This window comes from Panthera uncia, chromosome B4 (assembly GCF_023721935.1).
Source record: "Panthera uncia isolate 11264 chromosome B4, Puncia_PCG_1.0, whole genome shotgun sequence".
NCBI classification, from domain to species: Eukaryota; Metazoa; Chordata; class Mammalia; order Carnivora; family Felidae; genus Panthera; species Panthera uncia.
Genome location: NC_064809.1, coordinates 28503640 through 28625535, shown reverse-complemented (window position 1 = coordinate 28625535; position 121896 = coordinate 28503640). Strand labels below are relative to the sequence as shown.

The following is a 121896-nucleotide window of genomic DNA, read 5'->3' as shown; positions in this document are numbered from 1 at the left end:
TGAAGCAGAATTTTGTTTAGGAATCAGGATGTGTAATTTTTAACACCGAGAACATATGCTCTCCTTTTTTCTTCCCCTCTTTATTTCTCCACTACTGTGATTCTTCCCTTCATTTGAACAGCTTCTAAGCTCTTTATTCTAAGATTGCGCCCTGTTTTTGCTTTTCTTTATTAATCTTACTACTCAAAATCTGAAAGTAGGATTCAGTAAACTTTCTAGGTTAAACCAAAGGGGATGTTTGTCAAACTTGGCACCCTCTGGTTTAAGGTCTGTATCATGCCGCTGATACTTATAGTTTCCAACCTCTGTTGGCTCCTTTACAATCTAATGCCCTGTAGTCTCTACTTACTTTCTGGCATAGGAAATCTCTCCTCTTTCCTCACAGATAACATGGTAAATGGTTTTGAAGCTTTTTCAAATGAGGAAAGCGATGGCACTAAAAGTTGCATTGATCGTATACTATTTTATAGTTTATGAGATAGTTTATGGGATTGTTAGAAATAAATGACAGGCCTATTAATTCCCAATCCCTATGTCTGGAAAGAATTTAATACTATTGTCTTACTCTCATTTTACTTAGTTTTAAGATTATCATCTATTAATAATAAGTGTAACTGTTCTCCCATTAATGATGGCAATATAAAGTCTTCCTTCCAAATAATTTATTTAAGTAAAAATGCCATTACATTAAAGAAACTTTAAATAAATAATAGCAAAGGTGATATGAGGATATGGCAAAAATCGTGAAAATCAAATGACTAAAGTTTGGGAACCATCACTATTTGGGAAACTATTTGGGAAACTATAAAGACTGATGTAGAATGATGGAAGGGCAACTGAAAGTCAAATGTCATTTACTCTGTTCTCTAGATGGTACTTAATGATTCCCGTGCTCCCTTATGACATCAGTTGAGGTCATAATGGCAAGAGACAATCCCAGGCTTTCCGCTTGCCTGACTCCAGCCAATAGCTGACTGGCAATTAGAGAAGCAATCCTATCACACGTTTGGAATAGTCAGAAAATGTGCTGATAGGAGCTAATCAGAGCGACAATCTTCAGGCCCTATAAAAAACATAAAACTGACCCAAGAAAAGAAATAGGTAAGTTGGCCAGTATCAGGGAGCATAGATTTGCATGCTACCTCACCCCTGGGGCACCAGTCTCTGATTTTTTTTTTTTTTTTTTTTGGCCTTTTCTAGAAACTAGATGTGAATCCTGGGCAAGTGTACAACGGTGACAGAAAGAGCACTATGCTCTGGGTAACCCTAAAAGTTTACTAAGGACACTGTAAGGTGGGAACCATCTTTGCTTGGTATTTATGGTATTTCTATTATAGCAAATATTCTTTTTAGCTAAAAAATGATAAACATCTTGTTTAAGTGGCAAGTAGTTGGGATGGAAGTTTTGTTTTTGGCAAAGCCATAAGTGGGGGGACAGGGCTAGGGAGACTGACACAAAGATCTTGCCCTAAACCCTTACAGGGGGACAGAAGTTAGAAGAGGAAGCTCATGCTTTTGTTTAAGAACAATTTATAGGAACAAAAATTATAACAATATTTATTAACTTTAGGAAAATTTTAAAACTTTTATAAGCTTCAATGTCTTCATCTGAAAATAAAGAGAGCAATAACATACCTCATACTAATTATTGTGCAGATTACATGAGATAATGAATATAAATCACCAGGTCACACTAATGCTCCATAAATGTGACTTCTCCACGAAGGCAAAAGAACTGAGGTCAAGATCTGAATCTTACCAGTTATGTAACCATGGGTCAGTTTATTTATTTATGACTCAAAATTTTCCAAAATGTATATGAGGCAGATTATAAAAATTCCAAATAACAAAATAGTATACATAAAATTTCAGAATCAGGGAAAATATAAATTGGAATGGAAAACCAAGTGAAAAGAAAAAATATAACATATATGTTCAGACCAGTAAGTCTTTTCACAAGTACTAATGTGTACTAAAGTATAAAATTAGCTCTGGGCTTCCTAGCAACCCGAAAGAAGATGGGAAAATGTTTGAACAAAATATCCCTTCATTCTCCATGGGGAAGAAAAATATCAAATGCTCATGACAAACGTGTTTTTGAAGCTTTAGTCTCCTCATCTTTAAAATAATAAAAAATATTATCTAGCTTTCAGGTTAGATGTTGAAGACTAAGTGGAATAATGTATATGAAAAAGTACTTTTAAACTTAATGTGCTATATAAATGTTATTTATTATTCCATATACTTTATCTAATAGAGCAGGCTTCTCACACTTTGGGATCTTCTCTTAAGTTACTGAGCTAAATTACTTTTACCATAGGAATATCTAGCATCTCCAGGTACTATTCTAATTATTTACATGTATTCAATTCCTCTTGACAATAATAGTAGCTGATATTTTATTATCCCAAATCAGATGAAGAAATTGGGACACAGAGAGGTTAAGTAACATTCCCAAGATTACTCTGCTAGTATGTGGCAGTGGTAGCATGAATACCCAGGAAATTTGGCCTCTCAATACATGATTTTAACCATACTTGTACACAGTTACAACTAGGTATAAATTCCTTATACTCACAGGGCTTATGTAACTATAAAGAATACCCATCTATAAATTGAATATAAACCAACCAATAAAACCAATAAGTTTTAAATTAAAGGTCTTAATGTGATGTGACAGAAGATAATTGTTTTCCCCATAACTACTGGTAGCGTGAATTTGATGAATTTGGTCAGGTTAAAACCAGGTAGTGCAAGACTACATTACCTCATCACTGTTTTTCATCCAAATTACTGTAAACCATTGTTCATATAGCTTATAGTGATATTATGCCTTTACTTGATATAAACACATCATTTACATATTAAGTCTGCTTTGGTTCTTTTCTCATTAGTTCCCTGATTAAAGTAGAATTGCTTGGTGCTAACTCAATTATAAAAACAGACTAAAATTGCAGAGTAACACTTGGCCGTAGGGAGGTCATTCAGATGATGCACAATATGCTTCTTACTTTTAAATTATTGTTTAAATGAAAATTAAAAATTTTTAAATACTCACGGAGAGCTCAGAGATACCAGTTTGAGAAATCCCACCAGAGACTATTCTTTAAAAAGCAGGTGACCAGATGATCTCTTTGTAATTTGATGTGCAACCCTATCCCACTCTGTTGCCAGAGAGGAAGAACTGAGCACCACCTCCTGCCAGTAAGAGAAGAAAGTCTCTAAGCAATGTCTATACTCCTCCAAGTTTCCACCTCTTTCTATCATGTACCCAGGGCTCCTTGGGGCATCTTGAGGTGGCGAGTCCAGCTAGTCTGAGTCCTATCAGAAAAGAGGGAGACTTTAGGGAGATTTGGCTACAATAAACCTGTTCTGATGGTACCAAGTGCCACATGCTAGCCCTAGTGGCCTCAGACTGACAAGGGGCTCTTTCGGGATTCTTTCAGCAATAGCCAAGTCCCAAGACCATGCTCAACTTGAATTCCAAGCCGAAAGGGTCTCAGTTCTCAATGAACAGTTCAGGCCCAGGGTGAAAGCAGATCCAGAAGCACTGCTTCAGGATCAGTTCAAAATAGATAGGAATTTAGCCTTGTTTCCTATTGTAAGTATTCTTCAAATTATGTTTTGCAAACTTAGGTTTGATGTATTGGTTTCCAAATATGCACAGTGGACACAGCATACTGATGTGAAGATACAAATAGTTTTAAGATGTCTGTTACTGAGGATTGCATATTAAAGACTTCTTTGAGGACAGCAAAAATGTTGCAATAATCTCTACAGAGAAGCAAAGACAAGAGTCCAGCATGCCAGTGTCTGGCTTAAAATTACCATGAAATAAAGAGCCAATAGCACGGATCTTTACTAGCAGTTCTGAGAATGAAGCCTGGACCCTAAAATAGAGTGACTAACTCAATCTCATGATGACTGAAACCTGATCTTGGCCTCATCAACATTTTACACTAACTCCTGGATAAGCAATCGCTTTAAAGAACCCCCAGTAAGGATAAATAACACCCATCTGGCATTTTCTTTTGCTAGGTGAAAAATGATAAGAGGTAAATGATAAATGATAGTAAGTCTGAAAATAAGGAAGGTCGTATCAACAACTTATCATATATAGAATAAGGTAGCAAACAGTTGGCTGCCACCAGGGCTGTAGGCTTATTTATAAAAAGTTGATCTAAAATGACCATATTTTCTGATTTTCCCTGTATAATCCAGGCTGTTGTACCAGTACAGTTACTAATAGCGCCATTTTCACTCTTGAAAATTTCTCAATTTTACTACAAATTATCTAGTCACCCTAGTCACCCTATCTATGACACCATCCCATGTTATTTTATACTCCGCCTCCCCTTCTGATCCTCTTCTCCCTCATCCCCTAGGAATCCCTTATCATCGTCTTTACTCATTGACCATCTTTCCCTGTTTTCCAAGTGTTTCATGCTCCAAAGTTACCCCTCTATTCAGTATTCACTCCCATGTAACCCAAATTCATTCAACTCAAATGATCCTGGGAAATGATTAGAAAGCAAGCAATGTGGTTATTACATGGAAAGGAGTTTGTGCTATCTGTGATTTTACAAATAATTTAGAACTATAGAATGGGGGGACAGTTTTCTAATGCCTCTTGAAAATCTCTGCCACTTGTCAAAGTAGGGTGCAATTGTGTTAATTATGTAATCACTTCTGTCTGAGTTATTTTTGTGACTGCTATTATATATACACTTGTTCAGTTATATAATAGGGATCGCTGACTTGGCACCCTTTATTCTGAAAGTTTGCCAACACAAAAAGAAGTACAAGGAAAGACATTAGAAAGAGATCCAAAGAACCAGGATTATATTCTTTATTACACATTTCCATATTTTCCAAGTGGCTTGAATTAAGTTTATATTACTTTTCACCATCTGGAAGGAAAAATGAATATAATAGAGGAGAATAATATGTAAGAAAAGAGTAAAGATCACTTAGGCCACTACTTATTCTTATCAACAAGAAAATATGAAAGCTAGCTTTGACATTGGGTAATTGTCAGCTGGTTACAAACACATGTGTTTATATCACATATAAAATAAAGCTTCTTTCAGTGGTCAAAAAGTTAAAGTGAATCATCACACCAGCAATTCAGCTTTGCAAGAACTGCCTCTCTTTTATTAGTTACCCTTAACTGGCAAGATAAAGCCCCGCCCCCCCCCCCCCCCCCCCCCCCCCCCCCCATTGCTTCCCACTGTATGCCATAGCAAGGTGTTAACCAAGACGGACAGGAATAAGTCTTGTAAAAGCACATTTTTAAGGGGTGCTATTTCTTTGCACCACCTACTTTGAGCACCAGAATTTTTACTGCAATTGTCAGTTGAGGGCTATTCAAATTCCCAAATTCTAACTTATAACAATGCCTAAAGTGTTCTTTTAATGCAGAACAAATTCATTACAAATAACTGACCTAAATATTAAAATACAGTAACCACCTATGCAGATTCCTTCATTAAAATCAACCCCCATTCCCCCCACCCTAAGGAATTATAAGAAGCCTTAGCTAGATTTAGCTAGATATAGCTAGGGAAATTATTTACAATTTGATCCTGTTAAACTCTTCTTCCTTTGTCATCCCAGGCCTGAATTATTTACTGACGTTTTCTTCCCAATAATAATTCATGTTCTATAACAGTAAATGATCTTTCTTGTATGGAAGCTTTAATGATTTCTCACAGAAAATTTTCATCTCTTTTTCTATAATTATTCAATCTCATACTTTAAGCAAGAGTCTTTACCAAACGTGCTTCTGTTGCTGTGGTTATTCCAATTCCTCTTTGACCTCAAATCTACACAGGGGTTAAATTTTAAACAGGATAGTCTCTGTCAGTATACGATTTTTTTCATCACCAATTTGCAGGTGGGAGTGGTGGGGGTCATGGAGGGAAATATGTTCTATTTTTTTTAATAGCACAAAGAATAAGTTTCATATTGAATACTAGAAGAAAAATTCCTCTTTGTCATATTTTTACTATGATACTTCCCATAGCATACTACAATACAAGAAAACTCCAAGCTAGGGTCTAGGTTTACTGTTTTAACTATTTCGTGTCCACAGGTCCATAACAGGTCAGTTACCACAGAGTCTTGAATTCTGATAAGCCATAGAGGAATGAGACATTTGAGTAACAGCTGAGGTCACCCAAGATTTAGGGTTCAGAGGATGAAAATGGCTGCTGCTGGTGGAGGCATGCATATAGCTGTCAAGAATATAAGAAAAAGAATGTTGAGAGAGTGAATAGTGTTGGAATATGCAGTTCTAGAATACTTGCCAGCAACATGATTAAAGGAAAACATAAATATAGGAGAACCATTTTTTAATAAGAGAAATGAGTAGTTGTCTTAGGCACTTAGAACAGAGGTTATTGAATATTTTTTAAAGAATTATATCTTTCATCTTGTTCCTCACCATGTCTATTGCAAATTATCAGATCCCATCACTCTGTAATAATTAAAATAGCTTTCTTTTATTAAGAAATAACATGCATACAATATAATAGATTTAATGTACTAATCAAAGTATAGCTCAAGAATTTTTGCATATAAGTGTACACATATGACATACATATATACATACAAATATGCATATCTTATATCTATGTAACCAAATGTAACCAAAACCCAGATTATAAAGTCCCCTTCTCAGCCTAGAATTATACAGCAATTAAAAAGTAACTGATTTTAACAGAGAAAATAATTTGAAGATAACTCACACTGATTGTACTAGAAAATGCATTAGTTATGAAGAAGAGACCCCATAAAACAGTGCTTTTAGACAAATTAGTGGTTTTCTATTTCCCTTATGTGAAAAAAGAAAATCCAGATGGAATGAAGGCTCCACAGAACCTAATGTTCTTCCTTCTATGCAGCTACCCCTAGCCATGAGCCATCCTCTTGGCTGTCACAGAGCTCCTGACTCCACCTAGGTGTGGTGACCACATTCCAAGCAGGAAGAAAGGTGAAGGTGAAGAGCAAAGGGCCCTGCCTGCTGAGTCAGGCCCCTATCAATGTTTTCTCAGAAACTCCACCAAATCACTTCTGCCTAAATCTCACTGTTTAAAACTGTGTGGCAAATAGTTTGGGGGGTAGCAAACCCAAAACAAAATTTGAATCTTTCTTTCTTTATTAGTAAGAAAGAAAGAGGGGCTGGATACTGGCTAGCCAACAGTCCCAGCCACACCAATGGTCACAAACTCCTCCCATGAATGACCTTTCTTGAAAATGCCACTGTGCTTAGATACATGCAATCTAAAATCATCCCACAATGGGTAATGAGTTCTGAAGTAAAACTCCTATAATCTCTGCCACAGATATAAAATTAAAACATTTGGAAAAGACTGGTGAGGTACTGCTTCAAAATATGTTTCCTAGAAAAGAATCATAACATTTCACTATTCTTAAGAAGGAAAATACAGGAAAAATATTAAAGGGTAAAATTAAAAGAATTTGTTTAAGACCACACAAATAACTAAAGAAATTTGATAACATGGTGCACATTAATTCATTATGGTCCACAAATGGAAGTTTGGCCATTTCCAAATTGTAACTCTTTTCATGAGCATTTGGATTATGAGCTTTGATTTAAACTAAGAATGATTTTTTTTTTAAGAAACTGAATGGACTAGCATCTTCAGATGCACAGTCTCTTAACCACAATTATGAATTCCCAAAATTTGAAAACTAAAAACTTTTTTGCAAGTTGCAGTATCTGTTTGGTGACAAAAGCTGACTTGACTTATATGGGGCTACTTATAGTCTTTATTTACCCCCATTTAGTGTGATTGGTCATATATTTTATTATTATATTTGGTTATGGAATGCTGCATCATATTACTGCTTTAAAATTATGGTAGTTCCCTCTCATCCATGGGCGATACATTCCAAGACCCGTAAGGGATGCCCAAAACCTCAAACAGTACCAAACCCTATGTATACTGTTTTTTTCCTACACATAAATACCTTTGATAAAATCTAATTTGTAATTTAGGTACAGTAAGAGATTGACAATAACTAATAGTAAAATTATAACAATATACTATAATAAAAGTTATGCGAATTTTGTGTCTCTCTCAAAACATCTTACTCTACTGTACTCACCCTTCTTGTTGTGGTGATGTGAGCTGATAAAATGCTACATCATGAGATGAAGTGAGGGGCATGATGCCGGCATTGTGACAGAGCATCAGCCAACTATTGACCTTCTTACAACTCGTCAGGAGGAGGATCATCTGGTTCCTGTGGAGGGTTGGCCATGGGTAACTGAAACTGCAAAAAGCAAAACTGTGGATAAGGGGGACTACTATGGTTTAAAACTCTGAATTCCAAACCATGTTTTCCTTCACCTCACAGTTTTAAGAGGTAAAGGTCTTAAAAACTGCATTACCTAATTGGTTCACAATTTGATTTGTTTAGAGATTCCTATTACTATCAAAGCTCATTCGAGGAATTACACATCATTGCTTTTAAATATTTTCTAAGTCTTGGAATCTAAGAAGTCGAACACATTTATTTCTACCCAAGTGTACATAGCATTTTGGTTCAGTAACAAACAGTAAATTCAAAAAGGATAACTTTTTATTACTATTGTATTAGTTAAATTCTAGCTTTATAATAATGCTTTGGCTCATTTGTTTAATGTTTATTTATTTTTGAGAGAGAGACAGAGACAGAGTGTAAGCAGGGAAGGGGCAGAGAGAGAGGGAGACACAGAATCTGAAGTAGGCTCCAGGCTCTGAGCTGTCAGCACAGAGCCCAGCGTGGGGTTGAACCATGAGACCATGATCTGAGCTGAAGTCTGACACTTAACCAACTGAGCCACCCAGGCACCCCTAGCTCATTTGTTAAAAAAAAAAAAAAAAAAAAAATGTGTTAATTGAGCTTTGTGCAACTGATAAGAAATATAAGGTTTTTTGAATAAACATATACCAAAATCAAACTTGAAAAGAAGCAGAAAATGAGGCAAATGGTTGCCTGAATTCTTCCTTTTCATTTTACTGGTAATATGTATGATCTTAGATATTTGTTTCTTATTCATATGTATTTATGAACTGAGTCATGGTCAATGGCTATAGTGATGCAGGCAAAATGTAGATTTTTAAAATATAATACCAAAACACTGTGATGCAGCTGTGTAAATTCACAATTTGCATGGACTTTAGGTTTTTTCCTCCACTTCACCACAGCTTCTCTGGATCTCATCGTCACTAAAACTTCCAAAATCTCAAATTCCAACCTTCTACTCTCTGGATATAATTCACTTAGATATGGAACTCCTTTCTGTAGCTTACAAACCTCTGCAGAGACTAATTTCTGACCTCATCTGATGTCATTTTCCCTTTCTCTCAATAGGCTGCACAGACATTGGCCTCATTTTACTTCCTGGAATACTTCAAGCTCCATTCTGCCTCAGGGCATTAGCACATGTTGTAACCTCCTTCTGGTCTGCTATTTCTCATGTATTTTTCAAGTTTGGCTCCTTCTCATCCTTTAAGTCTAGTTTCAATGTCACCTTCTTAGAAACAATTTCTTTTAACACCTTATCTGTGTGTTTCCCTCCCTGCTACTAAGACTGCACTCTATGTCTTTAATAGCACTTACAATTTACAATTACATATTTATTTGCTTGCTTTCTTCTGTCTCCCCACTAGACTATGAACTCTTTGAAGGAGATGGTAAACTGTCTCTTGTTCATTAATATATATGTAGCACCAAGCATCACATCTGGCACATTCCAAGCTCTGAAGAACTATTTGAATAAACAACATGAGAATTATTTATCCTATGTCTTTCAGTAATTTTTTCTAAACATCTCACTCTACATTTTACCTTTGCCCAAGCAAAAGATGTCCAAATCTTGTGTATCATGAATGTTGGCTCAAAAACTCTGAAGAAAATTCTCCCATAAGAAAATATATAATTAGAAATATTAGAAGATTCTAATTTATAGATAATAAAGTATATACACACATGCACATCTACATATGTATATATGAATGTACATATATAATTATATATGTGGATGTGTGTGCATATAAAGGAGTGGTGGAAAGAATGGGAGAGAAAAGAACTAGACTAGGATCGTGGAGAGACAAAAGGACACAGTGAATGGCCTCTAGAAAATTGTTTCTATTGGAAAGAAAAGTGCTTAAAAATTACTCAAGAATGTTAGTCTACTGTGTTCATTAGATAGCTTTTTAAGGATGTTTTCCTGACTATAATCAAATAAATATCACAGAATTTTACTGTCATCAGGTCACTATTGATGAGATTACAAAATAATCTCTTTACCGCAGTCGTTCATTAAATATATTTGCATCCAAGTCTTTCGTCATCTACTCCAGTTGAAGGAGAGCAGGGACAATAGACATAGCCCAGAGAAGGGATCTAGTTAGGTTCTATCTAAATTGGCCTAGGACCCATGACTGTAGGTGTCTGTCTGGCAAAAGCAAATGAATGCATGGTAAGCCGTACCTCCTGGTTTACCGTGGACAGTCCCTGTTTATTCCAATCATCATATAGTTAATAATATGTCCCCTTTCACTCTCAAGTGTCCTGATTAAAATGATGAATTATATAGTCACCTTAGCTATCGCTCCTTAAGAATGTTACCTATTAAATGCCAGGCAGGGAAAGGGATGCCAGACCAACAGGTATGTGCACAGGGGGAAAGGGATCCTGAAGAACTAAGCAATTCCTCACCCCTTTTCTTCATCCAGTTCCTTTAAACATTGCTCTATCCTTGGCTCATTAGAAGTTTAGCTGGAGAAGAATTTTGAATGTGTTCAATTAACAAATATGCAGTATTAGACACATTTCGATATTTGCTGGCTTTTTGACTTTACATTTACAATCATCATGTTGCATTCATTTTGTATTAATTTTTTTTTAAGTCTCAGACTTCATTTTTATTTAAAAGCCCAATTGGAACCACCAAATACCTGACTCAGCTCACAACTAGAGACAGAGCATCAAATTTCCCAGCCCACTTAATTTGAAAGCTTGCCAAGATAGGTGAAAGACCTTATAAATATGTAAAGCAGGAAGTTCAAATTACAGTCAAGTAAATCTCTAGTGATTGATGTTCTTTTCAAAACAATTAAAAAAAAAACTCATAAAAGCAGCACATTTCTAAGACCCCCTTACCAGAGGTTTCACCAGAGTTCAGACTGGACAATGTACTTTTAGTACTCTATTTATTTTGGATTTTTACCACTTCCTGGAGGCCGGGAGGAGGCACAGTGGGAGGATCCAAAAAAACTCAGTACCACAGCCATTTTGTTTGTAAGGCAGAGTGGTAGAATTCTGTCAGCCAGTAAAGGTTTTTGAAACAGAATTTTTAAGGAGGAAAAAAAAAAAGTATGTCTATTGTTTTAAATTTAACCACTAAAATCGTTTTATTTTTATTCTTTGCACAAATGGTAGTTATTGCAGCTAACGAGTTCTATTTTTACAAGGAATTAAATCTCTCTGAGCTACAGGAGTCGTGAATTTTGTTCAAGGAGGACTGCCTTCTTTAGGTACCTATGATGTGAAATCAACAATGTTTTGATGGAAATAGTTTTTTTTTTTTAATGGCCATATTTGTATCCAAATTACATATCCACGTTTGCGAAGTGATCAACGATTTGCTTAAGAAATGCATTATATTCCGTTAAAACCCCCATACAGGAAATAAGAGGGTTCCTTAAGACGTTAAAAGGGCATTTTCCTGAGCTTACAGGCAGTCGTGGGTGCTATTGTTTTGCAGTGTCACTTAATAGCGAGCTTAGACTTTTGTCGTTTGGGTGGCTGTGCTTTTAAAAGCCCAGTGTAAAATGGCACACACACTGCATTTTTTTCCGAGCTGCAGGAGGCGGGGGGAGCGGGGGATAGTGCAGACTGTAGGGACACTGCCCTCCTAACCAATCAGAGCACGCCTGCTTGCCATCGCAAAGTTGTTAACCCCAGAGTCTTCTGGCTGCCGCTGCCTCCTCTGCTTTTAATCTTCCGTGGATATTTCTCCGATTTTTTCCAAACGCCCACAGATCCTGGGGGAAGCCACCCTATTCAGCCACTGATCATGGAAGAAAGTATTACTTTTTATTTACCAAATATTTTAAAGATGTTTGAAGATCCATATGCTGCCTGGAGGCTGTTGTTTCTAGGGACACAAGTATCCAGCCTATATTGTTACAATTATTTTTCAAGAACTGGCTTCTTCTTTGCCTACACTAATGGTAAGTTTGTATTTTTTAACATTTATTTCATTAAATCTTTGAATGAGCCACCAGATAAAGAGGATTTTCATTGTGTTTCTTCTAACAAAACCAATCTTTGTATTTTTCTTTAGCTTTGATCTCTGCATATTCCACCTAATCTTGTCTGGTTAATTTTTACCAAAAGAAAGAAAGATAGTTTTTTTGTTTTCATTATTAAAGCTAAATGTTTATAATATAAATTATACTTTAATTACTGTGAACTACAGGAGAACTCAGCTATTTCAAGATGGACTTGTTTTGTGCCAGCAATGTTGGTAATGCCAAATATGTGCATATCCCCTTTATAAAAATTATGTATTACCTAATTTGTCCAGGACTAAATTATCAGCAGGCAAACTATGGATGTAGTTTTTGTTTCTTTCTTTCTTTCTTTCTTTCTTTTTTTTTTAACTGGCCTATTGTGGTTTTCTTGATGGATTACTTGGATACAAACTACCGAAAAGCTGCCCTTGGTATAATGAAGGTGGAGATTGACATAACCGGGTTTATATTAAGTTATGGCTGTTACTAAATAGTGGGTCTTTTATTTGCTGATCAGATCTAAACTTGTATTCCATAATATTAATTCTTTGAGGCTCTTCATTAGATAATCTTTGTAGATCTAGCTTGTTTTTCTCCACAAATGTATCTTTGGGAGACATTTTGTAATTTTTGGCATTTTTCTAATTTTTTTTCTTTTTGCACACGGTGGGAGATCTTTTTTGTTTTGCATTGATCTGTGTTGGTGGCGCTGTCGTGCTCCTCAACAATTTATGTCAGTTTCACTAAAAGAAAAAAGGAGGAAAAAAAAAGAGGTGGGGCAAGATTTGATCTATTATCTTATCCCTTTATTTCCTTAAAGAAAGTTCAATTTGGTCAGAGGAATTATTCAGTTGTATGATTGAAATGTTTTTGTTTTTTTTTGTGCACTGTGAACTGTGGGTGAGAGCAGACATGTCGTCACAACCAGTCCAGGGAGCATCAGAGACAAGCATGCAGTTTGCAGTTGTGTTTTATCTGATCTGATTATCTCTAGATCAGAATTTTTCAGTAATAAGCTGTTGGTTTACCCTCCCTTTCCCCGGTAACATTTTGCATTTTCTTTATATCACAATACCATACGTATTCATGTTTTTTCAATGTAACAAAACATTTGAGTTTTAGTTCACTCAATGTTGTAAAAGTTTAATTTCGTTTTGAACCTAGAGATTTCTTAAATAACTATTCTAAGTTTCTCCTAGGAATTTTCTACTAGTTTGACGTACAATAATGCCTACATTATTATTTTGAAATGATACTTCAATTAGATTTATGTATATTCTTGTTTTGAAAAAAGCAAATATTTTGGAATAACATAATTTTTTGAGAATATATACACAACTGCTTCTAACTTTAAAAATACTGGTATTCACGTATCTAAATGTAGGTAAATGTTTTTCATCTTTGTTCTTATTGAGAATTATCTGATTAGAGAATATGGGGTTTAGGCCCAAAGCCTCCCAAGAACAAAATGTATACTATGATATGACATAGGTTATACCCGTCTCTGTGGACATTTTAGTTGTTTATGAAGAGTGTAAGTATGTCCTTCATTTACAAAGAAAGTGGGAGGGATCAATAATTGTACCTAAAAACATAATATTTTGCCAAATAAAGTAAAAACAACTGAAATATTACCCTAGACTACCTTATCATATGATTGAATAATTTCTTGAGAGAGTGAAAATTTCTGGACATATTGTCTTTATTCACTTTGAAATATGTAAATGCTCATTTCACTGATCATTTAAAATTCTGAAGTAAAAACATGTGTGAAAATGACTAGGAATAGTATTTCTGATTTTTGTGTCCCTATAATTCACCTGTATAGGACTCTTTCCTTCAACTTCACAAATAATTATGTATTATGTCTATATTTTGCTTATACAATGCTACAAAAATTTGAAACTGTCCACTGTCACATTTTATTTCTTTATAAAATGTAAATGCCCCCAGCAAGACTAGTTTTGACATTATAGATTATTTATAGAATGAAATACTGCAGGTGTAAATATATTATCTAACCCTCTGGTTATTCTGGAGAGTTTAGTTCTCTGAAGTTGACCTACTGAATAAAATAGACTTCCCAATATGTTTGTTGCTAAAATATTCTGTTATTCAGCTGGTGATATATTTTATTTTAATTTGTAAAAACTAAAAAGGTTTATATATTGTAGCCCCCCTTTTAAAAACAAACTGATGCTATGAAGTCCATATGTAGCTATGCAATGCTCTTTGTTCTCCTATATCATTGACTATTACATCATTGATTATGAAGTAACCATTATAGTTAAATTTTCACTTTTTAAAATCAACCATATTATATTTATATTAAAGATATTCTTTTATGTATGACTCTTCTATCACTATGTAGGTAAGGAGGTTTAAATCTAGGAGGCAAAAACAATTTATTATTTTATATTATTCTCCATTTTTAAATCCACCTTGTACCTCATTTTAGCTCTGGATTCTATGGACATTAATTCTTTTTTTAATTGACAACATTTTTGTGGGCATTTAGTTCATGAGTTTGGTGTGATTTAGATTAGAATTGTTATAAACTATAATGTTTCTCTCATGAAAAAAAATCTTTATTTATTAAATGAAGTCTAGAGAGAACTCAGTTTTCCATAGTAACAGTTGCCAGATCACGAGCAATGAGAAAATAATTTTTTTAATCCTGAAATGTCATTTTAGTTAATAATTATACATTTATTTCTTTTTTGCATACCATTTTATCAGAGATAGGAGGAAATAACAAAATTGACTATATTAAAATGGCATATCATATTTTTTACCCTGCTCATCCCTCTCATGGAGGGGAGGGGTCAATGAGTAGTGAAATAGCCAAAAACAGGTTGCAGAAAAAAATGAATAAATGATGCCAAAGACACGGAGAATCTGTAAATCAGATTCTAAACAATAAACCTCAGAAAAATGAACTTGAAATTATGGAGTTCAGTCAATAACAGAAATAATCTGAAAATTTTATTAAGACTTAATGTAATGAACCAACACAATGTCCCAATTTATTAACTCGTATTCATTAGTATTGCTAAAGTTTGAGGAAATTTTCAGGTTAGCCATACCTATTAGGAAAAATGAAATAACAAAAGGAAGAGATATTAAGACAACCTAACATAAAATGCTAAAAATATTAGCCAAAACCAATCTAATATTCCTTGGAATGAACTTCTGGAGAAGAAGGAAATATAGCTAAAAATTTAGCTCTTAGAAAACCAAATTCAATACAGGCCTGAAATCACATATTTCCAACTCCACCTACTTCTTGTGCATATTGACCTCTGCTGTTTCTTGGACATATCATTACTTTCCATAAGACCATACAGATTCACTACAGTCCTCAGCATTTTTGTGCAAGGAAAGAGAGGGGGAAAGTAACAGACAAAATGGGTATTTGTGGTATAACTTTTTTTTATCTCTCCAAAAAGATTCTTAAATGGAGAGTCTAAAGAGAAAGTAAAACAAAGAAATTATTTGTTTATGAAAAAGATGAAAGGGTTGTACTTTATACATGATTTGTTCAACATTTTTAAATTTTATTTTATTTTTAATGTTTATTTTTGAGAGAGAAAGAGCTCGAGCTTGTGGGGGAGGGGCAGAGAGAGAGAAGGAGACACAGAATCCCAAGCAAGCTCCAGGCTCTGAGCTGTCAGCACAGAGCCTGACTCAGGGCTTGAACTCATGAACTGTGCGACCATGACCTGAACTGAAGTCAGACACTTAACTGACTGAGCCACCCAGGCACCCCAATTTGTTCAACATTTATTTTTATTTGGGGATTTATTTGTTCTAGATTTTCCTACATATTATGTGCCAGTGTGCTAAGATGCTGGGTATAATATTAAGAAGAGGCATGCATCCCTGCTCTCATGGAGTTTATAGTCCAAGCAGGTTCAAAGTTCTAATCTAAGGTGTTAGATATTGGTAGGGTGGGAGAGGTACCATTTGGGAATAAAGGCCAAATAAGATTTCTGGAGTAAAAAAAAATTGTGTTTAATTTAAATATGTTCTTATGGGGATTTAACAAGTGTCCTTCTATTGAAGAATCATTATTTGGGCACCAAATATTCACACATTGAGGGGAAAATAGCCCTTAGATTTTAGATACAGCCCAAATAGATGCTATATAAATAGACAGTTAACTAATCCAAATTTCTCTTGCAAAGTGAGAAATAAAACACAAAGTTATTGGGGCACCTGGGTGGCTCAGTTGGTTAAGCGTCTGACTCCGGCTCAGGTCATGATCTCGCGGTTCGTGAGTTCAAGCCCCGCATCGGGCTCTGTGCTGACAGCTCAGAGCCTGGAGCCTGTTTCAGATTCTGTGTCTCCCTCTCTCTCTCTGACCCTCCCCCATTCATGCTCTGTCTCTCTCTGTCTCAAAAATAAATAAACATTAAAAAAAATTTTTTTTAAAAAACATAAACTTATTTTCTTGAAAAGAGAGATGGAGAAGATCACTCTGGTAGTACTAATTTGGGGTGTGTCCTTGTGAGGTCCATTTAACGAAAACTTTTAAATGTGGTAGAGCCCGATTTTGTACATTTTGTACATTTTATTCACATTGTCATGAAATAAATGTCTGAATTTAATATAAACTGTGAAATGAAGCAGGGAAATACAATTGCAGTGTTAACGGATTATATCAAAATTAAAATATTTATTTTTATTTTAAAATCTGTAATAGTTTTAGTGGTATATATAACAGAAACTTTTTAAATAAAAACAAATATTTTAATCTACAAAAGTAACATAATTACACATTTGGCTAATAGTTAATTAGTTAAGCACATCAGATATGGAGCAGGAAATTAAGACCACTGTTATGGGGCACCTGGGTGGCTCAGTCGGTTAAGCACCTGTCTCTTGACTTCGGCTCAGATCATGATCTTGTGGTTTTTGAGACTGAGCCCCACATGGGGCTCTGCAGTGACAGTGAGGAGCCTACTTGGGATTCTCTCCCTCTCTCTCTCTGCTTCTCCTCCTCTCTCTCTCTCAAAATAATTAAATAAAATGTAAAAAAAAAAAGTTGTTTAGAAAAAGACTGTTGTTATATGCAGATGATATTGAGCAGAAGGCTCTTCATTAAGGATTCTCTATATATGGTTTAAGATGACCTCAAGAATAAAGTAATAAAATTATTTTGCTATAGAGCCAATTAATCCACACTAGCTAGATGTATTATGCCATTTAGTTTGCTTTTGTACTAACATAGAACCTTACTGACAGCGGCATAAAAAATATGGACATTTATTATTTCAACTAAATCATTAACAGGAAGCAAGCCTGTTCTAGGTTTGGTTCAATGGCTTAACAATGTTACCAAGCTCCTTAGCAGTTTACATTTTTTTATATTGCCACAATGTCAGCAATGTCTTTCTTCATAGGCACATTATGACTGCTGCAGCTCCAAGCATCATAGCCTGATATTACAATTTCCAAAGGGAAGAGAGTTTCTCTTAATGCATCTTTTTATAAGGGAAGAAATTCTTTCCCAGAGGCTCATAGCACCATGTTTCTTACAGCTCATTGACTAGGTTTGTAGGATGTGTTCATACCTTACCCAGGCATGATAAAGAGATGAAATTTCTCATGATTGGTTTGGCTAGGCAAGAGCTCTTAGAAGGATGAATACCTTCTCAGTATCCAGTGCTCAATATGGTTAGCTTCTATTTGCTTTGTATCAATTTTAACTGCTTTGTGTGAACTTCTTGAATGATAAAACTTAAATATCTGTTTTCACAGAGACCAGACTGGGCACAAAGGCAGCTAATTAAAACACACACACGCACACACACACACTGAAAACAAACATTTAATCAGAGCCTACTTTGCTCCAGCTTCTATCTAAATTCTACTTTTTTGTTATATCCTTAAATTCTCACACAAACTTTGGAAATAGGACAATTGTTATACCCATTTTCCAGAAGAAGAACCTGAGGCTTAGAGATTTGGCTCAGGTTACCTAGTAAATGAAAAAGCTGGAGTTTGAACCTGGGAAGTTTGAAATCAGAGGCTGTGTACTTACCTATTCTTCTATACTATCACATTAGACATTTGTAAAATTTATGTTATGTAAATGGACATCTTTTAAAAGCACTATATGATGTCACTGTTTAAATAAATCTAGTAACATTTTCGTTAAAACAGTAATTGGCCACCTAACTTACCAGCTGTGTATATATCTGATTTTTGTACGTTGAGTTTGCTGAAGGCACACTTGTACCACATCTTGTCTCTTCAGGAATATCTCATGAAATTCTGTCAGAAGTTGGGTTTTTATAGGGAAGAAAAAGATCAAAGCCTAGAGATTCCGTGAGGCTTAGTTGCAGTGAGTAAATACATCATTCATAGCAGTATGTCCCAATACAATTTTGGCATCTATTTCACAACTTCCAAGTTCAGTTTTATGTACAGAATGTTTCAGTCTTAGCCACATTGGGGATGTATGGAAGTTTACCCCCTGGGATATTTTGGGGGGATTCACTGTACTCTAGATCAGTGGATCTCAAACTTTAGTGTGCCCAGAATCACTTTAAACACAGATGGCTAGACCCCACACCTAGGGTTCTTGACTCGATTGGTGGAGGTGGAGCCTGAGAAGCTATATTTTTGGCAACCTCCCAGATGCTGCTGGTGCTGCTGATGCTGTTGGTCCCCAGGGACCACCCTTTGAGACCCTGCTCTAGAGAGTTGGATGGTACCTGCCATGATAAATAGTTTGCCTTTGAAATATGCCAAACTTAAGAGGATGTCATTTAATATTTGGCAAATACATGAATAAACACACATTGAAATATTCAATAGGGTTGTCAGGATAGCCTCACTGAAAGGGTGAGAATTGAGCAATGACCTAAAGGGAAGAGTCTTCTTATGCTTCAGCATGAATATCACATTTCAGATTTATTTGCCAACAAATCATATATGTGTGTATTTTTAGCCTTTTTTAAGTAGCAATCTATAATTTACAAATTATTTTTAAAAGTAGGTAAAAATAGAACTTAGTTGTGTTCAATAGCAACTTACATCTGAGAAAGACTTCTATATCCATGGCATTTTTCTGTTTTTTCTCAAGATTTTATCCCACCAGCCATTAATGCCCCACATTCATTAATAGGACATGGTTTCGATGAGACTGAGAAAGAGGCTGCCATGCCAATGACCTATATTTAGCTTTGAAACTCAGGCTGCTACCCCAATCCACTGGAAACTCTCCAACCTCCAAGACAAAGGTCACAACCTCTAGTTGAAAAACACTATCACATGCCAAGGAGCAAAGAGGACCTTTGCAAAGAGTTTAATTGCTCCAGTGCTTTGACACTTAAGAAATTTTTATTTCTGAAGGCCTTTGCTCGCTTTTCAGTAAAATAGAAAGTCCAAGAAACAAACTGCCAACATAAATGAGTAAAAGGCAGATTCAGTGTCCTTAACATTCCCAGAAGCCGATGTAAACTTTGAGCTATCCTTTCAAACCACTAGAGGCTTCATCAGGAAGCTAATGTGAAGTACCCTGAAGAGACAAGAGTAGTAAGGGTGGACTGGTGTGGTCCACTATCAAAAAAGAGTCATTCAGCATCCATATGATGATAAACTTAGAGCATTTTAAATGGTCTGAACCTGACAAACTGTGCTGTCCAACACAGTAGTCAAGAGCCTCCTGTAACTATGTAAGTTTAAATTAGAATTAAAATTAAAAATTTGGTAGCTACACCTGGCTGGTGGCTACCATATTGAGCAACAGATTCATGGAACATTTCTATCTTAGTCTGTTCAGGCTGCTATTACAATACCATAGCATGGGTAGGTTATAAACAAGCAAACAAAAACATTCATTCCTCATAGCTACAGAGCCTGGAAGTCCAAGATCAAGGTGCTGGCTGATTCAAGGGTCCAGTGAGGGTCATAATGTCCTGGTCCATAGATGGCTGTCTTTTTGCCTTCTGTGTCCTCATGCAGCAGAAGAGGTAAGGGAGCTCTTTGGAGTTTGTTTTACAGAGGCACAAATCCAATTCATGACATTTCTACCCTCATGACCTAATCACCTCCCAAAGACCCCACTTCCAAACGCCATCACATCAGGATTTAGTATTTCAATATATGAATTTGGGGGGACATAAGCATTCAATCTATAGCAGTTTCCACGATTGCAGAAAATTCCGTTGGACAGCACTGGTTCTTCAGACTATGGCAGGCTCACACTGTTGCACGAGTGCTTCTCAACTCCTCCTGTAGTTAGAATCATCCAGAAACTTAAAAACAAAATGCCTGCACCACATCCCCAGAGATTCTAGTTGGTCTAAGATCAGATCTAGGCATAAGCATTTTCCAAAAGTGACTCACAGGATTCTGATACACAGCTGGGGTTGAGAATTGCTAAGTTACTCACTCTACTGAAGTAAGCCCTAAACCAAACATTTAAGAGGTTAGTAGATTTAGAACTGCTACATCTCATCTTAATATTTCAAAAGCTATAATCCATCTCATGTAAAGTGAGGAAGGTTCAAACCAAATTAAAGAATAACTGGACAGTCAGGCCAATTCTGTGGGATAAAGCATTGACTGCCTAATGAACACAACATCAGCTGGAAGAAAAACGGCCCAATAGCCACTGTTAGTTTTGCATACTAAAAGACTATTCTGAAATTAATTTGAGTTTTTAAAAAATAATGCGAAGTTTATTAAAGTTAATATCCAAGGAAGCTCTTCCTTATGTTTTAAATTTAATTTACAAATCTTATCATATTTATAAATCTTGCAAGTTTTAGAAATCATGGTCTTTTAAATTTTGGTCTTATTTATAGTATTACTTAAATGCTTTCCAACTCTTTATTCCCCTTTATACTGCACTTATAAACTTACTGCGTAAACATTTTCAAGAAGTTAAGAAAGTCTTACATATCTAATAAATTTAACTTCTAAGTATGGTGACTAAGTTCTCTTTAATGTTTCAACACACATATAACTTTGTAGGAATTATACTTAAAAGTCTAATAGGCTGAGCTCTTACAAAACACTTTTGTACTTATTCTACATCTTTCTGGAGTTTAAAGAGTCTTACCTACTAAGAATGTCTTACCTACTAAGAATATTTTAACCCCAGAAAGATTTAGAATGAGTCTAACAAACCAATTATGTCCTACCAAAAAATTTTGGAGTGATGCCTTCCCAAGTGAAAATTTTTATCTGCCTTCTCAGCTTATTGTGGTGCCTAGATGAGAAGAGGTTTTGGCTGCAGCACACTGTATCTGTGTCTGAGACACTAATGTAATATGCTGAGCCTTATTTATATTCATTGTATCAAAAAAAGTAAAATTATTTGCTCAAGATATTGAGTCATACCTTTCTGGACCTTTTTCCAAGTCAGGTTAGGATCTTTGATCCACACACACGCACAAGTGGCTACAACAATGAACAAATATTTATAGGTTGTGCATTTCTTAATCCTTTAGAATATATCCTTTAGATATAAAGGGTTTTATCTAAAGGTTTTATCTATATTTATATCTAAATCTAGACACCTTTGAACTTGGCAGAATCCTTCACATACTGTAGTATAGGACAATCAACTCTTGGATATACTAAGAGTTACTTAATTGACACAATCTCTTTCATGGCTTTGTCTGAATATATGATCACAATTTCCAAGCATATTCTACTGACAAGGTTGTTTTTTTTTTTTAACCCTCACAAGAGCTGACAAGAGGCTTCTTCATACACATTTCTATTGAAGACATATGAGAACAATTTAAGTACACAGCTTTTCCTGATCTGTTTGAGTCCTAGCTCTGCCCTTGACTACATGTATAACCTTGGGCCAGTTACTTAATTGTGCAGACCCTCAGTTTCCTCTTCTATGAAACAAGGTAATATCACCTACCTCACCTGGTTTTGTGAGACTACAATGAGGGAAAGCACTTAAAGCACCAAATATAGCACCTGACATGTCTAAGCACTCAGTATATGCTCTATGTTCATTTTTTCATAGACCCCCCCCCCCTTGATGTCAGTGATCAAAATAGGCTTTGTGCAGTGTGTTGGGAATTAAAAAGATAACCCCATTCAGGTGTATGGATATCGCAGTATTAGGGAGGCTCTCATTATCCTCCGCAGTTACTCTTAAAAGTCAGTAAATCCCAGTAAAATGTCAGTAAAGTCAGAGATCCTTTTCAATGTAATGATTAAGGTTCCTTTGTTACCTGTGTTTTGTTCACTAAATATATCTCAATAAATTTATTGAGTTTCTACTGTATTAAAAACAACAGCAACAACATTGTGCTGAGCCTTAGAGGATTAGGGAGAAGAGAAAAGCCAATGAGAATTGGGGTAGACTTCATGGAGAAAGATACTTTTGACTAGTGCCTTGAAAGACAGTAGGCTTTAACATGTAGAAACTGAGAAAAGACATTCCAGGTAAAGAAAGCCATGTGAGCACAGGCAAGGAGGAGAGAAAACACATGGCATTTGGAGATGCCAGCTAGAAGTCCAGTGTAGGTACAAAGTAAGCTATAATTGGGGGGGGGGTGCAGAAACTGGGAGAAATGGACCTGTGATGGTAGCTTGGAGCCATCACAAGGAGGATTCAGAATCCCAAGCTAGGGAATCTGGATGTCCGTTATTGCCAATAGAATACCAATTCAAGTGTTTGTAATTAGCCAAAAAATGGTGATGGGATAAATAGGAGGAAACTGCTTCTTTCTTACATCACTGTTTGCCTATTAGCCTGAGTAGAAGAAAACTTCAATGGTCTAGATCTCTGGCCAGGTAAGTTTTGATGGGGGGAATAAAGAGGAATAGAAAAGGTTGAAAAATGTGGGACAGTTTTAGTAAGTGTGGACACTGGGCAGCAGGGGGCAGCATGAGGGCACTGAAAAGTTAAAAGAATGTGTAGGGCATTTGCTTCTGTAATATTTCTTGACAATTATGAATTTGCATCTATAAGGCTACTTATATTAATAATAACTTAGTGTTCTTTTCCAAGAAATGAATAAATTAAAAGAGAAAAGAAGAAAAGTAACAGGCTGGCTGATGGCAGAATAACATCACTATTTAAGAGCATAGAAATAAACAGTTGTCTATGTATTATTTCCTTTCAGAGTTCATATAGATTTGAAAATGTCTAAATTTCAATTTGAAAGCAATTGGTTTTCGTTTGAAAAACCTTTATGACTCTTAACTATTTTGCATTTTTTCAAAGTACCCTTGTTCAGCTACACTGTGTCTAAAGGAACTAGTAAAAAAAAAAAAAAAATGAGAAAACACCTGAAAATAAAATTTTAGTTAAATAATGAATACAAATTTTAATATACATTCTATTTTACACACAAATATATGGAATTTTAAGTTTTGGCCTTTTATGACTGTGATATTTTGGTACTTTCAAATGGAATTTTTCTTTCTATATAAAATTTGAGACTATCCTAAATTTCACATTTTTCTGGTGAAGTTCACCTTTTTACTAACCTTTTTAGAAGTTTGGATGGTTCGTGATAGGAAGAATAGAAAATTAGAAGTTTCCCTTTAGATTTTTTTTTTTTTTTTAGCTCTGGAATTTACCATTGTGAATGCTCCATTACACCCACCAGAAAATCTCTCTCTCTTCCGTTGTATGAGGAAGATGGTATAATACTGTTCATATACCACACACTTACAGAGAAACTTTCTTTGTTCCTTCAAGATTCTCTCAGTGCCCATCACACATGTTTAGGAGGCTGTGATCTCTGCATGGATTGCCCTTCATGTCCTGCTTTTTATTGCCTCATTTCACCTTTATGTATGCTTCTTTCCTTGTATTAACATAATACGTTATACTTGTCACTTGAAGAAAATTTTTAAAATTTTTTTAATGTCTATTTGGTTTTTTTTTTTGGGGGGGGAAGGGACAGACAGAGAGGGAGACACAGAATGTGAAGCAGGCTCCAGGCTCAGCTGTCAGCATAGAGCCTGATGCGGGGCTCAAACTCACGAACCGGGGCTGAAGTCTAATGCCCAACCGACTGAGCCACCAAGGCACAAAAAAAATTTTTTTAATGTTTATTTATTTTTGAGAGAAAGAGAGAAAGACAGAGCATGAGCGGGGGATGGGAAAAGAGAGGGAGACACAGAATCCAAAGCAGGCTCCAGGCTCTGAGCTGTCAGCACAGAGCAGTGAGATCATGACCTGAGCCGAAGCTGGACGCTTAATCAACTGAGCCACTCTGGCACTCCTATACTTGTCACTTTAATTTTTTTTTTTCAACGTTTTTTATTTATTTTTGGGACAGAGAGAGACAGAGCATGAACGGGGGAGGGGCAGAGAGAGAGGGAGACACAGAATCGGAAACAGGCTCCAGGCTCCGAGCCATCAGCCCAGAGCCTGATGCGGGGCTCGAATTCACGGACCGCGAGATCGTGACCTGGCTGAAGTCGGACGCTTAACCGACTGCGCCACCCAGGCGCCCCTACTTGTCACTTTAAATGGCCACATAAACTGGGGGCTGACTATTCCATAATTGTTGAATATTGATTTCCACCTTCATTAAGGAAAATTTGAAATGATGAATAAGTGTTCGGTTCTTAAATAACATGAAAGGAGATAAAAACAAATAGCTTCATAAGTTTATGAACCATTTTCTCTATATTTCATTTCAATCATTTGTAAATTTAAAAATATAAAAATAGAAAATTTTTAACATTAACTTTCAAACCAGGATACACCAGTATGTACACACAGGACATACCCTGTTTGTTTTTACAGGAACTAAGTCCATTAAAGGAAATAACATCTTTTTCTTTTGTATTTCCCATGGTTCATAATACAATGCTTGCACAGAGGCAGGGGCCAATAATTCAAACATTAGGAAAATTTATTAAAGTGTATGAAACATAATCTAGTTTTTTGATGTAAAGATTTAAATGTACTCTTTATACTTCTTAAATTGTTAAACTGGTTAAATTGTTACTATTATTGTTCTGGTTGTTTCTATTTGGTATTTTTCTTAGTGCCAGGATAATAGTATTGGGTTATTTTCTTGATTTATTACATAGAAATTCCCTGTACTTTTCCAGTGAGAATATCAGACTAATTGCAGCTCTATTACTAGATTTAATTATTTTGATCATTTCTGCTTCAGCTTTTATTTTGAACTTCGTCTCTTTCTTCAGATAATAATTCTCAATCCTTATTTTCCAGTTTTAATGATATCTTTATAAGCTACATGGATTTCTCAGATCACATTTGACCATAGTTATGGCAAAGCTACTTCTACTAAGCATCCTTTTGTTTAAGCATTGAGTGTTACTAATTACCAACTAGCAGAGCATTACATCTTTGACTCACGCAGTGAAATCACTCGCCCTCTAGGGCATAGCTTTCACTTTATTTGCTCTTACACTCTTCGTAAGGGTTTTCTATACTATGTAAACATATAGCCAAGAAATACGAAAGGCATAATTACTATGAAAATCATATATCTCAATTTTAATTATCTTAGACTTTTACATTTAAAAAATTTCACATATCCTCATTTTTTTTCTACCAACTATAGAAAAGGCAAGATGTTCATACAGTTTGACAGTCGGAAAGTTGGGAGGGATCAAGTCTTAGTGCTTTTTTTCAAAGTCCATTTTTTTCAAATGGCCCAAGGACATTAAGATCAAGATTACACAGCTAGTTGGTGTTAAGAAGCAGGATTAGAACCTACATCTTTTAACATAAAATGTTCGTGAATAACTATTTAATACAGATGAGATAGCCAAGCATGAGTTATTTTTTAATTCATTGATGACTCAATTATAAAATGTAACATGGCTTAAAAACCTTTTCTTTCTTTCTAAAAATAGTCTTAAAACCCACATAACAGAGGCACTGCTATTATTATAAAGTTAGATTCTTTTCTCTATACTTAAAATTGTTTTGTTTTTTATTCCCACTGAGAATTGAGAAAACAGAATTTTAAGAAAGACCATTAGAATGTAGTTCAAAATTACTCCTGAAGAACCGTTAATTTTCAAGTAGACCATGAAAGTGTATTTGAAGAAGCACAGATTCTGGAACAACCCAAGAAAATAAAGACAGAGAGTTCTGCTAAGATGGAAGAACAGAAGACACACAGTAGTGTCTGCTACAAACCTGATATAAGGGTGTGTGTGTGTGTGTGTGTGTGCGCGCTAGCATTTTTGTGACTAGAAGGACAAAAGATAGGGTTTAAAAAATTGGGGGAGGGGCGCCTGGGTGGCTCAGTCGGTTGAGCGTCCGACTTCAGCTCAGGTCACGATCTTGCGGTCCGTGAGTTCGAGCCCCGCGTCAGGCTCTGGGATGGCCCAGAGCCTGGAGCCTGCTTCCGATTCTGTGTCTCCCTCTCTCTCTGCCCCTCCCCCGTTCATGCTCTGTCTCTCTCTGTCTCAAAAATAAATAAATGTTAAAAAAAAAAAAATGGGGGGAGAAGGAACGCTTTTTTATTCAGATAACATTTCCTTCTTTTTAAGGTTTGGGCTTTGAGTATTTCTGTTTGAAGAAAATAAGGACCGAACAGCTAGTGTATACCCCGTTTAGTATTTATATTAAAATGAAGGTAATTAGGACTTGGTTCAGCCTACTCCAGGGCAACCAACTTTCCAACCTATACTGGAAACTATTCCTTATCTGTTTTTAAGAAAAATGCTCAGCTTTTTTGGTGAAATAGTATTATCTAATAATTCTTATTGGAATCTTACTATAATAACAGGCACAGAAACTATATTGTAAAATTTTGTTGGGATTAAATGAGATAGTGCAGGGGAACCTGGGTGGCTCAGTCACTTGGGCATCTGGCTTCAGCTCAGTTCATGATCTCATGGTTTGGAGTTTGAGCCCCACCTCGGGCTCTGTGCTAACATTTTTTTTTACAAATTAAAAAAAAAAATTTAATAAGAGAATGCATGTAAAGCAGCCAGCCACAGTAAGAACTCAGTAAATTTGGTTACATGGTTTCTATACCAAACAATATTTGGAGGCATGAACTATGTCCATGTTACAGAGGAGAAAATTGCAACTCAAAGAAGTAATAATTTAAGTTTACAGAGCTAGGAAAAAGCAGAGTTGAGAATCAAACCCAAATCACCTCTGATTCTGGCGTTAGTATTTTAACCACTACATATTAGCCATTTGTTTTATTGGTGTATCATCTGCTAGAAACCTTAAATGCTGCTTTTTAAATGGGGGAAATTGGGCTGCCTGGGTGGCTTAGTCAGTTAAGCCTCTGACTTCAGCTCAGGTCATGGTCTCACAGCTCATGAGTTTGAGCCCCACATTGGGCTCTGTGCTGACAGCTCAGAGCCTGGAGACTGCTTTGGATTCTGTGTCTCCTTCTCTCTCTGCCCGTCTCCTGCTTGTGTTCTGTCTCTCTCTTTCTGTCTCTCTCTCTCTCAAAAATAAACAATTATTTAAAAAATGCTTTTAAATCAAAAATAATAAAATGTGGGAAATTAGTGAGCAGAGAAAATTCATGGAAAAACATTTTTATTAATTTTCTGTTCTAAATGGAGTGATGATGAGAAAGAGGAATTTTTGAGAAAAATATATTAAAATTATAAAAATTTATAATTGTAAGAATTAGAATATAGATACATTTCTTAGAATAATTCAAACTTACGATAGGTTTTAAGGGGCAAAAAAAAGATTATTGAAAAATAAATGAAATGGGTGAATTTGGTATTGTGTTCAAGATTTTCCATTTAAGGAAATGTCCAAAGCCCCCTCAGTCTGCCAACAATCTTCTGTGATCAACTGCATGATTTGGACAGGTCATAGATTTTCTGTTCCAATATGCTATTTTGGGGCAAGGGTATGTGTATGCCCTTCCTAACCACTACAGTGAAATTGAAATAATAAATTCTTCCTTAATATTTGTTTAGTACTTTGTAGCTGTCAAAAATTTTTCACTACATTACCTCATTTGTTCTTCATACTGGCCTAAAAGAGAGGAAAACAAGTATTCTTTAAACTAAGTATATGAGATACTTAAGGCTTAGAAACTAAATCATTTCTATGGGATCATACTGCTGGGAACTGGTAGGTATTAGATTAGCATCCAGAGCTTTAAACATGGATGCCAGTATTCCTTTTAGCACGTGATGCCTCGACTGACTTACTGTACCATGTTGCTACTCGGAGTCCAAAATGTTACTTATCCTTTGACTGTTTTTACACAAAGCACTCAGCCTAAGGGAAACAGTAGCAGCTTGTACGGAGAGGCTCTGACCCCCTGGGGAGCTTGCTTGACCAGATTTGGAGATTGAGTAGTCACTGAGTTCAATGAGTCATTTGTCAATGGGGGGGGAAGGTGCACCAGAGCTCCTTGTAGATTTAAACCTAGGAATGATACAAAGTTACTAAAGGGAAACAAAACAAAAAAAAATCTAATTTTTTTTGATGTTTTATTTATTCTTGAGAGAGAGAGACAGAGACAGAGACAAAGCACGAGTGGGGGAGGGGCAGAGCAAGAGAGGGACACAGAATCCGAAGCAGGCTCCAGGCTCTGAGCTCTCAGCGCAGAGCCCAACGTGGGGCTGGAAGTCACAAGCGGTGATATCATGACCTGAGCCAAAGTCTGACGCTTTACAGACTGAGCCATCCTGGCACCCCAAAACAAAAAAAAATCTAGATGAATGTAATGTTTTATCTAAATTAGTTGTGTGTGTGTGTGTGTGTGTGTGTGTGTGTATCTTGTTGGACTTTGGTTTCATGTGAGGACTTTTTTAGCTTGGTTTTGTGTCCTTAGGTAAGAATTTTGAAAGTCTTTACAATTCATGTTGTATATGTATATATATACATGTATGTATATATATGTATACATATATGTATATATACATACAATACATGTATGTATATGTATACTATATATACAGTATTTTATACTGTATATATAGAAAAAAAAAGCTCTGAAAAATAAAATGACCTATGGGATAAAATAGAATTAAAATGTCCTTTAAAAATCGCTCATGTTTATTGAGCATTACTTTTGTGTCAGGTTCCTGATAAACTCTTTGCATTAATGATTCTATTGAATCAATGTATCAACCTACATGGCAGATTCTGTTGATTACTATTTCACTGATGGAGAAACTGCAGCTCCAAGAGTTTTAAGTTAGAATAGAAATCTCTGAATCAAAGTGGTTCACCATGTTCTTTTTAATAGAGAAAGTTTTAGGCAGAAACATAGATAAATATTTTGGTTTATTTGGTATTAAATACCCAATACATTGTCAAAGTATAGCAATCTGCTAAATTCTGTGTCAGAATTCTGTTCATTTTTATACTTAAATGTCTTATTTTACACTGGTTTTAGCAGGATAAAAATCTTAACTGATAATAAGGATAATACTTTACATTTATAAGATCGTTATGCTTTTTTCAAAGTTCACATGTCATGGGGCGCCTGGGTGGCGCAGTCGGTTAAGCGTCCGGCTTCAGCCAGGTCACGATCTCGCGGTCCGTGAGTTCGAGCCCCGCGTCAGGCTCTGGGCTGATGGCTCGGAGCCTGGAGCCTATTTCCGATTCTGTGTCTCCCTCTCTCTCTGCCCCTCCCCCGTTCATGCTCTGTCTCTCTCTGTCCCAAAAATAAATAAAAAAAAAAAAACGTTGGGAAAAAAAAAAAAAAAAAAAAAAAAAAAACAAAGTTCACATGTCAGACTTCTCAAGTAACTAAAGGAATAACTTGATCAGAAAAAAAAACTTTTATTTCCTTGAATTACCTAGATTAGAATTTCCCAAAGTGTGTGTTTATAGAACTAAAGGTAATAATTGATAGTACATAGTAAGGGGTTGCATGGTCAGATAAATTTGGAAAATACTGTAATAAGCATTTGTAAAAGATTTCTTTTCTGCAGTTGTCCTGATCCTTTGCCTTATGAGCCTATACATTTTTTAAAAAAATATATAATAGTATTTTTCTAACTTACTGCTTTTTTTTTTAATGTTTATTTATTTTGATGGGGGTGCACAGAGAGAGAAGGAGAGAGAGAGAATCCCAAGCAGACTGTAGGCTGTCAGTGCAGAGCCCAATGCAGGGCTCAAACTCATGAACCACCAGATCATGATCTGAGCTGAAATCAAGAGTCGCACAGTTAACTGAGCCACCCAGGTGCTACATATGTGCTACCACAGTGTACCTGTGTTTAATTTTTGGCTTATGAGTCTAGTGTTTGGGAAACTTAATTCAGAAGAAATCTTAAGATCTGGATATGACTTATGTCCTTATTAGTTACTCATTTAAGCAAATTGGGTTGGTTTTTTGTTTACTAGTTTCTGCAACTTTAAAGATGGAAGATAAGTTTTACTTCCTCCTGTAACTAGGATTTTGTAAAGACTTGTGAAATAATGGAATGTATTCTCTTTTAATGTCTAATGTGGGAGGTGCTGATGATGTTAGCCACGCTGTGTCCCTGGCTCTGTCCTGAAGCTAAGCTGATTTTTGGCCTTGAGGTGCTCTCACTCCTGTGGGCAAGTAACAAGAAAACTATCACAGAAAAAGTATTGGGAAATCACTTCAAAATTTTACTTGGCTTTGGCTTGCCTGGTAAATGATTAATTAACATGCTTCAGGCACCACTCAGCCTATGACTCCTCCAGTTCACATCTCAACTCACCAGAGTGTATTTTCCGCCCACAGTGTCCTATAGAAATCTTGCTGGCTATGATCTCCAGTGACGGCCTCATTCTTTTTGGTCTTCCTCATTAATCTTTTTGGTCCTCCTTGAAACATTTACCTCACCCAGCTTCTCTCTGTGCTTCTCCCAGCCTCTTGTCTCTCCTTCTCTGTTCTTTTCCTGGCTCTTGTCCCTTTGCTGTCTCCTCGATGTTGGTATCTCTCCGGCTCTGTTCTCCATGCCCTTCTCCTACTCCATGAATCATTCTTCACACCTATAATCTCAGTCCTTGCGGTTGAAATCGTCACTTTCCCTTCCCTACTCCGGAAGAGAGGAGAAACTGGATTTAGAGTATTTATCTAACTAATCGGCACAACAGTTGCTCAACGTATCATAAAGAATACAGTGAAAGTAAAACTTTAATTTCACTAATACTAACTTATTAGATGATAGAGAAGATAATTCTGTGCCCCACGTTTCAAAAGGAGAATGATTTCCTGCCTTGAGTCATAAAAGCAATAATAGCAACTCAAAAAGTCTCTCTCTCTTGAAAGCCCTCTTCTCAATCTTTTTTGGTTTTTGTTTACCACCCACTAATAAATTTGATATAAACCTTCCAATATGAATTTCTACTTCATGAACAGTTTTTCTCTTTTCTCCAAGTTTCATTTCTTCACCCTATGTACCATTTATACCATACTGATTTGTTTATGTTGCTTAGTAAAACTAAAGCTCAACTATAGTATGTTTTATGTACTCAGACTGTAAGACACCTAAAAGGTTACTACATTCCCTTTCCCTCCCTCCCTTTTCCTCCTCCTCTCCCAGCCCGCTCCTCTCTTCTCTCCTAACTTGCTCATTTTTATGTCTTTGCTCCTTACAACCTTGGACTAACACGTGGGCTGTACACAGTAGTCTGTCAGTGAGTTCCACTCACTGCATTAAATGAGTTAACACTAATTTAACAAAATTCAGTTTAGATAAATACTACCAAATATGATATATATGTTTTAGTTCTTCAATTTCCTTGTTTTCTAAGGCGGACTTTTATTCTTCTGGCAAATTAATTGTTGGAATGTGTGACATTCCTCTAAAGTACTAAATTGTTATTCAAGTTTCAAATGATTTCCTGTTTATAACTCCCACTTATGCATCCAACTGCATCCAGTAGTCTAGTGTTATCCTCACTAAAATAATGCCACAGAAGTCTCATCAACTGCCTACTAGGACTGGGGAAGAAAAGCTCAGATCATGTGTGGGACCTGGGAATTAAGGAAGCCCAGTCCTCAAAATGGTTAAACTTACCTAATCACCTTTTTTCTTTCCAGAGAAAATTTAGACCATTTTGGCAAAATCCTTGCTGGGTTCATAATAGATTTTCTACAAATTTAGGATTTTATATTTCACAACAAGATGTATTATTTTTTTAATTTTTAAATTTCAATACTGCTGGCACCATTTTGCGAATTTTTAAAAATATTCTAATTCATTCTCAGGCCCAATTTGAGTTGTGTTTCTTTTTCTTTTCTTTTCTTTTTTTCCAGTTAAAATTTGTATTGGAGATAAAGGTAAACTGAAATAACTTTGAGTCCATCCTGCTACAGTTTGCTAAGATTAATATTTTCCCTTTATTCTTTTAAGGTAGAGATAGATTATTTCTGGATATATTCTGAATATTTTATCAAATATAGATCTTAAATATTCCATACAGAATTCCATATAAATCAACTCTGTAGAAGAATCAGTTCAGATATTATTTCTTTGACACCCTATTAAATACATTACAAAACAATTGCAATATTTACTTTCCAATATTTCCTTGAGGGGGAAAAACACATCATGAAAGCATTTCCAGTTTTTATTTTCCTAAATGTTATGTTGGAAGAATTATTTGATGCCATTGCTTTATATAGCTTATCATGAAAATAAGAAGCAGAAAGTTAGGAAAAATAACTTTAAGTGAAAATTTAGTGCTTTTGCACAATGCTCCCTTATAGCCCTATATCATTTTCTCATGTTGAGATCATTATTATGCATTCACACATTTTAAAGAAATTAATTTCACTTTTTCTCAGTTAAATGTAAAAGCAATATCTCACTTTATTATTAACTCTATGAGGCTATAGGGATCATGCAGATCATTGTTCTGCAGCACAAACTGCTTTACCTAGTTCTTAGTAAACATCCAATCAATATTTGTTGAATGCTTGAAGGAATGAAGAATCTAGACTCCTGCTAGCAAAACTGGCATCATGGTTTTTTTTTAAATCTTATTGTTTAATCAAAGAGAGTGTAACTTCTTTGCATCACCATCCATTCTTGCCCTCTTTCCTTCCTGCCTCAGAAGACAGTTCTAACATTAATCAATTTATACGATTCTTTGTTTTCAGTGTACAAACATGCCCACATCTCTCCCACTTTCAAAAACAACACAATCTGTGACCCAAATAGCTACCCCTTTGTCTCTGCCTCTCCTCCCTTCATTGCCAAGCCTCTTGAAAGGGAAGGCTACATTCAACATCTCTTTTTTCTGACTTGTAGTTCACTCCATGCTTCACTTTATAACCTGGATATGGGGGCTTCACTCTGGAATCAGACACTAGGGATTTCAATCTCAGCGTTGCCCATCACCAGCTTTGTGACCATATGCAGTTTCTGCAACCTTTATAACAGGACAGATCTCATAGGACTCTCATGAAAATTAAATGAGATAATACATTTAAAATGTACTTCCGCATTGCCTGGCACATAGTAAATGGTAGGTATTATTCTTACTGATTGGAAGTGTAATGGGAGTTCAGAGATGAGAAAGAATGGTGCAGACTTAAGAAGAATTATTTTGAATTCACATAACCACTCACTCATTCTTCATATTAGGAAATTAGAACCCAGAGAGATTAAGTAGTCACAATTTCGTGGAGGGCATGATATTTGATTTGGATTTTGAGGGATAATAACAATAGTTTATAATTACTGAATGTTTACTGTGGGCTAGAGACCATTCTAAATATTTACATGGAATGTTTTATTGAATCTTCAAAACATTCCTGTGAGGTCGTATTTCGCATTTCGTTAGCTAGAAATATACTGTCAGTCAGGGAGAACTGAGAAAAAGGAATGAATAAAAATCTGGAGGCAGGAAAGACATGCTGATTCCTAAAGATGGTTATGAGACATACCAGCCAGAGTGAAGAGCTTGTCTTAGGCAATAATGAGAAACGATGTTGGACAGAGTTAGGCAAAGTTATGAGGCCTTAACAACCATACCAAAAATAAAATTTTTTTTTGGCTTTATCTAATGGGCAAAATAAAGAGAAGATATAAATAAGTGACTTGGGGAAGGGAGGATACCCATGGAATGGGGATTTAGGCACACTGGTTGGGTGGCATGAACTATGAAGCCCTGAAGGGCAGTTTGTCCTTCATATACCCAGGAACCTCTACCAGCCACTATTAGTTACCACTAGCCACTAAGAGAGTACCTGCAGCTTCCTGTTAGGTAGGTGGTTAATAACGGTTTCTTGAAGGAATGAATGAATATAATTATGAATTCCCACTTTCCAGTTGGGAAGTGATGAGAGCTGGCACTATGGTTAAGGCAATGGGAATGGAAATAAGGAGACAAATCCTAGATACAGTTTCAAAGAATAAATAATAAGACTTGGGCACATATTAGACATGAACTAAAATTTAGAACCATACTTCAGGTTTATTATATATAGCAAACTGCAGTGTTAGAGCAGTTGCATTTCACACATTCTTGGTTGTGTTTTCAGCAGAATTTCTGTATTTGGTGTAAACTGAAATGAAGCACATTTTAGCATGATGATATGAGTAATTATTATTACCATTAAAACTTCTATCTCTTTACTTCCTACTCCTACTCCCTCAACCCAAGAGCTTACCACTTTTACCACACACCTGGTTTGTTTTTGGAGTCTTCTACTGAACTCTGGCCAAATAAACCTCACCTTCACACACCTGGCAGTTGCCTTCTCTCACTGTTTTGTTCATACAGTTGCTTTCTCCCATGAATACCTTTTCTTCTACCAGTTCATTGCCATTACCAACTGGAATATTAGTCATCTTTCAGAACCAAATCACATGCTATCTTCTCCATGATGTCTGATCAGCCCAGGTGAAACTGACTTTTCCTTCTGAACTCCCATAGCAATGCACTTCACCATACTGCCTAATACTCGTCATTTGGTTTACTGGGTATCCCCTTATCAGAATCTTACTTGTATTCCCTGCATTTAAGCCTGAACCTTTATTTCTGCACTCCTGGCCCTTAGGAGAGAGGGAACTGAATTGAGTATGAAGCTTGAGACTCCGGTCTTTGGGTCCTTGAGAACCCAGTAGGACCTGGGAGTCAGAAATCCAGGTCATTGAGCTGGATGGAGAGTCGCTGCAAAAAGAAAATGTCACTTAGCAGGCATATTATCTGCAAAAAGGCAAGCTTAATTTGTAAGCATATCTCTGAACCTGCCATGGAGGATGATTCTAGAATTTCTAGAGAACAAGGAACTGATTTGTACAGTATCCATAAGAGATGTAGAAAATGTTATCCATAAGCTGTTATTTTCATGAAGTTTAAAAATATATATATTTGTTTCCGTGGTGGTTCATTCATAACTTAAGATCCTATTTTGTTCTATAAAGTCTGTAAAGACTTTGTGCTATGAAGTCTTCTATAAAATCAATGGAATTCTACTTGTGGGATTTTTAGAAATCTAATATTGTAGGTTGCAGAGGACTACTAGACTAATATTGAACCAGAACTCTTAAACTTGGCTAAATAGGTGTCTATTTCACAGTGTGGTTGGCAATTCTTGAGGCTCCCAGAATGTGATACGGGCTCTCGTGGCTAATTCTTTGCACATGCTGCTTCTCTTGCCTAATATACTTCTCATTTTTTTTTTGTTTGTTTGTTTTTTTTGGCAAGGTTAACTCATACTTATCCTACACAATTTTGACTCAGATATCATCTCCCCCAAAAAAACCTTCCCTGAATGCTTTCATTAGAGCACTGCCTATGGATTGGGTGCCACTCCTGCCTGTTCCCACAATAGCCTGTGCTTTCATTATAACACTTACTTCAGGTGTGGCAGTTTTCATCTACAGGTCCTTCTGCTCAAGCTCTGAGCTCTGCCAGTGATAAGTCATCAGCAGCATACTTAGAAGGCCACGAGGGCTCATAAATGTTTGCTCATTGAATAAATGCACAGTATTAGTATAGAAAATGTGGATGAAAGTCCCTCTGCCTCCCAGAGGTAAGTTGTCAGTATGAGAATTTTAGGGTAATTTTTGAGAACTGGAGTCTGTGTGTTCCTTTTCTTCTCCCCACCTGGTAGAGTGTAGCTAAACCAGCCTGGAAGATAGCAGTTTCCTATGTGCTTAAGCAAGTTAACAGTTCCCGTCCAACCCAGTATTTAAGAATTGTGATTATTTTTACTGTGTAGCCCCCAGGGAGAAAAGCAGACTTATAAAACATTTTTCTATCTCAGTGAACTTTTGAAATTTTGCTGCCAAACCTACTAAACCCACCCTAACAGTCTTTCTGGTTTTTGTTTAATATGCCACCGGAAAGAGCTCTCTGGATACCTAGTTTCATGTATAATATAAACCAAAAATTAATATATCAGTTCTTCCCCTTTTTTTTCTGTTTTGATTTGGCAGGAGCACTACAGGCTTTGTATGATTCAATCTTATAAAGTTTTTCAGAGAACAAATGATAAGTGTGAACCCATGACTATGTTATAGAAGCAGCTTTTTCCTTCAGTGCAAACAAAATCATGAGCTACATATAATGAATTGGCTGTGCAATCCTGAAGTAGGTCGTTTAAAAAATTTTTTTTTCCCTTAAGGTCATAGTGCCCGATAAGAACTACTTTTGCTTCAATTACAATAAAAGTGTGAATATGGGTACATAAAATGCAAGATTAAAAAAAGACCTATTTTGGAGCGGAGAAGGATGCGTACCGTTTATACTGAGTTCAGTGGATGGGAACTGACCAAAGATTTGCTGCGGAGCCTGTCAAATATTATAATCCAGAATTTCATTAGATGCAAAAATAATCGCTGGTAAAAGTTCACCCAAAGTATTATTTTGCCCCTAATTTCGTTTGTATTTTTGTTTTAAAGACCTAAAAAGCCGCGATAACTAAGACATGCATTCACCCACTGAATTTGCCATCGGTGCGCAGCGCCGTCTGGAGCGCCCCTCCTAACCCCCACCGAGGGCGGCTTTGGCCCCCCAGAGTCGCCCCCGCCCCTTGCGCTGGCCGCTGGCGGGGGTGACAGGTGCCGAGCCCGCCCACCCCCGAGTAATAGCACCACCCCGCAATTCTCCCGCCGTTGCCTTTCGCTAAGCCGGCTTGCGGCTGGGTAGTTTGCCTACACCTTTGCCTGTCAGAAAACGGCGCGGGGAGGGAGCGAGCGTGAGAAAGTGAGCGTGTGCGCTATAGGAAGGAACAGGAGGATCGAGGCGTCGGCTCCCGGCGTCCGAGCGCCCAGTCTGCCCCGTCCCGCCCGTCCGCCTCCGGGCCTGCGGAGGGTGGGGGCCGCGAGCAGCGAGGCCGGCGGGCGCCGGGGGTTGGCGGGACGCGCGCTCCGTGCCGGCGCCCGGCCTCGAGCCCGCGCTCCCCCCCCCCCCCGCGTGCCCGCGCCGCTGCGCGATGCAGTGTGGGGAATGGCTGGGGTTGGCTGAAGAGCGCACAGTGGAGTTTTAATGTCCGCCATGTTGGCCATGGCGTATTGAAGAGAGCGAGCGAGAGAGGAGCGGAGCGGCACAGCCTCCCACCCTCCCGGCTGGTGTTAGTGCCCGGACGGCGGGCTCTGCGCTCCGCCCCTCAAGTCCCCGGCAGCGGTAGGCGAGTGGGGACCGAACCCCCGGTTCTCCATGATCCCGCTGGCCGGGGCCGTTTCCCCAGAGCGGAGAGGTATCTGCTGCGCCTGAGATGAGTAAACTGTCGTTTCGGGCGCGGGCGCTAGACGCCTCGAAGCCGCTGCCGGTTTTCCGCTGTGAGGATCTGCCCGACCTGCACGAATACGCCTCGATAAACCGGGCCGTGCCGCAGATGCCCACCGGAATGGAGAAGGAAGAGGAGTCGGTACGTGTTAACTCCCCTGTCCGACCCAGCGCCAGGCCCCGCTCCCTCTGCTGCCTGCGGCGGCGGCGGAGCAGCATACCCACACAAAATGGCCGCCATCTTCTCTTCGCCGCCGACTCTCAGTCGCCGGCCGGGCCTTTACCCCGCCTCCCCCGGCCTCGACCCCCGGCCGCCGCGGCCCGGCGGGGCCTCCTCTAAGGCCACCCGCCGACCCCGGCCACTTGTACCCGGGTCCCGCGGAGTTCGGGAGCCCGAAAGGCACAAAGGGGTCACGTGACGAAGCTGCCGGCAGCCATTTTGTGGTCTTAGTTCTTGGGTTGGGCCTTGTGCATCCGGAGAGGGGAACGGGCTTGGGTGGCGGTGGGGGTGCGGCGAGCCGGGAGCCGCGGAGGACCCGCCTGCAGCCCTCCCGGCAGGCCGCTGGGTGGCGTTCTAGGGCCACCTCGGCCTTCGCGCGCTGCGGGCGCTGGGGAGCGCAGGTTCCGTGCACAGTGGGGGAATTTCGCTTCCCGATGGCCTGGAAAGGTGGCTGGGCTCTGTGCGGCCCCCACGCGGAGCCTCACTGGGGCATGTAATGTTGACAGCAGGTCTGTGAGGCTTGTAGTCCTTTTACCCCCTGCAACAGAGTGTTGAGAGTACTGCGTGTTTGCTCGGATGACTTTTATAGAAGATAAGGTTCATTTTCTGTATCTTTGGGACTTTTGCATTCATTCCTCCCCAATTCTAATTAGTCGAAGGGTAATAAACTACTATCTATCCCTGACTTTTTCTTTGATCTTTGAGACTATGTTGCAGACTTATTTTGGAGTACGTAGCTTTTCTAAAGCCTGTAACTTTATTAATAGCTTTTTTTTTTTTTTTAAGTGTAAGTCTGCCTTCTTTCTGGTTTCTCAACATAGGGGAAGAAAAGACCCAATTTAAGAAGATGTTATAGATCTAGATTTCGAAAGAGGGTCCTTACTTATCGATAACCGAACTAAAGTTAAGTGAATTCATTTTACAGAAATCTTCACATTCAGATGTTTTATATCGGGTGGGTTTCAGTATTTAACTATTTACAGCAAATAGACATTTTATCATAGCTATGGCTTTACCTTGTTGTGGAAACTGGGTTGAGACAGGGATAATAGAATCTTCCTCTCATTTCCCCCAGATTCTTGACAGTATAACTTGATGACTTCTAATCCTAAGGAATTGCATACTTTGGTTTTCAGGTACAGCCATTTAAACAGGGTGCAGTGTATTGACAGTTCAAGGAAATCAAGGAGTCGCAAGATTTGTGTGCTACAATTTTGTTGTGGAAAATTGTACTGTAATACTTCTATTTGGTACTGTACGAATTTTAAATGTAGAAATTATGCTCTGTAATGTTGATTTTGAAAATAAAGCTCTTCAAATTGTTTGGGTTATTTAACCTTTTAAAGTAAAATAGTTCTGACAGTTGAATGTTATTTTTGAGAGTAGTGTTTTAAATCTAACTTTACAGATAAGCTAAGTGATAAGTGCATGTAGTAGTTGAGATTGTCTGGTGTAGCACTGACTTTCAGCACTTATCAGACAGAACCTCTCAATTTATTTTACTTGTGTCAACTTTAGAGTAGATTGGTGCCATTTATTTTTTAATAAGTGATTTGTTTTTAAAAATTAAAGTGCTTGTGACTGCAGAATCTTGTCTTTTGGTTTTATTTTTGTTTCTAAGTTTTACAGATCATACTTTCAAGTTGGGGTGTTGGTGTTATACTGCCTTGGAATTTAATTTGTAGTTCTTGTTTTGCAGCCAGGGAAGGTGGGGAGATGCTTTATAAAAGCAAGGTAGCACTACGGTACATGTTAGACATTTAGTTAAGTCTTGCTTCTGAGTATTTTGGACAGTCTCGAGCTACAACCTGAACTCCGAGCTGAACTCAACTAAAGTATCAATGTTTGTTAAATTTTATAGATAATTTTGTTCACGGAAATAATTTTGACATCTTATAGTGCAATGGATATCATTAGTAACATGTGCAGTCTCTCTGAGGAACGTGAGGGATTTTTATTTCCCTTTAAGCTACCTTTTTCCATCATCTGTTTAGAATTTGTTTCAATTTACATCCAGCCAAAACTATGATCAGTGAAGCATAGACATCAAGAATAGATACTGAATTTAATAAAAGGATGTAAGCACTACCAAGTAAATTGCTGCTGTACAGTCCTGGTTCATGTTGTCAGTAGTAGTAGGCCATATAAGTCACAATATTGAAAATAGCATGCTACACAATATTGAAAATGTAGGCTAAACATAGAAATAATTGAATTCTGAGTTAACTTTAGAAAAACAAAAATATTTTGATAATTTGTTGAAGCATGATGTACTTGTAAAGGTGAATGGTTAAAACAAACTTTTGCCTTGGACATTGAGGGTCTAGCTAAAAAAAGTATAATGGTATGTTGATCATGAAAGATGGGGCAGATTTAAATGACAGTTTTGTATATACCCCCTGATTAAGAAAGCATTTCATGATCAAAATGTATCTGCAGTATTGTCATGTGAACTGTCTGGTAATTGTTACCATATTTTGTTTCTGTGGTGAAGGACAGACAAGTTCTAGGTCTTGCCACTGAGAAAATAAAACTTACTAATGTACTCCTATTTAACCAATTTTAATAATATAAGCTGAACACAATTAGGCATGCCTCTTAATTTTTAAGAAACAACTTTAGGCAGAAATTCTCCCCCCCACCCCCATGGCTTTACTCAATTTTAGAATTTAGTTGTTATTTATTAGTGTAGTTGGATTGAAAACTCCAAAAATTGTAATAAATTGAAGAACTTGACTGAGTCTTAGATGTTTAGGGATTAAATGTTTGAATTGGTACACTGTCATACATTGTAGCTTGCTAAGTCAAAAAACAACATTTGATGAAGTCTTGGAGTTGATGAATTACAGAAGTAATTTTCAAATAGGAAGTCAATAGACTGTCAGTTCTAAAATGAGATAAATGAGTCCCTTTGGGTTTAAAAAAGAAAAATTTGGATAAGTTGAGAGGGCAGATGTTTGCACCATTATAATATTTTAACATTTTTGTTAAGATTATAATCTTAAATTTGAGATCTTAACTTTGAAGTTAGGAATGTTGAAATACTAAGTCTAGTGCCACGGCTTCTCTTTTAATTGAAGGGATAACTTTGCAAGATGTTAGTACTATTGGTGTGTTTTTAATAAAATTGATTTATGTTGGTTAGAATTGGAGCTTTACATTAAAGTATAATTCTGCTAGGAAAGACATTCTGAAAACATTGGTTTTAAAGTGATAATTAATAAATTGGAACTACCTGGTTCCTATAGTGTAACTTTTTCATTGGGATGTCCAGGGTGTTGTGGCTCTATTATGAGTGGAGAGTTAACCTTTCTACTCCTATTACCTAGTCTGATTTGGGTAGAATAGGTGATGTAATTGATACTACCCTACACAGCTACCTTTGAGACTGTTAGAAATAGGGTCTAGCCATTATAATCCAGCACCTTGTTTTAATTGGGTTCTATCTGGACAAAATGGTCTCATACACCGCGTTTCTCTCCTCTTAGAACTACCATCCATTATTAGGTCCTGTATATAATGTTATTAGATCCAAGTTAAGGACTAGTTATAAAGTGGACGGGTTTTTTGTTTGTTTTTAATTAGGGATATCTCTGAAATGAGGAAAAATAAATGTTACATTTTCAAAAATTGATAAAAGTCTAGTTTTTCTACTTTAAATGATCAATTTAAATGTTTTCTCATTTTTTGAAATAAACCAAAAATCTTTTTTTTCCCTTTAAAATTTTATGAACTAAGATTTTTTTAGTCCTTTTATTTGGAGCTGTAAAATTAGATTTCTTCCTTCTTTCTTGGAAGTGAAGAAAAATATGTGAAATCTCAGTTACAGTAGAAGCAAAGTTTAATTTTTACAAATAGTTTGAATTAGAAAGGACTCGAGAATTTTTTTTTGCATTAAGTAGCCAATAACTAGTCTATTTAAAATCAAAGATAATTGAGAAGCAATAGTAAAATTTAGTTTCCAATTTCTACCTGAAGATATTTTTTTAATTTATTTTTTTAGGTAAGCTATATGGCCAGCGTGGGGCTTGAACTCATGACCCTAAGATCAAGACCCACATGCTCTACTGCCTGAGCCAATCAGGTCCCCCCCACCAAGATATTTTTGAGAAATTTCTAAGTTGTAAGGACTGCATGGAAATTATTCTGGAAGTAGTGAATTCCCACGATATGCATATAAAATTTTGTGATGGTATATTTTTCTAGGAGAAAAGTTCATATTTGTCCATCAGTTTCTCAAAGCATTGGTAACAAATTGGAGCAGAAAGCTCAAGATTAAGGGCTACTAACTCTCCTAGAAATTTCAAGTGAAGTCATTTTGGTTTTATTAGTATGACAATTCTATAGACTTATTAGAAGGATAATTCTATCCTTAGCTATAGGCAACTCAGGAAGAGACGACTCTTTTCCACCCCCCCCCCCCTTTCTTTCTTAATTGGCTTAAGGAAGAGACTACTTTTAACTGCAAAAGGAACCTCTTGAAAACTATGGTTCCTAGGTGCCTAAAGAGCTCTTGTTTTGGTGTACTATTTGATATTTAAAATTTTGGATTAATACCATTTGAACTTAGAGTTCATTTTCTTATAAAACAATGGTAATGAAAACTGACAGGCTTACATACCTATCATGTTTTGTAGAGGCTTTGTGATCTGTAATGGAGTTTGTGCTGAACTACCATTTCTTTCTTTTAATCAACAGTACTTAATTAAAAATACTGTCTAAATGTAAGGTAGCTAAATTTTGTAAACGAGGAATAATCTGTACTCACAGGTTCATGAATTTGTGGGTAGATTAAGTATTAAACCAACAGTCCTAAAAACTAGGTTTTAGTTTTATATTTTGCATACTACTACATCACGGTAGTAAAAACAGATGAGATAGAAAGATTTGGAATCTAATATATATGATTCAGTTTTCCTAAAAAGTTAAGGGTATTTCTTATCAGTGGTTGGTTAAAACAGCAGTTTTAAAGCAAAAGCTAGCATTTAAATGTGTATTTATTTGATAGAGAGCACATGTGCATGCTCATGCTCTTGAGCAGGAGAGGGGCAGAGAGAATTTCTAGCAGGCTTGACATTGCCCTGCGCAGAGCCTGATGCAGGGCTCCTATCTACTGACCATGAGATCATGACCTGAGCCAAGATCTCAGTTGGCTTAACCAACTGAGCCACCCAGGCACCCCCAAAAGATAGCATTTTAAAAGTAACAGTAATACCATGGGATGAAGACATAGTTTGTAATTCTGCTTCTTAAGATAACCAGCAAGGAAAAGAGAATTTTATATTGTAATTTGGGAGTGAAATGAGTTGTGAGTTTCTAAGTGCAAAGTGGTATGAAAATATGAAATACAAAGACAGGAGTAGAGTATTGTCTTTTACTTTTTAAAGTAAATTTTTGAACCCTCAAAGTATGATTTACGTTAGTGTTTTGTAAATTTTTTGTAAGAATATATCAATTTATTGGGAAATCGATGAGAAATGATTCAAATATTTTAAATAAGTTGCTAGAACTACTTTCAATGAGTTGCTTGAAGCTTTGTCGTCTGCAACACATTTGTAAATTTTGGCAGGTCTTGATCAAGTTTATGTAACTTAAAGCCTGCGATTATAGGAAACAATTTTGAGTTATTGAGTGTTTTAAACATAGTGGAGACCCAACTTTATACCTTTAAATATATATGAAGTGAATTTCATCCACCAACCCCAGTGTAGTAGGTAGATGAAAAACAAAAACATGTAGTTAAATCTATTATGACCCATTATTTGAGTTGTAGCTTTGATGAATGGGGATGTAATCAGTTCTTTGAAAGGTTTCGGTCAGCTTCTGTTAATGCATGGTGACAAGTTTGCTGAATTTTGTAACAGATTATTAAAGCAGATTTTGGTTGAATTCACTTCAGTATAGAGTTCTGGCTGAAATGACATGGCCTTAGAGTGAATCCAGGGGTAAAGATAATGTGAGATTTAAAACATCCCATCAATGATTTAATAGTTTCAATTTTTTTTATATATTGGGATGAATTATTTTCAGTATTTTAGAACCACAAGTAGCAGTTGTATATTCTCTGAGAAAATGTATTTTGGCTTTTGTGGCTTGCTTACATTTACACAATCCCTTGTATTTGGGATTATCCAATATGAATGTGTTAGATATGTTCTTTGTCCTTGTAGCGTTGTATGTAGTTGCAAAAAGTGTGTCTTTAAATTTGGGTAATAATTTGAGAAAGACAATTTTATTTTTATATTTTTAAAAATATTTATCTTTGAGAGAGAGAGAGAGAGAGAGAAAGAGAGAGAAGGAGACACAGAATCTGAAACAGGCTCCAGGCTCTAGGCTCTGAGCTGTCAGCACAGAGCCCGACGCAGGGCTCGAACCAACGAACCATGACATCATGACCTGAGCCGAAGTCAGCCACTTAACCAAGCTGCCCAGGCGCCCCAGGAAAACCAATTTTAGACTCAAGGACTCGTGCAGCTTCCGACAGTTGAGTGTATGCACACCTGCTTCCACTCACCCAGGTTTTCTTAACTGCAAAGTGAAGTAAGGCTATAGTAATTTCCTGTTGTAATGAGTATATTATGGTCTGTTTCCAGAAGTATTTTATGTGTTTACAGAATAGTCATTCCATCTTGAATTAGTTAATAATTTCATTTGCATATTATATAAACATAATTTACATGGAAATAAAGGTAGTCTGGGTGCAGGGATAATTGGTTCCAGTTTAGTCCAGAAAGACTCACAAGTTCTAAAGGATTTAAAGAACATAAACGGGTGCTGTAGTCACAAAGCTTTTATTGTTATGAGAATTTGAAATTAGAGCCAGAATTGTGTAGTTGTGGTTGCAAATTTGTGTTTCACCTGTAAGAGTCTAAAGGGAAACAGAATTTGTGTTTCACCTGTAAGAGTCTAAAGAGAAACAATATAAATATGGCTGTTTTGAAGCCTGAAACAAGAATTTGATCATTATTCTAATAGATAGGTGGAGATATTTGAGATGAGGTATGTTGTACACAGACTGAGAAAATGTAGATTAGCCCATTTTCAATCACTTTTGTGGCAAATACTTGTGCATTTGCTTTGAGGCAAGGATTGTTATAGTTCCCATGGTTACAACACTGAACAAACAGGGTTCCTTTTTTCATGGATCTTACATTCTAGAATATAGGCTGTATTAGGGCAGGAATTTTTGTCTTGCTTTATTTCACTGATGTGTTTTCAGCACCCAAAAGAGTGCCTGGCATGTAGTAAGTGTTCAATATTTGCTTCATTGAATGAATTCTGTAATGGGGAAACACAAAAAAGGCAAATGACAGTAAAAACTATAACTCTTATGTTCCACTCTTAACAGTGGAACAAGTTAATTTCAGATGGAAGGAGGAAGATAGAGTTTTCTTGGCATAGATGGTCAAGGAACGTTGGATCTGAACCTGGAATGGTGGGAACGAGCCAACCCTTTGAAAATCTGGGTGAAGAACATTCCAGGCAGAGAGACCCACAGATGCAGAGAATATGAGGTAGGAATAGAAGGCAAATATGACCAGGGCAAAATGAAAAAAGGTCCTCTGAGACTGAGGACCCAACGATAGTCAGGAGTCTATATCTGGTAAGGTATTATAGGCTACTACAAGGAGTTTGGATTGTTCAGAAATGAAGTAAGCCATTAGAGAATTTCAGGCAAAGGAGTGCCATGATCTGAAGTCATGTTTTTCAAGATTATTCTTGCTATCATATGGGAGAATGAGGCATATTGAGCAAGAATGAGAGTTGGTGACTTTAACTAGGGTAGTGGTAGTGGAGATAAAGAGAAATGGATGGATTTGAGGTATATTTTGAAGGTAGAACCAGCAGAAGTTGCTGGTGGATCTGAATGTATTAGATGGAGAGAAAGAATCAAGGATTAACTCTTGATTTTTACCTTGAGCACCTGGATGGTAGGTGATTAGGCCACTTACTGAAATAGGGACAGAGAAGGGAGGATACAGAAAGAATGGATGTGTTTGAAGTGCCTCTTGTCCATATTTAACTGGATATGTAAGAGTGTAGTGAATTAGAACAGTCTGCACTGGAAGTGTATGTAATATTTTAAAGTCATGGGTTGGTGCTATAAATTGGCAAGTCTTTGGGAGATGGCTTTTAAAGCTGTGCCTTGTGGCTCAGCTAAAGGAGGAGCTATTAAGTAGGAAGAAAATTATCAAAGTGTTTCAAGAAAGGCAATGGGTTAACTGTGTCCACTGAGAAGATGAGTAGGGGAAAGTGATTGTTTAATTTGATTAGATGTGTGCCATTGGCCTATTTTGGTGGAGTAAGTAGGAAGGAAAGCCCGGTGAGGATAGAAGAAATAATGAGAGATAAAAGAATCATGGCAATTGTAGACGATGCTTTGCAATAGTTCTGCTATGAAAAGCAACAGAAAAAACAGGACAGTGGCTGAAGTAGGCTGGGAGATCAACAAATGATTTCTTTTAAAAATGAGTTACATTGGGTGTAAATGTAATTAATTTAAAAAATAATAAAAATGAGTTACAGAGTTTCAGCAGACACAAAGGGAAGGTAGGACATAAATGAGGGAAGCAAAGCTAGTCCTCAGTTTCCCCATCTCTACCCACCTAGTTTCCAGGCTTCGAGCATATGTAGAGGAGATCCCAAATAGACCCTGACTGACAGCCTCTTTGAGTTGGAAGAGAGAAAATTCAGAGTTTGGGGAAGCTTAAGTGGCTTCAGGTCAGGGTATCAGACACGCACAGAGAGCTCCAGAGATTCCCTTGAGGGTGCCTGAAAACTGATCTGAGCCTGTCTGAGGAAACTTTGAAGGCTGAGGCAAAAGCAACTGTAAAGAAGTAGGAGGGACAGTCCTGGGAGCTCACACAGGACTAGGAATGTGTTGTGTTCTCACTAGCCAGAGTGGAAAGACATCCTAATAACATGGAGCATCAGGTAAGATTTCTCAGAAGAGTTACTTCCTTAGTTTTAGGGCCAAATTAGCTCTAAAGACTGTTCAGGATACAGCCTAACAAAGATTAAACACTATTCTCAAAAGGATCAGACTAATTACAGGTAACTTAACTGTGTCCCAGAATAATGCTGAAAAATATTCAAAAGAATACTAAAAGATCCTACAACATAAAACTTAGTGTTTAGCATCCAATAAAAAAATTACCAGGTATGCAAAGAAGCTGGAACATATAACTAACGACTAAGGAAAAAGTACGGAAGACACAGAAGTAACCCAGGTAATAGAATTAGTAGACCAAAATGTTAAAAGAGTCATTATAAATAGTAGACTTAGTGTAATAGTTGGAATGATGTTGTTAAAAAGGATAAAATAATCCTATCCCCTCTTCCACTGGGGACTTTGTTCCTAAAAACTATTTCCTTAAAACTGTCTCTCCTGGATCAATTTCATAGAGGGGGTTGGTCGCTAATTAGAGCAGAAATACTTCTTCCTCTTTAAAAGTAAGAAAAAAGGCAGATGTGAGAAAAAAAACTCAGTTCAGTTGTTAGAATTGACAGTGGGAGAATGAGGTAATTTATTCTATGATTCTATTTTCTCTGTGAAGTATGAGGTGAGGTCATCACCTCAGAGTGAGGGGGGGTGGGACCTTAAGACAGATGAAGGTATGTGTGGGAAAGCTGACTTACTAGAGAAATGTGGTATGATTGATGGATGAGCTGAGGGCTCAATATTTGTGATCATTTAAAGTGAGACCTGTCAGCTCACTTCAGCAGTTGAATGCAAGCATTAAAATTGAGTTCAAGCACCAAGTAGGTATATGATAGGGGTTTTGGGGGGTTAATGTTTGCCCAACAAGTACAAAGGAAGAAGAGAGGGATGAGAAGATTAGTGAGGTAGATTGTCATGATAGACCATGGAATCTAAACTGGGTGAGCAGGGAAAGGAGATATCAAGAAGCTGATGAATAGTGGAGAAGTGGTAGGAGTCATTGGCATAAAAGGCTTTGTGGGAGGCAACTGCTGGAATAGGTGAAACTAAATCATGAGGGTGGTGGTTAAAAAGTGAGACGCTTGATTTTGGATGTCAGAGGTGGCACAGTTACTAGTGAAGGCAAGAGCTAGAATATAATCACAGGAATGGTGGCTAAGGTGGAACACAGAAAAAGATCAATGTGGGTGAGAAGGTCATGATGGCAGAAGTGTAGTTAGTAGTAGTTGAGAACAAGACTGGAAGCTCTGTGACTCGACCAAGAGAGTGTGTATGACAGCTTTGGGGAGAATGATGTTCTGAATTTCTGAGGGGGTTATGATTTTTGAAAGGAGAACAAAGAAATGGTATGGGATTGGTGGTGGAAAGCAAGGAGGATGAATACTTAACCCATCTCTCAGTAAGTTGGACATGGGAAAATAAATAGCTGCTTCTTAAAAGGGCTATAGGGAGCACTATTTCAGGAAGACACTGCCAGGCTTCAGTCAGGGCAAGAAGTTGAGGGAACAATGAAAGAAATTTGAGAATTTTATGAAGAGGATATCTCTATTCTAGATAACTGAGTGGAAGAGTTTGGGAAAGCAAGGAAGTGTGGAAGATTGGATCACATTAGGTGATGTTGAGGTCATAGTGATGATAAGAGCCAGGGAAATGCTATTAAGTTTTGGACTCTTTCGGCAAAGAGGTTTATCCAGCCAACTTCAGATGCACAAACGGTTCAGGATACCTTCCTAGTAGATACTCTGATCTATATGAGCCATTCCTGCAGCTACATATGGTGTGATAGCCTGAAGGATGTGCATCCCCACTAGGGAGAAACTGGCTGCTTGAGGAACTCCAAGGAATATCTATCACTCCTGCTGCAGTTATATACAGGCATACCTCAAAGATACTGTGGGTTCAGTTCCAGGTCTTGCATAGCGTGAATACTGGAACAAGGCGAATCAAATGACTTTTTTGGTTTCCCAGTGCATTTAAAGTTAGGTTTACACTATACTGGAGTCTATTAAGTGTGTATTAAGATGTCAAAAAAAGTACATACCTTAATTAAAAAATACCTTATTGCTAAAAAACGTTAACTATCATTTGAGCTTTCATTGAGTCATAATCATTGATCACAGATCACCATAACAAATATAATAATGAAAAAATTTTTGAAATATTGTGAGAATTACCAAACTGTGACTCAAAAATAGTAGTAAGCACATGCAGTTGAAAAAATGAGGCCTATACACTTGCTCTGTGCAGAGTTGCCACAAACCTTCAATTTATAAAAAAACACACTACCTGTGAAGCTCAATAAAATGAGGTATGCCTGTAAATATCTTTACAATAAAGGATTTGGGTACAGTATGCTTGTTTCAGGATCCAGCAAGTGGATATTTGAGGTTGTTATTGAGTATCTGAGAACTCTCCTTTCTCTGCATGGTTCTCCACCGGGACTATACTATTCTCTCATCTTCAGGATATTCTGGAAAATTGTGGAAATGCTTTTGATTGTCACAATTTTGGGGAGATGGTCTTGGGGCCAGGAACAGTATGAGTTCCATCATGCAAAGAGTAGTCCTGCAACGCAAAGAATTGCCCGTGGGACTTTTGACTATCCCACAGAACATCCTAGTAGGTGAAATTTCCACTTGTAAATTTTCTGAGTCTAGGACCTAAATGTAAAGTGTTTTTGTACAGTTTTTATATATACTAACATTTCTAAGATTGCTACTAGTATATAAAATAAGAGAATATTATACTGTGTTTTGTTTAGAACTTTTGTAGTGAGTTGTTACCATTTTGGAAATAACTTCATCAACATCATTTGTAGTATTTGAATCAACAGACCTAAAGCATAAACTCTGTTTTTTTTTAACTGTCACATTCACAGTGATTCTTTGTAGACCTGTAGCATCTGTGATTGCTTCATTTTGTCTTCCTAGGTACATACCCCAAGCATTTACATGTTGAAATACATATTTGATTGTAAATTACTTTCCTTTTATTTCTACTTTGTTTTGCAGTAGGTTCTTGGATTGATTTGAAAAATGTGTAAAGCAGAATAGTGAAGGAATTTGAAAAGAAGGAGCATTGGATCTGATAGGATTGAAAATAGCTACTCTACTGGGCTCAAAACATGAGCAGTGGAGTTAGGTTTTATTTCAAGTTCTGGTTGTCCTACTTAACCCCAAGTCTGGTATAATTGAGATCTTGTGTAAAGTTTTTAGCATGGTGCCTTATTATGCAGTAACTGCACAGATCTTTTTAGTTTACTGTTTTAGTTTCATTTTTAATCCTTGAAGGATAGAAATGTGTTTTTTAGGTTGGTTTTAAAATTTTCAGCAAATTTCCATTATATAACAAGTGATTTTTGTTATAGAGTGTTTTGATAGTACTAATTTTGATACACATATAGTTGTATTCATGGTAGAATGTGAGATACTAAGCAAGGTGTCAAAGAACATGGCCTCAAGTAGACAAGTATATCGACCAAATGGATTGTTTTCTCTCCTTAAATACAGGCTTGGTTTCCCAGTGGATGCTAAGATGTATACAATATGTTTTGAAGAATTCATCAGCTGAAAAAAAAAAGATTTCTGCACTTTTTTACAGGTTCTGTACACTTTAATGATCTTCAGTTTTTAAGGCTGCTCCTTCACGTAAACCTACGCTTTTCAATCTAAGAATTCCTTAAAACGATTAGTCTGCCTTATTCTGAAAGGTTTATAATTGCTTCTTAATTGGTCTCACTATGGTTTTCAAATTTATAACCCCCTCAAAATTGTCAGCATACTCTCTAAAATTTGAATATGGCTGTTGCTTTGATATCTAAAATCTTTTAAATTGTTCCTTTTTCTGATAGAGTAGAATGCAACAACTCTTCAGTGGAGTTTATTGGGTTCTGATGATCTGACTTACCTCTATTTTCAGTCTCTTCCCTGCTTACATTCTGTATTAGTTATTAATTGCTGCACAATAAATCACTCCCAAACTTAGCAGCATAGAGCAGTAAATACTTAATATCTTACACAGTTCTTGAGGGCTAGGAATCTAGGAGCAGCTTTTCTGAACAATCCTGGCCGAGGGTCTTTCATAAGGTCCCAGTAAAGCTCTTGGTTAGGGCTGCAGTCTTCTAAAGGTTTGACTGACTCTGGAGAATTTCACTTCCACACTCCCTCACATAGTTGTTAGCAAGCTTCAATTCCTTGCTGACTGGAGGCCTCATGAACTTCTCCATTGCTGCCTCATTGTCCTAATGGTATAGCAGCAGGCTTACCCCAAAGATAGTGATCCAAAAGAAAAAGAGCACAAGTAAGAGAGCACAAAAGACCAGAATAGTAGTCTTTTATGACTGACTTTGGAAGTTACATATATGGTCACACAAACCAAGGCAGGTAAATGTAGGAGGAACTACACAAGGTTGTGAATGCCAGGAGATGGGAACCATTGGAAGCTGACTACCACAGTAGCCACATGCAGAATAAATGCTCTCCCTTTCAAAGCTGCTACAGGTCTCATCCCATTATAGTATCAGCTCATAATCCAGAATCCCATCCAAATTGGTTTCAGATACCTGTACAGCTACTCAAATTTCTCTCAGCGTGTTAAGCTAAAGGGGAGTATCCACCCCCTCCCTCACATACCCAGTATGCAGTACAGGGTAAGGCTTAGGAAAATCCTTTAAACCATTCCCATTCAGAGCAGGAGGCAGAGGGTAGACAGTAGTAGACACAAGACGGTTGGTTCCTGGTCCAAAGCATATCTGAAATCCAGTCACACAAATTATGATAGTTCCTTGGTTGAATGTCAGTTCATGAGTATAATTCACCCAAGGCTCTCAACTTTGTCTTTTGGGCATTTGGTTCTGCCCTCTGCGCACCCTTTCTTTTTCATGAAAGGTAGAACATGTTTGTTATTGAGTTTTCTTAGCTTTCTTCCTGCCAACATTTTAGGATTCTGAAGACCTTTTTTCATTTTATATTGTTTCTTGTCTCATTAGTTCAAGCTGGCAGTGTTTCAGAATATGTAATTCTTTAAAAAAAAAAAAAAACTTGTAGGTCTTCTATGTACTTTATGGGGTCTATTTCATTAGTTAAATGCCACACCGTGAATATATTTAAGAGAAGCCTTTTACTACCGAGAGCTGCTGCTGAGATACCACACCCTTAAGCTTCCTAAAAGCCTTATTGTTTGAGAGAATCTGAAGAGAGTTGTTCTCTTTACTAGGCCTTTTGTCTGGCACAGTCTTTGATCTTTCTGAGGTTTTAACAAAAGATTTTATACTCACTCCCTCAGCTTAGTTTTAGACCACGTTTTTTCCATTGGTGCCCTGGATTTGATATTGGCTCAGAGACCATTTCTAAATTTTAGTGTTGTTTGCATCCTGGAGAAATTGCACATTTTCAAAACCCTCACTCAAGTCCCGGCTCTTCTTTAACAGTTCTTCATTTAGTTTGTTTTTGTCTTTGTCTTTGTCTTTTTTTCTTTTTTTTTTTTTACCATATAAAGCCAAAAAACAAGGCAGCACTTTTCAACTCTCTGGTTTAAAAATCTCCTTAGCTAAATCACCCAGGTTATTAGGTAACATTTTCTACTTTTCACATAACTAAAGGTAACAACAGTGTTCTTGAACTTTCTGTACCCTTCCTAACAGGGATACCCTTCCTGTAACATCTACCTCACTTTTCTGCCCTCATTGCAGCCTTATAAAATGCCATGAAGCTTTTATTAACAGTTTCTTCACTAATACTGTCCTTAGAGGCCATGGTCTAGTTCCAAAGCCATTCCAGCATTTTAGGTTTTTGTTACACCATGAGGACTCTCGGTACCAATATATGTGTTAGTTATCCCTTGCTGCATCACTACTTATCCAAACCCTAGCAGCTTAAAACAATCTGACCTACCTTTTCTCAGGATCAGGAATCTGGGAGTTGGTTTACTGGGTAATTGTGGCTCCGTATCTGCAGAAAGTTGTTCAGGGTTGCAGTCACCTCAAGTGGAAAATGTGCTTCCAGGCTCACTTATGTTGGCTAGAGGTTTCTGTTCCTCATCACACGGGACTCTTCATTTACTACCTATTTGTCCTCCTCACAACCAGACAGCTGGCTTTCCCCAAGCAAATGATCCAACAGAAAGAAACAGTGTGCTCAACTAAGAGAGTGCCTAAGACAAAAGCTGCAGTCTTTTGTAACTTAATCTTGGAGGTGATTGAGACACCATCATTCCTGCTGTATGCTACCGCAAGCCCTCTGCTCAATAAACTGAACTACTTATTGCACTTAATATTCTTTTAATTGCTCACCTCTGCCTTTCCTTACACTATCCCCTTTTACCCCAAAAGCCTTTTCTTTCTTTCCACAGGGTCACTCAACAAACTCCGGTTTGCTGTCAACTTTTATGAAGCCTTTATTGACATACCTTCCCAAGCCCTGTCATATATAACCTGAACTTGTAGAAAATAAACTCGTTTATGTGATTATTTCCTAGTATCTAAAAGCCCTTTGAAAGCAGAAATAGTGTTATATCTTAACCACTTAATATTGTTCTGGCACCAATGTTTAATTAATGATTAAATGATTCTGAGAAAATCTAGGTACTTCATGATTTTTTTGTTATCTAAAATGGTAATCAGATACCTGTTTTAAATGCCTGTGAGCTTTTGGAGTGAAACTAATAAAGTAGGATTTAAGCTATAATTTTTATGTGTTTTTGTAAGATTAGGAAGAACATGAGACATTCTAATGATTATGCCAAAATTTTAAGCCAGAAAAAATGTCATGACCTTTCTAAAAATACATTTTGTGAGACACTGTGCTAAAAGTACTTATTTTATATTGTGTAGATTTATCAAATATGAGTAAGCTTATACTTACAAAGTGTAATGATAAATATTATGGGGTCTGTAGACATGTCTTTTCCTTCAAAGGGTTCATAATTCATATGATAAATAAACTATAATCTGAGGCAGTCTTTTTAAGTCCCTGTTGTAAAGATCAGGAATACATACCTATTTTTACTTTGGGTAGTTTATCACTCCGAATATAATAAGGGGAGCCTGGGTGGCTCAGTCAGTTAAGCACTGGACTCTTGATCTCAGGGTCATGAATTCAAGCCCTACGCTGGGCTTTCTGGACTGGGTGTGAAGCCTGCTTAAAAAAAAAGTCTAGTAAAACCTCGCAAACCAACTTCTAATGTTAAGTCCTGAAAAGTCATCTTTTTTGCTCCATTTGAAGTAAATAAAGTAAAAATCATGCAAGATCAAAATCAGTTATTTTACTCTAAAGTGTTTATATTAAAATACCTTTTCTTTGATGTGAAAGAGTTTTTGAAAACCAAGATTTTGGTTGTAAATACCACTTTATTTGCAAGTTTCCTTTTCCTCTACCATAGTGACATCTTGACACTGTATATGAGAATTCTGTATGAATGCTTTTCCCTTGGTTAATTTTTCCTTTGCAGTGCAGTACCAATAAAATAAGAACAGTTTGTTTTGTTCATTTTGCATATCAGTAAATGTAGAATCCACTCCACAAAAATACGTTATTTTGTTTTTGAGTTTTTCCGTGCACTATCTAAAAACATTTATTGAACTCTGTTTATTTTTTTGTCTGAACTTTTGTGTTGTGATTTAGTAAAATACACTTGAGAAATTTCTAACTTTTGTAATAATGAAACAACATCTTGGTTTTTTTGTTTTGTTTTGTTTTGTTTTTGAAGATGGGATAGAGTAAAGAAATGTTTGAGAGGATTAACGTTTCCCCCTGGTCTTTGTATTTTTTAGGACTGGGTATTTTCATATAAAATTTCTCAGTTGAACCTTGGTTCTTGTTCATATGTAGAACTCTTATTTCTCAAGGATTCCTAATAATTTGTATCACTGGCAAGAAACCAGTTAAATTACTGTAATGCCCCTTTATTTCTGCCCAGCTACCTTAAATCTTTCCTGGAATAAATCTTAAGTTTGAATAAAAACCATCTGTAATTTCTAAGATTTGGATCTAGAAAGCCTTATCGGTTAGGAAATAATGGAATATAATCTAATGTTTACTGTATAAAGTGGCATGAAATAAGATGACCACTCATTCCTAATAGCTGTGTATCTTCTACAAGTATGGGGGTGGGGGGGAGCTGTTGGAAAGGCATCCTTTTGATATAAATATGTTATGCTACCCATAACATCTTGGTGTTATGCTGTCCTTTCAGTTTAATGCATTCAGATTTATTATGAATTACAGTGGAGAAATTAGAGAATCAAGAGGAAAGTTCAGGTAGGGTAGCAAGAACTTAAAATACCCTGAATAACAATTCCTAAATAATTCAGATGTTGTCTCCATTGCCACTTCCCTAATTCAAAGTACTATCATACTCTTGCCTAGACTTAAGTATTTTCCTAAGAAGTCTTCCCAAGACTGCAATTACTGCCTTCCCCAGTATTAGCAAAACCAGTGGTCCATTGAATACTGTGAAATTTCATTGTGTCGCTTCCTGCTGAAAACCTCTGAAGAGCTCCCATTGCTCTTAAAGTGGCTTATATATTAGGCCTTATGTAACCTGGCCCCTACCTTCATTTAGTTCCTCCAAATCCTTTGAGGTCCCTCCATCCACAGGAGGATCATTTATTGCCATGTGCTGATACATTATTTCTCTACAGGTTGGTTTAGTAATCTCAGATCTCAGCTCCAGGTCACCTCCTTCGGTATCTATCCGTTAGGATAGGTCTGTTACATTCTCCCATAACATAACTTTTTAGCAATTACTGTTACAAACTTCCATCTCATTTATTTGATTATTTGCTTAGTCTTTACCATGTGATTCTTGGGTCCAAGTACCTTTGGCATTTGAGCTTAAATTTCTTCATTATTTGTTGAATAAATGGGTACATTATTGGCCTGTTAATTTATTCATATATCTCTAGTTCAGTGTATCCCGAGTTGTGTTTAAAGATTAAGAGCATAAATCCCATTATAATTTAGAGTTACAGGACAATAGTGGTATTTCCATCAAATTTTTTTACCATGTGGTTACATGTGATTAGACAGGTCACTTAACTACTAGACCTCACTTTTGTCATTTGTAGAAGGAACTAGTTGATATGTAAGCTTGCCTCTGACTCAGATGTTCAGTGGTGTTAATGGTTTCCCTTCATCAGATGGGACAAAGATTGATTTCTAGCTTCATTGTCCATTAGGTTGATTTGGAGGTTCTGTTCCACGTGACTCCAACTCTGGGATTCAGCTGAAAGAGCAGCCTCCATCCTCAATTTGGCTGGATGCTGTGATAGAGGAAAGAGCTCTGGAAGATCTCTTATCTTGGATCTTAATGCTCTGGCTGGAAATTAAATGTCACATAGGCTCACAGCTCATTGGCCAGAAGGAGCCACATGGTTCCACCTAACTATAAAAGGACCAGTAGGTACAGCCCTACCATATGACCAGAAGGCAAAGAAAAAATATCCGGCAAACAACACCAATGACAGATCTACCCTTCTCATCAACCAAAGATTTGAACCACTGTCTTTAAAGCAAAATATACTCTTTTCCTCTCCCAGTGAACCCGCCCAAAAGTCCTAGCTAAACTGCGTCAAGCTTGAAGTCTTAGGATTTCCAGGTGATGTACATAATTCTCTGCATCCAGTTTGGATGTGTTTTTTTCTTGATCTGGAAACGTGTGAATGAAAATACTATCTCCGTCACTGCCTGCTACCACCCCCCCAGCCCCCCCCCCCCACTGTAAATACACCCAGTATACATCAGATATATATTGTGGTATGATAACCACAATAAACACTCCCATTTGGATAATGAGAGGAAAACATAGCACTCCCTAATCTAAAGCAACTCAAAAATCTCACCAGGCTGACTTTTAAAAGGGTCCCTTTCCTCTGGATATGGGGAATATTCTTATTTGGGTACTAAATCTGCTCTTCTGGAAGGTCTCTCCAGTCCATTGTTTGTTGTGGCTCTTGGCATTCTTTAATTCTCCATCATCTTCCCTAGCCTCATCTGAAGTAGGTATTAGAAAATATTAGGGGAGGTAATGCAAGTATACTTCTAAATCAGTCAGATTTTAATATGGGCTTTTGATTTTTGTTAATTGGCAGCACAACTTTGTAGTAGGCTTCTAATGTGTTTTCATTTAAGCTCAGTATGCTAGTAGCCTGTATTCATAGTTCTTTATCAGATGCCAGTCTCCTAATTGCTAGTAGCATAAACCTATTAACTTTTGCTGGAAAAGCTACACCCTTAATGTCCTTTCTTTTTCCTCAGAGCTGTTTTGTTCATCTGAAAGCATTAACACAGTTTTAATTGGGTCTCTGCTTTTGAGACTCTAATCAATTCAAGTGTTTTGCTCTGAGCTGAAACTTACCCTCAAGGTCTGCTGCTCTTCCTTTGTTAGTCAATAGCCTTCTTGATTTTTACTTATGACTCAGATGGAGAAACATTCTTCAAATGCTACAAGTCCCTGTCATTCTTGTTTTACAAACTAATCCGTTTTTTAAATTTGTTACTTACAATACTGAACACAGAGCAACCAGCACACCGTTTTGGTGTTGTTTTTTTAACCTCTTCTCCTAAAACTACAGCTTTATTAAGTACATTATTTGCTTTTCAAACTATAACTGCCTTTTATTTCAAATAATTTGTACTCCCTAATATGGATTATCATCCTTCCATCCTCTGAGAAGTGTCCTTCCTGCTTGGCCCCCAAACTAATGGAATATATTTTAGTCTTTGCGTTACAACAGTATCCCACTTCTAGAGCCAATTTATATCAGGATCAACTAGGTTCTGATGTGATAAGAAGCAGCTTCAAAAGTTTATTTCTTGTTTTATGTAACATTTTTTCATGGATCAGGTGGGGAACTAGGCAGATGGCAGCAGTCAACATCTCAAGTATGGTGACAGAAGGAGATTGCGAGTGTTTCACCAGCAGCAAAATACTCTGGCCTAGATACAGTAAGTCACTTTGATTCACAACTCATTGGCCAGAATTAGGCACCTAGTCCCACCAGCCACAGGAGAGCCAGAAAGCACAATATTACTGTGTGCCTGGGAGGCAGCCAGGAATAATTTGATGAACAGAACTAAGGGCTATCCATTACACTTTCCGTATTTCTCTTTGTGTGTTGGGAAAAGAGGATGAAGAAAGGAGGGTATTTGAAGACATTTGTGAAGACATAAAAGGTATACCTTCAGTAAGCTATGTTCTGAACCTAAGGTTTTTAACCTATCCTCCTTTAGTCCATTTAAATCATAAGTTTTGTATTCTTACTATGGTTTGGTGAGATTATAATATAAATATCTCTTACTAGAAGGTATACTTTGGTTGGCATCATCAGATTGAGATAAGCGTAAATTTCTAATTAAGTACAGGTGTTTAACATCAGCCCTTTGGTGGCATTTATTACTGGAAAATTTGCCTTTATGGGGTTAAAAAAAATTGGCAGTGTCTGCCATAGTTTGCTTCTTTAAAATGGGATCATGAAAGTATATTACTTTTGTTTAGGTATAGAAGAGTCAGTTTTATTCTGACCAAATTTAATGCAGCTTCTAAGATAAAACTTAAAAGCATGATTTAATTAATGCTTTTGTAATGCTTTAAATATTATCTCAAAGCTTTAGTTATTTCATCTCTTTCTGCTATGAAATAAGAGAATTCATGCAATGTTTATATAAGCCTAAAGACCTTTGCAAGAAAGAATATAATTTCCCTTCTCTTATGAATATAAATACTAACTAGAGAATAATTCAAATGTGAAGATTAAATCTAAAACTGCTGTAGGTATGTTGTTCAAGTTTTGCAACCATTTGCCCTTCCCAAATAAAAGTTACGCATTTTTCTCTTCATAGGAAAGAGAAAACCAAATTTATTTCAGGTAGCATAAATTAGTTTTAAAATGTTCCAGTGAGTTATCTCATATCCATTGTAGGATAAGATGTGTGGTGAAAATAATCTTTGAAGTGAATTACTGCCATGAATTTAACTTGATCAGGAAAGCTGAGAGAACAGGGCTTCCTTACGACTGCAGTGCAGGTTTTGGTTTTTTTTTTTCTTTTGTACTTTAGAGTGTATAGAGTTCTCGTTCTTTTGTAAAAGCTGAAAAAGTGAGTGGAGTTACTATAGTAATGTGCCTGAGTTTGTCATACAAAGTTCTTGAAGTTTACAGTGAGTGAGATTTGACAGTCTTCGGAAGTTAGGATTGTTTTTAACAATGACAGACTGCCAATAAAAATTAAGAGGTTTAAAATGTCCTTATTTATAGGATTAGTTAGAAAGGACCTCATTTAAGAAAACACAGGTAAATTTGAACTTAGTCTTATCAACTTATTGATTCACATATAGCTACAGTAAAACAATGTCTATTAATAACTTAGCCATTTATTGAAATTTGCTGTTACAATAATACACCAGTTTTATAGACACAATTTCACTTAATCCTCAATGCAGTTTTTATAAATTAGGTAGCATTTTCTGCCCTTTAATGATAAGGAAAAAAAGGTTAAGTTGGTATCATTATTTCTATTATTTGAAGCTAGTAAGTATGTGCTAGGTGCTATGCTGAAAGGTTACCTGCATTTCTTCATTTTATCTTTATAATGGCAGTTACCTCATTTTACTAAAAAGAAAATTTAGGGTTAAAGAAGTTAAGTCACAGTTTAAGTGACACAATTGGAATTCCAATCCAGGTTTCTGACATCAGAGTGTGTGCTTTTAAATAGTATACCTTGGAAATGTCTTCCTATTTGATAAAGGGTATTCTAATAAAAAATTAATATTAAAATCAAATTTTATTTCCATACAATATGTTTTGTAATTTATAAGAAGATAATTTATGACACAAAATAACATTAAATTAGAATGATTTGGGATTAAAAATACTTATTTTTCGTCCACCACTGTGTTTAAATAAAGGGGGAGTGAGTTTGAGTAAGTAAAGGAAACAGACATATAATTTAAAAAGAAAGTTTTGAGACTATCAGAGCACCTTTTATTTTTTAGCTACTACAAGACACAGCTTTCAGAAATTATCACACTGGGAGTTTAATGGTTTTGGTGAAACCAAGGGACTTGGTATTAGTTAAGAAAAGAAAATTTGTGAGATTAGTTTTAGTGTATGAACTTCCTATACTTTCTTTGTATACTAGCCACGTTATAGTGTTTTCCACAGTTACCTTAAACATGCACAAAACTTAGCATTCATACAAACCCTGAAAGTTTATACTTTTGATAGGTAAAACAAAATATTAATAAGAACAATATAACAGCAGCTAAGTCTTGATTGCTACATCGACTTGCAGAAAAATACAAGAGATAAATCTGTTATTTTTGATGGAAGAACAAGTTTCTAACGAGTCTGTTTCATTCTTCTTAGATCCTTATCTCTCTAGGGTGGTAAATCACTTAGTATCCTCTTGACTTCTTTTATGGTAGATTATATAATAATACCTAAATAAAATACTTTAAAGCCAAAATGAACTCCTTCCCAATTAGCTGTTAATTCAAAGCTTATTCTCTTTTTGGAGGAAATCTCATATTACTATTTATTTCTGTAAAGAAATTACTTTGTTTCCACATTTGGTAAATGTGGTATCAGAGATATAATAAAGTGTCCAGTATAGTAAAAATTTTAGTGTAAAATAAGTATAAATTTTAATGTATTTCTATGGTCTATTCAGCAAGGTAAAACAATGCTTATTAGAAGAAAACATACTTTATACTTTACTGTGGACCTGTATGTATGTAGGGATGATAGATGATTAAGAGTAGTGACACAGGAAACATACGTACCTGGTCTTGGTTCTCCTAGGACTTACTCTTGCTCTGCTCCATCCTTCATATCCATGGTGCCTGGGTACTACCAGCAGTTAAGCTGTTTGAGCATTAATTTAGTAAAACACCTCAAAGAGAATCCTGTAAGAGAAGTTGGGGAATTGCTGTTATTTCCTTATCTGGTTGTAGCTTTCCACTGATCCTTGTAGCCATGATGCTGTTGTTATCTCTTCATCTGTTTAAAGTCCTTTCTGCTTCTCTCTTAGTATTCTGAGTCCTCCCCTGAGTACCAGCCAGAACGCAACCGTACATGGGGAAGGCAAAAGAAGACAAGAAGGAGGAATTAAGGCACAGTAGAAAGACCATGGGGTTCTGGAGTCAGATCTTAATCCAAATCCTTCTTCCACCACTTCGGGCAAGTGACTTAATCTTACTGAGTTTCACTTTCCCTGTAAAATAGGTATAGTACTACATTTTAAGAATGAAGGTTAAGTATCTAATATAGGGTCTAAACATAGAGATAAAATTTTACTTAATAAACTTAACTTCCCCCTTCTTACTGTCATTTTCACCATGTAAATAGGGCATGCTTTCGTGTCTGTCAGTGATCCACCTTACCACAACCAGACTGCTAAATCTTCAAAAGTAAACAGTGTAAATAACTACCAATATTAAGAGTCTCCAAATTTTATAAGAGTCAGATAGTAAATATTTTAGGCTTTGCAGTTCTTACAGTCTGTCACAACTACTCAGCTCTGCTATTGTAGGGCACAAGCAGCATGGGCAATATGTAAATGAATGAGTATGGCTATGTTCTACTAAAACTGTTTACAAAAACAGATGGTGAGCCAGATTTGCGCCCCCCCCCCCCCCAGGCTATAGTTTGCCAACTGCTGGTCTGTACTACTGTCCATAAAAGGGAGTTCTATTGTCAGAGATTTCATAGTCTAAAAACAGCCCCCCCTTTTTAAAAACAAACAGTGAAAAATACCTCAGTATGAGTTAACAGTGAAGTCATAAGGTTATGTTTCCCGAAATTGATAGACTTTCTTATTGTAGAAGAGAATGGTTTTTATATGCCACAGTTTAACATATAAATTTAATGTTTACCATACTTTTTAATATGATAATGCTTACCATACTTTTTAATACTGAAAATTAAAGGTTTGGTCCCACCAAACATTTAGATGAATTACACTAAATGGTCAGTAATAATTAGGATATATTGACTTCTGTATTACTCATTTGGAAAATCATAGTGCATTTTAGTATATGTAAAACCTGTGAAGATTCTTCTGTACAGAAACTGTTCAACATTATTTATCCCTGTCCATGCATTTCTCAAAATGAATCACACAACTCTTCACATAACACTTAATGCTGTCTCTAGAACTATTCAGAAGACAGTATTCTGATAATATCTAGTTTAGGTAAGGAAATTAATTTAAAGAGCCAGAAAACTTTCACTGACATGTGATCAGAGATAGTGCAGTTACTTGGCAGTAATTCTGGAAGAAGTACTTGTACCTCTTCCTCTGGATTTCAAGGAGTCTTGTTTTTCTCTTTCTTTTTACTCTTTTTTTTTTTTTTTAAGCTATTATTGGGAAATAATTTCAAGTTTACAAAAAAGTTGTAAGAAAGAGTAGTACACCCATACATACCAATTGTTAACATTTTGCCCAATGTGCTTTATTGTTTGCTTTTTCATATGCTATCATGTATTGTATGTGTTTGTATAACACATGCACATACATAATATATTTTTCCAAACCATGTGAGACTAAATTGTCTACATCATGGTCCTTTATTCCTAAATATTTCAGTGGGTATTTAATCTTTTATGGTACAGATAGTCTTTGAAGATTACAGTCTCTTTAATTTTTTTTATTTTTAACAGAGGATCCCATTTTGAGTTTGATGTTTTCTCAATTAGATTCAGGTTTTGCACTCCCAGGTAGAATATTACATAAAGGATGTCATATTCTCATGGTATCACATCTGGAGGCACATATACCTATCTGCCTCTCATTGATAATGTTAGTTTTGATCACCTAGTCAAGGTGTGGACCAGTCTCTCCACTGTATAGTTACATCTTGCATCTAATAAGCAATCTAATAAGCAACTGCATCTAATAAGCAATCTGAGGGGAATCTACATCTTTTGGGGAATTAATATAATGAAGTTGTTAAGAGTTCATACTAGAGTCACAGCTGGGTTTGAATCCAGCTAATTGAATGAACTTAGGCAAGTTTACTGATACGTGAAATACGTGATGATAGTTGCCACATCTTTTTCTGTGTGTGTATATAACATACATTGTTATGAGCTTTAAATGAAATAAGATATACGAAGGCCTGGCATGTAATAAATGTTCAGTACATGTTGGCTATTACTATTTTAGTTCTGGAAAGATGAATTAATAGACACAGTAATAAATTCTAAGGCTTTATACCCAAAGTTATAAAGGACTTCACGAAGTTGTTTCTTCCAAGTAGATTAATATTTTATCTGGGGCACCTAGGTGGCTCAGTCAGTTGAGTGTCCAGCTGTTAGCTCAGGTCTTAGTCTCAAAGGTCGTGAGTTCAAGCCCCACATTGGGCATCACGCTGGGCGTGAGCCTACTTTAAAAAAAAGATTAATATTTTATCCAAGATGAATGACTTTTTAAAAATATCTTATTATTGAGCTTGTTCTAATTCTTGGTATTCTTCCCTACCTATTGTGCTCTGTCCCTTCTGGTATGTGTGAGGCAGGTAGTTTAAGGGTGAAACCCCTATCAGGAAGTTTTTTTCTGAATTCTTACTTGCTTAGTTTTCAATTTCATGAGGATTTTAATTGAATTTTTATGAAACAGACATTTTAAAAATCACCTGTATCTATTTTCTATTCTACCACTATGAAAGTGTCATGTAATAGTTGTAAGAGACTTTCTGAAAGGGGTAGATATCCTAGTAGAATTATAAGGAGTAGAGAGAGGTTTAGATGGACTTAAAGACAGGGAATATCACATATAGGTATCACTAACAAGTTCTTTTAGGTGTTCCCTGTGGTTGGAGTGTGAAAATCGGTAAAAAGTAATAAAGTGTTAGACTGGAAGAATTAGCTAGAGCTAGATCATGCCAAGAAGTTTGAATTTCATCATGAAGGCAGTAGACAACCAAGGGTTAAATGTCAGAGTGATGGGATCTAACTTTTAGAAAGGCCCCTGGCAGTAGCGTTAGAAGGGAATTAGAGGATAGTGATACTAGAAGTAAGAAGGCTAGTTGCTGCCTGAACTGTAACAATAGGATTAAAAAAAAAAAAAGCTGAATAATTTCTAGACATAAAATGAATGAGAAATCTATAGGATCTGATGGCCTTATTTGGAAATGGGGAAGTAGGAAGCAAGAGAGAGATGGAAAAATCAAGTCTCCTGACTTGCGTGACTAGATATATGATGGTGCAATTCACTGCATTAGGTATTACGAGAGCAAGAACAGATTTGGAGAGTCAGCAGGTGGGGATGTTCATGTTCGTATTCTGTGAGGTATGTCTGTGGAACGTATAGTAAGAGGTCTTTATACATGTGCCTAGAGTTTAGCAGAAATCTGGGCTAGAAATTAAGGTTTCGAATCATGTCATCAGCATACAAATGGCAGTTAACGCCATGATCATGGATGAAATTGCAAGAGTGAATATGTACAAGGGCTAAGGACTAAATCTTGGCATAGCTTTTGTTTGTATTAGATTATATAAACACATTTAATTTTAGACAAGTTTAAATTTGATTATTCAATACTGTTGATTTAGGGTAGTAACCTCCCAAAATGAGAAACACCGTTTGTATTTTATTTGACTGTGTGAGTTAAAAGGTGTTAAATAATGAGAGATGACTAGCTAGCTCTCCAGGATATGTCAGAGGCTTAGAAGTCATCAGCATAAAGATTATAACCAGAAACAAGAGATTTTTGAGCCTTTTTACATTTAATTTTTAGGGAAGCATTCCAATTAGATTGTCACTTCTGTGGGACGCCTGGGTGGCTCAGTTGGTTGGGCGACCAACTTTGGCTCAGGTCATGATCTCACAGTTTGTGAGTTCGAGCCCCACGTCAGCTCTGTGCTGATAGCTCAGAGCCTGGAGCCTACTTCAGATTCTGTGTCTCCCCCTCTCTCTACCTCCCCCCCCCCCCCCCCGCCCCTGCTCATGCTCTGTGTCTGTCTCTCTATAATAAATAAACATTAAAAAAAATTTAGATTGTCACTTCTGTGAGAGTAGAAAGAAACTAATTTCAGTCCCTTCCCCTTCACATGCCAGTCAGCACATTGGGCATGCAGGCTCTTAGTAAATACAGCACAAGCCAAGTCTAAAGGGATGTAAGAGGTGCAAAAAGGAATGAGAAGGCAAGCAACAAAATTGAGCTTAATTTTGTCTGGGGCTACCTTTGACCATGTTACATAATACTTTATGTCCTGAATATTTTGTAAGAAATGGACTAAGTTGACACTATTTCACACCGCAGAGAAGAAACAACACTGGACTATTTTACATGTACCTTAGCAAAGGTCTTATTTTACTGTTTTATACTCTAGAAATAAAGTAAATTCAGAGTATTGATCTCTAAGTGGGAGAAGGGGTAGAGGGTAATAGTTTTATGTTCTTTTACCATTTATTCCTTGTAGAAAATAGTAAGAATTGAATTGTTCTTTTTCATCCCAAATAATCCATATGTTCAACTATTTTAACTATTCACATGAGTATTTTAAATACAAAAGCCAAATGTGTTTAAGCCTTAATTTGTTTCTTTGCTTTTATGAAATTTAATCTTAGTTTTTTTATGAAGTCTATTCCAAACCAGAACAGTTTGTGGACCTTAAATAATTGGCGCAATTCACTGGCTCATCTATTCAATAAATATTTCTTCGGTATTTGTGTTAGGCACAGTTCTAGACCTATGGCAGAGCTAAGCAAAAAACAAATTCCTACCTTCATGGATCTTATATTTTAAGGAGAAGGAGATAAGACAAATAAAACAATAAGTAAATTCAGTAGTCTGCAAGGAGCTAAGTACTATAGAGGAAAACAAGGGGGTGGGATAAAGTGTTCTAGAGTTAAGAGATGAGAGAGATTTCATATTTTTTTGCAACATTTTATTATGAAAATTTTCAAACATATACAGTGAAGTTTCAAGAATTTACAGTGACGACCTGTATACCCACTAGCTAGTTTCTACTGTTAACATTTTACTCTACTTTATGTCCTATCCATCCATCTCCCCATCCATTTTTTGATGCATTTCAAAGGAAATTGCAGACATCAGTGCATGATTTCCTAAATATTTCAACATACATGTCATTAATACAGTTCAGTATTTACTGTTGTTTTCTTTTGAGGTAAAATTCACATACAAAGAAATTCACAAATAGTATATGCTAGCTGAATTTTGACAACTCATATACTTTCATAACCCAACCCTCATCAAGATATGGAGCATTGTTACCATCATCCCTGAAAGTATCTTCATTCCCCTTCCCAATTAATCCTTACCCCCACTCCCCAGAAACAAGTACTGTTTTGATTTTTTTTCACCATAGATTAATTTTGGCTGTTTTAAAATTTCACATAAATGGACTCAAAGAATGTGGACTCTGTTTTATAAAGCTATTTTTACTTACCTCGGTGTTTTGGGGATTTACTCATATTGTTGCATGTATAAGTAGTTCCTTTTTGTTGCTGAGTATTATTCCACTACATTACTATACCGTGGTTTGTTCATCTGTCCTATCGATGGATATCTGGGTTGTGTCCACTTTGGAACTACTATGAATAAAACCATATGAATAGTCTTATTCACGTCTTGTTGTGGGCTTGTGTAAATTTAACCTACGAGTGAGATTACTGGGCATGTGGAATGGGTATGTTTGGTAAGATCTTCCATACCTTTTTCTCAGTGACACCGTGTATGCGAGTTCTAGTTATTCCACATCCTCACCATCATTTGGTATTGTCAGCCTCAAGTTTAGATATTCTGGTGGCTGGCAAAGAATGATCTTTGTGCAAAGATGACTTTTGAACAAAGACTTGAAGAAGGTGAGGGGGCAAGCTATTTAAGTTTGAAAAACAAATAATCTAGTATGGAAAAGCAAAGTGAATGAAGAGGAAAATAGTGAATGATGCCAGAAAAGGGGGAATACAAATCATTTGGGACCTTGTAAGCAGTTTTAAGAACTTTGGCTTTTATTCTGAATGAGGTAAGAAATAACTGGAATATTTTAAATGGAACAATGGCATGACTTGCCTTGCATATTAACAGATTGGCTATTCTATGAAGAATGGTAAAAAATGGAAGCAGGGAAACCAGTCAGAAAGTTCTTCTAATGAGCCAATCGTGAGTTGGGTGTTTGGATGTAGAAAACTACACAGTCCTTGCTGAAGCCATGTTCCTGAATAGGCACTGATGTTTAGTTCTTAGAAATGTCATCAGAGAATAGAAGAGAAAGTAATGCAGCTCAGCCTTTGTGTTCAAGTAGCAGTGGAGTCTAGCTCTACATGCGTAAATAATCAGGGGTTAAATTTCTCAAGTGGCTTTTTATAAATTAGTAATCACTTATTTCCCCATAAGGAATTTCATATATTGTTGCTTATAATAGCGTGTTTTAATTTCTTAACCCAGAGGGTCTAAATGTGGTCCTAATTGTTGTTACGTCTAAGTGTTAAGGTCATTATTTGCTTAAACAAAAACTTAATAAGTGAATATAATTTAATCTTTATTTTGGAATTTGTACAAAATGACCTTAAATAGCTCTTTTCGGTTTGCTAATATTTATTAGATATTATAAAACAAAGTATTGAGTGCCTGCAATAAAGCAAAATATAGTACTAGATGCTGAACAGGTTACAAAGGTAATTGTATTTAGTCTTCATCCTTAAAAAAAATTTAGAGTCCCCAAATAATACAAGGGAATACATCTTTTAAAGGAAAAAAATTGAAGGTTAATTAAACATAGTGTCCACATTTTAGAGATCAGTATATATACAATTACAACACAATTTCTAAATAGAGAATGTAGTACTATAGAAGCACAAACTGGGGAGCATTTGTGCTAAGATGAGGCAGAGGAAAGATAATTTTAAAATAGACCTAGAAGAACAAGTGGGAATTTTCCATGGAGGAGCGGGGGCATGGTGAATGGTAATGTCAGCAGAGGTAGCCATTCATCCATGTGAGCAAAAGCACAGAGCATATGCTTAAGAGACCTTTGCAATACTGTCCCTTCAGATAATTTTTATCTACACATAGCTAATGTCACTCTCATTTAATCAATAAAAATGGTATTTTCTGACTTCTCAAATGTAAGTGACATGCCCTGTTTAGAACCAGTTAACCCTTTCACATTAACTACCAATGCATTTAACAAAGAGACCATAAAAAAGCACCCGAAAGGGCAACCTCTTTCTAGGGATAAGCAAAAGTAACAAAGAGGAGAGTAAAAGAAAAAAGCATTAACTGCGTGAGAGAAGAGAGGGAAAGTTGGGTAAGGGGGGGAAAAAACCAAAATAATACAAATAGGTAGCAAAGTGACTTGCTGGACTTGGAGTCTATGAGGAAGCTAGGATTCTTACGTATTCTTATGTATTCTTATTCTGTCTGTAAAACCCATGCTCTTCCTGTGTACTAGGTGGGCTGAAGTAACATGAGTGAATACTTACGGAGCTTAGTGTCATGATAGCAAGTTTCATGGACACATGACGATGTGCCTCTGAACTTTCTAAAGATTATTGTTCAGTCTTTCCAGATCTTTTTTATTGTTCATATTGCTATGTATAGAAAACATAATTACTTGCAGTACAAGAAGCTTTTTAAGTTATTTGCTTAATCATAAGTTATAGTTAACCTAACTCCATTTTATGTGGGATCAAATATTAAAGAATTCTTTAGATCATTTAATTTTATTTACTTTGTTCCTTGTAAAACCAAACTTGAGAATTTATGCCTCTGTTATTTTATGAAAAATTATAATTGTTCTTGGTATTTTGGTAATTAATTTTTAGTTGCAACTGTGCTTAATATAAATACAGTATAAATTTTACCTCCCCACTGTGTCAAATGTATAAGTAGTCTTCAAACATAGTTTTTTTTTTTAAACAGTCTTTTAAGTAACTCCCTTTTTTTTTTTTAAACAGTCTTTTAAGTAACTCCCATTACTGCAGATGTTAGCTTTGCACTAGTGAAAATGATACTGTCCTTGAAATCCTTTTCCTATTTATGTTTACAATAACACATTGTACTTTTTCTTCATAGCACTTACCACACTGTACAATTTATTTTTAAGACTATTGTATTAGTATCTGCTCTCTAGTAGAGTGTAAGCTTTACAATGTTAGGAACTGTGTGTATTTTATTTACAACATTGTGTTCCCAGTGCCAGGCACATGGTTGGCACTCAATAAATATGGACTGAGTTAATGAACAAATTTAATCCTAGATGTTCTGCTCTGTATCTCTAGTTTTTGTTCTCTACCAGCATTTCCCAAACTATCACAGAAGTTCTCCATGAGCTATTAACAGATATTTTCTGAAAAAAAAAAATGATTCTGTGGTCATAAGTTTGGAAGGACTGCATCCCCGTTCTTGAACAACCCCAATTTCCATTAGTATGTTAAGACCTCTCAGAAGTCCTAAAGTTCAAAAAAAAAAAAAAAAAAATCTAAGGTTAGAATCCAGCATTTTGTCTTTTTTAGCTGTCATACTCTTTACTAGACTATTTGAAATTATTGGAACACAGCTGACCTATTTAATGTTGCAAGTAGATGTATTCAAAAATTTCATTGACAGATCTTATCTTCAGTGAATATCTAACTTTCTATATAAATTGTAATTGAAAATTGGATTATCTGTCTTAGGTATTTAGTCCAGGCATTCAATAACTTATTGAATTGAATTCAGAACTCATTCTCATTTATTCATTTGTTACTTGGTTTCACGATTCTACATCTTCCTACTCAAATTAAAAATCTCATTTTCACTTATAATGTGATGTTACTGTAATGTAATTTGTTCTGTTTCCTAGAAATAGATGTATATAGTTTTGGGTTTTAAAAATACTTTCCTAGAAAGCTGCAAGTATATTTTACTCTTGAACTAAACTAACTTAAATGGGGAAGGTTTTACTGAACCAAATAAATTACGTCTTTTACAAATCAACACTGTTTTATAAAATCATTTAGTGAAATGTACTCAAATATTTTTTTGTCCAAAAGTATTATAGGTACATTTTAGAAAATATAGGAAACAAAGTACAAAAGAGCATTTCAAAATTGTACCACTTAGAGATAATTTGTTAACTCTTTGGTGTCTATACTTTGAAACTTTGTGTGTGTGCGTGCATACATGTGTGTGCATATGTGTATATGTGTATACACATACATACATACATACATATTTATTCAGCAAATATTTAAGCACTATGCTTTGTGCCCAGCTCTTGTTTTAGGGTGGCTGTTTAACAGTGACCAGAATAGACAAAAATCCCTGTCTTCATGCTGCTTAGATTGGGGTGGCAGAGGAGGGTGAGGAGAAAGGGGTGACAATAGTAAACGGGTATATGAGATGTCAGAGGATGGTAAGTGCTGTGAAAAAATAAAGCAGGGAAAGGAATAAAAGAATATAGAGATTTGTTTTTTATATATGCTCATCTACTTTTAGACTTTTTTGTGAATGTGCTTATGTTCAATTATATCTTTTTATTTTAAAAAAGATTAATTACTACAAATATCCTGAACATACAGTTTTTACATCTTTTTAAAAGATGTAAAAAGATTTTACAACTTTTTAATAAGTTGTTTTTTTTTCCATATTAAATATTATTCTGAGCCATTTAAAGTCTGCACATATTCCATTTTATAGAATATGGTTTATTATCTACGTAGCAACCAAGGTGATCTTTTAAAACCTTTCAGCCACTATTGCCCTTAGTAAAAGGACAGATCCTTAACATGACCAATGACTGTGCATGATTTGGTGCTAATCCCCCGAGCAGACAGCATCTGTTATTCTCGCTCACTCACCATGCTCCAGCCATAGTGGCCTGTGTTTGGTCCCCTTCCTGTCTTAAAGTCCTCATACATACATGGGGAAAGGGAAAATAGGGATATATAAAGTTATAGCTATATCCCAGTTGTTGAGGAATGCTTTGAAAGACTTAGAACTTAACCATAAGTCTTTTATACTCTACACAGTTAGGGTCCTTCGTACCCTATTCTTCATCTAACTTTTTATTATAAAAATTTTCAAACTTAGAGAAAAGCTGAACAACCTAGATTCCAAACTTGTTAGTTTTGCAGTTTATTTTTTACTCTATAATAAAATGTATCTATAATTGAACCATTCAAAAGTATATTGCACACATTATGACACTACCCCTGTAAGCCATGTATTAGGGGGAAAATATTTTCTTGACTGTTAAAGATAGGAGGAAATTGTGGGAAGTATTTTATTTAAAAAAAAAAAAAAGGTTTTTTAGGGCAGGAAGTATTCACTCTAATATTAATAAATAAAAATTTGGTTTCATAGTTATGGAAAATAGATAAAACCATAAGGAAAAATCTACAGGACACTGTTCAAGCTACAGAGACTATAAATGGTAACTGTTAAGCATATAGAACATTCTTTAGTTTTTCTAATAATAAAAGATACATATTTGCTACCATATGTTGAATAGTATGTTTCATGCATTTTAATCACAATTCCATAAGGTAAGTGCACAATGTACACTTAGAGATAATAAAACATGCTGGGATAAATATCTTGTCTCAAGTCCTAAAGACCTAGAGCTAGTAAACCATGGAGCCAACATTCAGATCCAGAGCACTCTTGGTTGCCAAAGTCCATGTTCTTAACCGGCATACCATATTGCCTATAAAAGTCAAAACATTTTAAGGGTTCTATTTCACACCTGGAAAGTAATTTTCTTTATGGTTCATCTAGAAAAATAAATGAGATAGCCAGGAATATTCTGAAAAAGGAATTATGAGGGAGGAGTTGCTTTACTAGATAATGAAATGTAGTATGAGGCTACACTATTAAAATCAGTTAAATCTGGCATAAGGGACGATTGGATAGAGTAGGAAAAAAGTTTAGGAATACTCCCAAGTGCAAGGGAAATTTATTCTAGGATACAGGCACATTTTTTTTAAGTTTATTTATTTATTTTGAGAGAGAGGTGTGTGTGGAGGGGAGTGGCAGAGAGAGGGAGAGGGCGAGAGAATCCCAAACAGGCTCCTACTGTCAGTGTGGTGCTGGATGCTGGCCTTGATCCCACAAACCATGAGATCATGACCTGAGCTGAAACCAAGAGTCGCGTGTTGAGCTACCCAGGCATCCCAATACTGGCACATTTTTAATCATAAAGAGAATAGATGATTTTATGCATGACATTAGGAAAAGTGGCTTGCCATCGTCTGTCCTTATACAAAAAAAGGAAAAGACCGTATGTCTCATGTTCACCTCCACAAGTGATAATAGATTAACTGTTCTAAATTAGGAACAAAATGCAAATTAAGAGTAATGTGCCTTGCTTCCCCACTCCCTTCTTGAGTTTGGTATAAGTATGCAGGGCAGAGGTCAAAGAAAATTTTTCTCAACATTTAAGGGAATCTGAGAATAGAAAAAGTATACATGTGACTGACTTCCCAGCTGGAGCTTACAGAAGCACCCTGTGTCAATAGATAAGGGCCAGTAGATATGACAACAAACTATACTAAAGTATAAAGATACAATTAGCCAGTAGGGAACCTAAATCAAAGATCAAATTGAATTATAAAAAAGAATTTGTGTACACCCTGGTTTGTGACTATACAATTTATACCTCTTATTAAACATGACAAAACCATAAAGGAAAAAGATTAATAAATTTAACAGAACGTTCTTGCATGGAAAAAATAAAAACAGAAGTCAAATTTAAGGAAAATACTTGGAAAATGTATTACCTGGGGCCAATTTCCTTAATATTAGAAAAGAAATAATCTATTTAAATGTCGAGAAAGAAAAGCACTTTTGAAAATGAGCAAACAGCAGCAAAATTTAAGAAAAAGTTAATCATCCTTATAAAGAAATTAACCTAAAATAACTAGATGGATGATTTTAAAATTTAAAAGTCTCATTAAGATGCTGCAGGCAGTATTTTGTTGGAACCCCATGTGTCCTTTGAGGACTTTCATTTGCAGTGCTTTCACCAAGCCACAAAGCTGTCTTGTATGTAACAGTACAGGAGTGATTTTTGTAGCATTCAGGGAAAAAGGTAGGCACTTAGGTTGTTTCCAGGGTTTTGTTTTGTTTTGTTTTGTAATGTTTTTTCCCTATCAGTTGGTGTCTGGTTAAATAAGTCAGGTACATCCATATAGTAGGACACAAGGCAGCTGTTGCAAAATTGTAGTAGAAGTGTCAGTGTGGAAAGATCTCCAGGATATATCAAGTGAACCAGCGCCCTAGAAATAAAGCTCTGTGTGTTGCATATGAGAATCCTATCTGAATTTTAAATCTTACCTGAATATGAGGACTGGAATTCTCTGTTTTCATACCATTGGAATATTTTTTTGTCCTTAAACTTGTATTTTATATATTTTTTTAAAAATCAGTTTAATGAAACATTTACCAAAATTCAGTGATGATACATGGGCTGGGTGAGAACAGGTATTTTTATGGCGCTGGTGGTATCACAAACTGGTAAAATCTTTCTGTGTGGTGACTAAATCAAAGTTTATTTTTAGTACCTGTTATATGCTATATGCCACACATTATACTAAACATTTCAGGCACATTTATGTTACTTAAACCTCCAACCAACTCTATAAAGTAGATTATTTTTCTCTTTCTGTAGGAAACAGATTTAGAAAACTAAAGTATCTTTCCAGGAGTCACAGACTCTGAAGCCTATGCTTTCAACCCCTGTCCTCACTCCAGTATGATTCAAAAGGGATCTGGAAATTCATAAGGGGTTATAGAGACAAAAGACCAGGTTTGAATGTGTCCATTTCATAAACTAAAAATGGAGATAATAATCTCTTTCTTTTAAAAGATATTAGTTGATGTATATGAAGGTATTTTTCCACATTTATGAAGCATTCTATGAAAAAGGAGATTAGAATAATTTTTTATCCATATCTTTCTTCATACAAATTTAAATGTTTTAACCCTTTTTCTTTGAATTTCATCTATAAAATGCAAACTTTAACAGTTTAGTCAATTTTTTGGAATCTTTTGTATAATTTAACTCAATTTCAGTGTAATACCTTTCTTAAATTGAGAAAGTATACAGTGTATTTAACAAAACCTTGTTTCTTCTTAATATGTTTTTACCACTAACTGTATTGTCAGCATCCTTTCAAAGCTATTAAAATCCTTCTTTTTATTTTTCTTTAATTTTTTTAATGTTTGTTTTTGAGAGAGAGTACGAGTGGGGGAGGGCAGAGAGAGAGGGAGACAGAATCTGAAGCAGGCTCTAGGCTCTGAGCTGTCAGCACAGAGCCCAATGTGGGGCTTGAACCCACAAACCATGAGATCATGACCTGAGCCGAAGTCTGACACTTAACCAACTGAACCACCCATATGCCCCTAAAGTCCTTCTATTTTTAAAGTAAAAACCTCTTCATAAAGTATACGTTCTGTTGGCTATTTTAAAATACATAGACTTACCTATTTTTTCCTCTTTTAGGAACACCATCTTCAGCGGGCTATTTCAGCACAGCAGGTGTATGGCGAGAAGAGGGATAATATGGTCATACCAGTCCCAGAGGCAGAAAGTAATATTGCTTACTATGAGTCTATCTATCCTGGGGAATTTAAGATGCCAAAGCAGCTCATTCACATACAGCGTAAGTAATTACTCTTTTAATAATTATATTTCCTATATTATCTGCTTAACTTGACATGTTTTTACTTTTACCTGTTCAAGGCCTTCTTAGGTATCCATTTCATTGACTGGCATCAGCTTAGAGAGTTACTAGAGCCCATTTTCGACTTGTTTGTTTGTTTGTTTGAGAGAGAAGGCACAAGTAAGAGGGGCAGAGAGAGAGAGAAAATCCCATGGGCAGAGGGAGAGAAGTGGTGTTCACCCAGGGCTCGTGCTCTCCCAATGCAGAGCTTGAACTTACAAACTGTGAGATCATGACCTGAGCCGAAGTCAGATGCTTAACGACTGAGCCACCCAGGAACCACATTTTCAACTTTTAAAATTGAGATTTCTACTTGACAAAAAAAGATGGCATTTTCATCCTACGTTTTTAGTTTCATCTCAACATATGATCTTATGCTACTTTCAGATAATGAATATACCTAAGATGTGGAAATGGTTTTCTTACTATTGAGAAATAGTAATATGAGTAGCCTTAAAGAACTTCTTAGTATAAGTCAGGAATCACCAAACTTTTTCTGTAAAGGGTCAGTATATATCTTAGCCTTTTAGAGTCATTCAGTCTGTCACAACTGTTCAGCTCTACTGTTGAAAGGCAAAATCAACAATAGACAATACATAAACAAATGGGCATAGCTGTGTTTCAATAAAACTTGATTGACAAAAACAGATGGCAACCCAGTATTGGCCCTTGGACCATAGTTTGCCAACCTCTGATCTGTAATTCTATTTACTTTTTAAAATTTGGTGGATTTTGGGGGGTTGTTGTTTTAATTTGAGACAGCTCACGAGCTGGGGAGAGGGGCCCAGGGGGAAGGACAGAGACAGATAGAGGGAATCGTAAACAACCTCAGCGCTGAGCGAGCTCGATCCCACAATCCTGGGATCTCCCTGAGCCGAAATCAGGAGTCCCATTCTCAAATGACTGAGCCACCCAGGCATCCCTAAATTTAGTGTTCTAATTGGTAACTTGTTTCACTTGATAGTGATAAGTTCTTCATTAGCAATAATCCTTTGATAACTATCACATTTGATGATGAACAGCTGAGAGCTTGTAAACTTAAGAGACTTAAATTTCATTTACTCCATCCTCAAGTAGTTGACAACTTAAAAACATAGTTGAAAGTTTATATAGGTAAAATTTGTACAGCTTTCATTGTTATGTTGTTGACTTTTATGATTAAGACATTTTTCCAGCAGAATGTCCAAACATTTTTTTTTCTGTCTAAGCCTTTTTTCAGGACCATATAAATCTGTGTTGTTTTTAGAATAATTATTTAAAATTAATTTTATTTTCCTCATTTAACCTTTCCTCTATCTGATCTAGTTTCTGTCCTAAATTCTAAACATTTATTTTACTATTTCTTAAATGTGAAAAAAAAAAAAAAACACATAGTGTCTGTATTGGCTCTTATCAGTACTATATTAGCATTTGATATTTTTTTTTTAATTTTTCTTAATGTTTCTTTATTTTTGAGAGAGAGACCACATGAGTGGGGAGGGGTAGAGAGAAGGAGACACAGGATCTGAAGCAGGCTCCAGGCTCTGAGCTGCCAGCACAGAGACTGATTAGGGGCTCGAACCCATGAACCGTGAGATCATGACTTGAGCCGAAGTCAAATACTTAATTGATTGAGCCACGCTGGTGCCTTTTAACTTGATGTTAAATCTAACTTGTATGTAACCTTCTTCATTTCCTTTAGGAAAAATAAATATATATTTTTTCCAATTTACTAAAGGTTACTTTGAACCAAATAAGTGGCATGTGCTTTCTTGCCCACTCACATGTTTAGTTACATTTATGGCACAGACATTTTAAACAAATTTGATCAGTATTAGAACCTAAAAATTAGTTCTCTGAAAAATCATGGGAGTTTGAAAGTTATAGATCATCATCAGATCTATATATGTTAACTGGGGCCACATTGTATTCCACAGCCACAGGTAATACTCATATGAATGTATGTGTTTGGGTTAAAGCAGGATTAAGTAAAATAAAATTATATTAATCAATTTACATAAACATTACTATCAGAAAAAAATTTGGAATGCATGTTTTACAAATAGCTCATTGATGACCAAAACCCACAAAACACATTTTAGTGGTAACTAGTGTATTAAATTACGGTCAGAAGAGTCAAAAGGTGCAATATTTATAAAGGAATTGACCTTGCTGTTGTTGTAACCAAGTAATAGCAATAAAATGGCAGCAGAATTGTAGCTTATTTGGGAAGAAACTTTTTTAGTCAGTACAAATTTGAAGTATGTTGTCTCTGGAAAGCTGTATACATTGGAATATCAATCAAGACAGTCTGCTAATTGGTGTTAGCTGCCATTGAATTTCTTTCAACATTTTATTTTGGGTAATTGTAAATTCACAGGATAATACATTAGTGTTAGATACTTCAGTCAAGATACTCAACTATATGGGAATGCAAGCTGCTGCAGCCACTCTGGAAAACAGTATGGAGGTTCCTCAAAAAACTAAAAATAGAACTACCCTACGACTCAGCAATTTCACTTCTAGGCATTTATCCACGGGATACAGGTGTGCTGTTTCGAAGGGACACATGCACCCCCAGGTTTATCGCAGCACTATCAACAATAGCCAAAGTATGGAAAGAGCCCAATGGCTCTTGGATGGATGAAAGGATAAAGAAGATGTGGTATATATATACAATGGAGTATTACTCGGCAATCAAAAAGAATGCAATCTTGCCATTTGCAACTACGTGGATGGAACTGGAGGGTATTATGCTAAGTGAAACTAGTCAGAGAAAGACAAAAATCATATGACTTCACTCATATGAGGACTTTAAGAGACAAAACAGATGACCATAAGGGAAGGGAAACAAAAATACTATAAAAACAGGGAGGGGGACAAAACAGAAGAGATTCATAAATGTGGAGAACAAACTGAAGGTTACTGGAGGGTTTGTGGGAGGGGAGATGGGCTAAATGGGTAAGGGGCACTAAGGAATCTACTCCTGAAATCATTGTTTCACTATATGCTAACTAATTTGGATGTAAATTTAAAAAAATAAAAAAACAAGTTAATAAAAAAAAAAAGATACTCAATTATATCATCCCCACAGGATTCCATGTTGTTACTCCTTTATAGCCAAACCTAGTCCCTGGCAACTGCTAATGTGTTCTCCATCTCTGTAATTATGTTAGTTCATGAATGTAACATAAACAGAATCATGCAGTGTGTGTCCAAACTTTAGAGAGTGGCTTTTTTCACTTAGCATATATATCCTTGGAGTTCTTCCAACTTGTTTCATGAATTATAGTTCTTCCTTCTTATTGGCAAGCAGTAGTCCATAATATGTATGTACCACAATTTGTGTAGCCACTGACCCAATGAAAGACATTTGGGTAGTTTTCAGGTTTTGACTATTATAAATAAAGCTGCTGTGAACATTCATCTGCAGGTTTTTGTGTGAACTCCTGGGATAAATACCTATGAGTGCAGTTGCTGGGTCCATTTTTAGTTTGACAAGAACTTCCACAGTATTTCCCAGAGTATCTGTACCATGTTACATTATCAGCAGCAGTGTATGTGTGATCCAGTTTCTCCTGTATTCTTGTCAGCATTTGGGGTTATCACTTTTTTATTTTAACCATTCTAATAGGTATGCATTGATAGACCTCAGTATACTTTAAATTTGTATTTCACTAAATAGCTAATATGTTAAATACCTTTTCATGTGTTTATTTGCCTTCTATGTATCCTCTTTGATGAAATGATTGTGTTTGTGTTTGCCTGTTTTCTAAGTAGATTGTTTTAACATTGAGTTTGAGGATTGTTTTATTTATATATTCTAGACACAAAGTCTTTGTCATATATGTGATTTAGACATATTTTCTCTCAGTATATAATGTCTTTTCATTCTCTTAACTGAGTCTTGTCACAGAACAAAAGTTTTTAATTTTGATGAGATCAAATTTATCAGTTACATGTAAGTATATGATCAGTTTTGAGTGTGTGAGGTTTAGGTCAAGGGGTTTTTTTTGTTTGTTTGTGCTTTGTTTTGGTTTTATTTCTGGATGTACAATTGCTCCAGCATCATTTATTGAAGAAACCCTCCCTCCTCCATTGAATTGCTTTTGCTTCTTGGCCAAAAATTAAGCATATTGATTTGGATCTGTTTCTGGGTTCTATATTCTATTCCACTGATTTCCATTTATTTCAAGATGGTACCACTGTTTAGATTACTGCAGCTCTATGATAACCTTTGATATCAGGAAGAGTCATTCCTTCTTTATTTTTCTTTTTCAACATTATTTTGGGTATTCTAGGGCCTTCAATAAGCTGGTCTGTATCCACAAAGAAACTTGATAAGATTAGATTAAACCTATAGATCACTATAGGGAGAATTGACATCTTTAATATGTTGAGTCTTCAGTCCATGACCACAGTGTGACTCTGCAAGTATTTAGTTCTTCTTTAATTTCTTTCATTGACGCTTCATAATTTTCATTATACAGATCCTGTACACATTTCTTTATTATTTAAAAATAATTAATGTTTATCTACTTATTTTGAGAGAGAGAGAGAGCATGAGCTGGGAAGGGGCAGAGAAAGAATCCCAAGCAGGCTCCATGCTACCAGCACAGAGACTGACATGGGACTCAAACTCATGAACCGTGAGATCATAACCTGAGCCGAAATCAAGAGTCGATGCTTAACTGAGCCACCCAGGCACCCCAGATCCTGTACACATTTCTTTAGATTTATACCTGAGTGTTTTATTTTCTGTGGAGCAATTGAAAATGGTATAGCATTTTTGATTGGTTTCCACCTGTTCATTGTCAGTATACAGAAATGCAGGTAAAATTGTTTGTCTTATGTACTGTGGCCTTAATTGAAATTGCTTGTTCTAGGAAATGTTTGCAGATTCTTTGGAATTTTCTACATAGAAAATCACACTGTAGTCTGCAAATAGAGACAGTTTTATTTTTCCTTTTCAATCTGTCTTCTCTTTCTTGCATTAGTATAGTGTCTAAAACTTCAATACTGTGTTAAACTATGTGATGAGAGCAGGCATCCTTGCCTTGTTCCTGATCTTAGAAGGAAATAATTAAGTCTTTCACCATTAAGTATTACGTTACCTGCAAGTGTTTTTGTAGTTGCCTTTTATGAGATTGTCATATATGTGATTTGGAAATATTTTTTCTCAGTATATATAATGTGACTTTTCATCCTCTTAACAGAGTCTTCCAAAGAGCAAAAGGTATTTTTCTGAGATCCAGTTTATTAGTTTTACTCTTATGGATCGTGATTTTTACTCCTAGTGTACTGAGAGTTTTTATCATGAATCAGTGTTGAATTTTGTCAAATACTTTTTCTACACCAATGGATAGCATCATTTGATTTTTCTTCTTTAGTCTGTTGATGTGATAAGTTATTGATTTTCAGATATTGAACCATACCTGGAATAAATCCCACTTAGCTGTAGTGTATTTTTTTTTATACCTTGTTGGGTAGAATTTGCTAAAATTTAATTGGGGAGTTTTGCTTCTACGTTCATGAGAGATAATGTTTGTGTATGTGTGTGTGTGTGCCATGTGCACGTGCCCTGTCTTGTTTCTCTTTTTTTTTAATCTTTTTTTTTTTTTTTAATGTTTATTCATTTTTGAGAGAGAGAGAGAGAGAGCACGTAAGTGGGAGGAGGGGCAGAGGGTGGACTGGAGACAGGATCCAAAGGGGTCTCTGCCTGACAGGAGTGAGCCTGGTGCCGGGCTCGAACTCACAAATTGTGAGATCATAACTTAAGCTGAAATCGCACACTCAAACAACTGAGCCACCCAGGCACCCCTGCCTTGTTTGGTTTTGGTATCAGAGTAATAGTGGCTTCAGGGTGCTTGGGTGGCTCAGTCGGTTGGGCGTCCGACTTCTGCTCAGGTCATGACCTCGCGGTCTGTGAGTTCGAGCCCCGCATCGGGCTCTGGGCTGACAGCTAAGAGCCTGGAGCCTGCTAAGGATTCTGTGTCTCCCTCTCTCTCTGCCCCTCCCCCACTCACACTCTGTCTCTTTCTCCTTCAAAAATAAATAAACTTTAAAAAAAAAAAAAAAAGTAATAGTGGCTTCATAAAACAGGTTGGAAAGTATTCTCTCTTACTGTTTTCTGGAAGAAATTGTGTAAGATTTATGTTAATTCTTTAAAACTTGGTATTGGCTTTTAATATAATACAATAAAAATAATTATGGTGTAAATTTCTGCAAAGTTAAAATTGAATTTTGACTACAAGGTGGTCTAGTAAATTACTTATGAAGGGTACGTTACCTTGAACTATATATATGGACTGGTTCATTGTAGTTCCCCTAATTCCTATTTTGTAAAGCTCTTAAGCTAATGTTACACAAATTCTTCTTGGGAGTTGTTTTTTTTTTTTTTTTTTTTTAATTTTTTTTGTTTATTTTTGAGTGAGTGAGCACAAGCGGGGGAGGGGCAGAGAGAGAGAGGGAGACACAGAATTCAGAAGCAGGCTCCAGGCTCTGAGCTGTCAGCACAGAGCCCGACGCAGGGCTCAAACTCACAGACTGCAAGATCATGACCTGAGCCGAAGTTGGACGCTTAACCAACTGAGGCACCCAGGTGCCCTATTTCTTGGGAGTTTTTCAGGTGATAGATAATTAGTATTCCCTAAAAAAAGCAACGGTCAAACATGTTTGAGAATGATTACATACTGTATTCCCCTATCATAATGTATAGTATCATTTTTATAGGCTCTGGGAGTCTTGTGGCTAAAAAAAAAAAAAAAAAGCTTCTTTTAACGCACCATTTTCCAATTGTGTGTTTGTTACATGTTCTGTTAACATTTCTTTGAACTTTAGTTTGGAAAAGTTCATCTCTGTCCTTGTCTTTGACTGGCTTAGGGAAGAAATCAGAATTTTCTCCCTTTTTCCCTAGTGGGAGCTCTGAAGGAAAAAAACCAATGCTAAAACCATTATCCACTTCAGTCTTTAGGTACTCTGTAAGGTATTTCACTGAGTGTTGGCTACTCAGCATCTCTTGATCCAAATATCATGTAATGTTGTTTCTCTTTTGATTAGTGACCTGTAAAGTTTCTGGATTACACAGCTAGGACTTCTTTCCTATTTATACTGGAAGAAAGGAAACAAAACAGTCTGACCAGAATGAATAGACAGGAACAACTCTCTCTCCCCCTTCCTTTTGCACTTGGGTCTTAAGACTCTCCTGTTAATCCTGAAAGGAAACTTTTTTTTTTTTTTAAACCTTATTTTAGAGAGCACAAGTGTAAGCAGGGAGAGGGTCAAAGGGGGAGAGGGATGGGGGAATCTTAAAACAGGCTCCATGCTCAGGGCAGAGCCCAGTGCAGGGCTTGATCTTACTATCCTGGGATCATAACCTGAGCTGAAATCAAGAGTTGGCTACTCAACCAACTGAGCCACCCAGGCACCCCAAGGAAACCTGTTTTTAAAGAGCAATCTTAATGTACATTTATATAAGTATATATGTGTATACTTAGGTATATATATTTATAGCTCTGTCCACTGGAAAAACCAAGAAGCAAGATTAAAGCAATGGAAAAATTAAGAATAACATGAATTATAAAGCATTGAAAAATGTAGGAATTCGTGAATCCATACTGATGATAAAAAATGGTGAAGAGTCGTCTCCTGCTTTTGTAATATAAAGCCAAAAGCTGAATGGTACACTGTGAAGAGAGTGCTAGAGTTACAAAGTCATTTTGCAGTTAATCATGATCAAGATTGAATCATGTAAGAATCATCAGTGTGTTCTCAATAGAAGAGGAAATTTTGAAAAGGAGAATATTTGCATGGTCTTAAGCTCTCCCTACAAATTGCTTATTACTTACAAGAGGGGGAAAAAAACAAACAGTAGTTATGCAGTGGAATAATTGGGTAATTTCTTGACTGATGAAAATTATCATCACTTATGAGGAACAGATGAACACTGTGTGTGCCTCTAGATGTGATACACTGAGAAGGACTAAGACAGTTGAGTATTGCAGTATGCCATCAGAGAGTGCATAGTCTAATCACAATGGGAATAATGAGAAGAAAGGTTCTGGGGAGAGGTGTGTATTCTCAAAAATATTAGTGTGTAAAAGACAAAGACTATGAAAATGTTCCAGATTAAAGGAAGCCAAAGAGACAGTAACAAAAATAATACCTGATCCTAGACTGGTCCTGTGCTGGATCAGCTGGCAAAATTGGAATATAGGCAGGAAATTAAATTGTTGTATGAGTGTAAATTTATGAGGTTGATGACTATACTGTGATTATATAAAAGAATCTAAGGAAATACACTCTGAAGTGTTTAGCAGTAAAGAGCAATTGTGAATGTTACTTACCCTCCAATGTCCCCCAAAATAAAGTATGTATGTATATATCGATATAAAATAGAGAATGCATGCAAATGATAATAAAATTTAACAGGTGAATCTGGGAAAGGATATGCAGGTATTCCTTATACTCTTTTCATTTTGCAATTTTTGTAGGTGTGAATTTCTATATGAAAAGGTTTTTTTAAAATAGATCTTTGTTGAACCTACTTTCTAAAGTACCTCTCAGCATGGATGTATCCTGTCTTTATGCCCTGATTCTGAAAGATTGCATTTTCTCCTTCCTTTGCCTACCTCCCCATCCCCCTGCAACACTCCATCTTCCCCCATTATTCTTCTGATACTATGTTCTAACATATAAAATCCATAAAATCAACCACAGAACTTTATCAAAAAGGATTTTGTATCTGTGATTTAAATCTTTCAAATCTGGGATTCTCTATTCATTCTCCTCAAGTACATTCTGGAAGTGACTCTAAGCTCTGTTTACTTAGAAATATAAAGAAGTTGAAGACTTCGATGATCTAGTTAGCCAATGATAGCTTTGTCTTCTTAGGTCTAAGGCAAAGATGTCAAATACTACCACACCATAGTAAATATCACTATTAACAATATTTTCTCCTGCTCAGCATTTATTTTAAGAACTTTGCAAGTTTATATTACCAATCATTGAGGGTTAGTGCTTGAGTTGAAACCCATTTACCATTCCTGGTCTGACAAATGTCTCCTGAACCTTGGATGGTGTGCCTTCTTTTCAATCAGGGATTACATTCTGTTTCTAATCCACAATTTGTGCCATTTGATGGACCCAAATATCCTTTCACTATTTGCCTCTTGTAGTTTTATTTTTTTATTACTATTTTTTTTTTAAGTTTATTTCTTTGGAGAGAGAGAAAGAGAATGGGCGTGCACATGCAAACGGGAGAGGAGCAGAGACAGACAGAGAGAGAGAGAGGGAGAAAGAGAATCCCAAGCAGGCTGTACACCCATCGTGGAGCCCAATGCAGGGCTCGGTTCACAACCATGGTATCATGACCTGAGCTAAAATTAAGAGTTGGACACTTAAACCAACTGAGCCACCCAGGCGCCCCTGCCTCTTATATTTTTAAAATGCTGTTTAGTGTTATGGTCTGAGTTATATATGCCATTTGTTATATAAACATTTATATACATTTCATCTCTATTACTTGACTCTAAGCATGAGACTGTGGTTTGTACTACTTTGTATTTCCTTTAAAAATAATCAATTTATATGTACTATTATGTTCTTGCTTAGATTTCTTTACTGCATTTTCTCCTCCATCTGTGTATTTTGTTTAACCATATACATATCTGGGTTTATCCCTATCAAAATATTTTAAAAGGAGTCAGCCTCTACAATATGGTTCCTGTTTTTAAGCAATTACTGGCTAGCTAGGTCTCATTTTAATTGACAACTTAATTACAAGATGCAATCCATTTGCCTGTTTCTCTACAGACCCTATTTTCTATTTTGAACAAACTCAGTAACATGGCCCAGAAAGTTTGAAGATACTCCTATTTTTAGGACCATGATAAATACATTATATCTTTATCAGCTGCAGTTGAGCTAGCATTTGGAAGGGACAGGTTTGGCTGAAGCCAAATTACACGTTAAACATTGGCTTTGGTTTTTTTGGTCAAATGAAATCCTAAAGTGAATTTTTACATGTTAGCATTTTTCTAGGATATTAATATTTTTATATCTGAACAAGATTTGGTTCTCCTTATATTTTAAGATCTTACATGTGTTTGCACCAACTATAAAAGGAAAGTTTCTTGCAGAGGCAAGAGCAGTCTGACCATCAGATACTTGTTAACTTCTGTAAAAGGCAGGAGCACTCCTAGGATAGGGATCTTCCTTTCCAGTCTTGATTGCCTTCCTCCATATGTTAGATGAGACTTGTCATTCATGATATAATGTATGTCAGATATATTTTGGTAAGGCAATAATAAGGTGATAGTAGATGGGTTTGTTTAATTTTTGTGAATAAGTTTGGTAAGTGTGATTTGATCTGAAAAATTATTTTATAGCGGAGGATGCCAAAGTAATATATAAATGAGACCCTAAAAATATATAAAAATACCCTTAAGAAGCAGAACATTGCTGGTTGGTCCGTATCAGTTTGGCTCTTTGTATTATCAGGATCACCACTTTTTAATAGAACTTTCAGTGATGATGGAAATATTTTATAATCTGTGCTTTCAGGTATAGCACTAGCCACATGTAGCTATTTAATACTTGAAATGTGGTTAATGTGACTAAGGTACTAGATTTTTAATTTAATCTTATTACTTTAAATTGGCTAGTGGCTATCCTATTGAACAATACAGCTATGGATTGTTTTGGTTAGGGACCCAAGAAAACAAGTATTTTTAATCTAACAGTGTTTAATTTTAATCTACTTCAGAATCTCCAAAAGTTCTGTTTACATAACAATAACAAATAGATCATGGAAAGTCATTGGAGGGCCAAGGGTTATAAGAAGCATGGGTGCTGAGATGATAATGTATAGAGTTGTTGTTTTTTTTTAATTTTTTAGAGAGCACTCTGAGCAAGGGAGGGGCAGAGAGAGGGAGTGAGAGAATCCCAAGCAGGCTTCAGGCTCAGTAGGGAGCCCAATGCAAGGCTCAGTCTCAAAAACCATGAGATCATGACCTGAGCCTAAATCAAGAGTCTGACAGTGAACCAACTGAGCCACCCAGGCACCTCAGTATACAGACATATTTAATGAAGGAGTCTAAATATTTTAATTAGGAATGTTACAGAAGTGTAATGTAGGTCAAAACGGAAAATGAACAATGCCATGTAATATGTTCAATTCTACAAATATTTATTGGATTCCTATAGGCCAGGTACTATTTTAAACTTAAAGCAAGGATGTAGATTTCAGGCAGCCAAAGGACCCCCTCTTGTACTTATCACGGATATTACTAATGGATGACTGCATACTTTTTCAGGGTTTTTTTCCCCACTTGAATAGAGGCAGTATCAGTATGTTTTTCAGTAGGGTACAGCAAACAGTTGGCATACAAGATGAACATGTTTACTGTCTCCGCACTAGAGGTACAAAGATACAATGAAGTAAATTCACAGAGGTAAAGTCACAATGCCTCCTTTCAAGGAAATCAGTCATATTCTAATACTTATCAAGTAGATTATAAAGTATGTGTAGAAAATAGTACAAAAGAAGGGCATTGATCTAGAACAGGAATTTTTAAGCTTGGTACCACAGCTTTTAGGGATATTTGAATTGCTGGTGGTTTATGCAGAATGTTATATGTTCACACAGTCTTTTTTCTGGGGAGAGGGTTCATAACTTCTAAAAAAGCAAAAAGTGACAAGGAACCATCTACTAGTTGGGGGGGGGCAGTCAAGAAGGAATTCCACAGGACTTGATGTCAGGTTGGATTTTGAAAAGATTAGTCGTTTGCAGTCATTTGCTAGGTGGGCAAGCAGAAAATAGCTAATATAAAGACATGAGATAGCATGCTGTATGAAATACATAAAATTTGAGAGGCACCTGTCTGGCTCGCTCAATAGAGCACACAATTCTTGATCTCAGAGTTGTGAGTTCAGGCCCCACATCAGGTGTAGAAATTACTTAAAAAAGAAATACATGATATTTGCTACGGCAAAAAGTACTGATGAGATTGGAGAGACTCGGTCAAAAAGGACCTCAAACAGTCCTGAGGATTTGGATTCTGAGATGATGGGAAGTTAAGGAAGGGAAAGGTGTGAGACATTTTGATATCAAGCTATTTGATATTTTATTTATATTATCAACCTAGTTTAATATTGGGAAGTATTGAAGGACATTCGATAATATAGTATAGAGTAGTGGTTCTTGGCCTTTTTTTCCTAATCCTAACAAATATAGAAATACATCACATTTCTATCACTATGACAGTGATTGTCATAAGGAAACAAACCTTAGCAGATGTGCATTCATTGAGTGAAAGCTATTACTGTTATTGGCAGTGGCTGCTAACACTTCAGCTTTAAATACCACTCCCTAAGCATTTGGTAAAATAGTTAAATAATTTATTAGGTAGGACTTAAATATTCTAGAAACAATCTTATTTAAAGACCTTGTCCTTTTATATTATGTCAAACCATATGAAATTGCCGATATTACATCATTTTTAAGCTATACGATTTTCATATAGTACAATACATTTGATAATCTCTTTCTGTTCTTAATGGCTTCTAGTTTATTTGCTTTTGAGGTGGGAGGAAGGGTTCACATCCATTGTCTTTTATGACTCATGTCTCTATTAACAGTAAGGATAGTCTCCTTTCTTAAACTTTAAATGTGGGAAACATACATTTCTTATTTTGTTAGAAAATCTAGATCTTGTTTTTATCCAGACATCTGTGAGAGGTTTTTGTCAGTGGATTCACATAGTAAATGATTGCTTATGGTTTCTTCTGTCAGCTTTTAGTTTGGATGCTGAACAGCCTGATTATGATTTGGATTCTGAAGATGAAGTATTTGTGAATAAACTGAAAAAGAAAATGGACATCTGCCCATTGCAGTTTGAGGAGATGATTGACCGTCTAGAAAAAGGCAGTGGTCAGCAGGTAAAACTTCATTGTATATGTAATAAGTGTGTGTTTCCATACCTATATGGAAATAGGATAATGTTGAGGTTAGGATAAGTGAGCAGACTCTGGAGTTAACAAGCATGAATTCATATCCCATATCTGCCCAGTACTAACGTGCATAATCTTGAGTGATATGTTTAAATTTCTCCACGCCTCATTTTCCCCCTCTGTAAAATAGAGATGATAAACATGATAAGATTGTTGTAAAAATTAACTAAAATAAAGCATCAGTGGCTGACATGTATAAGGCACTCCACATTTGCTGTTATTAATTATTGCTGTTTTGATTGTCATTAAAGTTGGAAGTACTTTTGAACCTTATGTATGTATTCTATGAAAATGACATAATGATTTTACATTTAGCCAGTCAGTCTGCAGGAAGCCAAGCTACTGCTAAAAGAAGATGATGAATTAATTAGAGAAGTTTATGAATACTGGATTAAAAAGAGAAAAAACTGTCGGGGGCCATCTCTTATCCCATCAGTAAAACAAGAGAAGCGAGATGGTTCCAGCACAAATGATCCTTATGTGGCTTTTAGAAGGCGTACTGAAAAAATGCAGACTCGAAAAGTAAGTGAATTTGGAAAACTTCTTTCGTAATTTTTTTTTGATAGAAGAAAAATTATTTATACTTACAAATATCTCAGTATCTGAAGGTGGTATTTTAATTTGTGTTTAAATAGACTTTCTATACAAAATAATGAAAAGTATTAATTTAAAGTGAATCAACCTTAGGATTCATTACATAGCTATTAATGATATATTTTAATGTTAAACTATTTAAAAATCCTATATATAATTGATCCTGGTGATCCATATTCCCTTTCAGTATCTTTAAAATTCTAACTAACCTATCAAATATATCTATTCTTATATGTTAGTAGTGGTGTTCAGAATGCCACTAGTTAGAAATGTTACTGACATTCAAAAAACAACTCCATATTTGCAGAATCGCAAAAATGATGAAGCCTCTTATGAAAAAATGCTTAAGCTGCGTCGAGATCTGAGTCGGGCTGTTACTATCCTAGAGATGATAAAAAGAAGAGAAAAGAGTAAAAGGGAGCTATTGCACTTAACACTGGAAATTATGGAAAAGAGGTAAAGTATACTTTAATAGGAATACTTCAATAGGAAGTATGGTACCATTAGCATTTTATATATTGAAGTATGATACCTAAGCAGTTAACCCCAGAAATACCTTCTATTAATAAGTAGAGACTATATAAATGCGTGATATGGTATACTTTGTTTAATTTTACATGTGTTCCTCTATTTTCTTTAAAAGTGACTGGGTTCAGTAAAATTAAAATATGCCAAGTATAAGCTTATTCTTTTGTCCTTAGTTGAGTGCAAGGCTGGGAGGGAAAGAACATTTGTCAGTCCTACAGCTTTTAATTTACTCACTAGATGGTACTGATTTTTTTTTTTTTAAACACATACTGGGTTTTTGTTTTTTTGTTTTTTTTTTTTACAGACAAGTGTAAAGAAGGGAGGGGGAAAGGCCCATAATCTCAACATTCAGTCATTCAGGAAAGTACACAATGAAAACTTTAAGCCTCACTCCCCTATTTCTCAGTCATTATCTCCAAAGAAAACCACTATTAAATTTCTTATAATTTGTTTCAGGAAAATTAGTTTTATAGTAAAGCACAAAGCAATTCAAATTAGCAGAAAGTTCCTCAACACCATTTTAGGCATTAATTTCAACATCTCCACCAAATCTTTCACCAAAATTGGTAAGTTATAGTTCGAGCCTTTTTTTTTTCCAACAGTCATCTACTTATGGTGCCAAGATAAAGTTTTAAGCCAAAACTAAACAGAAGAAACAAAGGGAATTATGTAATCTTTAATAAGCATTCAGCAAATAGTCAAAGTTTAATTGTAATCTTAAATCTAGTCAGTGTTTATAATTATGTATCAGGTATTAATAGTTATGTACAGAACTAACTTTAACTTTCTAAGCTTTTTTTAATTTTGTTTTATAATTTCAGGTATAATTTGGGTGACTACAATGGAGAGATCATGTCTGAGGTCATGGCACAGAGACAACCAATGAAACCTACCTATGCCATCCCCATCATCCCTATTACTAATAGCAGTCAATTTAAACATCAGGAAGCAATGGATGTGAAGGAGTTTAAAGCAAATAAGGTAGGGGCATCTGGGTGGCTCAGTCAGTTAAGCATCCAACTTCGGCTCAGGTCATGATCTCACAGCTCATGAGTTCAAGCCCTGTGTCAGTCTCTGTGCTGACAGCTCAGAACTTGGAGCCTGCTTTGGATTCTGTGTCTGCTCTCTGCCTTTCCCCCACTCACCCTCTGTCTCTCTGTCCTTCAAAAATAAATAAACATTTTAAAAAATGCAAAAAAAAAAAGCAAATAAAGTGATAAAAATTTTTGTGATAACAATAGCTGATAATGGAATGGTATTTTATCATTAGAGTGAAGAAAGAAAACCCATATAAATCTTACTATGAAATATGCCACAAAGTCAGGTTGTGATTCAAGGCTAGCCTGTCGATGCAGCAATAGGAATTGTAAAGAGAGATACCATATAGATTAACTTTTTACCAATTAACTTTTCCCAAAAAAACTGTAATTGAAACTTGATATAAATATTTAGCATATGTACATAACCATGCTACTTGTCATGACTTTTTCTTTCTGACAAGGATTATTTTTTGCCTCTGACCTTTCTTGCCTATTGAATACTTCATACTTCTCCTAGCCTTTGCTGTTACCTGCCATACATATTTCTAAAATCACTCAGTGCATCAGCTCATTCACTCTTGCTTTTGTATTTTATCCTGCGTTGCCTCTGTTTAATGATTTCATCTCTTTATCATCTAAAACTGCTCAAATTCGCCACTCCACATAGCCTTTATTGTTCAGCTCTCAAATCCTTACCACTCTATTTTTGTGACACCTCCACATTATAACTTTATGTCCCAGTATGGTAATAGTTATCTGAGGTTTGCTTTGTGTAGCTGTAAAATTATTTCCATTATTATTTTCCCAAAATTGATTTGTTAATTCTTTAAAATAAAGACTAGATCCCCCTTTTTTAATTCTCTTCTGGATTTTTCGTAGAAAATTAAGAAAAAGGTACAGGAGCCAATGGTAAATACTAACTGCAGGATTTCAGAAGCTCAAGAATTTCTATTCTGTTTTAACTGAAACAAAATATTTTATGAGGTTGTGTTTAGGTTGTAGGAACATACCCATGTGTCACAGAGACCAACCTCTAAGATTTTACAGTAAAAGATGACAAAACATAAAGTCTTCTATCTCTTCTGAGTATGAATGACTTCATTATAGCTATAAATTTCTTTTTAAAATTACCCAAACTGTAAGTTTGATGAACATGGTTTCTAGAGTTTGATTAATATATGACTTTATTGCAGCAAGATAAAGCTGATCTTATCCGACCTAAACGTAAATATGAGAAGAAGCCCAAAGTCTTACCATCGTCTGCTGCTGCTACTCCTCAACAGACGAGTCCTGCCGCACTGCCAGTCTTTAATGCTAAAGATTTAAATCAGTATGACTTTCCCAGCTCAGATGAAGAACCTCTCTCCCAGGTAAATATGAGAAACTCTCTATGAATATAGAGGAGGGATGTAAGAAGTCACGTGTTTTGACTCACTTCATTTTATTTAAAGGTTTTGTCTGGCTCTTCAGAAGCTGAAGAAGAAAATGATCCTGATGGTCCCTTTGCTTTCCGTAGGAAAGCAGGCTGTCAGTACTATGCTGTAAGTTTCAGGTTCTCTTTTTCAATAATAAACTGTTCACCTTTAACTGACAAAATGAAATAATTTGGATTTTTTTTTTAAGCCTCACTTAGACCAAACTGGCAACTGGCCTTGGACTAGTCCTAAAGATGGAGGATTAGGGGATGTACGATATAGATACTGCTTAACTACCCTCACCGTACCCCAAAGGTGTATTGGATTTGCACGAAGACGGGTTGGGCGCGGTGGAAGGTAAGGCATTTCTGTACTCCTAGCATAGGGATATTTTAGACAGTAGGGAGTCAGATCTAGAGCTGAAAACGAGGTAATCCTTCTCAGTAGTTCATTTGTTCCCATTTGCTGTTCTTAACTGATGTTTTTACTAAAATCCTTAAAGAAACTGCAAAAAGTTATTTCAGAAGTTCTGGGAGATATTAGGAGAAAGGATTGAATAGGCTAAGAATGTCATAAAACTTGGGGCACTTGGCTGGCCCAGCCAGTTAAGCATTCGACCCTTGATTTTGGCTAAGGTCATGATCCCAGGGTCATGAGATCAAGCCCCACATAGGGCTCCATGCTGAGAGTGGAGCCTGCTTAAAATTCTCTCTCTCCCTCTGCCGTTCTCTCCTGCTCACACTTTCTCTCTCTAAAATAAAATAATTAAAAATCAAACAACAACAACAACAAGAAATGTCATATAACTAGTATACTAAGTCGTTTAACTCATCAGTGAAAAGGATCCAGGATCAATGCATAACCTGACCCTGACATCCCAGTTTTTCTGGATCTAATCGCTCTTCTTTTGTTTAAACGTGATGGAACCAACCCATGTATATTCTAGATGCCTTTATGTAAGAATCTGTGTATTTGTGCAGGAGGCAAGAAGGAATTACAGAGCACATAAAAGTGCAGAAAAAGAAAATTATTCCTATGTTGGTGAAAAAAAATATGTAAGACAGAACATTAAGGTGCTTTTGGGAAAAAATCTAATGATGTAATTTATAGTGAATTATTGCTTATATATGTGTTTCTTTCATTTTTGAATCTTAATTTCAGTTTTTAATCACTTAAAACGTAAGTTTAGAGTTGTCTGAGCACTGAAATATATTTTATTTAGTGCTTTTCCTCCCATTATTGTGTTGACATCAATAGTAGTCAAAATTCTCTATGTTGGCTATATTTTGTTCTGTACTAGCATTTATCAGTGGTAGCATTTTAAGATAGAATCATTTTTATAAAGTTTATATAAATAACATAAAAGTATATCCTCTAGAGTAGTGGGTATCAAATACTTTGTCTATAAGAAATTTTAATGAGGGGTGCCTAGGTGGCTCAGTTTGTTGAGCTTCTAACTCTACTTTGGCTCAGATCATGATCCCAAGGTCGTGGGATTGAGCCCCACAGGCTCTGCACTGAGTGTGGAGCCTACGTAAGATTTTCTTCCCCTCTCTCCCTCCCTCTCGCTTGCTCTCTCTCTCTTCCTCCCTTATTCCCTCTGCCCTTCCTCCCTGCTTGCGCGCACGCTCTCTCTCAAAAACATAAAGACAAATAATTTTTAAATAAAGAAATCTTAATGATGTAAAATATCCAAAAGATCGTATACTTTTTATTGCACTTCTACCTCTCCCCTACCCCTGTCAAAAAAAAAAATGAAGTGTTTGCTTAATAGAGAACAGGTATTTTATAACATATTTTGGTGCTTTGTAATGGAAATAAAAACCTTTGGTTGAAAAGCAATTTGAAAAGAAAAATATTCTCATGTTTTATCAGTAACTTATACTAGTAGACCAACTCCTAGAACTGTTGAAAGACTCTTACTGATGTAAAATGAATAGTATACGTTATTCTTTAAGGTGGAGTACTCTCTTTAATCAGATAATTATAAAGTAAAAAAACTTTTATCAGAAGTTGAGAATTTTTTAAAAAAAGAAAAGAAATTGGGAGTTTAGCCTATAGGAGCCAAATACTGAAATAATCAAATTCATAGCTTTTAAACATTTAGTCTGAGATGGCTTTGGGGGAATTGAGTGGGTCTTTTTAATATAATTTTTGAATAGCTATTTTACATGTATGTTCCCTGCCTTATTTTTAATAGGGTCTTACTGGACAGAGCTCACTCAGACTATGACAGTATGTTTCGCCATCTGGATTTGGAAATGCTTTCCTCTCCACAACATTCTCCAGTCAATCAGTTTGCCAATACCTCAGAAACAAATACCTCGGACAAATCTTTCTCTAAAGACCTCAGTCAGATACTAGTCAATATCAAATCATGTAGATGGCGGCATTTTAGGCCTCGGACACCATCCCTACATGACAGTGACAATGATGAACTCTCCTGTAGAAAATTATATAGGAGTATAAATCGAACAGGAACAGCACAACCTGGGACCCAGACATGCAGTACCTCCACGCAAAGTAAAAGTAGCAGTGGTTCAGCACATTTTGGTATGTGTTTTTGTTATGATGTACATTTCTATAGAAATGTCAGGTTCATTAATTTTTTGAGTGTGTGGTCTATTTAAGTTTAAAAGTCCTTTTCCCTCAAAATAATGAGAGAAAAAAAGGACTTGGTCAAGTATTCATTTGAATTCTGTTTGTACATGTGTTTCTCATTTAAATAAACCCACATTACAAAGGTGAATTATTACTATTTAATATATGACATTTGTTTCCTGGGTACACTCTGTGAACCACAATTCCTGATTCAGCAATTATATTTTCAAATAATAAGAAAAGAAAATGGGCTGTTAATAGTTACTATTTTATACTTGGACACTTCTCTAGTCTTTTTTTTAAACTGTAAAAGTAGACCAGCAAGTCAGTAGATATGCAAAAGCCTTACCTAATGATAGTAATGCAGAACAATTTATAAGAGGGAAAATAATTTTTCAGAAAACAATATTTAAATATTTAAAGGATTATTTTAATTTTATAGGATTGTAATTTTGGAAACATTTCTAGATAATATCTGCTTTAGCATTATGGCTATATTGTGAAATGTGTCTAAAATAAATGCTGTCTTAAAATATAGTCCTAAGATTTTAGCTTTCTATTTTAAAGCATAAATCTGTGTTATACGAAGCATGTAGATTATAGAAATTCACTGTTAAAATTATGTTACCACAGATTTTTGTAAAGATAATTTAAATACTCATTTTGAAGGGACTGTAAAGATATTTATTGCATCGCCCCAATTATCTGGTAAGGTACAGCCAAACCTTCTAACAAATACGAGAACGTGCTGCTTATTGTTACAGATCTCCAGAAAAGGTTCTATAAACCAATTTACTTTGTGTCTAGAAAACAAGTACTTCTGTGAAATGGAAATCCTTAGTTCATAAGAAAAATAATCACATTTCAGAAATCTAAATTATTCTGAGGCCTAACAGAGTAGTATAGTTCCATTAATTTCAGAGTGTATATATATCATGGAAAGTTAATCTTCCCTGCTATTACAGTCTTAAAAATCAAAATAACTTTTCAATATGAAGGAAACATATAGTGTGGGGTGTAAACATGTAATATGTTTTCCCTGATAGATTTTTAGGCTCTATAAATTCCTTGAGACTTCTTGTAGAAAATTGGCATGTTCTGTCAATCCCCATCTTCTCAGTCCTTAAATAGAGAAGTTGAGGGAGTGCCTGGTGAGCTCAGTCGGTAGAGCATGAGACTCTTGATCTCTGGGTTGTTTGAGCCCCACATTGGGTGTAGAGATTACTTAGAAAAATAAAATCTTTAATAAAAAAGAATAGAGGAGTTGAATTTTATAACTATCCTAAGGATCTTTTAATGATCTTTTTTTATGTAAATTGTTTTGCTATACTACGTAAGTAAGCATTGATATTATGAAACTTACCTGATTTGTGTTTGCCAAAGAATATTAAAAGGTGAACTTTGAACAGTAGTAGTATTACCAAAAGTTTAGCTGAAAAAAAAATTTTTAGTAACTGTGATTTTCTTTTTAATCATTTCCTTGCCCATATATACAACTTCTAGAAAATGGGTTTATCAGTTTTTTGTCATTGCACTTAATTGTTTTCAATTTTCCCTTAATTTTTACTAGATCTTTTGTATACTTAGAGAATAGTTGCCTACAGATTGCTATAGGGAAATGCTTTATTTTTTGCTATTTGTGAATACTCAAGAAACCTAAAGCTCTTCTCTTTATGCTCTATAAAGTATATTATAGTAGAATCATATCATAAGTACATTTAACTTTAGAAATTCAACTATAGGCCCCTGGAGAAAAAATAAAATTTTAACAGTTCAAAAAGTATATAGGATTATAAATACAATTCTACTGAAAGAATATAGTCTCCAGAATTGGCCACTCTGGCAATGGCAGAAGTGAATCTGTTGTTTCTCACAGAGTGTCAGTGCCTCCTGAGGTGCCACCTTCATTCATAGGTGAAGCATCTCACCTCCATCAGTGTAATTATAATTTTAAAGATAAATTTTTTCATACAGCATGGCCCCCAGATACAAGCCAAACTATTTCATCTGGTACTCAACCACAAAAATTGATCTCATCTGATGCAAGAGGAAAAACTGCTGAGCTTATTGAAAGAGATAACATCCATCATGGCACACTCTAAAGGAATTTTCAAGGCTTAATTTTTACCATACTGACTTTGGAACTTAACTATTAGATAAGATAGGAGTCAATTGATATATACTTACTTGCCTACTGCTTAAGCCAAGTATTTTGATTTAGCCATTTTTTTCTGTCATTGTTTTAAATACCAATATTTATTCATATGTTGTGGCATAGTGATACACCCTCTGAACTGATTGTCCTTTTCCTAAATAATCACCTACAAGAGCCTATTTCTTCTCATTTTCAAATAGGAAATTCTAAATGAGGATTATCAAGAGTCCATTGTTTTTAGTAAAAGGTATGAGCTTTATTTAACACACCAACTTTTATAGTTTCTGGTGCTCAGAATTTTTTTGCTTGCTTCCCAGTCTTGGCCATTTTGCATAGTTGTGTGGCCAGATGGGTAACCTGGTTAGTCTGGCATTAGGTAGTCTGGTTAGTCAGGTACCAGAGTGCTTGGTCCACTGGATAACACACAGCAGAATGACACAGTGCTGAGGAACTTGGGAAGACTTAACTATATGCGTATTTAGAATTTCTAGGACTAGATCCTAGTATGTATGGCTAAATTGTGTATCTTAATCTTCAGTTAATATGTGATTTGGACAGTTTCCAAATACAGTATTGTTTTTTTTTTAATCTATAAAAGTACCTTTGAAAATGTTTGTTCAGTGACTAAGTATTCATTTGCATGCGTTTGAGTTTCGGGGATACAAGATATCAGAACTAACACCGTTTTTTCATAATTAGAAAGGACTATATAATTTTGAAAGACTGTAAGTAGAAAAGTGGTTTGTAAACCACCATTCTATGTTCAGGAGGATTTGAATTCCTAGTTCCCACTGAAATTTCATCAGCATTCTACAGATTAGGCTTATTTTCATAAATTAATAGGATATATGTAGCTGGAATGATGTTCTAAGTCTTAGGATCTGTAGCTTACTTAAATTAGTGCAATTTACTTCATAAAAATTGTAACATAAAATTTTAAAAGGAACTCTAGTTTGAACCTTAAATATTTTTATGGTTAGATTTTATAAAATTGTAGGACCTTAATCCTTATCCAAGCGTGTTTCACAGTTCAGAATTACATCCTCAGCAGGGTCTGGAGTAGCACCCATAGTAAAATTAATAGTTCTCTCTATGCTGAAGTAGAAGAATATTCACAATAAGGGGAAGCTTGGGCCACAGATAATCTCATGTTCAAGTAATTTGTGGCCCAATGAATTCAGGTTCAGTCATGTTTGGCCATCTATGGCAATATACCATGTTTTTTTTTTCAGGTTGGATTTCTGGGTGGCTGACAAATGCTTAGGAACCGCAAAACTTTCGTTCAAGCTTGCTGACTTAGGGGATCATACTTTAATACTTTCTAAAGTCATTTCATTTTATATTTATTTATTTAAAGTTACCTTTTCCTGTATTGAAATAATTTTCTGACTACTGCTAAAAGAAATTTCTAATTGAGGATTCTCTTTTAAAATAGGTGTTTGGGTTTGTTGGGGGTGGGTTTTTTTGTTTTTTGTTTTTTTGTCTTTGTTTTCACAAACAAAACGACATACATTTTGGTAATCTTAAATCTGTCTTCTCAAACTGAATTCTCAAATTCTTAACTTTTTTCTAAGTACCTGTCATCCTCACTACTCCCACTTCAGATCATTTCAGTTGATCTGCTCCAGCTGCAGGAATGTGACTTAAAGAGCAACAGCTTGAGCTATAGGCTATTCCAGGTGCTGGGTTACCACATAATAGTTTCTTTGTCCAAGTAGACTGGTAACATTTTAGATTATTTCATCTAAATTCCTACCCCAGAGAATTATTAGCAGCTACCAAAACAACAGTGGTCGTTGTAGACCTTTGCCTAAACACCTCTAGGGAGGGCACATTCAGCAGTTTTCAGGTTATTCTAGAGTTCGGAATCTTGTTTAGAAAGTTCGTCCATATATTAAACAAAAGCTGCCCCCTTAAATTGAAATCTACAGATTCCTCTTTTACCCTTAGAAGCATGCTGAATAAGTTTTCTTGCTTTCCAACATCATAGTATCCTTCAAATATTTGATGTCTTACCATGCTTCTTCCCTCTTCTCAGCTTTTAATCATGTCCCTCACGTGACTCCTCTCCCATACCTAGACTCCTGTCAGGTGTTCTATATATGAGGCTGTTTGTTTTTTTAAAGCACTTGAGTCACACTGTTGGGTATATAAAAAGTTTGATTATTTCTTGTAGATAGTATTAAATCTAAAACTTTTATCTATTTCTTTTCATATTTAAAATCTCATTGGTTTGGGGATGGATTTTCCCCCTTCCACTGTTAACTATCTTTGTGACCTCAGATGAAAGTTTCTTCATCTTTAGTGTGAAGTGATAGGAGGACATCACCAAGGATGCCACCTAATCTAAAAATTTGGAGTTCTGTGAAACGCTTCTGATTCTAGGTTTGGTCATCTGTTCATGAAACCATCCTGTCCATCCTTAAGTAAATTGCAAACCTGACTACCACACCCTGTCTGGAGGTAGACATACAACCTTAACACCTTCTACCTTGATAGGGATTGTGGTCATTTTTATTTATTTACACTTAGCATTTGGTTAAACTTTGAATTAGAATGCCATCTGAAGTCTTCTCAGTTTTCTGTATAAATAACAATATAAAACCCAATTTATTTTGTTTTGCCCAATTTACTACCTTACCTTTGTCCAGGCTTTTCCTACTTATTCATATAGCCTTTAGAATAGGATTAGAAATTTATTTCTCAGAAGAAATATAAAATCCTTACATCGCATGGCTGAAAAAGGCTTTAGTGATCACCTAACTTAGTCTAAGTATTTTGGATGAACATACTGAGCCCTAAAAGTTCGGTTACTTGCCTAGGTATACTCAGATAGTTACGATAGAGCCAAAAGCTGGGGAAAAAAAAAAAAAAATCAAGGTTTCTTGGCCCCTACACCTATGGTTTTTATTACCTTCACTTACAGCTTATATGTTGCTTAACATATGCATGTCTTTTAGATCATTTATTTAAAATGGGGAAAATTTCGTAACTACTCCAGAGGTGTAATAATATCTAAGCAATAGATTGACAATACTGATCTAAAGTCATGATGAGTGTTAGGTGCATTTTTATTCCTAAATCTGTATTAGGAAGAAGTTAACAGTTGTTTAAAAGTGAAATTCAGAGACCAGGATTAAAATGTTAACTTACATTACCGCAAAAATATTTGGAACCTTTATTCAAATGAATTTTCCAATTTATTACTAAATTTTTTATCAAAGTGTACACAAATACAAGCAGAGTTCTGCAAAAGAATATTTTCATTCATATAAATGGAGTGTTTTATATACAGGTCTCCAGTGAATGCTAAATTACTGTTTTTCTAGATATGTAATGACCTGACCTTGCAGAAATGATCCTTTCTTAAAATATTTATTGAGCATCCCCTACTAGGGAATTCAAGACTTAGGCAACTCAATCAAATTTAGGAAGTTAAAACATAAATCTCAAAAACATACTAGCAAAACTAATAAATTAAGTTGCTTTTTACGGATTTTTTTAAACCTAAAGATAAATGTTACAGTAATTATAAACCATCTTTCAGGGCAGCATTAATTTTTATAAATTTTCTTCAAGTTTTGATTCAACACATTTCTATTGTATGGAAATGAACATTTTGACACAAAGTTACTTTATGTCCATATTTACAGGTTATCCTATTACCAGTAAAAGTCTTCCCTGTAGTATTCAGATCTGAGAAATACAACATAGTAGGAAAAGAAACTTATCAAGGGACAGATATCAACGAAAGTTTTTACAAGAAATTATGTTTTTGTTCTTGTAGCCTAAGCACTTAGTTCAATTCAAGTGTAAATAAAGCCTATGTAGACACTAATAACTTCTGAGGTTTTCGTAAATATTATTTCATAATTTCCTGATCCATTGAAAATATGGTAGAATTTCTACCTGAACATTTTGTAGTGGTACTAGGCAGAAAGGCTGTATCCTGGAAGATAAAGTTTCTTTATGAGTTACGAGTGAAAATTATAAAACTTGTTAAAGTGAAACTGTCTTCAACTAAATTACTAAAATGCAATTAAAGACAACAGGAAATTCGGTGGACAGTGTTTTGAAAACATTAAACTTTAGATTGAGGAAATTTGCATTGCATGATTTATAGATTCCCTGGTATTCAGGGATGCATGATAACCTTTTTTGTGTTTTGAAATAATTTCTTACCCAAACACCACAGGCTTCTTAAAGAAGCCTTTAAAGTCAGATGTTGTGATTGTATGTACCCTTTTTTTTCCTTTTTTTAATTGGCAAAAAATAAGAAAAAGAAAAAGGTTTCCTTTTTAAAAACTGCACACACTTTTTTGGGGGGTAATAAATGAACATTTTTTTGTTTGTTTTTTTTAGAACTGAGCTCTCCATAGACAAACATAAGTAGCATAACACAGTGTCTTTCCTCAGACATCATTCTGTACAGTAAATCAACATAAACAACTCCGTTCTTATTGACTGGATTTTTTCCAGGTGGGTTAATTGGGTGGGGAAAATTAATTAACCTTAACATTTGGAGCCTCTTGTCTTCCTGCTAAAGGATGAGTTCTTTAAAAAATAAAATAAAAAAAGGTAATAAACCAACAACCTTATATTCCATATAGAGGGAATGTTTGTAATGGCTAAAATTAGAAAATATGTAGAACAATTAGTATTTATACACAGAACTATTAGGGATCATCTGAATGCATTGGGACAGTGATATGAGTAAACTAGAAACCAAATGGTAATTACCAGATTTCTTCTCAAGCTCCATGCCAAGTTGAATTCTAAATATGTAGATTTAAAAAGCTGGATTACCTTTTTACACTGTCTAGCACAAGTGTCACAGCTTATAAAAATAATGGTTCTGAAACTTGAGAAGTGAGCATTTCTCTTTCCTATGTTGTTATAACTCAGGAAGTTTATGATTTTGTTTTTCTTTAAACTCCAGCCACTCCTGATAAATGTGGTTGTAAAAATGCTGAATTTTTCATATGGAAGTGATCTTTAGCAGGATCATCAGCCTTTGTCAAATGCTTTAATTTTACACAAAAATTTTCTTAATGCTGAAATTTGTTTTAGTATTGTAAGATATGTGTGGTATCTGTGTGTTTTTATAAAGTATTTCCTCGTTTTATGTTCAGCATTTACAGCCGAACAATACCAGCAACATCAACAGCAACTGGCACTAATGCAGAAACAGCAGCTTGCACAAATTCAGCAACAGCAAGCAAATAGTAATTCCTCCACCACCACTTCACAGGTGAGGGATTTGTCTGTCTTATGATTATCCCTCATTGTTTCCCACCAGAGTTCATCTCTAATTACCAACTGTTGTCATAGAACCTTGCATCTAACCAGCAGAAAAGTGGCTTTCGCCTGAATCTACATCATAGCCATTCTATACAGGGTTTAGAAAGAACATTACAGGTGAGTATGGAAGCTGTTGCCTCTGCTCCCTATTTTAAAAAGTAAAGCTAAAAAACATAGTTAAATGCGATCAAGACACTGTCTTCCAAGTCTGTCCTATAGTCTGTGAATTTTCCTTGTTAGTATATGATCTCACCCAGCTCATTTTCTTAGTTATTTTAATTATTATTAAAATTTATCTTAAATTACATACTAAACCTCTTTGACTATTAAATGAAATCACTTTTAAACCTCAAGGATGATAAATGTTTGCCATTGAAACACATTTAAAGCTTGAAGGCTGAAATTTTAATCTAAGCATCTTGGAGGAAAACTCATTTAAAAAAATTCAAAGGGCCTCTTAATTTCTAGGCCAAGTTATGATGTGATGTTTTGTTACTTCTGTTCTAAAAGGATAGTTATCCTCCTGTCCCAGAGATACCTTTGGGTGGGTGTGTGTGTGTGTGTGTGTGTGTGTGTGTGTATAAGTTAGGTTAAAAAAAGCTTACATACTCATTTTTCATTATATGTATTTGCAAATCACTGAAATGTTTTACTAGCATATTTCTTGTCTGACACTTTGTGTTGGAGGTTTACTGTTTCCACATTCTAGAAGGTTTATTTTTGTAGTTGATTTGTCCATATTATGTACTGTCACATGTGAAGATCAAAATTCATAATCCCTGAGTTCTTATATTGTTTGAACACTCTTCAAATTTATGACTGTCAAAAGAGATGAAGATATTTCAGTGGTTTGCCACTTTGGTTTATATTCAAACTGATTTTGGTATACCTGTGTAACTTTAATGTTGATTTGAGACTAAGTGATGCTGATTAGATTTGTTTTGTATTTTCTTTTTAGGGTTTTGTTTCCAAGACTTTGGATTCTGCTAGTGCTCAATTTGCTGCTTCTGCTTTGGTGACATCAGAACAACTGATGGGATTCAAGATGAAGGATGATGTGGTGCTTGGAATTGGGGTGAATGGCGTCCTTCCAGCCTCAGGTAAGCATAAAGACATTTAAATTGTTCTGATATTTGTAACCTATATCTCTTATTAATAAACAGCAAAGTCGTACATTGTTTAGATGCTTCTTTCTTTTTCTCTAGGAGTATACAAGGGCTTACACCTCAGTAGTACTACACCAACAGCACTTGTACATACGAGTCCATCAACGGCAGGTTCAACTTTGTTACAGCCTTCAAACATGACACAGACTTCAAGTTCCCACAGTGCACTGAGTCATCAAGTAACCGCTGCCAATTCTGCAACAACTCAGGTTCTGATTGGGAACAACATTCGATTAACTGTACCTTCATCAGTTGCCACTGTAAACTCTATTGCCCCCATAAATGCACGACATATACCTAGGACTTTAAGTGCTGTTCCATCGTCTGCCTTAAAGCTGGCTGCCGCAGCAAACTGTCAAGTTTCCAAGGTTCCATCTTCATCTTCTGTAGATTCAGTTCCAAGGTCAGTAGTTATTTTAAGCCTAAAATGTTTGAAAAATATGAGCCCTAACTTAAATCCTCTAGCAGTGCTCTCTACTTATTGGTGTTTTTTGCTCTTTCCTTATATACATTAAAAATGTATAGGGGCATCTGGGTCTCTCAGTCGGTTTAGCGTCTAAACTCTTGATAGTGGCTCAGGTCATGATCTTGAGGTCGTGGGATCCAGCCCCACATAAGGCTCTGCACTGACAGTACGGAGCCTGCTTGGGATTCTCTGCCCCTCCCCAGCACGCACACACACACGTACGCGCGCTCTCTCTCTCAAAATAAACTTAAAAAAATGTATAGATGAGAATTCCTTATTTAGTCAAGACTTAAACAGATAATTTTTATAATTCAGTACTGTTAACAATTTGAACTAAATGGTATACTGAGTATTGCATATATGCTTTGGATGTCACTTCCTTAGTATAGTAATAGCTTATAATGCTCTTGTTTTTCTACCTTTGCATGGAGGGAGTTCTCTTTAGAATGTTTCTTTTGTTTTCTTCCACAGCTTCTTGTGTAAAGAATTGATAGAACCCACTGTGGCTTGTATGCTAAGCTGCTGTTAATAATGTAAATAATGTAAAGGCTTACAGTATTAATGCCAGGTCAACTTTTATTCAAACCATTATTTTTAATGCTAATTTGTCATCTTGGGTTTCAGTAGATTGTTTAGAATGTTTGTTCAGGTTCTTTTCTGTTTTAAATATTAATGGTAATTAGAATCTTACTATTTACAAAGTACTCTGGGGGAAACAAGAGAAAGACCAGGGGTTTTCAGTTTAGTTAAAAGACAAGCATAAAAGTGTAAAAATTAAATGCTGTTAATTGTGAGTAATAGCTGGAAGTCATTCTTGTATCACAAAGCATTATAGCCTTGTCAGATTAATTGTGTAAATTATGACTATAATTTCAATATAAGGAGTGATCTTTTCACACCAGGGGTATTCTGGGAGAGTTCTACAAAATAAGATCAGATTTGTTCTTAGCTGGGCAGAGAAGAGGATGAGAGAGTTGGAGAAATACAAATGTGTTCAGAAGCTAACAACTAAACTAATTTGTCTAGAGGTTTGGGAAGGTTAGTAGTTCAAGTTGAAGGGGTAGGAGGTGGGCACACTTTAGAACACCTTGGATGCTAGACTGATAGGTAGACTTCCTCGGCCAAGCGTGGCCCAAGAGGGAAGAGCAGGCTTTGTAGCAACAGACTGTATAGCCTTAAGTTTCCAAACCCATGCATCCCTGTCTGCTTCTCAATTTAAGTAATAGTTATTGTCTGCTCCATTCAGATCCATTCTTATTATTCTGGGTCTAGTCATAACTAATCAATCAATTAGAGTTCTTACCTAAATATATAATACATGGTTTTCACTGTTACAGAATTATATAACCATGAAACACTGGCAGTGTATGGTAAACTTTCGTATCACTTATTTTAGTCCCTTCATTTTAAAAATGAGGGAAATGAGATCCAGAGAAGCTGATTACTACAAGCACATTCAGGTGTTAGAACAACTGTGACCCTGGTCTTCTAATTACCAGCTCAGTAGCTCTGCTACTCAACTGCACATATAGAGCACTGACAAAAGTCCTGACTTGAATGACTTTTGTTCACATTTGTTACTTTTTTGAAAGAGGAGGAAAGTGAAATTAGAGACTAAAAGTTAGGAATTCTTTATGTTTTTTAACATCTGGGTTGCTTGGCTGCCACTACGATTTTATTGGTGATATAGTTGACCATGGAATTTATGGTGGACAGAAGAAGCCTGACTTTTGGTTGTATATTCCTGATAATAAACTATAAAGGTTCATACTCCTCTACTTGTGTCTTATCCCAAAAGTGTCACATTTCTTCCTATTACTAAAAATACTTAAAAATTTTTTTATTGGGGAGATAATCTTGATTTGTTAAATTTGTTGCAGATAAGTAATTTAATTAAACTTTATTTCAACAGGGAAAATCATGAATCAGAAAAGCCAGCACTAAACAACATAGCAGACAACACAGTAGCGATGGAGGTGACGTAGCTTCCTCAGGAGTGGAACTGCAGCCTGGGGACTTGATTAGGTGCTATGCATCAGTAGCATTTTGAATGCAAGGGATGATGGAATGCAGCACATGCGTTTCGGTGGCAGCTGTGGGGACTTGACAGCAGTGCTCATCTCTCATGCTTCAATTTTTCTTTTCTTATTGTTAATAGGAAAAAAATCAACATCTGTAAATTAAGAATACAGCAATTATCTGTACAGTACTGCATATTTGTAATACCCTTGTATATATGTTACTTGAATACAGAAATGTTCATTTGTGATGCTTTGCACTTGGGGGGGGGGGGGGGGGGGAGGGAAATAAATTGCAACAAAGAGTGTGAGATGTGAGATTGTATAGAGATGAAGTGTCATCACATCATGTGCATGGTGCGGAACCTGCTGTTTTATCTATTTATTGTGCCGTGTTTACAGTTTTTTGTACACTGTACCTTCATTGGTTCCTGTGCTGTAGTAAATGTGTTAGGTAGCTGTGGACTCCTTGGTATTTTGTAAATGGTATAACATAACTTGGTTCCCCTCTGGGTCCCTGAGTTTTCTGTGTATCATGTGAAAAAAATGGTGACATACATACAGAATTTTACAAAAAAAAAAAAAAAAAAAGGCATCAGTTTTTAAAAAATGGGGAATGTACTGTTAAATGGGGATCTTCCTGGTCTACTATCATTAGGACAAGTAACAAGCTAAAAATGAAGTCTCTTGAATCTTCCCATCCCCACTTGCCCACAAAGCTGTGGGCAGTTTCTGGTACTTAAAGCACTAATGTTATGTTGCTGCTCTACAAACAGCCCAGTAGTCCCATTTCCTTCCACACCAAAAAGTGTTAAATCAAGTATGCAAATGGAGTCCTTACAACTGGAGTTTATGTTGTCTTGCCCTTTTTTTAGCACAAAAAAAAAAAAATTGTACTTTTTTATTGTCGAATTGTTGAAAAGACTTCATTCTTTACTTGTTCTTACAAAAAGGATATAAGGGAGAAGAATGCAGTAATTGCTGTACGTGTATCATCATTCCAGTTTCTAAAAACAGCCAGCCAGCTTTTTTCCTTTTCAGATTCTCCAGAAGGCTGCAAGGCCAGAACCACAAATATCGGGTGCCTTCCTTTGGAAATATTTGACCTCTCTTCTGTGAAGAGAATGGTACTTAACAGACTACTACCAGTGCTTTGTCAGTACCGAAGTCTGAATGCCCAGTCCAATGGCATACATGATCCTTAAGGTTTTTAATCCCACCTGGAAAAATTGTGATAGAATTCTCACAAAATAAACCCAGGGCATTACATGTTGACAAACTAATGTGTAGTGGTCTTTTGCTTTTATTTTCAACCCAAGAACTCCTGTGTACTTTAATTGAAATCACTCCATAAAGGGGGGACTTGGGAATGGGAGTGATGACTTTAAGTTCATTTTTTTCAACAGTTATTATTGAATGATCACTAAGCTTAGATCCTAGAACAGTGGAAAAATGCCTGCCCTCGTGGAGTTTGTAATCTCATTGAGGGATAAAAACAAAAGAAGTAAGACTTAAGTTGTGTTAGGGGATAAATATTTTAGGGGAAAAAGTAATGCAAGGAAGGGGGAGAGGGAGAAGCAGTGCTAGGGGAGGGTGGAGGGTTCAGTTTCAAGTGAGGTGGGCAAGGAAGGGTTCACAGACCATGCTTCCATTTGATCAGAGACTTGAAGTTGGGCGGGTAGAGCATTCTAGGCAGAGAGGATAAGTACAAAGAACCTGGGGTGGCAGTGTGCCTGGCTTGCTAAAGGAAGAGAAGTGTGGCTGTGCAACGGAAAGAGGAGAGTAGGGTAAGTCGAGGAGTAATGAGTCTGCTCACAGAGGAGCTCCAGGCAGGGCTTTATAGGGATTTGTGCTGGAGGACAAGGTAGAGAGCACAAAGGAAAGAATCCTCAGGCTGACTTCCCAGGGAGAGATTAGAAAGAGTTTTTTAAAGATAAATTTGGGTGGGAAAAGGGTGACATACAAGGACATAAAGGCAGGGTTTTATTAGCACCTGTGCATTTAAAGATCATGCTTCTTCATGCATCACATGTCTGATATATTAAATCTCCACTCCTGGGTGTGGTTCTTAGTATTATAATGAGGGGGAAGGTTGGTGAACTGTCAGCTCTGGGGTCCATCTTGGCACAGACTGGTTTGGTCCAGTCTTTGCCAGTCTTCGTAGTAAGCATCCTCCTTTCAGTAAGCATCCTCCCTCCACATTCCTGCAAGATAGTCTACCCAAGAGGTATAGAGTTGTAGCTTTTTTTTTTTTTTTTTTTTTTGGGTCCTTATGAAGGCATCCTAGGAATGCTGGATTTAACAGGTTTGAGGGGACCCAAGTCCCTGCTCTGTGTCAGTAGTGAGAAGTAGTTGGATTCTGTTTGCATTTTAAAGGTCAGCCCGGTAAATTTTGTCCATTTTTAATAGATGTGAGGTACATGAGAAAATACAGATTTAAGGATGACTCCCAAGGTTTTAGCCTGAGCAACTGGCCACAGTTGGAGAGCACTGAGGAAGAAGTGGGTTTGGGGAATCTTGGTTTCTGGGCCATTAGAGATCCATTAGACATCCAAATAGAGATGTTAAGCAAGGAGTTACATACAAAATCTGGAATTTGGAGGAGAGGTCTGGGCTGGAGATCAAACCTTAAGAATCATCTTCGTAAGATGATGTTTGAAGCCATGAGTCAGTGAGATCTCCAAGAGAATGGGATTAAATCTTGGTATAATAAATACAGCTATCACTGGTGGAGTGTTTTAAGAGTTATTCTTACCTTGAAGAGAATTCCCTGTCTCGAATAGACTTCCAATTTATGTAAGTACTACCTGTCTTTATTCTATTCTACAGTCTTTAAGGAAAAAGACAAAAAGTTGCCTTTCAGTGCTAATGGCTGGTAAGTGACTAAAATTTAAACTGCTGGTTTAAATGTACTCAAGAATAATTAGGATTAGGACTAAAATTTCAAAAAGTCCAGCAGGTAGAGTGAGGCCTGAGCTCTCTTAGTAATGCCGAGTCTCTTAGTAATGCCAACTGTTCACAAGCAAATTTAGAAATTGATTGAGGAACAAGAAAATGAGTCTTCAAACATACCCAGTTAGGAATTTGAAATGAGTCTTGGAATGGGGCAGAGACATGGCAGATAGACTAGTAATCATCAACATCCATGTGGTACTTACTCATTCCCTCATTTTAGCATACCAACTCTGAGATTCAGAGAAAATACTAATTTGTATCATTCACATTTTAAAATAAGGGAGTTCATTCAAAATGGAGTCATCAGCCTCTAAATTTCTTGCTGTCTTCCATATACTCCATTACCAAGGTTATAATAGCCGAGAGTGAAGGACAATACAGAAGAACAATTTAAACATGAAGGTCTTAGAGAAATAGGTCATCAAGGGAACTTTGACAGCTAGTGTAGCTAATAACTATCATTATTTACAATGTAATATGCATACTAACTATCTCATTTATTCCTTAGAATAATCCTTTTATACAGATACTAGGATTATCACTTTTAAAGGTGAGATTACTTCAAAGTTATACAGTGAGTGGCAGTCCAGGATTTGAACTCATCTGCCAAATTCCAAAGCTGTTGCTATTTGCTTCCCCCTACTTCGTGAATAAGCCTGGAAACAAACATTTCTAACATAATTTCTTTTTTTTTTTTTTTTTTAAATTTTTTTTTTTTCAACGTTTTTTATTTTATTTTTGGGACAGAGAGAGACAGAGCATGAACTGGGGAGGGGCAGAGAGAGAGGGAGACACAGAATCGGAAACAGGCTCCAGGCTCCGAGCCATCAGCCCAGAGCCTGATGCGGGGCTCGAACTCACGGACCGCGAGATCGTGACCTGGCTGAAGTCGGACGCTTAACCGACTGCGCCACCCAGGCGCCCCTAACATAATTTCTTAGTAACCTCTGTTCTTGTTGTGCTCTTAAAGAAATTGGTACTGCTGATTCTGTTACCCTGGTATTGTTCTACTTTTGTCTTGAAGTTTCCGGAGCAGAAGCCCAAAAAACGCCCCAAACTGACTTTTTGCCCTAGATACAAGTTTTGTTTCTTGAAAAGGACTATGTAAATAGTGTCTTCTGGACTCCAAATTTAGGAGTTTTGTGAATATTGTAACAATGTGTAGTATCCTATAATATTAATGTATCATATGTTACAGACAGGTAAACAGGATTTCACACTCCTCACTAAGAGCAGATCTACTTGTATCTATTTTATATATTGATGTTCTTTATAAAATATAAATTCTTTAAATAAAATGATTCTGCTGTTTTTAAAAAGTTTGAAAAAAGCAGCAATAGAGATATACACAAATAGCACATTGATTCAACAAGTATTTATTAACTGTGCCAGGCATGGTTGGTGACACAGCAATGACATCCTCATAGGATATACATTGAATAAAAGGCTAGGCAAAATTAAACATGATATTAAAATCAATATTAAATAAAAATGTCTAAGGAGTCATCTTGAGATTTTTAAAAATACAACATTTAGCTTTGGAAATTACCTGTGGAAAACATCATTGGAAGAACCAAATGACACTTTCTTATTTTTTCACGAGGGTATATTCTGAACCAATTAGGCATACACACACACACAAGAGTTTCACATAGGCAAATGTATAACCATGCATTTCGAAAGAGAATCCAGTCTTAGAGAATAATCTGCCCTACTTTTGTAGTCCTATGAAACAAAAACGGGTTAGTATGTAGGACTATTAGTATTACAGAGCATTAGTCTCCACTGAAGACTTCATTTCTGACCACCTGTATAGTTACCTGTGGCTGCAATAATAAATTACCAAATGATGGCTTTAAAACAACAGAAATTTATTCTCCCATAATTCTGAAGGCCAGAAGTCCAGAGTAAGTTTTTGCTGAGCTGAAATCAAGCTGTCAGCAGGGCTCTGCCTTTGGATGCTCTTTGGGGAGAATCCATTTCTTGTGCCATCCAGCTCCTGATGGCTGCCTGGCTGGCATTCCTTGGTGCATGGTGGCAGCAGTCCAAACTCTGTCCATCTCTGTGTTCACATTGCCTTCTCTCAGTGTGTCTGAAAACTCCCTCTGTCTTCGTTTTATTGTACACATGCAGTTGCTCTAGAGCGCACCCACATAATCCCGGATAAACCTTTCAAGACCCTCAATCTAATCACATCTTTTGCCATATAAGGTAATATTCACAGGTTCTGGGAATTAGGACTTGGACATACATTTGAGGCCACTATTCAACCCACGATACCATGATACTTCTGTGGCTCCAGATATCCAGCCAAAGGGTAGTAAAAAAGCAAAACAAAGTTTACCCTTGTAATAAGCCATTGTTGTAAGTAGCTAGAATTCATTGTTTTAATTCTGGTTTGTCTACTTCAAGAAAAAAATTCTTAAGTTTACAGAAAAAGCAACCAGAATGATCATGGATATAAGAGAATTGTGAATAGACTAAAGACATTTGGTCTCTAGTCTGGAAAGATGAAACAAGCTATGACCAAAGTTTTGTAAGGGATATACAGAGAGTGAACACTGATTTTGTTCACCAAATTTTGAAATTCTAAAAACAAGAGAGCCTCCCTACCTCACCCACCCACACACACATCTGATTCTGGGGAAATATTTATGATTAGAGGAAGAACTACTTAAGTTTACAGTGAGTGATTTAAGGTATTGACTGGGCTTAGAAATCAGCTAAAAAGTTCACAACAGGTTTAATGTATGCAATAAAATTGATATGCTGTTATGGTCAAACTAGGAATTCTCTAATATTAATCTTTATTCCAAGATAGCCAGCATAAAACCATCTCTAATTTCCCTTAAACTAATATGATTTTACTCATCAGATTTTATTATTTATCACTTCACCTCTTGACTCTAAACTCTAAGCCTCTGCAGTTCAATATGCTAAGTACTAACCACATGACAACTTAAATGTAAATTAATTAAAATTAAAATTAAAGATTCAGCTCCTTAGACTAGCCATTTTAATAATCTTCAAAAGCCATTTGGCATAGTAGCCACCATATTTGATAGAACAAATCTAGGACACTTATATCACTGCAGAAAGTTCTTATTAGACAGTGATGTTCCATATATATGTAGTGTGATTGTTTCCACTTGGATGTAAGTAACACATTTCAAACTCAATTTGTTCCACATTAAGGTCATCTTTCCTCTTCCTCTTCACCCCATAAAGAAGCCACATGTGCAATTCGGTTCTTCTCTAGTATTCTTTTTTTTAAAATCTTGTTTCAAACTTATTCCCAGACTTCTTCAGCTTAATTAGCTGCAAAGAATGAATTGTGTATAAGCAAAAACTGAAAAGAGCTGCAGTGTCCAAGGGGTTGGGGCTTAAAAATATTAGAGATCTAGATTTTATCAGATCCATGAACAAAATTTTTAAAAAGCAGTCATAATATAAAATAGCAGCTGCCAGTAACTTCTTCAAGCTTTATCTTCTTCAGAAGTTGATTCAATTCTGTTTGCTTCCTTCTTGGAAGCTTCATCAAAATTCTCCACAAAATCTGGAACTTCATCATCCTCCTCCTCTCTGGTAGCAAGTGGTACCTTTCCATCCACAGATTGTTTGGGCAGAACTTCAGCCAGCCTTCTTAAACTAGTCAGACTGTCTGCACCAAGTTGGTTTAAGATACTGAGTAGCATTTCTGTCAGATGCTTCCTCTCTCTCAGCATGGCCTGTAATGGTTAAAGTGTTCGCTGCCAGGGATGCCTGAACTTTACGGTTGTTAAAGTGGATCACAGTTCCTTGGTTTGTGAACATATTCCCTTCTTCAATACCAGAGATATTGTTTACCCCTGACTTCTTTAAGGAGAACTGAAGGTTTTTGTCATCTGCTATAGCTGTTCGATGAACCACCTTTTTTCGGCGAGCCGTTCCTTTCCCACCAATGCGCACTTGCGCTTGCAGTTTGACGAGTTTCTCCTGCTTCATGGTAGTTGCTTTCATCTTGTTGGAGAGGAAATGGGGCCGCGCCTGGGACTAGGGTTGGCGCACAGGGGGTCTCGGGTGGACCATCTGAGATTAGGTGCACACACGGTGGGGACACAAGATGGCAGCTCTAGTGTTCTCTAAATAAAGGACACCACTATTTACCCATCTCACTGAGCAAGAAACCTGAATCATGCTCATTTTTTCCCCTCCTACCTAACCTCCCACATTCATAAGGCAAAAATGATTTTTTTTTTAATTCCTCTATGGGGCACCTGGGTGGCTCAGTCGATTAAGCATCCCACTCTTGGTTTCGGCTCAGATCATGATCTCACAGTTGGTGGGTTCAAGACCCTCATCAGGCTCTGTGCTGACAGCACGGAGCCTGCTCGGGATTCTGTCTCACTCCCTCTCTGCCCCTCCCTTGCGCTCTCTCTCTCTGTCTCTCTCAAATAGATAAACTTAAAAAATTAAAAATAAAGAAATAAAAATTCCTCTCTGTATTGAATTGGTATACTTCTCTCCATCTGCATCACTGCCACATGTGTTCAGACCACCATAATCTCTTCTGAACTACTGCTGTGGTTCCCTAACTGCTCTCCCTGCTTCCAGTCTTAATTCTAAACCTTTCCCCATCTCATTCTGTTGCCAGAGCATTCTTTCGAAAACTCAAATCTCACTATATTTAATGTCCCCGGGGTGAATTCCAAACAGTTATTGAACACTTACCAAGTGCCAGCACTGCTCTAAGCACTTCACATTATCTCACGCAATCCTCATAACCAAGGCCACTGGGTATGGCTGTACAGGTTCTGCTGCTATTAACTATGTGGTCTCGTGTAAATAGCACACTCTCAAACCCCCACTCCACAATTTACAGATGAGAAAGCAACCTATCTATCTCAAGTGAAATTAACTACAAATCATTAAAGGCCATATTTTTTTTTCAATATATGAAATTTATTGTCAAATTGGTTTCCATACATCACCCAGTGCTCATCCCAACAGGTGCCCTCCTCAATACCCATCACCACCCTCCCCGCCCTCCTACCCCCCATCAACCCTCAGTTAGTTCTCAGTTTTTAAGAGTCTCTTATGCTTTGGCTCTCTCCCACTCTAACCTCTTTTTTTTTTCCTTCCCTTCCCCCATGGGTTTCTGTTAAATTTCTCAGAATCCACATAAGAGTGAAAACATATGGTATCTGTCTTTCTCTGTATGGCTTATTTCACTTAGCATAACACTCTCCAATTCCATCCACGTTGCTACAAAGTTAAAGGCCATATTTTTAAGTAACAGTCTATCTTTAGTGAGGACAAATGCAAAGTATTACATTTGTGGATAAATAATACTATATGTAGAAGATTGTACTTTCAAAGCTAAAAGTTGTAAAAACCAAAGAGGCTTCACTTCTAGGAAGAAATACTCCCTCTTTCTTCATCAGATTAGAACATGGAAGAAATTCTTAAAATGATCCACCCTTTTCTAAAGTAAAGCAGCAAATCTTTGTGTTACTTGTTGGCCATTCCAAGAAATTTGATGCATAAGGCATAAATGACATCCTAATAGGTTGATTATTATGAATTTTGTGGCTGAATTTGTGAAAGGCAAAAAATAAAGAAGATATAATTATTAAATCTCATTTAGTAAAACCCAATGTTATGTTTGTGTAGTCTTAAAAATTTTGTGGAAATAATAAAGTACTTGATCTATAAAACCAATGTAGGACATCCAGAGAGTTTAAAATTAGAAGAAAAAAGATCTTAATCGTGTACAAATGAGTATTCTTAGGTCATGGTAATATTAGAGTGAAGGCAAAGCTGGTGGTAAACCGATTAATTTGTATAAAAATTCAATTATTCAGCAGGAACATTATATGAACTTTGTTCCAATACACATTATAAAATTTGTATTTCTAAATAAAACTGTTATATTATTTAAATTGTACTTAAAAACTCTGAATGTGAACTTCTAATTGTGGCCAAGATGGAGTAACAAGGATCAGATTCACTCTGTCACCTAAAACACAAAACTGAACAAAGTACATAAAACAGTAATTTTTAGGTATTAGACATAGGCAACAGAAGATAGCCATAAGAGAGAGGAAACAAATGAGGTGAGTTCTGAGGGTGCAGTGCAGGGCAGAGGAACTCAAAGCCTAGCAGTCTCACAGAGTTGAGGAAGTGAAGCTAGGAGTCGCAGAGGTTAAGGGCTAGAGTTCACAGAACAAGTACCACAGAGTTCTGAAAAGAAAGAGAACTCCAGAGATTTGCAGGGGTCCTCTTTGATTATTCAGTTGTAAACTTAATGCATATGTGTGAAGAAACAGCACAAAGATGAGGAAAAGCCACCAGAAAGATTTAGAGGCAATAATTCTCAAAGCTTAGGGTTGCAAGCAGTTTTTATACTTACTGGACACAGAGTGGAAGCACTTAGAATTCATGAGGCATCAGGTAGAGTACTCAGAAGCATATTGCCTCAATAGTAGGGCAAAATCAGACTAAGGCTGCTCTGGATCTGCCTAATAAAGCATAATAGCTAACTTCAAAAGAATCAAATCATTTCCAAGTAATTTAAGTACTTCTCAGAACAAAGCTCAAGAATTTTTTAATACAAAAAGTAAAACTCACAGTTTCTGGCATCCAATTCAAAATTATCTGGCATGCAACAAAGCAGGAAAATACAACCCAATCATGAGAAAAATTAATCAAGTGGAAGCGTTCTTATTTTTTTTTTACATTTATTTATTTTTGAGAGAGCACAAATGGGGGAGGGGCAGAAGGAGAATTAAACACACAATCCAAAGCAGACTCCAGGCTCTGAGCTGTCAGCAGAGAGCCCAACACAGGGCTCGAACCCACAAACCATGAGGTCATGACCTGAGCTGAAGTTGGACACTTAACTGACTGAGCCACCCAGGCGCCCCTCAAGTGGAAGAGTTCTAAATGGCATGGATGAAAGAGTAGGCAAAAATGTAAAATCTATAACTATATTTTATACATTAAGAAGTTACAGGAAAACTTGTACATAATAAATGCAGACATTGGAAATACTAAAAGACTCAAATAGAACTTCAAGATGTGAAAAATCAATGTCTAGATGAAATTAAGAGATTAGATACTATTGAAGAAAGATTGGTGAAACTGAAATCATGACAATAGAAGCAATCCAAAATAAGACATGGGGAAAGAAAAGATTGAGAAAAACAATCAGTCAACTATGGCACAATTCCTAATATATATGCAATTAAAGTATAAGGAAGACAAGAAAGAGTCGGGGGTGTACTTAAACAATGACCAAAAGTTTTACAAATGTGATTAAATCAATTCACAGACTTAAGAAAATCAACAAGCCACAACGACAAAAAAAAAAAAAAAAAAAAAAGGAAAGAAAATTCACCAAAGTATATCATTAAAAAATTGCTAAGAATGACAGCAAATATTCACTGGAAGAACATGCAAAAGACAGTGGAGCAATATCTTTATTGAACAACAGCAACAACAAAAAAACTATCAACCTAGAATTCTATATTTAGCAAAATTATCTTTCAAAAGGGAAGGTGAAATTTTTTTTCAGATATACAAAAGCTGACAGACTTCATCACAAGTAGATATTCACTATCAGAAGTATTAAAGGAAGCAGATGAAAATACGAGATAGAAATCTAGACATATACAAAGAACATCAGAAATGGTAAATATGTATATACATATAAAAATCCCTTTTCCTTATTTTTAAAGTCTTTTTAAAAGATAATTGACTTTTTGAAGCAAAAATAACAAGTGTATTATAGCACTATAACATAAAGGGAAAGAAAACTTATGACAACAGCACAAAGCTCATGAGAAAGACAAGACTGAAGGGTCTTATGCTATATTTGAAGTGGTATAATATCACTTGAAGGTAGCCTATGATAAGTTAAAAATGTACACTAAAAGTCCTAAAGTAATCACTAAAATTACAAAACAGAATTATAGCTATCAGCCAGGAAAAAAGATAAAGTAAAATCATAAACAATATTCTATTTATCCAGAAGAAAGTAGAAAAAGAAAAAGGAAATAGGACAGAGTAAATAGAAAGCAAATGATAGTTTTAAACCTAACCCCGTCAATAATATTAACTACTAACAATATAAACAACCCAATTGAAAGGCAAAGATTGTTCAACTGTATAAAAAAGAAAAATCCACCTATACATTGCCTACAAGAAACTCACCATAAATCTAAAGACACAAACAGGATGTAAGTAAAAAGATGGAGAAAAATAAACCATAATCAACAAAAAATCTAGAGTAGCTATATTAATATTAGACAAAGTAAATTTCAGAATAAAGAATATGGCCAGAGATTTAAAAAGGTCATATTGATAAAATAATTGATTTATCAAAGCATAATAATTCCAAACATTTATGCAGTCTAATTAGAGAAATCCAAAATACATGAAACACAAGTAATAGAATTAAAAGGAGAAATAGGCAAATATATAATTACAATTAGAGATTTTGATACCACCTTTCAATAGTTGATAGTATAAGTAGGCAGAGAATCAGTGAGAACTTGGATAACATTATCAACCAATTTGACCTGACATTTATAGATCACTTTATCCTACAATGGTAATTACACATTTGCTTCAGATGCACACGAAACATTCATCAACCTATACCATACCATACCATAAAACATACCACACCATAAAACAAGTTGCAATAAATTTAAAAGGAGTTAAATCATGCAAAGTATTTTCACTAAACCACAATGGAATTAAATTAGGATTATTAACAGAGATAGAAAACCCGTAAGTATTTGGAAACTAAATAAAAAACTTCTAAATATCATATGCATCAAAACAGAAATCAAAAGAAGAATTAGGACATTTTGAACCAAAGGAAAATGGAGGTACAAATATCAAAAGCTGTGAGATATAGTTAAAACAGTGCTGAGAGGAAAATTCATAGCAAAAAAGAAGATATCAATCAATGACCTAAACTTCTACCTGTATAGGAAACTAGAATAAGAAGTGCAAATTAAATCTAAAGCAGACAGAAAAAAGGAAATAATGAAGACCAAAATAGAAATCAAAGACATTTTTAACTTAATTTTATTTTATTTTTTATGTTTTTATTTATTTTTGAGAGGGAGGGAGGGGTAGAGAGAGAGGGAGACACAGAATCCGAAGTAGGCTCCAGGCTCTGAGCTGTCAGCACACAGCCTGAGGCAGGGCTCAAACTCACAGACCACAAGATCATGACTGGAGCTGAAGTTGGACGCTTAACCAATTGAGCCACCCAGACACCCCAAGGAATTTTTAAAAAGTAAAACAATACAGAAAATAAATGATACCAAAAGCTGATTCTGTGAGTAACTCAATAAGATTGATAAATCTCTAGATGGACTAATTAGGATAAAGAGAAAGAAGTATGCAGTATGAGGAGTATAAGAGGAAACATCACTATAGATTCTACTGAAATTAAAATAAGAAAATACTAAAAATTATATGCCAATAAATTTGACAACTTAGGTGAAGTGGAAAAATTCCTTAATAGACACAAATTACCAAAGCTCCCTCCCGAAGAAATAAATTAAAAAAAAAACAAACTACAGTACAATACAAAAAACAAAGATCAATACAAAAAAAAATCTTTTAATAACATTTTGGCAAATCAATTGCAGTAACATATTTGAAGAAATCTACATTATGACCAAGTAAGAACCACCCCAAAAGTGACTATGTGGCACATCTAAGTGACTAACGCCTGAGACACTTACATATTTCCCATGGTCCAGGTGTGGCCTTGTAAAGTGGCTGAAATTTATCTCAGGCTTGTAAGAGGGTGTGGATATAACTTAGATGGAGCCAGAGCTATAAAGACTCTGTATTAGAAGACAAGGAACACATTTATATATCAACAGCCCACAATCCAATGGGGCAATTTATAAACTACCATGTGTCAATGTAAGATCAGATGACAATTGAAACCCAGGCAGTTCTAGTTCAAATCCTGTCTGTACCACTAATTAGTTGTGTGACTTTGTGTGAGTTACTTAATCTATCTAAACTTCAGTGTCTTTATCTCTAAAACGAGGGAAATAATAGTAGCTACTTGTTGGGAGAATTAAATGAGATCATGCAAGTACAGTATTCACTCAGGCCAATATTAAAAAAGACAAAGAGAGAGACAGAGAGACAGAGAAATTCTATAGTGCCTTCCTCTGAAAATAGTTGAGTGTTATGTCGTCAAGATGATGTAGTCAGATAGGGACTGGGAAAACAATTTATAACTCAATACTTGTTCTGGATTTTTATTTGTTTGCTAAATAAGTTGACATATAGATGTACTCTTTATTTCTTGCTCTTCCTATTATTATGAGAAATTAAGTGAGTCTCTCAATTCACTGTGCCCCAAATTGCAAAAGGAAAAGAAACACAAACGTCTAGCCAGTAATGTGTTAGAACCGGTTTACATTGGCTCATGAGAATCAATTGTTAAATTTTTAGAAATTTTATGACCTGGTTGTTAAACAGTTATTATTAAAAAGTAAATTATATAAGGTTACAGATTATTAAATTATATAATAACAAAGATAATACAAGAAAAGTATAGAGCAATATCCCTGATGAATATTAATACAAAATTTTAAACAACATTCAACAGAATTCAATAGCACATTAAAAGGATTATATACCATGACCAAGTGAGGTTTATTCCTGAAATGCAATGATGGTTCAACATATAAAAATTAGTCAATATAATATACCACATTAACAGAATGATGGGGAAAAAAACACATCATCTTACTTTCTCATGATGAAAACATTCAACGAACCAAGAATAGAAGAAAACTATCTCAGGGTGCCTGGGTGTCTCAGTTCATTAAGTGGCCGACTTTGGCTCAGGTCATAATCTCCCAGTTGGTGGGTTTGAACCCATGTAGGGCTTTGCATTGACAGGGCGGAGCCTGCTTCAAATTCTGTCTCCCTCTCCCTCTGCCCCTCCTCTGCTTGTGTGCTCTCTGTGTCAAAAGTAAACATTAAAAAAAAATTTAATTGAAGAAAAGAAATAAAAGGTATGCAAATTGGAAAATAAATAGGAAAATTATCACTGCTCACAGATGGCATGACTTTTTATGTAGGTAACGCTACAGATTCCTCAAAAAAATTGTGAGAACTAATAAACAAATTCAGCAAAGTTGCAGGATACAAAATCAACACAAAAATATAAGTAGTGTTTCTATATACCAACAATGAACAATCTGAAAAGCAAATTTTTAAAAACACTTCCATTTACAATAGCATCGAAAAGAATAAAATACTAGGGCACCTGGGTGGCTCAGTTGGTTAAGCGTCTGACTTTGGCTCAGGTCATGATCTCGCAGTTCATGAGTTCGAGCCCATGTCAGTCTCTGTGCTGACAGCTTGGAGCCTGCTTTGGATTCTGTCTCCATCTCTCTCTGCTCTCTCTCAAATATAAATAAATATTAAAAGAAAAAAGAATAAAATACTTAGGAATAAACTTAACCAAGGAGGTGAAAGATAAATACACTGAGAACTACAAACATTGCTGAAAGAAATTAAGAGGACACCAATAAATGGAAGAATAGCCTGTGTTCATGGATTGGAAGACCTAATATTGTTAATACTGTTATTGTTCAATCCAAGGTGATCTACAGAATCAGTGCAATCCTTATCAAACTCCAAATGGCAATTTTTGCAAAAATAGATTAATCCATTCTGAAATTCATATGGAATCTCAAGGGACCCTGAGTAGCCAAAACAATCTTGAAAAAGAACAAAATTGGAAATCTCACACTTCCGGATTTCAAAAGTTACCACAAAGCTACAGTAATCAAAACTGTCATGCTAGCATAAGGACAGACATATAGACCAATGGAACAGAATAGAGTACCCAGAAATAAACCCTCACTTATATGGCCAAATGATCTTTGACAAGAGTGCCAAAACCATTCAATGGGGAACGAATAGTCTTTTCAGTAAGTGGTGTTGGGACCTTACACCATATACAAACATTAACTCAAAAGGATTAAAGACCTACATATAAGACCTAAAACTATAAAACTCTTAAAAGGAAACACAGAGGGAAACCTTGATGACTATGGATTTAGCAGTGATTTCTTGAATATGACACCAAAAGCATAGGCAACAAAAGTTAAAGTATATTGGACTACATCAAAATCAAAATCTTCTATGCACCAAAGGATGCCGTCAACAGAGTGAAAAGGCAATCTATAGAATGGGAAAAATATTTCCAAATCATATATCTGATAAGGGTTTAATATCAAGAATATATACAGTACTCCTATATCAACAACAAAAAACAACTAATTCAATAATAAAAAAAACAGGAAATGAATAGATGTTTCTCCAAAGAAGTTATACAAATAGCTACAAGCATATGAAAAGATGCTCAACATCACTGATCATTAGAGAAATACAAATCAGAACCACAATGAAATACCACTTTATATACATTAGGATAGTGACTGTTAAAAAAAAAAAGATGGGCACCCAGTGGCTCAGTCAGTTGAGCGTCTGCAGGCTCAGGTCATGATCTGCAGGTTTGTGGGTTTGAGCTTCACATAGGGCTGTCTGCTGCCTTTCAGCACAGAGCCCACTTCAGATCCTCTGTCCCCCTCTCAGTGCCCCCCCCCACTTGCACTCTGTCAAAAATAAATAATTTTTTTTAAACAGAAAATAAATGTTGGTGAGGAAGTGGAGGCATTGGCACTTTGCTGGCAGAAATGTAAAATGGTGCAGCTGTTATGGTAAATAGTATGACAGTCCCTGAAAAGATTGAAAATGGAATTACCATATAATCCAGCAATTCCACTTAAAAAAAAATTCCGATGTAGTTAACATACAGTGTTATATTAGTTTCAGGTGTACAAAATACTGATTCAACAGTTCCATATATTATTTAGTGCTCATCAAGATAAGTGTACTCTTGATCCCCTTCACCTATTTTGCCCATCCTCCCACCCACCTCCCATCTGTGTGTTCTTTATAGTTGAGTCTATTTCTTGATTTGTCTTTTTTATCCCCCTTTGTTCATTTGTTTGTTTCTTAAATTCCACATATGAGTGAAATCATATGGTATTTGCCTTGCTCTGACTGACTTATTCCACTTAACATTATACTCTCTAGATCCATCTCTGTTGTTGCAAATGGCAAGATCTCATTCCTTTTTGTGGCTGAATAATATTCATATATATATATATATATATATATTTAACTTCGCATATATTTCTAGAAGTGAGAGTAATCTTTTAAATTTGACCAAGCTCATCTTAAAACAGGTTGAACCATCTTAAAATCTGACCAGGGCTGCTTTACGCCAAGACATTGAGTGATGAGCTCTGTGGGCTTTTGTTTACATTGTGGGTTTGCTCTGGCTCCTGAATCAGCAGAATCAGGCCCCTCATGCATGAGGACAAAGCCACAGCTGACTTTTCCCCTTGCAGGCCAGCCCAAGGGACTTCCAGAAGCCTGGCCTCAAGGGGCTGTAGATTCACAAGCATTAGGTAAGAGGTGGGATCAAGGTGGAGGTCTGGGCAAACACCCAGGTGGGAGACAGCCTGACCCTCCGGGGTTTTGCAGGCCTCCCTCCTTTCCTTTCCTCACACTCAACATGTACAAAATCAACCATATGTGCAGGCATGAAGGGAGGGGGCAGGAAAAGAGAGAAGGGGAGGGAGAGAACAAGGGATTTGCCCATCTGTCTACATATACCCGGAGGGAGATGGAAAGCGGGAATTTACTCTTCCCTTGTCAGTGTTCGTTCCTGCACACGTCCTGGCAATGAAGAGAATTCTAGAGTTTATATCAGTCTCTCCTTTTATGTAATTAAAAAAAAAAACCTGTAAGCTGTCTTATAGGACACTGGAAATTACTGGATATAGTGTGCACATATTACTGTACTGGGTACAAACACAGATCC

The 121896-nt window shown here is 36.0% G+C and overlaps 1 protein-coding gene, 1 long non-coding RNA gene and 1 pseudogene across 8 annotated transcripts; 2 read left to right on the top strand and 1 right to left on the bottom strand.

Annotated features, from left to right (window-relative positions):
- Positions 1 to 976: 976 nt before the first annotated feature.
- Positions 977 to 9812, top strand: LOC125918686 (uncharacterized). Its single transcript, XR_007456554.1, has 3 exons — positions 977 to 1101; positions 1201 to 1293; positions 9385 to 9812. It is a non-coding gene; the product is annotated as an uncharacterized LOC125918686 (long non-coding RNA).
- A 2127-nt stretch (positions 9813 to 11939) lies between these two features.
- On the top strand, positions 11940 to 106291 carry EPC1 (enhancer of polycomb homolog 1). 7 transcript variants are annotated; one of them, XM_049624795.1, is made up of 17 exons: positions 37962 to 38047; positions 39262 to 45639; positions 61091 to 61239; positions 74515 to 74674; positions 87507 to 87652; positions 88040 to 88246; positions 88626 to 88774; positions 89668 to 89827; positions 91080 to 91256; positions 91338 to 91427; positions 91510 to 91658; positions 93502 to 93854; positions 101190 to 101308; positions 101389 to 101475; positions 102317 to 102458; positions 102564 to 102927; positions 104903 to 106291. In XM_049624795.1, exons 3-17 carry the CDS (start codon positions 61135 to 61137, stop codon positions 104973 to 104975), a joined length of 2481 nt encoding a protein of 826 aa, XP_049480752.1. In that variant the 5' UTR covers positions 37962 to 38047; positions 39262 to 45639; positions 61091 to 61134; the 3' UTR covers positions 104976 to 106291. The 7 variants fall into 7 exon arrangements, with proteins under 7 accessions (XP_049480754.1, XP_049480750.1, XP_049480753.1 ...); XM_049624794.1 differs by lacking the exons at positions 37962 to 38047; positions 39262 to 45639 and adding an exon at positions 56790 to 58009; XM_049624797.1 differs by lacking the exons at positions 37962 to 38047; positions 39262 to 45639; positions 61091 to 61239 and adding an exon at positions 11940 to 12251.
- A 4948-nt stretch (positions 106292 to 111239) lies between these two features.
- LOC125918678 (transcription factor BTF3-like) lies at positions 111240 to 111977 on the bottom strand (annotated as a pseudogene).
- Positions 111978 to 121896: the final 9919 nt, after the last annotated feature.

Bases quoted from the DNA above. Each gene is read 5' to 3' on its own strand.
- EPC1 (XM_049624793.1), top strand. From the start codon at position 37,895: ATGAGTAAACTGTCGTTTCGGGCGCGGGCGCTAGACGCCTCGAAGCCG. The intron at 87,653-88,039 runs GTAAAACTTCAT...TTTTACATTTAG, and splicing joins AAAAAGGCAGTGGTCAGCAG to CCAGTCAGTCTGCAGGAAGC. The intron at 102,459-102,563 runs GTAAGCATAAAG...CTTTTTCTCTAG, and splicing joins TGGCGTCCTTCCAGCCTCAG to GAGTATACAAGGGCTTACAC.